A 144,179-nucleotide genomic window follows, 5' to 3' on the forward strand; every position below is an offset into this window, starting at 1 on the left:
ACGCTGGAGCCAAGAGTCAATTTCCTGATCGGGGGGCTTTTGCTCTTGATGGAGTCGGTACTCATCTTCTAAGGTGACAGTCAGGATAGATATTGGCCTGTTTTGGGAATCAGTTATCTTGGGCCCTTCTGGCTCAAAGTGGATTTGGGCCCCCATTTTTGTCAGCAAGTCCCTCCCTAGTAGAGGGCAGGGGCTCTCTGGGATGACTAAGAAGGAATGGGAGACTTTTCCTGTTCCTAAGTCTAAAGTCCTCTAGGTTGTCCAGGGGTATTTTTTGATGCCTGTGGCCCCGTGCACCCAGGATGTTTTCTTAGACATTTTTCCAATTGGTTTGGTTAGGACTGAGCGTTCCGCCCCAGTATCGACCAAGAAGCGAACTGGGGACCCCTCCACTTGCAAAGTTACCCTGGGTTCGGGGAGGGGGTCCGAACCCCATCCTCCCTAGTCAGAGTCCTGGGTAACGAGTACGGAGGTAGGGTTAGCTGGTCTCCGTTTCTTTGGGCAGTCTTTAATCCAGTGGCCACGTTCCTTGCAATAAGCACACTGATCTTTTTCTAATCCTTGCCTAGAGCCTTGCTTTTTCTGCTTTCTGTTTTGGCCATTTCCTGCCTGGGGGAAAGCTGCTACTAAGACTTTGGTCATTTCTTTGGTTGCCTTGAACTGTTTTTCTTCTGGAGTATCCCTATTATTATAAACTCGCTGGGCCATCTGAAGGAGGTCCTGAATCTGCTTTCCCTCTAAACCTTCTAATTTCTGGAGTTTTCTTTTAATATCTGGTGTTGCCTGGTTTACAAAGGACATTACTACCGCTGCCTGATTTTCCGGTGCTTCCAGGTCCATAGGGGTAAACTGTCTGAAGGCTTCCATTAATCTCTCTAAATACACAGCGGGGCTTTCTGTCTTACCTTGTAACACAGAATATACTTTAGCCAAATTGGTGGGCTTGCGAGCTGCAGCCCGGAGACCCGCCATTAGAGTCTGGCGATAAATGAGCAGTCGTCCCCTACCTTCTGCCATGTTGTAGTCCCATCTGGGCCGGGTCAAAGGAAAAGCCACGTTAATGAGGTCAGGATTTGCAGTTGGCTGGCTGTCATCTCCTGGAACCAGCTTTCTGGCCTCAACTTGGATTCTTTCCCGCTCCTCCGTTGTGAACAGGATTCGGAGGAGCTGTTGACAGTCATCCCAGGTTGGCTGGTGAGTAAACATGACACTGTCTAACAACGAGGTTAGATCTTTGGGATTATCTGAGAACCGAGCATTTTGGGACTTCCAATTGTATAAATCACTGGTGGAAAAAGGCCAATACATGAGACGGGAGAGCCCGGTATCATCGAGCGATCCTATTTCTCTGAGAGGCAGGGCTACGGTGGAGTCAGGGAGTCGGGAAGCTTGGTCCCGCAGTAAGCGGCCTCGCGTTCGGCCGGCCAGCCCCCCCAGGTTACTTTCGCTCTCGGCTGCTTCCGCTTCTCGGTTTCCCTCTACGGAAGCACCACCCTGGGGGACTGGGTCCTGCGGGATAAGGTGCGGATATGGTGGGGGAAATGTGGGTTCTAACGTTAGGGGGTCCTGGCTGTCCGGCAGCACAGGGGCCGAGGGAGCAGAGGGAGTCCTTTGTCTTGTAGGTCGCGTTACTAGGACCTTGCAAGGCTCAAGGATGAATGGAGTTACCCAGGGCAGTGGGTTTTCCACAAGATCCTGCCACACTAGAATATAAGGAATTTGATCAGGATGTCCTGACTGCCCTGGCAGGAAAATCTTAGTTTTTACCTTAGTAATAATAGAGAGACAGAAAGTTCCTTCGGAGGGCCACCCTACGCCGAAAGAGGGCCATTCCGAACGGCAGAAAGTAACTAGCTTTCCTTTCTTTAGCTCTACGCTTAAGTTATGCCCCCGAGCCTTCACATCCTTAAAATTGGTAACAAGGAGTGAGAGCGGCGTGCTCTGGTTGTTGCCCATCTTTGGACTGCTCCTACAAAGAGAAGGGGGGACGAAAATGAGTGTGAAGCAGAGGGGAGTATCCGACAGGTCCGGTCCTGGAAGGGGAAGAAAAGGTTTTATGTTTCGTTTTGGGCTTACACTTAACACTTAACAATAACGGACAGACAGTAATAACGATGAGCATTCGCGAGCGCGTGTCGGACTTCCGACCTGAGTCAGACGGCGCAACCAAGGATGGAGGCCCCCAGATGGGCACTGGGGAACGTCTCCCACCAGTCCTGAGTGGCTGTCTTCTAGCGCGTCCGCCAAGACCGTGCCACTTACAGAACAGACCAATACAGATTACAGATTACGGATTTCGCGAAATTTCAGGGAGGCAGACAGAGACAAAGACAGAGACAGTGACAAAGCCGGCTTACCTACAGATTAAGATCCGTTGACTTGGGGGTCTGGTGGGCTTGGGGGAAATCCCGGACGAGCCCCCATTTGTTATGCCCAGACCGTTTATTCCCCGAAGAAGACCACCAGAGTCCAGAGTCAAAGCTAAGCAGCAAGGATCTTTATTACAGGTTCGAACCTGGAGCTCTCACTTGCTCGTGAAACGAGACGGGCAGGAGAGCTCCCCCACTGAGCTCCGAACAATGTTATATAGTCTAAGGAAAGTAGGCATAGAATCATTATACAAATTAGAGGTATGATTGGCTGGAGTTTGAACAAAGCGATTTGGCAAACTATGATTGGTTCCCGCCATTTCTGATATTTCAGTACAACCCTTGAGGCGGAAGAGCAGTTTTACACAAAGGCAGTTAATTATATTGCATCAGGTTGCACAACCAGTTTATGGCTATCTTGCTTAAACACACCTTGTGACCTGGCTATCTTACTTAAACATTCCTTATGACCTGGCCTCAGAAAGAAAAACATGTACTTACAGAACTTACAAAACCTCTGGTACGTGCAGAGATTAGAAAGCAGAACAAAGAGTTTAGCAACATCGGGGGGGGAAGGGAGGGTACGCATTTTTGTATCTTTGTGTCCTTTCAGTATCTGGGACCACAGGCGCCCGCCACCACGCCTGGCTAATTTTTTGTATTTTTAGTAGAGACGGGGTTTCACCACATTAGCCAGGATAGCCTCGATCTCCTGACCTCATGATCTGCCCACCTCAGCCTCCCAAAGTGCTGGGATTACAGGCGTGAGCCACCGCGCCCGGCCTATTTTCTCTACTTCTTTATTCCCTTAAAAATCTGTTCCGAACTTCTTCAGAGTAGGGACCCTAACACTAGGTAAATAAGTAATGTACCTTTTGTTCGAGGTAAGGGATGATAGCTCTCTTCACACATAGGTCTGTGCAAAACAGGCAGTAATATCTGATGAGTAAGATAATGAGAAGTACAGATGATTTTGTTGAGCCCAGGATAAAAATGACAAAAAAAAAAAAAAAAAAAAAATAGAAAGTAGCAGAGTGTCATGCATAGGAGGCAAAAGCAGCCCAATCAGGTGACGCATTCTAAGAAGATGGACGTCTAACTGCCTTGGAATGTGGCAGGGATAGGGCCCCCTCCCATCTCTGTGTTTCATTTATACTGTTTCCACATGTCTTTAAATAACATGTAGCCAATCATTCATTTATTCTGCAAATATTTAGTGAGCAGAGACACAAATCAAAATAAGGAGTACTCTGTGGGGCTGAAAGATAAACAATATTTAAATAACATTCTGTCCCTGCCCAAAGGAAAATTATACTTTTTAGGGAAGATTCAATATGTACATGAATAGGCTGCTCTGGATTGGGAATACAAAATTTTCTGTTGACCTCTTTCTTTTTACTGAGATTAGCTGGGGTAGAAGCCCTGGTTTGCTTGTAGTGATGATAGCCAAGGATCAAGAGGTTGGTATCTTTGTTTAAGAAAACATTTTAATGGGTTTTTTGTTGTTGTTATGCAAAGTTAGGTCCCGAGGTCAAGTGAGGAGAATGGTTTCCTAGTCTACTGTAAGAGGCTATCTCTTTTACGGACAGAAAAAATCTTTGCTTAATTCTGTTTTGCTATTTTAGTGGTTACTTTAGAGTTTGTAGTATGAATATTTATCAGTCTATCTTCAAGTGCTATTATAACATTTCACATATAGCCTAAGAACTTTATAATTCCGTTTCTCCCCTCCCAGTCTTTGGGCTATTATTGTCATGAATTTTATTTCTACATACGTTATAAAGCACATACTACTTTGTTTTTATTTTTAAACGTCAATATTCTTTTTAAAAGAATTAAATATGAGTAAAGTATTTATTTGCTCATATAGCTCACCTCCAGAGCTCTTCATTCCTTTCTTTAGATCCAGATTTCTACCTGGTGTCACTTCATTCTGGCTAAAATACTTTTTTTTTTTTTTTTTTTTTAACATTTATTGCAGTGAAGATCTGATGGTAATGACTCTTTCAGTTTTGTATAACTGAACAAGTCGTTATTTCATCTTTGCTTTCCAAATGTATTTTGGCTGGATACAGAACACTGACCTTGTTTATTTTTTCCTTGTTTATTTAATCAGTCTTGCCAAAGGTTTATCACTTTAGCTCGTCTTTTCAAAACCACTGTTTGATTCTGTTGGTTTTCTACCTTCTACGTTTATTTTCTAGTTTATTAAATTCCAATCTTATTTCCTTCCTTTACTTTCTTTTTTATTATGTTATTCTTTTTCTAACTTCTCACGATGAGTCTCATTAATTTCAATACATTATGCTTTTCTAATATTAACATTTAAAGCTATAATTTTTTTCTCTAAGTACTGTTTTGGCTATTCTTACATGTTTTGATATTCTATATCTGTGATTTTTATTACTGGTTCCAGTCTAAATAATCTCTAATTTTTATTATAAGTTCAAATGAGAACCACAAGTTATTTAGCAGTGTGTTTCTAATGTTCCTTATATATTTTTTCAAATTCCCTTTTTGTTCCCTAACATCATTCAGATCAGAGATGTGTCTCTAATCAATTTTTAAAAATGTACTGAAATTTGTTTTATGTCCCAGTATATAGTCAATTTTCTAAAAGTGTTTAAAAATATATTCTGCAATTTGGGGATATAATATGTGGTTATTAGATCAAGCTTATTAATTAAATAAGTAATAATCCTATGAACCCACAAAACGAAAACTGAAGATGAAGGCACAATCATTTATGTACTAATTTTACATCTCCATACTTGATTGCTTCTCAAGACTTTGTGTTTACATATTGAAGTCCCTATTCGATATCTCCACTTGGGTGTCTAATAGTCCCCTCAGGTGTGTTATGGCCTCACCATTGCTATTCCCACTAAGACTTTCTCCTTCCCCAGGCTCACTTACATCAACATCTCTCCAGATTTAAGGTCAAGGATTATACTCTTTCACTGATTTCCACCTCCCACGCCGTTTATTCCATTACGAAGTCCTGTTGAAGCGGCCTTCAAAACATATGTAGAATCTGTCCCTTTCTTTTCATCATCTGATCCAAAGCAAAAAACCCTAAGACTACTTTAATCATCTCATCATTGGCCTTCCTGCTTTTTGTTTTGTCTCCCTCTTCCCCAAGCAATTCTCCACATAGTTGCCAGAGTAATCTTTTACAATTGTAAATGATAAAATGCCATTCCCTAGGTAAAACCCTTCAATTATTTCCTCTTGCACCTAGAATAAAAACTCCTTACCTTGGTGTACGATGCCTACATAATCTCGCTTCTGACAATCTCTCCCATGTTCACTCTGCTCCTATCCTAGTCTTCTATCTCTTCTTGAAACCCATAAAGTTTCTTTCCACCTGAGGCCTGCATTAGACAAAACAGGGTAGGTTATGCTACTGTAATACACAATCCTGAAACCCCATGAAGTATCCAGTGGGACCAGGCAGCTCTCCAGCTCAACTGCTGTCCATAAGGGGACCCAGTAATTCAGGCTGCCTCAGCCTTGTGGTTTCACCATCTCAGTATGAGGCTTCATCTGTGATTGTTGTGGTAGAAGAAGAAAGTACGAGCAGATCTTACATCAGCCTGCAAATTTTTGTATCACTTTGTCTCATAACCTATTTTCCAGAACCTATTTTCCAGAAGTAACTACCTATAACCCCACAGGTAGGAAAGCATAATCCTCCTGTATGCCAAGATGGAGAGCCGAGCCCAATATGAGTACAAATCTCCACCACAGAATGGTTTCCTGTTCCTACAATGAGCTTCCCTCTAATTTTCACATGGCTGGCTCCCTATTGACATGCAGGTCTCATCTCAGAAGTCACCTTCTTAGGCTGTCATTGGCCACCCAGGTGTTCTTTGTTTCAATTAAGTATTTAATTTTCTGTATATAACTTGCAACATTCTGATTTGGTTGTATTTTTTTGTTTATTGAATACCCTCTCCCTCATCTAGAATGTAAGCCCCATGAAAGCAGATAACTTATTTGCTTTGCTTACTCTGAAGTCCCCAGACTTTCAGTATTTGTTAAATAATTTAATAAAACAATTATTCAGAAATGCAAATATCACCCTCTCTCTCTCTCCTTCTCCTTCTGCTTCTCTCTCTCCTTAATGAATTTTTATAATCTTCAGGATAAAGTTTAAACTTTCTGACATGAAATACAAATCTTCATATTTGTAACAACTGGTTACCTTTCATTTCATCCCCAGGGGCTGGTGCTTGGGGATACAGTAGTGTAGAATCTCCAGCTTCATATCCTGCCCTTCTCTTCCCAGTACTCAGGGTTAAAGTCATATCAACAACCTAAGGCAGCCAACAAATTCCATTTTCTTTAGACAGATCCTTTTTAAATTTATTAAGTGAGGATGGAGGCAGATTAATACAAAATGTACAAAAAAAGAGATTCACATTCTAATTTGCCTGCTCGGCTAAAGCCAAATCAATGTTCTAAAATAATTCAGTTAAGTGTTTATCACTTATATTTGGATAGGGCTAGATTGAGCTGCTGAAACAAAAACAACAAAACTCCAAAGTACCATGAGCTTAACATAACAGGGGTATATTTCTTATTCAGGCAAAGTCCAGTGAAATTCAGGTTGTCCTCCTCCATCTTGTAGCTACGCCAGCTATTCATGACCATTAAGATTTTGCAGAAGGGCAAAAAAGACAAAGTCACGCTAGTTCTTAACTGTCTGTCCTCAAATGTGAGCTCTCACTATTCTTTAAATTATGTTGGCTAGAAGTAGTCATGCAGCCTCAACATATTCTAGGGGAAGCTTGGAGAGGTAGAGAAGCATATGAATACTAGAAAAGCACTAGCAATCTCTATTTTAATCAGGCCATCAACTATTCCTTTGATTCTTTCCATCTACTAACAAAGACTTCTTAACTGGAATCAGGCTCCTCAGACTAGACCCTAACCTTGGGCTCTGTCCTTAGCCCACTTAGTTCAGTTTTGGCAAGAATCCTGCTGGAACGGTTTAATGAAAATCCCCCTTCTGATATACGATCAATTTTCTCATACTACCCCCCCGCCCTTGATATCTTATCTCTCTGGTCTGCCTTCAGCAAGGATCTTGTCAAGTTTGTTTAGCCACAGTCTCCCTTACCCTGATGTTTCCTTATAGAAATTTTCTGTCCGCTGCCTCCCATGCTACTCCTTGGCTATAAATCCCTGCTTGTCCTGGATATATTCAGAACTGAGTCCAATTTCTCTTCCTTACTGCAAAATCCCCATTGCTATAGTTCCTACCTCTATCACAGTAGTTCTGAATGAAGTCTGCTTTACCATTTTAACAAGCATCTGAATTTTTCTTTAACACCACACTAAAACACATTTGATCGATTCCCAGGGGAGACAACCTGAAGTACCATTCTATTGTTGCAGTCAGCTTAACAGTCTGGACCTGTGTATTTCTCATCTTTCAGACATGGTTCTTCTCCATAGATTTACGAGCCAAGAGTCAACTTACTGGTCCACTTCTCCAACATATCCCATATACACTGCTACAGCAAGAACAGGATAACTGTAATAGAAAACTCTCACTCAAAAAAAGGAAGAACAGTAGATATAAAGCAATTAATCGTCCATAGCAATTCTAAAATTCCACTCAGGAGACAACAGGAAGGTCTCTTACCCTGAAAGTGAGAAAGAATCCTTGATTCATCCCTAATTCTGCTCAGAACATTTCCTTTATCCATTGCTGTGACCCATTGCTTTGGCTTCTGAGGGGTATATTAGTTTTTTTGGAGCTGTTGGAACAAATTACCAAAATTTTAACTAACACTCTTTCTAGAGGTTTAAAGTCTGAAACTTGAATACCTTGGACTGAAATCAAGGTATCAGCAAGGCTGTGCTCTGTCTGGAAACTCTAGGTAGGGGAGAATCTGTTCTTTCCTTCTCCAGATTCTGGTGGCGGCCAACATTCCTTGGTTTGTGACTACAACCCTTGTCTTCAGGCCAGCATCTTCAAATCTCCCTGTTCTGTCTTTATATTGATTTTTGTGTGTGTCACCTCATGCTTGTAAGATGTGTCTGCTCTTCCTTATAAGAACATATGAAATTATTATATTTAGGGTCCACCTGAATACTCCAGGACAATCTCTCCAACTCAAAATCCTTGGTCACACCTGCAAAAGCTGCTTTCTGATACAAGGTAACATTTACAGGTTCCAAAGATTAGGACTTGTTATCTTTAGGGGCCATTATTCAGCCTACTACAGGAGCTAATTCCATTTTTCTTACCCTCAGTAACTATCTGAACTGGGCCTTTGGAGAGTATACAGCTTTCTAAGCTTGCTTCTTACTGGAGGAAATTTAGTGGTCCAGGGTGGGTCTTATGCCTTGAACATCACTTTTCCAGAGTTCTTGTTCTTGATTCCACTTTCTCTTGTAATTTTCTAAATCAGACAACTTCTTGAGAGACAAAGGTAAATTTGAAAATTAGATAAAACTACTGTTAATAAATAATAATTTCAAATAGCCAAGGCAATCCTAAGGAAAAAGAACAAAGCTGGAGATAACATGCTACCTGACTTCAAACTATACTACAGGGCTACAGTAACCAAAACAGCATGGTACTGGTATAAAAACAAACACATAGACCAATGGAACAGAATACACAGCCCAAACATAAGGCTGCATACCTATGACTATCTGATCTTCAACAAAGCTGACAAAAACAAGCAATGGGAAAGGACTCTCTATTCAATAAATGGTGCTGAGATAACTGGCTAGCCGTATGCAGAAGACTGAAACTGGACCCTTTCTTTGCACCATACACAAAATCTGGACCCTTTCTTTGCATCATACACAAAAATTAACTCAAGATGGATTAAAGACTTAAACGTAAAACCCAAAACTATAAAACCTTGGAAGACAACCTAGGCAATACCATGCTGGATGTAGAAATGGTAGACAACCTAGGCAATATCATTCTTTGTCCGTTGGGCAAAGGATTTCATGATGAAGACACCAAAAGCAATTGCAACAAGAGCAAAAATTGATAAATGGGATCTAATTAAACTAAAGAGCTGCACAGCAAAAGAAACTATCAACAGAGTAAATAGCTTACAGAATGGGAGAAAATTTTGCAAACTATGCATCTAACAAAGGTCTAATCTCCAGCATCTATAAGGAACTTAAACAAATTTACAGGAAAAAACAACCCCATTAAAAGTGAGCAAAGGAAAAGAACATTTTTCAAAAGAAGACACACATGTGGCCAAAAAGCATATGGAAAGAAAGCTCTACATCAGTTATCATTAGAGAAATGCAAATCAAAACCACAATGAGATACCATCTCACATCAGTCAGGATGGTTATTCTTAAAAAGTCAAAAACTAACATGCTGGTGAGGTTCCAGAGAAAAAGGAATACTTATACACTGTTGGTGGTGGGAATGTAAATTAGTTAAACTATTTTGGAAAACTGTGGTGATTCCTCAAAAACCTAAAAACAGAAATACCATTCAACCCAGCAATCTTGTTACTGGATATATACCCAAAGGAATATAAGTTGTTCTGTTATAAAGACAGGTGCACGCATATGTTCACTGCAGTGCTATTCACGATAGCAAAGACATGGAATTAATCTTAATGTTCACTAGTGGTAGACCGGATAAAGGAAATGTGGTACATATACACCATGGAATACTACACAGCCATAAAAAAGAATGACATCATCTCCTTTGCAGGAACATAAATGGAGCTGGAGGCCATTATTCTTAGCAAACTAAGAGAAACAGAAACCCAAATGCTGCATGTCTCACTTACAAGTGGGAGCGAAATGATGAGAACACATGGATACGAAGAGGGGAACAACAGACACTGGGGCCTATCAGAGTGTGGAGGGTGGGAGGAGAAAGAGAATCAGGAAAAATAATTAATGGATACTAAGCTGAATACCTGGATGACAAAATAATCTGTACAACAAAACCCCAGGACACAAATTTACCTACATAACAAACCGGCACATGCACCCCTGAACTTAAAAGTTAAATTAAAAAATAGAAATAAAATAGATAGGGCTGGGTGCGGTGGCTCACACCTGTAATTCCAGTACTTTGGGAGGCTGAGGCGGGTGGATCATGAGGACAGGAGATCAAGACCATCTTGGCTAACACAGTAAAACCCCATCTCTACTTAAAAAAAAAAAAAAAAAAGCCAGGCATGGTGGCAGGCACCTGTAGTACCAGCTACTTGGGTGGCTGAGGCAGGAGAATGGCATGAACCCAGGAGGCGGAGCTTGCAGTGAGCCGTGATTGCGCCACTGCACTCCAGCCTGGGCGATAGAGCAAGATTCCAACTCAAAAATAAATAAATAAATAAATAAAATATAGTAATTTATTCCTGGTTAAAAACATCATACATTATTCGGTTTGCTTTTACTAAAAATTAAGTGGAGAAAATTAAAAGACTAACAAAAGTATTCATATTAAAACTATTGGATTTTAAATACTTAAGAGGAAATAGTTTCTAATAAGATACACACAGGTTAAACCTATGTCATCAGAAGTAGAGATAACTTTAATCAACTGCAGATCAAACTACAGAGTAATGGGTAAGTGCCAGCATTTGCTAAGCACAATGGACTTAATGCTGCCCCATTACAAGGAAGCAAATAAAAGCCTCTTTGTTAGAATATAAGGCATTGCAGAAACATGCTACAGAGGCTCACACTGACCTTCTAGTTAGTCATTTTCTTTCTAAAATTTTCTAAGTATAGACTTAACATCTTTAAGTGGCTTTGATATTGATGGGCATCATGAAACTAATCTCACAGTCAGTCCTTCAAAAATTTAGTGTACTTAATGTTACTTATGGGTAAGACAGGTCAGTGAGTGTAACAGAAAATGCACAGTGAGAGAAAATACAAAGACAGAAATTCGAAGGGAAAAAAGAGACAATGCAGGTTGAGCAAAAACAGTTAATAGAAATAAAAGCAGACAGACCAGGGATTTCAGAAGGGGACAATGGAGACGAACCCCACAGGAGTAGAATGGAAGCCAGGAAAGAATGGGAAGCAGATAGACCAGGGTTTGAAATTTAGCTCTCACACTTAAGAACACAGCTAAGTTTCTCAATTTTTATTGCCTTGTTTCATGTGTGAAATGGAAGTAATCATGCCTACATTACAAAGGTATTGAGTAATTAAATAATATATGTGAATGTGTTCAACACATTGTCTGGTACCTGATAGGCATACAATAAATGTTAAATTCTCTTTCCTCATTACTTGTGCACAAAATACAAGTAGGAAGGAAAGGAGAATAAGGAAAATAATTGTCCAATTAAGAAAAAACCTAACAATTAATCCTAAAACTATGATAATGGAAAAGACGAATATTCAGTGAACATAATGAATCTTTCTAAAAATAAAAGACCCTGAGGTAAGCGAGTAGAAGTAGGAAAGCTGTTACAGAGGTATAGGCAAGAGATCATTGAACCTTGGACTGAGATGGCAGTGGTGCCCATGGTAAGAAGTATTCAGGATTGAAATCTATTTTTAAGTTGAATCTCTTGTTGAAGGTCTGTATTTAAAACATGAAACAAAAAGACAAACTCTCTGAATAACTGGGTGAATTATGATCATTTGTTAAAATAAAGCATCCTGGAGGTAAAGCAGGTTTGGAGGGGAAAATCAGGAATTCTGTTTTGGCCTCATTAAAACTGAAATGCCAATGAGACATCCAGTAGGTATGTATGTCAAGTAGAAGATCTAAATGTGGATACCACAAACATGAATATGGCATTTAAGTCTCTAAGCAGGGAGTATTGCTAGAGTGAGTTTATTGCTGCACCCTGAAGATTCCAACTTGTAGTGCTTAGAGGAGGGACAAGTGAAATCTGAGGAAACAAGGATAGTGTAGCATCAAGGAAGAATGTGCCAAAAGTTGCTCAGTGAGGTGAGGTCTAAAAAAATCTATCACATTTAGACATGTGGAGGCAGTCGGGGAACCCTGTGGAGAGCATTTCAGTGGAATGCTTAGGACAAAGCCTCAGGTAAGACAATACCAACCCAACAAGATCTGAAACCAGTATTGGGCTTTCTTTCCTTTTAAAAGGCCAAACAACAGATTGTGAAATTATCCAGTTGAAAATCTTCCAGTGGATTCCTATTACCCTCAGAACAAAAGCTGAACTCTTTACCATGATTTCCAGGTTCCCAGAAAATCTGGCAGTTGCTGTCTTACCTCCATCCAAGACCAGCCTCACCCAGACCTTCCAGCCCTACTAGCTTTTGCTCTTCATTAAGAAGCCAAGTTCCCTTCTATTAAGAGCCTTTGCATTCACTCTTCCCCAACCTGCATGGTTACTTCCCCATTTATATGCATAGCCTTCCCTGACTACTGTATATAAAACCCTGTCTCCTTGGGAGGCCGAGGCGGGCAGAGCACCTGAGGTCAGGAGATCAAGACCAGCCTGACCAACATGGAGAAACCCTATCTCTAGTAAAAATACAAAAATTAGCCAGGCGTGGTGGTGCATGCCTGTAATCCCAGCTACTTGGGAGGCTGAGGCAGGAGAATTGCTTGAACCTGGGACGCAGAGGTTGTGGTGAGCCGATATTGCGCCACTTCACTCCAGCCTAGGCAACAAGAGCAAAAAACTCCGTCTTTTTAAAAAAAAAAAAAAAACCTCCTCCACATCCTTTAGGTAGTCAACCTTACCTGGAGTTTCCTTTTTCCTATGAAACAAATCTGCACTAGGTAGGCTATCTCTGATCTTGCTTTGGCCAAAAGTGAGTTGGAAAAGGCAAAGAAAATCTTTTGAATACAGGTTCACGTGTTTATAGAGCTACTGACTTACTTATAATGCTACCAGCGGTAAGATTCCAGTGGTTTCCAGTAAGGGACTCTTTCATTCACCTATGCGCTAAGAAAAAACCCACAACAAATAATACGTTTAAATTACTTAGAAAAAATAATGGGTTTGAGGAAAAGTGAAAATAAAGTTTAAAGGTTACCATTTCTGTAAGTTTGTACTCTACAGTTCAACTTAGTCTTAATTCTCTAGTTGGTCCTGCGTCCTGAAGTGTTCCCTTCAAGTCACCATCATCTGATTCTGCAATCCCACTGTAAACCATTTTTAGATTTTGTCTAGATCTGGGAATATCTCAATCTGAAGATCACTTTTTAGTTACAGTATGAAGTACTTTCACCTTCTTAATCACATTTAAAATACAGACTACCTATTAAAAATAATGGCATCCCAGTGATTCATTCAATGCCTACTTTCTAATGTCAATAGTGAGAAGACTTCTACTAAGATAGTTATAGCGGGGATAGAACATGGACAGGCTCGAGGGATACTTAAGAAATAGAACTGTAGGAAATTGAGAACCAATAGTGAAAACTAAGGGGAAATGATAAAATAAAGATGAAGGCCAGGTGCAGTGGCTCATGCCTGTAATCCCAGCACTTTGGGAGGCCGAGGCGGGTGGATCCCTTGAGCTCAGGAGTTTGAAACCAGCTAGGACAACATAGAGAGACTTTGTTTCTACTAAAAAAAAAAAAAAAAATCTAATGACCTGGTTTCTGGCTTAGCCAACTGGATAGGCAGTGGTGTCACCTCAAGGCAGAGAAGAAAAAAAAGTTTGAAGAATGGGGGAAATCATGAAGTCAGTTTTGGGCATATTGAATTTAAGGTACTTGCAAGAAATGTATTTTAGGCAGTTATGGATATAGAGTTGAGTGTAGGTTGTGTTACTGTGTATGTTAAGTGAATGACAACCTTGCACTAATATCTAAACCTTCTTGGATCCATTACTACATTTATAAAATGAGGGTGTCGTACTGATCTGATCTTTAGGATGCTTCTTAGCCCTAAAACTTCTGTGAATTAACTTTATCATTTTAAGTAATTTGGTTTGGATCCCCATTTTCTTCTTAGACTCCAGAGTAACATGTTATTATTAGCACTTTAGTTCAGCAGTTTTAAACAAAAACTATTAACCAGTTAGAAGCTTGCAAATTCATACAACTTTGTTTTCTCTTAAATTTTAAGGGATTGTGAAACATTTGCTTTCCCTACCAACGGAAGATATATATTCAAGCTTGCTGGAACTTCTTGGGATGAATACAAGAATTTTTAAAGAAAATGTATAATATACTCATGAAAATTTCTTCTCCACGAATTCTTCCTCTCATAGATTTGGAGAAGTTGGAGAAACATTACTTTTATTAATAGAAAAAGAGGGGAGAGGAAAATGTGGAGTACAAAACATGGGGTTTATGTTTGGCAAGAAAAATAAATCTATAAGAAGATGTATCACAATACATTTTAAAAGGAAAAAACCAGCATTTAAATTGATGCCTTACAACTGGCAATACAAAACTAAATAATAGAAATGAAAGACAGGTTTAAATTAAATTTTAACTTAAATTTTATTATTGAGTTAATAGTCTTGACATTTCAATACTGAATATTCTGGAATTTGTCCTCCTTTCTTCCTAATTGCACATAGCATCTTGGTAATTATAAATTATTTCCAGGTTAACAGAACCAGTAATTTTGAGAGAAGAGAGAATACTAATCTAATCGTCTGAAGCATGTTTAAGTAGTAGTCCTGGCCGGATGCGGTGGCTCATGCCAGTCATCTCAGCACTTTCGGGAGGCCAAAGTAGAATTGGTTGAGCCCAGGAGTTCAAAAACTAGCTTGGGTAACACAGCAACACCTTGTCTCTACAAAAAAACACAAAAATTAGCTGGGTGTGGTGGCAATTGTTGTGGTTCCAGCTACTTGGGAGGCTGAGGCGAAAAGGTTGTTTGAGCCTGGGAGGTCAAGTTTGCAGTGTAATGTGATTACTCACTGTACTCCAGCCTGGGCACAGGGTGAGACTGTGTCTCCAAAATAAAAAAAAGTAGTCCTGACAATAAATGCAACTTTGGTTCCCAAAACAGGCTCTATGGAATAACCGATAGATGAATAGCTCATCTTTTCGGAGGGGGGGGGGAGTGAGGGGAGGTCGGAAGAGTACTGTATACATGGCTCATTTTAGCGCATTGTTTCCTAGTGTCTCAAGGAGAAGTATTGCTGCTTTGATGAAAATGAATCCCTCCAATAAACCTGCAATTGAGCAAAATGAACAATTCCGCAAACTGAACTATGTATGTTTTTAGTGCTTCCCATTGAATCAGCTCACAACTAACAATCTTGAAGCATTATCACAATTATTCTCCAATTTAAAAAATTTCCATGCCATACTGTGGATCACATACCACAACTCAGTGAGATAGGGGGCCCAGAAATGGACAAGGGAAGAGTAGAAATTAGGAAACTATTCCTTTATAAAACAAAATTACTCCAGCTTAAAACAACAGAATTTCATTTTAACAGAATGATTATTTTATGAAATACATCTGTAACTCCTGTAAGAGAAAGCTGAAACCGCATCGGGAAGAAAAGCCTATGCTGTGGAGTCCATGTGTTTCAGACCTCGTGCCTCTATGTAATCCGATATTTTGACCTTTTGAAGCCCAAATCTCTTCCTTAGAAAAATGAGGAAGATAATACTTACAAGGTTATTTGAGGATTAAAAGTAATCATGTATAAAATATATTATGTAACAAAAATAAAGACAAAAGAAACAATATTTCAACTGTGATTTTGTTAGACTTTTATTATGAATGTATTTTTTAAACCATCATTTCAGATCTCACTAAAACTGCAAATCTTAGAGCAGTCAAATTTAGAGAGACTGACTACAGTTTTCATACCATTGATGTTGATGTCTTTTTCTTTAAGGAGCATTATGTGCATGACACTTCTATTGAAAGCCAAGCTAGAACCCTAGTTTCAATTTCCCTGTTATAAAAGCTATTCTACTTACTTGTGGGTGTTAACTTGATGTGAAGAATGTAAAGCGAATTCTGAAAAACCTGTAAATAAGCACATGAGACTACATTTCATAATTAATAGTAAAGATACAGTTACTCCTTGATTTTTCAAATAAACTATAATATAGTAATCCAACTTATTCTGGTGTTGAGATACACTATAATTTTTGATTACTGTCCTAATAACCTTTCATTTAGATTATTCGCTAGTTTTTATTTATATTGTAAGGTAAGTAAAACCATGAAACTGACTTGAATATAAAAAAATCAGTAGTCTTGGGTTAAACATTTGCCACTTAAGGTCATTAGCTTAGCTGCGACATGTCACCAAACCAATAAATATAACATTATTAGGTAAGAGACTTAAAAAAAATCTGAATTAAGGATGAACAAATGTTATTAAGATGAACTATATGTGAACTTTCAGTTTAAAAATATACTTTTAAAGAACAGAATTATCAAAAGCTTCCATTTTTACTACTTTCTCCTCCAGTAATTATCTCTTATGTGATAATTTGATAAGCTCTAGGAGAATAAGAAAAAGTCCTTTTAGAATTCATGATAGGTTTAATCAGGTAATTCCAGGAGGGAAAAAAAACCATTAAAATAAAATCTTATGATAATCATCTGGTATGTCCAATGACATGGGTATGATGTAACAAAAATGGTTACAAACTTATAATGTATTATTTACATTATATACTCAAAACTATCAAGCTAGTTAACTGTATCTGAGGAGACACATTATGACATAAACAGTTTTTCATTGTTCATTAGAAAGAATGCAGTCAAGCTTTTAATGGAAATAATATACAAGTGAGGCACTTTTGAGGTCAGAAATAGAAAGCAAACGACACTACACACTGGAAATGTTCACAAAAATCTATGTGTATTTTTAATACAAAGACTTTTCAACTCGTTTATTCTTGAAAAATTTCAAAACTAACAACTGATGCAATTTAAGAAGCTTTCAGGAATAATGGCTAACATTTCAGTGTACCAAAGCATATGAACGTCTTATAACCACCTGGCTGCTAGGCAAACAGTACCTAATACCTTAAAGCCTTTTTGTTTTTCTTTTGGTTTATGTAAATCACCTCAGGTTGTGTTTGTTTTAAAGAAATTCATTCTTTATGTCTGTCTCACTGCAAAAGACCTCATGGTGCTATTATCATGATTTATAGACTTTTTTAGTGCAACAATAGTGCCAGTTTCTAGTGCTTCCTCTTACACTTTAAAATGTGATCATGGAAGTCAAATCAAGAATGAGCATAATAATTAGTAAAGAATCCTTGCTTTTCAGGTAACTAAAGTTTTCTAAGTTTTATGCGGAAAAAATGTTACACTTGCTTAATGTACCTCTTAATGCACCTCTGGGCTACAATTAAAAACCCAATTTAACACATATTTCCAAGTGTAATCACAAAATCGAACATAAATTTCAACACAAGAAATATCCTTAAAATTCTTTACATTGACCATTTAGAGGAAAGCACATTTCCTGTCTCTAGAGACTTACATGCGTATTAAGAAACATTTCTGTGCCATTTAATTAAGGGGGCAAGGGAGAGGAAAAAGAAAAGAAAAAGCAAGACTTACCCAAGATACCAGATGGCACTACACACATGAATTGAAAGTGCATTTACATTACTTCAAAAGCTCATTTTAGGCACTGCTGAATAACCAATGAAAATACGTAGTTCAAGTTTTTCCCTTTAAATTCTAACCCCACCCCATCATCATCTCAGAAACATACACACGGCTGGGGGCAGGGGCTCACACCTGTAATCCCAGCATTTTGGGAGGCCGAGGCGGGTGGATCACCTAAGGTGAGGAGTTCGAGTCCAGCCTGGCCAACATGGTGAAACCCCATCTCTACTAAAAATATAAAAACTTAGCTGGGCATGGTGGTGGGCACCTGTAATCCCAGCTACTTGGGAGGCTGAGGCAGGAGAATTGCTTGAACCCAGGGGGCAGAGGTTGCAGTGAGCTGAGATTGCACCATTGCACTCCAGCCTGAGCAACAAAAGTGAAACTCCGTCTCAAAAAAACCAGAAAGAAACGTACACACACACTCTTTCTGAAGTTGTCATGATAAAATACAGGTGTGATTATGTTTTTCCATGTTTTGAGAATTATTTTTAAAAATTCTCCCTGACTGGCAGAAGGAGGAAAAAAATACCATTTTGGTAATGGCTTTTGAGAGTTAAAGCAACTGGTTCTATAAATGCCTCAGTACATCCATTAAGTTTGATTGCCAGTCCCAAATATCAATATTTTAAAACAGGATATGTAAGAAAAAAGTGCTTAAAATCTTTCAGCAAGCCAACAAGACACATTAGGAAAATAACCATTTTACAATTCATTTGAGATAGTTCTTATTCCTGGTTTCCCTGGTAGAGGTGGTCACCATATAAATAGCCCTTTAATGGTAGTAGTGATGAACCCTGTCAGATCCCTATTGCCATCTCATGTCTCTGGCCTGGAAATCATCCAGTAGGTGGTGCTGAAGCTCCACACGACATACTTCTTCAGAAATCAAATGATGTCCCTTTTCAAGCCAGGAAAAATATCATTTAAGAATTATCAGTTCTGAACAAAACAAGTTCATCGGACCAGTCTTGCTTGTCATACCATCTAGATGATTCCATTTTCAATCCTATTACTGAAGCAGCTGTCTTGAGCCATCTGCTTATATCAGACAAAAACAAAGAAAAGTTTTAGAGGAAAAGCCAATTGGCAGTGCTGAATCTGTACAGAGAATGAGAAAATGTTCCTGAAGGTGCCTATACACATGTTTAAGAATCAGTGATTTAAACTACCCATTTGCTTTCACAAAGGAATTCTAATTTACTCAAAAGAAAATTTCCACATAGGGATTCAGAGAACATTATATCATCAGTTAGTCTTGTAGACTGATTTAGAAACTGGGTATGTTAACTATAAAGATCCAAGGTAAAATAAAAACCATTTCATCACCATAGTTTTTAATGAAGAAACTTGTTTAAAATTGTAAAGGAAAAAATGGGAATGGGACGGCAAAATCTTAGCAGCAAAGTGGTTAAACAAATTGAAAATATTAATGCACAAACATTAAAATATTAAAGCATATATGTTGCATATAAAATACAGTACAGAACCAGGAGTTGCACTATACTGATTAGTGCTTAACAGAAGAAATGATTAAATTTGTTCCTCCCAGAAGTATATACACAGTTCATTTCCACAGCATTTTCCTATAGAGCCAGCAAGTTATTTTCTTCAGTAATTCACACCTTGATCAAACCTGAATTATAAACTTAGCACTTACAAATATGAAAATTCATTCACAAGGAAAAACAGTATTTCCATTTCACCAATAAAAATTTTGAAAGTTAACAGTCTATTCTAGGAAACCAAGCTTAGCTGAAAACTTCAGGGATGAAGATCATCTGTTGTAGCAGCATTCAAATATATAAACAGTAAAAATAAGACTTAAAACTGCTGCTACAGTGTCATGTTTTGGATTTAGTTCATCCAATTGATTTTTAGTACAAAACTAGAAATACCCTCTTCTTCATAACATCTATAGTTATCAATATACTTTTCTTCTTTTCAATGTGAAATAATACTTCAAGATGATCTATATACACAATGTTGTCAGTTCAAGCTGTCATATAAATATAAATGCTTTCTTAAAAAAAGTATTTTACAGACAGATAGTGTTATATACATTGTTCCGTTTGATCTGGGGCAAAAGAAAAAAGCTAACACAAGCTTAAGTGTGATATATAAAAAGAACGATACATAAATGATGTTTAAAAACCTGCATAGAAAATGAGCTTCAAATGGTAGTGTGATTTTAATTTTTATCACCTCTGAAACTTCAAGCCATTAAAAAAAAGGCACACTTCTCAACTTTATCCCTCTAAGGGAATGTTCTTAAAGAACCCTTTCCTTGGTTAGAGTTTTAATGTAACACTTAAGAAAACAACAACAAAAACAAAAACAGACAATCTGACTTCAAGGTACTTTAAGGTTTGTTGGAACATTTATCCAACTATTTTGTAAATTAAACATCCAGTAATATAATGCTCTGCAAAAGAAATACATTTATATGTACAAGATACTTCATTTACAATGTTGGATTAAATACTTTCCTGGGATAGTTTAGCACACATTTTAACATAAAATAATTTTGCTTTTGGCCAGTTTAAATAAAAATAAAATGTAACTGATAAAAAGTTATCATTGTTATGTAAATAATAAGCACTGAGGATTAAGCTAAAAAATTAGTAACACAGCTGAACATATTCTGGTTTAGCAGAATGATAAATGAAGATCTCAAGAGGAAGCTTTTACACTGACTATCCAGTCAAACTTTCTGCCTTGTAAAACATTTGTAAATGCAATATAATTTTTTGAAGGAGGAAACTCTGAAAGAAAACAACTTGCTGGTTGAATACCACAAAAACAACTAAAAAACTTCACTTTTTTTGTTTGTTTACTCAGTCTTTTTATATAAAAATAAGTGTTACGTTCCCATCAAAACATTAGACAATTACATCTGTGCTTTAAAAAAAAAGTTGGTCACTCAAGGCTATTAGAGTATTTTTAAGGATTTTAGATTACCAGAATGTACAGATATAACGCAATATAAATTGTAGCCAAAGAGAAATAAGGATGACAATATCAAATCATTCACATGGAATAAAAACATTATTAACTAGATGAGTTAAATATTCAAAATATATGGAATGTGACAGTAGATATACATATATATATATATCTACTTCAGAACTAGGAAGGGGAAGAAAAGTTTAATATGTAATAATTCGTACCTTACATTTAGTTAAATATAAACATTTGTTATTTATACATAAAACTGTTTTCAAAAAACAACTAATAAATGATTTAGTTGCACTTGTTTCACTTCTTGTAATTGCCAAGTGTTAACTTTTCTTAAATTGAAATCAACTGTCCCCTAGTGCACTTTTATTTTTAGTTCATGTCCTAATAAATTCAAACCTTTAAAAGTCCCATCACCTAATGCATAAATATACAAAAATGCCAAAAAATTAATCCCTTTTAGTTGGATCATATTTTATGCTGACTTTTTATAGCCAAATAACCAGAAATGGTTTCCTTCTGCAAATACTCTACAACCTGTAACAAAATACGCCATGCACTCAAGGGAAAAGTTAGGCATGGCGTGAAACGCCAAGAACTGATGAGTTCTGCTTCCTCCATGTGTGGCCCCAGTGATACCAGGCAAGATTCCATATTGCTTGCCAAAAGCTTCCACAAATCCAAGTTAGCTAATTCCTGGAAACAAAGATTTTAAGCTCATTTTGGCACTGGACCATTTCATCCAGCAGCTTTATGTTTCCCACCACAGCAACCACATGCCTCACCACAGCGATGGCACATTCTCAAAGGGACGTAGCAGCACATACATGGTACAATGAAAGACAAAGCTACCAGGGCTAACCATCGCAAGCAGAACTTGTCGTCGCTAGTGTCACATGAACAGGGATCAGAAAAATCTCCCTCTGAGTCTGACATACAATGATACAACATGCTCTCTGCACAGAGCATGCAACTAACTTGATATATGCATCTTTTAATAGGGTCTGGAGCATCCTGACATTTTCCCCTGACATTTTCTTCATGATTAAACCTTTCCTGGCAGTATACGCAGCGAGAACGTTCACCGTCCTCTTTTCTTCGTTTTGACTTCTTAATTTTTAATGAGGAAGGCTGCGTCTTAAATACCACAGAGTCTTTAGGTGAACTTAACTTAGTCTCCTCCCCACAAGAGTACAGATAGTCTGATTTTTTACTGTCTGGTTTAGAAAACTGAATACTGGAATCAGCATCATCTCTTTCCAAGTCATTTTTCCACATGTCAGGATGTCTGTAGTCTGCATAGCGACGTATTAAGATATCTCGAGGGTTTATTCTGACAATCTCATCCTCATCTTGAAAGCTGACATGTCTGATTGATTTTAAAGGGACCTAAAAAAGAAACAGATAAAAACTGCAATGAGGGCTATGATGCTTAATTTTATGTGTCACCTTGGTGGGGCCACAGTGTCCAGATATTTGTTCAAATATTATTCTGGATGTTTCCATGATATGTTTTTGGGATGAGATCTACATTTCAATTGGTGGACTATAAGCAAAGCACAGTACCTTCTGTGATGTAGGTGGACCTCATGAAATCCACTGAAGGCTTTACTAGAACTAAGGCTGAGCTCCCCCTGAGCAAGAAGAAATTCTGCCAGCAGGGTGCCTCTGGACTCAGACTACAACTATTTCTTGGGTCTCCAGACAGCCTACCCTGCAGGTTTTGGATCTGTACCTCTACTATTGCATGAGCCATTTCCTTAAAATAAAATCCGTCCGCCCGTCCCTCTGTCAGTCCCTCCGTCCGTCCGTCCGTCCGTCCCTCCCTCCATCCATCCCTCCGTCCGCCCGCCCGCCCATCTGTCTGTCCGTACGCCCGCCCGTCCGTCCGTCCATCCGTCCATCCATCCATCTATCCTGTTGGTTCTACTCTGGAAAACCTTGACTAATACTGATTTTAGTGTCAGTATTAGTCAAAGTGTGGTGTCACTCTAACAAATACCTAAAAATGTGGAAATGGTTTTGGAACTGGGTAATGGGTAGAGGTGGAAAGTATTTTGAGATGCATGTTAGAAAGAGCCTTGAAGAGACTGTTGCTTCTAAATATGGACTTTAAAAGTGATTCTGGTAAGATCTCAGACGGAAATGAAGAACATGTTTTGGACACTGGAAGGAAGGCAACCTGTGTTATAAAGCAGCAAATAACCTGGCTAAATTGTGTTCTTGTGTTTTTTGGAAAGTAGAACTTGTGAGTGATTAACCTAAATATTTAGCAGATATTTCTAAGCAAAGTGTTGAAGGTGTAGTCTAGTTTTTCCTTGCTGCTTATAGTAACATTCGAGAGGAGAGAGAGAAATTGAAAGAAGAAACTGTTAAGCAAAAAGGAAGAGAACATGAAGATTTGATACGTTCTACGTCTATCCATTTGCAATAAAATGAGAAAGCATGTTCAGAGAGAATATCTAGGGTGTGGTTGGACAATCATATGGTAAAACGAAATGCTGTCAATCTGGATTGAAGGGGACAGAGTCAGGACAAAATGAAGGAAGACTGTTGGACTTCTGGAATTCTACAGGACAGGCCAAGGAAGTAATGTGAAATATGACTATCTTTCAAGAAAAGGGAAGAATGAGCCTGAAGGCAGGCAGTTCCAGAGGGTGGGGTCAATTCCTCAGTGTCAGTGGGCCAGGCTTTAGCGGCCCAGAGCCCTGGGGGCAATGCTGACACCTATAGCTGAGAGGGTGGGGCTACCATTCCAGCGGGCCCAGAGGGCAGAACATTAAAACTAAAAGGATTATTCTTAATCCTAAAATCTTTTTAAAAAAATCTTAAAATATTTTAAAAGGTTTAAAAATCTAATGGAATTATTGTAAGGTTTTGGAATTGCTTGGGACCCATGACATCTTTCTTCCATTCAACTTCTCACTTTTTGAATAGGAATGCCTATCCTGTACCTTTCCTATCATGATATTCTCTAACCTATCCTATCATAGTATTTGTACTATGAAATTACAAATTTCACAGGTTCATAGCTGAAGACGAATTTTGCCTCAAGATATAAGTACCTCGCCTTACCCACACTTGATTGAAAGATGTTATTTGAATGAGATTTGGGTCTTAAGAGTTGATACTGGAATGGGTTATGTCTTTGGGGCTGTTGGGATGAGGATGAATGTATTTTGCATGTGAGAAGGGTGTGAATCTGGGGACAAAGGACAAAATGTTATGGTCTGACTTATGTCCTCTTCAAATTCATATGTTGAGGCCCTAGCCTCCAGTAATGTGACTGTATTTGGAGACAGAGCCTTTTAAGAGGTGACTAAATTAAAATGTGGCCCTTAGGAGAGACTTTAATCCAATCTGACTGTTTTCTTTATGAAGAAATTTGGACACACAGAGAAAGACACCAGGGATGTATGTGCAGAGGAAAGACCATGTGAGGGCAAAGTGAAAAGGCAGCTACCTGCAAGCCAAGAAGAAAGTACTCAGAAGAAACCAAACCTACCAACAACTTTGATCTTGGACTTCTAAGAATTTTAAGAGAATAAATTTCTGTTGTTGAAGCTACCCAGTCTGTAGTATTTTGTTGTGGGAGTCCTAGCAAATTAATACAAAGACATACATGTTTATAGCTTTGGTACACAAAAAGTCTCTGAAAAATGATGTAAAATATCCCTACCTCCACAACCCTTCTGGGAAGGTTGGCTCTTTGAGGCCAAAGAACAAAATTAAGTCTTTTGACCCCTTCCATCATCCATAAATGCAGGCTTCTAACTAGACAAATTTGTATCTTTAGCTCCAGTTCCTGGACATAGTGACTAGTCTACTACAAGTAAGCATCTGACTCAGTTTGGGGTACACTTCTGTTCCCCAGATATATGGAATTAGGGTTAAAAAATTTTTAGGTCTGAGCTAAAGGTGGGATGACAGATACAGTTTATTAAATTAACAATATATAATTCTTTTTGGTTCTATCTGACGAAAAGCTCCAGCAATCTTTTAGACTCGAATGAGAAGTTTGGAAAGTTTTTAACTAATGGCGTTTATAAGCACATATGCAGCAAATTTACACAATGAAAAACTTTTTAGTGCAATTCAACTATATGGAGAATTAGAAAGACTGGAAAACTTCACCTATATACTAATTAGTTAAATTCCAAATCAGAAGATAAACTAACATTACTTACCCTATTTTGGGACTTTAGGCTTCCACATTCCTTGGATATTTGCCGCTGTACATATTCCATACTTCTGCTCTGAATGTCCAAGCCTGGCTGACCAAATGTTATCTAAAATACAAACAATTTCTACTTAAATGACACAAGAATTTTTTACTTTTAATGAAACTATGTACAGTGTATATTCCAAAACCTCATAACCTATTAGCAGTAAAGTTTTTCAAAAACGGTTTTCAGAATAAAATATAATTATTTCCCCCCACCTAAAACACAAACAAAAACTGTAGGTCTTTTCTTACACATTTAAACTTTAACAAGTAATGAATACATAGTCGAAAAAGTACAAACAACCCAAATACTCATCAACTAATGAATGGATAAACAAAATGTAGTAAATCCATAGAGTGGAATATTATTCAACCACGAAAAGAAATAAAGTAGTTACACATGTCACAATAATGGTTGCCAGGGGCTGGGAATAGGGAAGGAGTGGCAATGACTGATAATCAGTGTGGGTTTTTTGGGAAGTGATATGGAATGTGATACTGCTGATGGCTGCATAAGCTTGTGAATGTAATAAAAACCACCAAATTATATACTTTTTTAAAGGATGATTTGGTGGTAGGTGAATTACATAGCAATGAAAAAATAGGAATCTTTAGTGTCCTGATACATTTACAAGTGTTTTGAATTGCAAAGCCCATTTCAGACCTAAATTACAGCTAAAATGTATGAATGTTTAATTTTTAAAATTTTATGGTGAAAAATTCCAATATACATAAAAGGAGAGAATAATGTAATGAATCACCACGGGTCTATTATCTAGCTTCAGTTATCATCAACATTTTGGCAATCTTGTTTACTTCTTATTTTTCCAGATAATTTTGATCCAACTCCTACTGTTATATACTTAATAAAAACTATAACCCTGAAAATAAATAGTAATACATGCAGATAGCAAAATTTTCAAATAGTATAAAAGCACATGAAGTAAAAATCTTCCTTCCATCTTAGACCTTTCAGTCCCAGTTTTAAAAGCTAACTATCATAAAAAAAATTATTTTAGTGTCTTCCAAAAATTTTTACACATACACACACCTTTAAAATAGGACCCTTTGTACTGTGCCCTTGGTTTCTGCATTTAATGATACAATATGGAGGCCATTCTATGTTTATAAGTAGAATATGTAAGAATTTAGAAATTAACAAGAGGAAATAACTATGGATTAAGTGGTCTGGGAAGGCATGAAAGGAAATGTGACTTCAAGGAAACACAGAATAAGCTAGGTATTTGGTCAAGTGAAAAACAGAAGAACATTACACAAAAGGAAGCAGAGAGAACAATTTTCTTTCCTGGTACAATACAATGACCTCAACTAGTATATTAAATATGTATTTCTAAGAACTATTTTAAAGAGTAAAAATGTCCATTTTCTCACCACTGTCTCAGAAAAAAGTCATACACATCACTTAAACAATACACACTTTGAAAACTACCTGAGTCAATAGGGTATCTGAATATTAGCTCTCTCACACAATCTCTAAGTGAAAAGACAAATAAACGGACAATATTGACCTTTTCACACTTACTAAAAACAGATGTGATAAGTTACACCCCAATTAATTTCTGCTTTTTAATATCCTCAAAATTTGGTACTTTTGCTATAATCTTCAGGAAAATTTATCAGCTGAAAAAGTCGTAAGAGATGCTTCTTCAAAGCTGGTCACAATTAAATTTTAAAAGGATTCCATTTATAATAAAACAATAAAAATGGTACAAAGAAATAACACTATAAAATATGTATTATCCTTTCACAAAGAAAATGCAAAGTTTTATGTAAAGAAACAGAAAAAGAGCTAAACAGAGGGATATATCATATTCACAAATAAGATGATAAATTATCCCCTAAACTAATATACACATTCAGAGCAATTCAAATATAAACCACAAAAGGATTCGTCACCAGATTTGACAAGTTGGTTCTAATTTTTTTAAAACGGTAAATAGCCAAATCTGGGGGAAAAAAAAAAAAACATCCAAGAGGAATAACAAAGTTAGGCACTTTCTCTACAAATATTAAGTTATTATAGAGCTACAACATTTCTAGAGTAAAGATGACAATGTGGTACTAATTTCGATTAGAGACATCAGAAATACTCAAACGTACATAGCAATCTGACGTGACGGATATGGTACTGCGTATCAGTGCAGAGAAAGGCTCCAATAAACAGTGAGGGGACAATTAGTAACCTATGTGGAAAAATAAAATTTGATCCCTACCATAGAAATCAATTTAAAGTGGATTAAAGAGAAAACTTTAGAACATTTAGATTAGGAAGAAAATCTTTAAGATAAGGATAGGGAGGGGTCTGTAAAAATAATAAAAGATATCATAAATTCAACTGCATTAAAATTTATAATGTCTGTTCACCAAAACACCACAAAGAGTGAAAAATAATCACAAACTAGGAGATACTAGCCGCAAATAAAACTCAGAAAGATCTGAATCCAGAATATACAGGCAAGTGACACAGAACATTTGATTACCTAGCAAAAGGCCACATGAGAGGATGCAGTTAAAATCCATTTGTAAGGGAACAATCACAGTTATTTCCAAAGTCTTTCAAATACTCAATACATATTCCCTGTACGCACGGTACATACACATCAATCCTAAAGTCCAATTTGTCCCAGAACCTTCTGTAGCACATCAATGTCAAAAATCAAATGCTAAATACTCTAAAGAAACTCATGCACATGAATAGTTGCGGACAAGAAAGTTTGTACTAGCAGTATGCCTATAACAACAAAAACCTGAAAACAACTAAAATATCCAATTGGGAGAATAAAAAGAAACAAGTTTTAGAACTATCAAGGAAAGCATGAGAATGTCAGACAAATACAATTCCAGCAAATAGTTACCTCTAGGATGAAAGCAAAGGTATAGATTGGGAGTGTTCCTGTTTTGTTTGGTGGTTTCTCAAGTATTCAGTGAATATATTCTTTTTTATGTATTAAACATGTCATAAATCTCTGACATATGCTGTCATATTTGTCTAGTGAAATGAACCCGGTAATGTGAAAGTAAAAGAAACTGAGTTAAAGAACTATATAATGGCTTCCAGGCCTTTAAGACTTTGAAACAATGTATCTATCCATCCAAAAGATTTTTTTCTTTTTTTTTTTTTTTGAGACGAGGTCTTACTCTATCACCCAGATTGAGTGCAAGGGTGTGCGTGGCTCACTGCAGCCTGGACCTCCCTGGCTCAAGCAATTCTCCTGCTTTAGACTCCTGAGTAGCTGAGACTACAGGTGTGTACCACCATGCCCAGCTAATTTATATATATATATAATTATATATTATATATATACACACATATATACGTGTGTATATATACATATATGTATATATAAATGTATATATATATACACGTATATATGTATATATAAATTTATATGTTAGAGATGGAGTCTTGCTATGTTGCCCAGGTGGTATCAAATGCCTAGTCTCAAGTGATCCTCCTACCTCAACCTCCCATTGTGCTGGGATTGCAAGGGTGAGCAACCATGCCTGGCCTCAAAAGATTTACTAGCTCTTCAAAGCATTAAACAACGAGTCAAAGACAAACACTAGCAATGCCTATTGAAGCTTTACTAAGGGAACCTAAGCTAACGCAGTTGATAATTCTTTATGGGTCCCATCTCTGCAGATCTAGTGAGCATATGCACTACCGGCCTTTTGTTTTGAACTGTCTTTTCAAGGACATCTGTACAGTGAAACCCTTGAAAGACATAGTGTTTCCCCTTTGGAAACAGGCTTGTTTAGTGTCCAGTATAACAAAGACAGTATCTCCTTCCTCAGCAAGTAAGGCAGGCTATTGAACTGCATTAAAAGTCATTATAAAAGACTTGGCTTCCCTAAGTTCAGGGTTCCAAAGCTGGGATGCAAACCCACCGAGCGGACAACGTATTTCTGAGCATCATTCCCATGGGATTTGCAGGAGCAAGGGAAATCAACACAAACATGAAGCTCATGCTACTATTGTACTGTGAAGAATAACAAAGTCCTTTGTCTCTGACCCAGCAGCCATGTCTTCTAGCAGCATTCATAAAACTAGTAAGTTAACTTGCTAGCTTACTCTTTATAGTTCAGCAAGGCAACTGTCTAGTCCTTTTGGCAAGGCTGTTCCTCTGTTGTAGAAAAGGACCCATCAATTTACCCCAGTTGAATGTTATTAAACATTCAAAGGACATAGTTATTTTGTTGAGCATTTACACTCACCAAGCTAGCTTTCAGTGATGATCTCATAAAGACCTATTTTTGGTAGAGAATGTGTTAATCACGCTACTACAAGTAACTACAGTCCTCAGGACGGTTGAAATCAAATTTTATGTTCTGATTTTCACCTATCATTTTCTTAAACTCAATTACTTGAATCTCTGAAAATGACTTTAGTTCTAGTATCCTATGAAAATAAGGTGTCTGGTCTGCAAGCTGAGGGCCAGATTCTGTACTATGGAAAACTCATCCTGTGAGGCCTTCTGGGTCACATACAAATGGACAACTGCTACACTATCCTAACAGCACTGTGCTGAATCATACTGTGTTTTATTCCTATTAAGAAACTTCTACAATATTTCTTTACTATACGTATAGCTATAGTCTACCGCAGCTTTAAAAGAGAAAACCATTCCATTATAATTCCTATTAAATTGAGAAGTTCACCAATTATAACATCAGCAAATGTGTAAACATCTAGTTATGAAAATTCATATAATATAACCCTTGTTTCTCTAAGTCACATCAACCTTGGAGATAAGAAAAAGTATCAATTACAAGTATTATTGTTCTATTTATTTGACGTTTTTCCTAAGTGCTTTATATATAAAACATTATTTAATATTCATAACAACTCTAGGAGGTAGATACTGATATTATACCAATTTACAGATGAGGATACTAAGGCACAAAGAACGTAAGTAACTTGTCCAAGGCCACACAGCCAGTAAGTAAAGAAGCTGGAATTCAGACCCAAACAGAATAGGCTCTAGAGACCATGTCATAATCCCAAAGCTAAGAGCTGTCTGCCAAATGTTGTTCACATCTCTCTCTGTAGTTATTTAGCACTTTTTGTGCTTTCTACCTGATAACTACATTATTCAACCACCCCATCATAACCGCCATTACTATTTTGGGAGAAGAGTTCAGTTCTTTTTCCCCATTAATCAAAAGAACACCTTTAAATTTATAGTTCTTTCAAAGAAGGTAGGCCAAATAAATTCCCTGGGCCTGGGATGAGGAATACTGGTATATCATAACGTCCCTGTGTTCCATTCACCGTGTTTTCTTTCCCTGCTCAACTGTATGAATCAGTGACTTAGTTCAGGATATGCATACTTTACCTCTCTCCTACGTTGACATGAGTTTTTCTGCCCACTCAATATGTGGGAATATATTTTGTATTAAAAACTGTTAAAATGAGTTATCTCCAGATTCAACTGTCTCATAGGATGCCTGGACGTTTATAAGCAAATATGACTCCTAGTGGGTTCATTTTAATATCCCAAAATCTCTAGTGAAAACATGCAGATTGCTTTTAGCCTTTATTCTTGCAATTATTTTGCTCAAGGTAAAACTGGCTTGCAATTTTTTTCTTAATTTTTCTTTAATTTTTTATAAAATTTCATAATAAATTTGGACAACATACATAAACTACAGATAATTGTTAATCACTAAAATTAGGTAGTTGGCCAGTTGGCCAGTTTGTTGTGAGGATTAAGAGTTACACATAAGTAAAGCACTTAAAACAGTATCTAGCACATAGTAGTTACCAGCTATGATAAAAATTAATAATAACGATCAGTGAAAAATAAAGCTACAGGGAGCCTGGGAGACTTACCTGGAGACTTTTACAATCCATGTCTACCTTGAATAATTCAAACTGTACTTGCTATGGTATGAGAGTTGCTGGAAGAAAAGGTCCTAGATGATCTAGAAGTTTTTTTGTTCTCTCTCTACCCACTTTTAAGACTTTAGGACAAGAATAGTACGGCCCACAATGCTGAATTTATCAAGTTTGAATTTCATTAACTTTCTGTCTCCATAGCAAATCTGTAACTCTACCTAAACTTCACTTGCACCTCTCTCTTCTCATGCAATTCTCCTGTCTTTACAGTCTCTGTTGCACCTTTCTCTATCAATTTCTCTCTGTCCTGAATCTTTTAATTTCTCCACTTTCTTCATCTTATGACCATATTCATTTCTTGACCCTGCACCCTCGAACTCCATCTATTTGTTAAGGAAGGCTTTTGCAGTCAAGCTTCTAGAGAAGTGGCTAGCAAACATCATCTTTGTTTCCTCTCCAGTCATGCACACCTCTTAATCCCACTGAAAATGTGGTACAGTTATCAATTACCTTTATAGAAATGAATTTGAATTTTATTGGGGCATTATTGCTGTAAAATATTAACTAACTACTCCATCATCTCCTTTCCTTACTCCATCACTGTCCTCCCCAGGATTCTGAGACACCCTTTTCTGGTTCGTCTAATGTGACTGCTCTTTCTTAACTCACTGACTCAATATTTAGTGATTCCCTACTGTTAATAGTTTTAAAATAGAACATAGTCTACCAAAGTAATTCTAACTGTCCCCATAGTTTCAATTTTCTTTCTCTGATAATGATTTCCAAAATTTATCTCCAGTCTTTAACTCTCCCTGAGCTTCAAACAACATTTAAAGAGCTACTGGCTGAAAATTCCTAAATCTGTTCAAAGGCATGAAGTCACAGACTCCAGGAGCTCTATACACCCAAAACAAAATACATAACCTAATACCTAGGTATAGCATAATAAAACATCTGAAAACAATAAAGATATTATTTCTTAATAGGAAGGGCAGAAACTTCTCAATGGTATTACATTTTTTAAATTGATGAAAGAAAATAAATTATAACAGAATTCAATGAAAAGCAAAACATCCTTCAAAAACGAAGGAAATAAAAGATTTTTTTTCAGATAAATGAAAACTGAGGTTCAGCAAGCACCAATAAACAGCAAATGATCCTAGATGGAAGTATAATACATAAGGTATTGAAGAATGTCAAAAGTCATAAAAAGGTGAATAAACCTAAATGAATGCTGACTGTTTAAAATATTTTTGCAAGGTTTTAAATTTTATAGAGATAAAGTTTGTAATGACAATTACATAAAAGGTAAAAAGGAGGTAAATTGAGTTAAGATACTGTAGATCTGTGCATTATCCTGAAAATGGTAAAACATTAATACACGATAGATTTTAAGGAGGCAAGATACATTTGTAATCTCTAGGATAATCACTAAAAATACTGAACAACTGTATTACTAATTAGCTAATAAAGGGATGAGAATCAAGTAATTAAATATATTTGAATAAGCACAGTGAAGGAAAAAAACACAGCAAATGGGGCAAATAAAAAATGAATAAAATGGTAGATTTATATCAATAATTGTAGTAAAAGTAAATGAACTAAATACTCCAATTAAAAGACAAAGACACTCTGGGGAAAATAAAAAACCCAAACCCAACTATATATGGTTTAAAAGAGAGGTCTGAAATGTTGGAAGTAAAAGGAAAAATACAAACAAAAAAAACTATTGTGAAAGTGCTAACCAGAAGAAAATTGATGTAATCAGACATCAACAAAGTATTTGTAGGCAAGAAGTATTACTAGAGACCAAGGAGGATATCTCATAATGACAAAAGGATCGATTTAACAAAAAGGCTGCTATACCCAACTACTAAAAATGTGCATTCTTTTTGAATGTACATAAAACACTGGGCCAGGCGCGGTGGCTCACGCCTGTAATGCCAGTACTTTGGGAGGCCGATGTGGGTGGATCATGAGGTCAGGATATCAAGACCATCCGGGCTAACACGGTGAAACCCCATCTCTATTAAAAATACAAAAAATTAGCTGGGCATCGTGGCAGGCGCCTGTAGTCCCAGCTACTCGGGAGGCTGAGGCAGGAGAATGGCATGAACCCGGGAGGCGGAGCTTGCAGTGAGCTGAGATCACGCCACTGTACTCCAGCCTGGGCAACAGAGTGAGACTCCATCTCAAAAATAAAACAACAACAACAACAAAAAACACTGACTATATGCTGGGCCATCAACCAAGTTCCAACAAATATCAAAAAAATGAAGTCATACATGAAATCATCTTTATTTGTAACATTAAAGAGAAAACTAGAAAACCCCAAATATTTAGAAATGAAACAACCCATTTCTGAAAAATGGTAAAAATACGGCATATCATCATTTTGCCAATGATGGGTATTGGAAGCAGAATAGCATATGGTAGTTCACTCCTTTATTCATTCTCCCTCTGGTATGTCTAAAATTTTCCATTAAAAATGAATAAACTAGAAAATATTGTAAAATGTGGATAGAGCACTTAAATGAAATTTTATAGCCTTAAATACCTACATTAGAAAAAGAGAGAAAAAGAGGAAAAAAGCTGAAAACAAAAATCAAGAAACTAAGCTTTCACAAGAATCTAAAACCAAGAAAAGCTAAAACTTAATAGTGTAGGCAAATAGAAGCAGAAATCAATGAAATAGAAAACAAACATTTAAAAAAGTAAAAAATCCAAAAGTTATCTTTGAAAAGGTTAAAAATGATCAACTCCTAAGCAAGAATAATCAGAGAGAAGGCACATATTTTCAATATCAGCAACCAAAAACGGGATATATTTATGCCAATGAACTTAAAAATTTGGATGAAATAGACAAAGTTACTGTAAACTATAACTTGTGATAGCTGACACAAAAAGAATTAGGAAACGTGAATAGTCCTGTGCCTGTTAAAGAAACTAAAATTCCATAGTTCAAAACCATCTAAAAAAAAAAAAAAATCCAGGCCCAGATGGCTTCACTGGGGAATTCTACCAAACCTTTAAGAAAGAAATAACAACCAATCTTAAACTCTTCCATACATGCAAAAAAGAAATACTGTCCAACTTATTTTATAAAGCCAGCATACCCTGATAGCAACAGCTGATAAAAACATTGTAAAGGGCCGGGTGCAGGGCTCACGCCTACAATCCCAGCACTTTGGGAGGCTGAGGTGGGTGGATCACGAGGTCAGGAATTCGACACCAGCCTGACCAAGATGATGAAACCCCATCTCTACTAAAAAGTACAAAAAAATTACCCAGGTGTGGTGGCAGCTGCCTGTAATCCCAGCTACTCGGGAGGCTGAGGCAGGAGCATCGCTTGAACCCAGGCGGCAGAGGTTGCAGTGAGCCGAGATCATGCCACTGTACTCCAGCCTGGGCGACAGAGTGAGACTCTGTCTCAAAAAAAAAGGAAAAAAAATATTATAAGGAAGAAAAATTATGTTGATCTCTTTTATAAGCACAGACATAAAAATCCAAGATGAAATACTGACAAATCCGCATGCTTGAATGTGTATGTATATATGTATGTGTGTGTGTATAATGAATATATCACATGGCAACCAAGATGGGTTTATTCCAAGACTGCAACGTTGCAAACCAATGACTGCAATTTAACAGGATAAAGGAAGAAAAAAATAGAATCACCTCAATTACTGCGGAAAAAGCATGTAATAAAAATTTAGTTCTCTAAGAACAAAAGGTTATCCTTAATCTGATAAAGAGATCTATAAAAACATATAGTAAACACATCATAATTAATGATAAATATTGAAAGCTCTCCTGTGAGATAAGGGGTAAAATAATGCTTGTGATGTCCCCTTGCTCAATCACTACACCCATATAGGACTTTATGGTGTATATGTTTATTGTTTCACTCTGGATTTGATTTGTTATAAATCAAATTATCCTGGTTTTTTTTGTTTGTTTTACTGTGTCTGGTAAAGGGCAGATGGTTTTAATGTCCTTATCTAAGACATCATCCAATTTCTACACATATAAACAACGTGCTGAAAAAATACTTTATCTTCTTACCTGATTGGCTTGGCTTTGCATGTAGACTCTTCTGGCATTCAGATCTTCAAAGGGAGAAGGTCTTATATTTGAGCTTCTATAAGGCTCACTGGTAACAACTGTCTCTTGCTGAAAAAGGTGATCCTTCACTAGAGAACTGGAAGAATCCTCTTCAGTTGCCTATTGGGAACAACCCTCAACTCATTAGTTGCCAGAATAAAAACCACCACCACCACAAAATAAGATACTAAAAATGTATTAGTATTTAGCAAGTCAGTAAGTATATATCACTGCCATCACTATAAATTGCAATTCCCAAAACTCAAATGTACGTGGTTAGAACTATGTCAAAATACAGTAATATGAACTTTTAGAAAAATTCAACTTCATGAGAAAAACAGGCTTTATTAAAAATAACATGAAGAACTAAAAGGCTAACCATGTCATGTAGAAGAGCTATCTAATTATAATAATGTTTTTAACTATAATAAAAGTGATAAATGTACATAGAAAATGCAGAAATTATTAGGAAGAAAACACAAATCTATGTTTTAGTTTGCAAGTTAAAAAAAAATGTTCCAAGAACTCTGCTGTTGATAGTGAGTCAAAAGACAGAAGACAACAGTAGTCTATTACTGTGTTGAATAAGTGAATGAATAAATTAGCCTCAACTTGCTGATTATGTAGGATTTAAATCATGCACTCTCACTAGACTTAGGTTGGGAGATATGCTCAATAAATGACACTCACTAAAGACATGCTTTTAAAATGTCATAAACAATAATTTATATAAAATAAATGTTAAAGTAAGTAAAATTTAGTACACTACAAAACACAAAGTCCTGGAAGGGCTTTGTTTCATTTAATTTTTTAAAGAAATGGGATATTACTTTTCCCATCACTGTGTAATTATTTAAGAAAAAAGCTGATACAAGTAAAAGTGGCTGAAGCACTTTCACTAGCTTATTCTAAAATAATTCAGAGCAATCACTGTAGGGCTAACAATTTTAAGGGTTCAAACTTTCCACAAGCTTTTCTTTTTAAAAGATTTAAAAGATTTTGTTGGTGCTACTTCTAAAATTAACAAATAAAATTCAAAATTGACTAAGATATTTTAAATGTATAAATGCAAGTTCTAGTTTTTGTTCTAGAGAAAAAATAGCCTTGTCTCATTTAATTCCTTTGGCATGCAATCACTCAGTTAGAAAATCACTGTAATACCAACGCTATTTTATGACACTGGGCTATCACAAGGATATAATAATAATTAAAAATGCTCTTGAAACTCAAAGCTGTTATTGCATCAAGGAGTAGGCAATTGAACTATTAAAAATACATCTGAGAATCTACTGTCACTTAAAATTATGTCAAAACTGGCTGTCATTTTTACCCAATTTTCATAACAGCTGTCCCAACGTGTTGTGACAGTTGCTGATAAAATATTGGAAAAATGTTGGCTAAACACTGATATCCAGCAAACATGCTTTCAAAATACATAATCGAAAGTGGGAAGAGCAGAAAACTTCAGGAAATGTATTTATTTGTTCCAGAGATTTTTGAAAATAAATGACTCAAATAATTGTCAAAAATCATAAGCAAACTGAATAGAAGAAAATATTGGGAGAAAAAAATAGGTGAGAAAAGATCTAAGTTAGAATTTTGTCTTACTTTAACTTCTCTAAATCACAATTTTTTTTTTTCTTTTGAAACGGAGTCTTGCCCTTGTCGCTCAGGCTGGAGTGCAGTGATGCAATCTTGGCTCACTGCAACCTCTGCCTCCCAGGTTCAAGCAGTTCTCTGCCTCAGCCTCCTGAGTAGCTGAGATTACAGGCACCCGCCGCCACGCCTGGCTAATTTTTTTTTTTTTTTTTTTTAAGTAGCAACAGGGTTTCACCACGTTGGCCAGGCTGGTCTCGAACTCCTGACTTCAAGTGATCCACCTGCCTTGGTCTCCCAAAGTGCTGGGATTACAGGTGCACAATTTCTTTTTATTACAAATTGAATATCTGCCTAAACAATCTCAGGGTTGGGATGCTCAGGAGATTGAAAACTATAAACAAGCGTAAGTTTTAGTAGTAGTATCAGTGAATTAAAAGATATTGCTTTTAATTGAGACTTTTTTTGAATTAGATTATCTTTTACTAAATTATAACTGAGAAGTCATGTTAAAATTATAAATTAAAGCTGACAAGCAAATCTGCATATGAACAAACTTAGTGTCTTGCTGTAATGAGCTGGGTTATTCTATTTATATCCTGTAAATTAAACATTAACACATTTTACTTTAAATAATACTTTTTAAATAATAATACTTTTTTAAAGGAAATATCACAAGTGTTTGTTGCTTCATGAAATTGTGTGTAATATTTAAGTAACAAACGATTTTTAAATGTTTACCAATGTACCTGGAATTAACCTATTAACTAGGAATAGTTCATATTGCACAATGAATTTATAGCTACACACCTAAATGGGTCTCAGCGAATAAAATAACCAAAGCATCATTCAAGTGGCTGATATGGCAAACAAAAGACTGTTTGAAAATGCAAAGTATACAATCTACAATGAAGTATATATTATTCATGAATTGTAAGAATCAAATTAACATTTTAGAGAATCCTAAACTAGAAAAAAAGTATCTTCCTACTACCTAATTATCTCTTTCAGTAAGTTAAAAGTTTCAATGCATATTAAATTTACAAGTTTTTTAAGAAGTGGTGATAAGGAAAACAGGCATACTCATTCATTGCTAAATCTACACACAAAGAAGTAAAATAAAATCTGGAACAACTCTTTCTGGAAAGCAATTTTAATAAACTGTACCAAAAGCTTTTAAAACATTCACACATTTTGATCACTTCTTGAATCTGGCAAAGAAAAGAGTACTAAAATGGAAAAAGCTTTAGGCACAAAGTATTTTTCTCAGATTATTTGTTGTTTTAAAGTTTTTTATTTTTTTATTTCACTAGTTTTTTTGGAGAACAAGTGGTGTTTGGTTACACGAATAAGTTCTTTAGTGGTGATATCTGAGATTTTGGTGCACCCATCACCCGAATAGTGTACACTGTACCCAATGTATAGTCTTTCATCCCTCACCACCCCCACCCTTTTCCGAGTCCCCAAAGTCCAACGTATCATTTTTATGCCTTTGTGTCTTCATAGATTAGCTCCCACATATGAGAACGAGTGAGAACCTATAATGTTTGGTTTTCTATTCCTGAATTGCTTCACTTCGAGTAATAGTTTCCAATTCCACCCAGGTTGCTGCAAATGCCATTATTTCTTTCCTTTTTATGGTTGAGTAGTATTCGTTAATGTGTGTTTGTGTGTGTGTGTGTGTGTGTGTGTGTGTGTGTGTGTGTGTGTGTGTGTGAGTGTATACCACATTTTCTTTATCCCCTCATTGATCGATGGGCATTTGGGCTGGTTCCGTACTTTGTAACTGCAAATTATGCTGCTACAAACATGCATGTGCAAGTATCTTTTTCGTATGACTTCTTTTCCTCTAGGTAGAGAACTATTTTTAATAGTAAAAAGAAACAACCATGCCATAATAAGAGAATGGTGAAGCAAATTATGATATGCCCATAAAGTGAAATATGGTGCTGTCATTTGAAATCAGGTTTGGGAATAATGTAATATATAATGTAGGAAATGTTTAGTGTTAAAAACTCAGTATATAAAATTTTATTTACAGTATTATCACAGTCATAAAAAGATAAAAAGTTAGAAGGAAATAAAATGAAGGTTAATACTCCTTGATGGTATGATTAATTTTCTAATTTTGTAAGCTTACTTTTATATAATTTTAAAATCAAGGTACTGAATACTTTCTCCCTTACTTTTGATATACAATCATTTTATATTTTAAATTGCTATTATTTTAAACTTTATTGGAGGGGTGACTCAATGAGACTGATCTTTTTTTCAATTACCATGTTTATGAATTAATATTATTGCTAGAATGAGACAGGTTTAGCATCAATTCTATTCCTGTTTTGCCTTTCTTTTTCAAGAGACAGGGTCTTACTATGTTGTCCAGGATGGCCTCAAACTCCTGGTCTCAACTGGTCCTCCCTAGTAGCTGATACTACAGATGGGTACAGGCCACTGTGCCTGATAAATCATAATATTTAAAAGCATAATACAAATATACTATATCAATGAAATCACTTTTAGCTTAAATACATTTTCCCTCTTCATCTGAAATAATTAACTGAGAGACATACTATACCTTTGCCCAAATCCTTCTGAATTCATGCAGAATATGTCTTTATGTCAATAAAATAATTTTCTAAACAAGGTAATCTTCTGAATATCTTTCAAATCCATTTCCTCTTCTCAATACCCACTATTCACCATCTTAATGCAAAGCCCTCATTATCTTTTTTTGCCTGTCTTATTTCAGTAGGTTTCTAACTGATTTCCTTGCTCCCAGCCTTTGTCCCATTATTCTTCAGGCAAATCTAATTGGTTTTTCTGTTCAAAACCCCTTAAGGTTTCCAATTACCAAAGCTTTGTTGGAAGACTAGGCACATACTGGAGGACAGGGAGGAGAATAAGTATTCGCTAAGGAACTCTTTTGCAAGGTACATAATTTACACAGTACATAGAAATGGGCCCTCTCTCCCTGAGAAACATGAGACTCACAAGATAAAGCCCAATTTTATTTTCCTATGAAAAAGAAATGGACAGTAAGTACATGAAAACATACTGAACATTAAAGACACATGAAAGTATAATGCCATTTTTATATACTAACTAGGTAAGACGTAAAAAAATACGTAGTAACACTCAATGTTGGCAAGGGTTTGGAGAAATAGAAATACTTTTTTGCACTGTTGGTGAGAGTGCAATTTGACAATGCCACTGGAAAAAAAAAAAAATTCATACTTTTTGACCCAGCATTTCTGAGAGATTGACTACATATACAGACACACACAGACACACACACACAATCACAGTAGCACTATTTTTTAACAAAAACAAAGAAAACAAGAATCAAAATATTTTACGGCTCTACCAGCAGGGAACTGGTTTAAAATTATAATATATGATAGAATTCTGTGCAGTGATTAAAACGATATTTTCAGTATTCCCAAGCTATTGTTAAATGAAAAAAGCCAGGTACAGAACAGTCAATATGGCATGATCCCATGTGTCTAACTGATAGAAGGATGAATTGATGTATATATATTTTTACTTTTAAAATACCAGAAATTATTACACACCGAACTATTAATATAGTTCTGGGGAGTTGAGGCTAGAACCAGGGGACTCATGGGTTCTCTAAGGAGTTATTTTATATGTATAAAGGACTATACACATAACCATATAAATAATAATAGAACGTGTACATTTGTCACCCAACTTCAGTGAACATAACCAATACAACTAATTACCCCTTTGTGTTTCTCCACATTAGCACTCCCACCTGTATCACTTGGACCCTCAGCAGATAAACCCTATCTTGAAGTCATATTGTTTTTCATTTTCTTATCTTCTTTACAGTTTCACCACACAAATATCCCTTAACAATATTAGTTATAGATGCTTTTGAACTGACTGATATCATGGGATATTCTGAAACTTCTTTGCTCAATTTTTTTCAGTGAAATTCATTCACACTGACATGTGTAGCAATAATCAGTCATGTTGACCTCTGTGTACCAATGACAGCTGAAATATATTGAGCATTTTCCATGTGTCAGACAGTCTCAAGTACTTTACATGGGTTAACTCAATCCTCACAATCATCTTTTGAGGTACACAGCATTACAACCTATTCCATATGAAGAGACTAAAATTCAAAGGGATTAAGCAACTTGCCTAAAATAAAAGTTACTAGGTGGCAGAGTCTGGATAAGAACACTACAATTTATTCATCTATTCTCTGCCTATGGATGTTTGGGCAGTTCTAATTTTTGGCTCTTTCAATAAACGTTGCTAGGAATAATAGTTTATAGGCCTTATGGTATATATACCCAAGAGTTTCTCTAGAAGATATCCAAGAATAGAAATGCTGGGTCACAGGATATACATATGTTCCAGTTCTCATAATGAAAATGATTTTCGAAGGTGGTTTAAACAATTCATATATCCACAATGAGTGCTCCATATTCTTACCAAGACAAGGTGCTGTCATACTGTTCACTCTTATATGTATATCTGTTATTTAATTCGTATTATAATGGATCCATCTTATTAAAAATTACATAGTGGCTTTCCTTATGTGAATAAGAAACTCCAAGAATGAACAAAAGAATAAATGAATACACACTCTGTTACTTAAAGAGTCAATATGCTTTCTTAATATGGCTTGTTCCTACTGGTTTTCATCCTCATTTCTTTGCTTTACAAATATTGATGTACCTGTTTCTTTCCGTTAGCATCTGATGTTTCATACTTCTGATTTTTCTGGTACAAGTCGCTTCCTCTGCCCAACAATGACATGCTTCAAATTTTCCACTAAAAAACTGTTTTATGCTTAACCTCAGCCACAAACTCATTAAAAAGTCTTTGTTGATTCACTCACAAGTTATTCACTCTCTTCTTTGAATTACCTTAAAATTACATGTATCTATCACCGTATATTCTGAGTATTCTTTTATTTACATTCTTCCTATGAACCAGTGCTATATTCTGAATGTTTGTGTCCCCCACAAAATTCATATGTGGAAATCTAATTACCAATGTGATGGTATTAGGAGGTGGGGCTATGATTCAATTAGGAAGGTAGAGCCCTCATGAATGTGATTAGTGTCCTTATAAAAGAGATTCCAGAGTGCTGTCCTGTTCTTTCCACCATGTGAGAATATAGCCAAAAAGTACCACTTATGAACCCGAAAGTGGGCCCTCACCAGGCACAGTCTGTGCCTTGAGAGTGGACTTCCCAGACTCAAGAATGGTGACAAATTACTTTTATTTATAAGCTACCCAGTCATGGGATTTTTCTGTAGCAGCTAGAACGAACTAGGACAACCTGTAAGGAGGGACTCTGCCTAAGTTTTATCCCTGGAGCATAGAACTATATGCCTGGTGCACACTGAGAATTCTATAATCTGTGACATGCGAATATCCAATAATCAGATCACATTGATACCTCAGGAATAAATGTGATATAATAGAAAAAAGTGTATACAGAGAGCTCCTTAAGCAATAATAAATCTAAACACTCTAGCTAGTTAGCTAGACAGGGTCTTGCTCTGTTGCCCAGGGTGGAATGCAGTGGCACGATCACAGCTCACTGAAACCTTGACCTTCCAGGCTCAAATGATCTTCTCACCTTAGCCTCCCGAGTAGCTGGAACTACAGGTGCACTCCACCATACCTGGCTAATTTTTTACTTTTGGTAGAGACAGAGTCTCACTGTGTTGCGAGGGCTGGTCTTGAACTCCTAGGCTCAAGCAATCTTTCCATCTCATCCTCCCAAACTGCTGGGATTACAGGCATGAGCTATCACACCTGGCAAAAAAAAATCTCTGAATAACTGTTATTCAAAGTTCAAGTTATAAAAACAATAAAAATTATTTCCATAATCCTACCCCTGTGGAATAGCCACTATTACTATTTGACATATATCTTCCTAAATTTCCTAATGCATGTATATGTGTTTACATGCTATGTACAATTTGATCCCATTTATATTAGTCTATCCATACAGGGCTCCTTTTCTTCACTTCTTAACATTCCATGGACCTTCCCCATATCAGTATACACGTTACACTTTGCAACTGCTGCAGAGAAGTCCAGTATTGCATATGTCATATATTACTTAGCTAATACTCTATTTATGGGCATTTAGATTTCCAAATTTCTGTTATATGCATTGTAATGTACTTCTTTTTACATATATCTTGGTGTACCTGTATTATTTCTTTAGTATTAGTTCCTATAAATGGAATTGTTGAATAAAGTATATACACATACTCAATTACATTACCAAGCTACCCTTTGGTAAACTTATGTTATCAACTGAAAACCCCTTAATTGTATAAGACAGAGGAACCATTTCCTTACATCTCTGCCCACACTGGGTCTTATCACTTACCTAACTTTTATATTAGGGATGTTCAACCTAAGTATAAATGCGTATAATATAATATAATATACCTACCCTAATAAAAAAATTCAAAATCTGAGCATTATTTTGAGCCACATGTCAGTGCTTAAGAAAATCTGAATTTTGGAGCATTCTGAATTGTGGATTAGGGATACTCAACCTGTAGTAATAACCAAAACATTTTCTTAATTTGGATATGATTAAGCATAAAGTGTTCAGACTTAGACAAACTTCTATTTTTTTTTTTGACTGGGTTATAACCCCTGAAAAGTGACAATTACTATGGAAACATGAAGATAAACAATTACTATGGAAAATTAGGTGGTGGGAAATCCCAAAAATCTTCCACAAGAGTAAAAAGTTAATATATGATAGGCACAAAGACTGTAAAATCACTGGCATGATTTCTAGTTTAAAAAAAAAACATCTATAGCAGTTATATATACTCACATTCGATGCTTTTAGTATTGTATGGTGGCACAGGCTAATGTGTAATGTCTACAAAGTAACCATGCCAATAGTGCACAATGAAAAGCTGTTTTTCTCTCAGTTGCTGGTATAAGAATTATTCTCTTATGGTTGATAAGTGAGTGCCTAACTTTTTATTTTTCAAAGACTTCTATAGCAATTTTGTGTGTAGAGGCAAAAGGATACAGAGTAAAGCAATAAAATAATTCCAGCTGTAGCTCTTGAGCAGAACATAAGGCCAGATGACAGCTAAAGAAAAAACAAAAACAAAGTTGCTTCTCTCCTCCCTTTGCGCCCCATCTTCTAGTGCTAGCTCTCAGAGAGAGAAAATTTAGTGCTGTTTTGCAAACCCTTGTTAATGTATGATTCCCAATAAATAAATCAAATGCAGAAAAAAAGGGATATCACAGTCAACATACTGCTGAAGAACATCATTCTTGTAATTGTAAATCACAAATTACAGGTTTGCAAAATGTGTGGCTGCCTCATATCCTACTAAAGTAAGTTTTATAACAATTATATCATTGGTTTATTAAATGACAGAAGTGGTTTAAAATTTTTCTTTGGTAAAGAGCCCTTATATCTTGGCATTACATGTGTTAAACATGCTACCATAGCAATTCTTTAGGTATTTAAAATTATATGCTCAAATTAGGCTAGCTTAGGAAGCATAGAAAAAAACGAAAAAAATTACTCTAATTCCACAAGCCCAAAAAAACCATTATTAACATTGTGGTGTAGTGTTTCCAGTTTCAATTCATTTTAAATTTGGCCACAACTGTCTCCTATTCTGTTCATTAGATTTCTTTAGTTTGATTCGCTTAAGGGTAAGAACAAACCAACCCTTGAATTTTTAGTTTTCTATTTGTCTATGAGCTTTGACTGGAAACATTAACAGCATATAGCATTTTCTTTAAGCTCCCTGAACACAGCCATCTGTGATGAAAAAATATACAAGGAATATGAAAAATGCAGCAAGACACAATGTCTGGCAATAGTAAAGGAAAACAAGTCCTGTAACCTGGCTTATTCAACAGAAGAACTACCTTTCTAACGAAGAGTTAGTTTGGCTTAATGTAGTATTAGGTTTGCAGAGACTGTTTACTGTCTGTAGATCAACTTTTGAGTTAATAAGGAGTAGTTATACACATCCTGCTAACACATAAATCTTCAACCCTTTAAATGACAAATGTATTTCTAGGATTTTTATCTTAAGGTCACACTCAAAGACACAAATTAAAATGTATGTAAAAGGCTGTGGGAAATATTCGATGATGTGAATGATTAAATTGTAGTATAGCTACATAATGGAATGGCTAAGATCAAAGACTCTGAAGTTAGACTGACACAATGAAAATGGCCAAGAGATTTTAAGCTGACTGCATTTTAGAAGTATGATCCCAATGGTGCTTCTAAAAGGAAGTATGCATTTGTATACAAGATGTCAGAAGAAAGAAAAGCCTAAGCAGAAATATCCAAATATGAACAGTAATTACTTCTGGGTAGGACTGAATGATTCCTAATTTTGTCTTTATAATTTTCAAAATATGCATATATTAGTCTAAGAGTCAATAAAATTTTAAATAACAAAACATTATGCAAAAAGTTATACAGCGAATTTTTTTGCTCTCTTATTGGGTAATAAATAAAATTCAATCTAAGACACATCAGGGCTTTCTGAAAACTGTTAAGGCAGCACTTACTAAAGGATTGTGATAGCTTGCGGTACCATTAAATACTCTGTACTACCTAAATAAAGCCAGTCCACTTAGTTTTCAGATATAGAGCCTTATTAAAATATTACCACCTTTGAAAATCATTACATGAACAATTCATATCCCTTGCCTAAAGCAAAATTAGACAAACATAAATCATAGCCTTCTAATCATTTTGGCTCAGAAATGACATTACTTAATTCTAAAAAAGATTAAGTTAGTCATGTACTTCTCAATGGCCAAACGAGAAAACATGACAATGTTTTACTTCATATCAATCAGATCTCATCTTTCTTCTGCCCCAAAACATATCTAAGATCTTTTCCTCTTTTAACCTTAAGCCTGTTGTGAGGTAAGTTTTGTGGGTTTTGTTCTCAATCCAGTATATCTGAACAATAAGAGCTGTAAATGTTGTAAGTGACAACTCTGTCAGCACTAAAAATGATCTTAAAACAAAGCATAAGCTAGCATTAAACAACAACAACGAAAACCCAGACCAGGCACAGTGACTCATGCCATAATCCCAACACTTTGAGAGACCAAGTGGGTGGATCACTTGAGCCCAGGAGTTTGAGACCAGCCTGGGCAACATGGCAAAACCGTCTCTACCAAATAGATACAAAAATTAGCTGGGAGTGGTGGTACGTGCCTATAGTCCAGCTACTCGGGAGGCTGAGGTGGGAGGACCATGTGAACCCAGGAAACAAAGGCTGCAGTGAGCTGAGATCATGCCACTGCACTCCAGCCTGGGCAACAGAAGAAGATCCTGTCTCAAAACAAACAAAAAACCAAAAGCTCTCATTTGCCTCATTAAAATAGTCAAAGAAAGAAACTAAATGAAAAGAACAGTAATACCTTATTATTGATTAGGTTTTTAAAAATCTTAATTTTTAAGATTTTTCCTCAAAACTTTTCTTGAGTGCCAATTATGTATGTGATTAGCACTATATTACACATCAGGAATAAAAGATGAGCAAGATAGGATTTCAAATTCAAATGATGATCTGTTATAAAACCCTCCAAAGACAGATATGAAATAGAAAGGTAAATTTCTTTCTGTTGACTTATGATAACTGATGAAGACATTAACTGTTGAAAGCAGAAAGTTGTCCAATAACTTATGAAGGAAATGTCTAGTAAAGTTATTGGCACAAAAATAGGTACTCAAATATTTGTTGAATTAATTAATGAACATTCAAAAGACAGAGGATTTCCACTCTGGCATTTAATACCTTCAAAACATTTATTTAAATATAACATTATCATTACTTTTATTGTGTTAAAAAATTAGATAATGCGTTATTCTTTTAAACTATATTGTCTTTGTAAATAATTGCCAATGAAGTAAACCTGATATAAACACTACCTTAAACCATAATCTGTATTCAAAACATTTATTTATGTCAAGCCCATAAGATGAATTATGAAACTTAACATGTATTTTATTCCTAATAAAGTAGCTAGATAAATCATAACACACTGCAACTTCCCATACATTTCAAAAGAAGAATGACGTTCTAAACCTTTGGAACATCATAAATGAAATAAATGGTACTAAAGTAAATTTAAGAGTTTTCTTTTGCAGTTGTAACTCTGAAAAAATTAGCTATCACTCTAATCATCTTAAGAAAAAGTTAAACTTCCCTTTCTGCTTGTGCATTCTTTACCTATAGATGCATTAAAAATTACCACAACACTTAGCAGCTTTAAACACAAACATTTATTATCTCATAGTTTCTGTAAGTCAGAAATGTGGGACCAATTTAGCTGGGTGATTCTGGCTCATAGTCCCCATGACGTTCTAGTCAAGAGACTGGCAGTGGCTGTAATTATCTGAAGGCTTGTTTGTGGCTGAAGGAATTGCTTTCAGGATGATTCGCTTCACGTGGTTGTTGCTAAAAGGCTCCAGTTCCTTGCTGGTTGTTGGCAGATGACCTCAATTCCTCACATGGATCTCTTCATACATTTCCTTCAGTGTCCTCATGCATAGTAGCTTGCTTCTCCCAGAGTGATACAAGACAGAAAGCAAGATGGAAGCCAGAAATTTTCTTATCATCTGCCCTCAGAAGTCACACTTCATTTTCAACACATTCCGTTTGGTAGAAGTGAGTCCCTAGGAACAGCCTATACTCAGGAAGAGGGGAATTAGACTCCAGTGAAGAAAGGAGTATAAAATGTTTCCATATTTTAAAACGACCATAATTCACTTCTCTTTGAACACCAATTATTTATATTTTTCTCATATTCAAAATACATTCTACCCTCCCATGACTCCCTACAAGTCTCATCTTTTTATAGCAACATCTTCAAAGCTAGGATGCCATCTTCTAAACAGGTGCAGGTACAGATGAAACTCCCTGGGTATATGTAGTTCCTTAAATGCTGCTCCTTGAATATATATCGCTTCTCTCAATCTGATGATCTGGAACTAAAGATACAAATTATCTGCCCAACACATACCCAAAAGACAATGGTAGGACAGGCAGAGGATAACTGCCATGTGACCTTCTTGTTCAAAAGTGGAAAAAATGAGAGGAACAACATAGTTATTGGTGCACGTAATTCTGAAATCAAGGTGGCAACGTTGGAAGTTCCTAGAGTGGAACTTAGGACCTGGGAATAATTTTTCATAACTCTTGGCTCTGGCCTTTGAGATCTTGGTTCTAATTTCTAATTTTCTTCTATTTTCATTGAAGGGTGGACCAAGTTTGCATCTGTATAGTTTTCAACTTGCTTCCTGCAAGTAGAATTTTGGGGATTCAAAGGGCCCCTCTTCAATCAAAGGTGGTATTTCTGCCAATATAATGCGTCAAAAAACTTTGTGAATCTTATAGAGGTCCACTCCATTAGATAAAAAGCACACTCATAAATGAGAAAAACTCTTCTCAACCTTGAACTTCTGCTATGTGACATACATTTACACTTCTTATAGGACCTATTACTTTAATTGAAAGATTCTCTGAGGTTCATCTTAAATCCTCCTGAGGTCTTAACAAAGGAATTTACACTCACATCCTTAGACAATGCTTTTCTGAGAAGGCCCTGGATTTGATCTTTGCTTAGAAGCCATTTCTTAATCTTAGCTGTTTGACATATTGAGAAACTGAGAATTTTCAAAACCAGCGAAGTCCTGGGTTCTTGTTTAGGAGTCCTTCCTTAGCTTACTTCTCTCATTTACTGTTTATCATAAGCAGTAAGAAGAAATCAGACAAAAAGCTTCAACTTTTTGCTTGAAAACTCCTTAGCTTAACCACCCAGTACATTGGGTATATTTTCTGTTTCCCACATTACTGCCAGGTGACATCGTTGCTAAGCTTTCAGACACTAAACAAACATTCCCTTTCTTCCATTTTCCAATATGATTTTCTTCATTTTCATTTAAACCCTCACTGACGCTCTATCCAAAGACCTTTAAGCTTCCAGTAACAGTCTCTTCGGAACTTTATTAAACCTCGCCTCAAAGACCTTCCAGCTTTTATTTACTGTCTGAGTCCTGAGTCCAAAGTCATTCCCATGTTTTAGTATTTGTTGCAGCAGCACTTCATTTTCAGGTCTCCAGAATCTGTATCAGTCAAAAATCATTCCCAAATTTAGTGGCTTAAAATAACAAACATTTATTATTTCACAGTTCCTGTTGACCAGGAATTCAAGAGCAGCTTAAATAGATGGTTTTGGTTCAGGGTCCCTCATAAGGTTGCAGTGAAAACATGGCACAACTGGTCATCTTAAGGCTTGCTTGGAGCTGAATAACCGGCTTCCAAGGTGGCTCACTAATATGGCTGTTGTCTGAAGGCTTCAGTTCCTCACCACATGAACAACTACATAGTGTTGCTTGAATGTCCTTATAATATGGCAGTTAGGCATCCTCCATAATGTGGGTGACCTCAAGCAATTAGTTGAAAGGCATAAGACAAAAGATTGAGGTCCTCTGAAGAGAACAGAATTCAGCCTTCTCATGACTGCAACACCAACTTGTGCCAATTTCCAGCATGCCTGCCCATTCTGCCAACCCAGCCCACAATCTTATGAACCACTTCCTTTAAAAAAAAAAAAAAAAGAAAGAAAGAAACTTTACTTTCTATATAAAGATTGGTATCTCTTATCTGAAATGCTTGGAACCAGAACTGTTTCAAATTTCAGAATATTTGTATGTGCATAGTAAGACATCTTAAGGATAGCACCCAACTTTACAGATGAAATTTATTTATGTTTATACACCTTATAACACACAGGCTGAAGGTAATTTTATACATGATTTAAAATAATTTCAGGCATGAAACAAAATTCTGACTGCATTTTTAGTGTGATTCATTACATGACGTCAAGTGTAAATTTTTTCTACTTGAGGTGTCAAGTCCATACTCAAAAAGTTTTGGATTTTGGGGCTGGGCACAGTGGCTCAGGCCTATAATTCCAGCATTGTGGGGAGGTGGGTGGATTGCTTCAGCCCAGGAGTTCGAGACCAGCCTGAGCAACAATGCAAGACCTTGTCTCAAAAAGAAAAAAGTTTCAGATTTTGGAACATTCAGATTTTAAATTTTCAGATGAGGGATGCTCAACCTGTATTGGTTATTTTTTTCTGGAGAAATTTGACAAATACAGTGTCTTAGAAATATTCTTAGCAATTGATAAGTTTATTTAATAAGGCTAGTGATTTCTTCCACATCCTTTATGTTTACAAATTCCTTCCAAGCCGTTACTTACTTGTAAGTCATCTGCCCCTTCAGCTTCATTTTTTGATTCGGGGCATCCTAAGAAAATAGATAAGGTTAATTAAGCATAGAATTTTTGTCTTAGAGTCCAGTATTAATGACTAATTGATTATGTCATTATAATACTTTAAAAGACTAATCAGAGATCTTTCTGGATTGCCTGGCAATTAAGATACTGGCCACTTATATTTGCCCGTTAGAATAATGGAGAATAATGTAATTATTTCCTTATTCCATAGGAAAATTTCCAGTTGCTTAACTAACGAGATGTTTTCTCTGAAAGTATACTATCTCTAGCACCCCCTGCCCCTAGTTTCTCCCAAATACTGCCAATTACTAGGCAGATTATAATTACACTGCTCTGGTGATGCTAAGATGCGATTTATTCAATTTTTCTAAATGCTTTGACCCAGGAAACAGTATTTAGTACCCAAAGTCAGGATTTTAGTTGCTTTAGCTCAGATGGAAAACAAATGAGTTTTAATCCACTATTGATAGTTAAAGGCCAACTGTTGTTACTGACTTTTGTGCATCAATGTCTCTGTACAGATTTTCATGCTGTTAAGGGTACCTTTAGTTTCAATAAATTAATAAGGAAGGATGTGTCCTAGCATTCTTAGTTCATGCTACCCTTGAGAGGCACAGCTTAGCATGGAGTAGGCATGAGATAAGGAGAAATGTGCCCTTTTGAAAGAGCAGCATATTTTATCTTTTTGTCACAGAAGGTCAAGTAAAAGCAATTTGAGATTGTTGAAAGTCTATATAACAGCTGATGATAATGCTAGCTAATGTTTTTCAATGTTCAAAAATAACAAGGCAGACTAAGTACTATAGTCTATTCTACCTGGGAGTTTGTAAGCTACTCCTTGTAAATCATTTTTTAAAACATTAAACCCAATCTATTTGATCCTAGTGAAAGAAGTATACTGTTATGGTACATGAGCATAAGCTTAAAAATAATTCAAAACTTTAAATCATATAAATTCCAGCAGCCATGGATAATATTTTTCTCTTTAAAGCACTGGTTCTTCAAACCTTGCTAAAGGTTAGAATCAATTGAGGAATTGTCAAAAAATACACTGATGCCAGAGTATGGCGTCAAACCAAAATATATCAGAATCTCTGTGGAATGAGGCACAGGGCATCATGTATTTTTTTTTTAAGTTTCTTATTTTTTTTCTTCAAATTCAAATTACTTGACTAGAGAACAATTCCTCACTATATTTGAACTTACTTGGAGTTTGTGAAAAATAATGGGTGACTCGACTCCATTCCCCAGATAGATTCAATTGGTCTGGAGTGGAGACTAAGTCATTTTAAGCTTCAAAAGCTTCCCAGGTGATTGTAATGTGTAGCCAAGGTTAAGAACACTGATCTAGGGAGAATTTATGGGGTCTTACAATAAATACAAAATGGGTACTATTACTTCATAGTAATTTTTTCTGGATCAGAATAAAAATTACTCATTTACCAAATTCCAATCTTTTAAAGTAGCTAAATAAATTACTTAACTACAGTTTCATGCACTATCAAAACAGATTTGTACAACATATTTCCATGTTCTTGCCTGTGACTGGTCTCATAGTTTGTTTTCAGATTTTCTTATTAAAATGACATCTTCAAAATACACAAATCACAATGTAGTCTAGCACACTTTCAGTTACTTCATACAGAAAGTTAAATTGAAATAATTTTCCTTCCTAATTAGAAAAAAAAATCAAGTCTTAGATATTTCTACCTTTATGGGAAGAAATGGGTTTTAATGTGATTTTTAAGTAAGCATAAGTCAGTCTTAAATAAAAAAACATTATTCTTCCCTTCAAAACCTATATGCTTTTGAGTTAACATTTTAATAGACTGAAAAGATAACAAAGGAATAGATGAGGTTTGGAAGTCTGCCAATCCTCAATAATGAAATCAATAAAGTAAAGACTTTTGTCGTGGAATAACTACAGTCTACATACATTTGAATATTACAAGTTCTATATAATTACCCAAAAAAAGGATGTGACTGGTGTCATACATACACAAGTAGAATACCAACTGGGATTCTCACAGCTGTACATTTCTAGTCCCCCTTCCTTCAAGCTTTTATTTTAAAACATTTGAATTATCTGAAGTCAGCTGTTGATGGACTATTCAAGATAGTACATGCAATTGACATAGACTATGATGTGACAAATACAAATCAGGTTAAGGAGTCTATTATTTTCTCTTCATCTATTGTGAGGTTTCAAAGCCGGGTCACATATCACAAAAGCTGACATGGTCAAAGTGTGAAAACTACTTTTGGTCAACTTTAAGAAAGATAACCTCTACTATATATAACTGATAAATAAGAAAATAGTCAAGAATACTTACCTTGAGAAATATCCTCTATAGCTCTTCGGATACCTCTATCAAAAGCCCTAGCATCAGCAGGACTTTGAAACGTAAGACCAAACTTCTTGTCATCAATCTTCCAGTGGTGAAATGTTGGAGTGACCTTATTATAAATGAGGTCTTTTTTAAGCATACATTCCAAAACCACCTGACAAAAGCCAAATACCAAAAATTAATATACATGTATCAAATGCATCTAATGTAGCTCATAAATACAAACTGAGGTGATAAAAAGCTATTACTTTTTAATGAATAATTTCTAATATTTTAAATAAAGTCTTCACAAAGTCACTCACTAAAGAGATTAAGATGGAATAAAAAATGCACATTATAAACAGGATGCTTATTACACTCCCATTTTAAAGAATACACACATATATACACTCCCATTGCACACAAAATTTCTGGAGGAATATATCAGGAATTCCAGGAAAGAGGCAGGGGGTTGGTAGTAATAGAAATTTAATTTTTTAAAGTCATTTTTGGCTGGGGGCAGTGGCTCACACCTGTAATCCCAGCACTTTGGGAGGCCGAGGCGGGCGGATCACTTGAGATCAGGAATTTGAGACCAGCGTGGCCAACATGGTGAAACGCCATCTCTGCTAAGAATATAAAAAATTAGCTGGGCGTGGTGGTACATGCCTGTAATCCCAGCTACTCAGGAGGCTGAGGCAGAAGAATCGTCTGAGCCCAGGAGGCGGAGGTTGCAGTGAGTTGAGATCAGGTCACTGCACTCCAACCTGGGCAACACAGTGAGACTTTGTCTCAAAAACAAAACAAAATAAAATAAAATAAAATAAAATAAAATAAAGTCATTTTCCTAAATGTCTTAAAAGATGTATTTATATTTTGTGTAAGAATTTAACGGTCACGGCAGTAAAACAAATACTCTTTGCCACTTTCTCAAAATATGTATTTAAGTGAGTTACCTAACTTTTTAAAGCCTTAGTTTACCATCTCTAAAATAGAAATTGCAGTATTAAAATATCCCAGAGCTTAGAGTGGAATGACCGAATGTGCATTCATGTAAAGAGCTTCATGCAATGTATGAAGCAATACACCTTTGGTTTTTAAATTTTTTATTTTGAAAGTATTTCAGATTTGTAGAAATACCTGTAACAAGAATAACACAGAAAATTCCTGTTTGCCCTTTATCCAGACCTATCACATTACTTTTTAACATTCTCTATGCATATGTCCATGTATAAACATTTATTATGAATTCTTTCAAAGGAGTTACAAATATTACGTTCTACTGATCTTTAAAACACACTTGAGTGTATTTCCTAAGTGCAATACTGTTCTCTTATGTAATCACAGTATGGTGATCTCATTCAGGAAATTTAAAATCAACACAGAACTTTAATCTATAGACCATGTTCCACAGACCATGTTTCACTTTTGCCTACTATACTAATAATGTCTTTTATAGCATTTTAAAAATCTTTCCAGTGTAGGATCCATTCCAGGACAGTTATAAGGTCTCTTCAATCTTTCGTTCCTGGGCTTTTGTCTTTCATCATATTCACAATATGCTTAATGTTAGTTGTCACTATTACTATATAAAACAGAAGTGGATCTATCAGTGATCTTTGCAATTAATCTAATTAATAAAAAGACTAGAACTACACACCTTAATTATTTTAAGAATCCCCTATAAGAAAATAGGAGGAAATAATTAAAAATAATTCAAATGAAACCCATAGTAGCACATGACACATAATAAATGCTCAGTTGGTATTTGGTGAAAGATTATCTTTCCACTACCTCCACTCTTTTCCAATCACCATTATCACTTGCACATCTCTTCCATGCACTGCTGATGATCCCCTCATATATTACTAGTAGTAGTGAATTACTAGTAGTAATTACACTACTCTGCAGGTAGAGTAATAATTTTTCTTAAAATAAAAATAGCAACTTTACTGGACCACTTCCTAGTTTCAATGTCTTTTCAATGCGTTCAAGACTAAAATTCCTACTATGACCTACTAGGCCCTGCATGAGCTGATCTTTGTCTATTTGCCAAATCCTTAAGCTACAGTCGCAGACAAACATTAGGTACTAAACCAATACTTCTCCTCAGAAAAACTTTCAGGCTTTATGCACTTCCCTAGGAACTCATTCATAGATCATAGACTAGGAATCTCTAATTTATGCTTTTGGAGGGGAGGTCTGCTAGAGTCTGCTTATACTGGCTCCCAAGAGCCAGATATTAAATTTTCAGGAATTTTGGAAGCCATTGTTAAAAAGCTAGAATATATAACTCTACAATGAAATAAATTACATTAAAAATAAAATAATAAATACACAAAACTCATCAGTTCCAAATTATTTTACTCTATTTTCACAATTACCTATGTTCTTGAGGTAGTTTATGTCTGTCGTATCTGTATGGTAGAAATACTATGTAATGCCACACTTCCCAACGCCATATGCAATGATGGCATGCTGACTGAAAGCAGCCATGGTGGAGGTATGTAAATGCTATAAATCATTGACTTGTGTCCCCTCCTGAAAGCTGACTGCTAAACCTTTTATCAGCATACCACCAAATATAATAATTCTTGGTAGTAACTTTTATTAATTCAGAAATAACCAAAAATGTGACTAAGGTTCAGTCCTGCCCGTTTATAGGCAATGCAGTGAAATTCTCTCAAGAGTTTTGCTTCCTATACTTTGACGACTCTACATGTATTAGAAAAGAATTAACAACCAGGCACAGTGGCTCATGCCTGTAATTCCAGCCATTTGGAAGGCTGAGACAGGTAGATCGACTGAGGTCAGGAGTCTGAGACCATCCTGACCAATACAGTGAAACCTATCTCTACTAAAATACAAAAATTAGCCGGGTATGGTGGTGAGTGCCTGTAATCTCAGCTACTTAAGAGGCTGAGCCAGGAGAATCACTTCAACCTGGGAGCCAGAGGTTGCAGCAAGCCGAGATTGTGTCACTGCAATCCAGCCTAGGCAGCAAGAGTGAAACTCCATCTCAAAACAAGAAAGGAATGTACATATATCCAGAACTTTTATGAGTCAGCACTTTGCTAAAGCTTTTTACAGATTTACTATTAAATATTTGTTACAACCATTTTGCAACAACAACAACAATTCAGGATTAAGCTCTAGAATTCAAGGGGAAGTAAATGTTAGTGTCAGAAATTACTGCAACATTTTTACTATATCCATAAACAGTGGGAAAAGCAGTATTTTGTAAAACAATGCTAAATTGGAATTGTTAAAAAGGGGAGGACATAAGAACACTTTGATTCTAGTTTTTAATATATAATACCACTAAATTAATTTTTAATACATGAAAATATTACTGAATTAGCCCCCTCTTCTATTTTCCAAAATTAATATTTCAACTATTAACTCTCAGATAAATAAAATTTCAACGTGATCTACCCTAATCTCGTCTTCAAAAGGCATCTATTGTTTAGAGCGTCCCAAAACTCAAAGAAAAAGTAGTTTTAAAAATAAGTTTAAGCACTATTCACAATAGCAAAGACATGGAATCAACCTAGGTGTCCATCAACGGTGGATTAAATAAAGAAAATGTGATACATATATACTTATAAAACATATACCATGGGATACTAAACAGCCATAAAGAAGAATGAAATCATGTCCTTTGCAGCAACATGGATATAGCTGGAGGCCATTATCCTCAGCAAATTAATGTAGGAACAGAAAGCGAAACACCACATGTTCTTTCTTATAAGTGGGAGCTAACAATGGATACTCAGACACACAAAGATGGCAATAATAGGCACTGGGGAAAGAGAAGGAGGGAGGTAAGAGTTGAAAACCTATTGAGTACAAGGGTGTCAAAACCCATCATTCCCCAAACCTCAGCATTATCCAATATACCCAGGTAACAAAATCTGCACATGTATCCCTTGAATCTAAAAGATGAAATTATAAATAAATCAATGAAAATGAGCTTTAAAATGCACTGAGGAAATGAAGAGGCTAATGAACTAGCTCTTTGACTCAGATAAATGCCTATGCAGAAATGTGTTCCACCGAAAAGTCATGAAAATACCGAGTTTAAATATCGTACCAACCAGTACAAAAACATACTAATTATAAACTAGATCTCAACATGTTTACTTCTATCTATAAAATATGAGAAAATACTGTTGGTATTATATATTTAATGTAGCAAAAAACTGATTATCCTTTAGGTAAAAACTTCTATGGCAGTTGCTAAAATGAATTTTGGAACAGGCAGTGGAACAGAAAAAAGGTAATCTGTTGGCACAATCGCCCAACATCTTTGTAGATATTTTTTAGGATATGCCTCCTAGAAGAGTCTATCACTCATTTACATAATTCTCACAGGTTCCCTATGCAATGTACAATATTTTCTTATTTATCTAAGTGACATAATATATTAGAAAGTTGTTTTGCTTTTAAGTAGCATTTTTAAAAACGTACTTTAATCACACTAAAGACAATGTATAGTACACCTTGATTAAGTAACACAGATGGATACCAACTATCTACTTCAAACTTAAAAAAAAAATCAATGGGGTTCAAAGTTGTTAAAAAAAAAAAAAAAAGAAAGAAAGAAAAAGAAAGCAAAGAAAAAGAATGCCTCAGAAGATGTTTACTCATCATCTGATCAGAACTAAACCTACATTCCTGAAAAGCAAAAATAATTTTAAGGGATAGAGGATTCTTAAAATTACTGAAATCTACTGCCTATTTTCACTGTCCCTTCTCAACTATATCAGAACACTAAGTTCTGACGTTAGCCCAATGTAGTTTTCACTGTATTAATTCTGTATCTTAAAAGATAACAGTAATATTAGTAACAACAGTCATACAGGAAGCAGAGTTCAATGCTGAATTACCATATTTGAGATGGGCATAATTAGCAAACTGTAGAAAATAGCAATTACATCTTTGACAAGAGATTAAAAACAACCAATCCCATATTACCAAGTGAATTATTTACTTTGTAGGAGAAATGAGGTAAAGGGATACATTATTTCTGGCCAATAGGAAGTTAGGCTAATCACCAATGGCAATTAATGTCTTGTCTTCTTTGTAAGACAAGACATGGTGCAAAAGGAAATAAATAATTCTAAGTCTTGTTAAGACTATCCTAAAGGCCATTGCCAGAAGCTATTGAAAACATAATCTTAAAAATATTCAGTGTATTGGAACACATACCTAATTCTAATTAAAAGCTGAACAAACTTCTTGCTAGTATTAATTAGCTGTAGGTGTGAATTTCATCAGGCCCCACTATATTAATGAAAGACATTCATAAAATAGATAGTAAAGATAAATTTAAAAGCCAACCAGTAAGTGGCCTCACTCTCTTCTTTACTCAAAAGATACTTCATATTAATAAACTGGAAAGACATCAGAAGTGTAGACAGCTACTGTAAAGTAAATATTAAATGTAGGACTCAATCAACAGTAACTATAAAGAATAGGTTGCTAAAATAATGTGACAAGAATAACCCTTCACTGATCCATTAAAAATGCGGCTGGTTGACAAAGAACAAATTAGAGTAATGTTTTAGTATTAGTACTAGAACTTTTTGAACTTTTGATCACCTATAAATGCACTGGGATTAGAAATACAGACATTTACCAAAAAAAAAAAATATATATATATATATATACACACACACACACACACACACACATATAAAATGAAAAATTTTAAACTAGAAAAAGCTGCAACAAATTCAATAGCACTTAAATGTTTATACTGACTGCATGAAGAAAAATTCAGACTTTTACATACAAACAGATCTTGCCAGGTTGGAGTACAATATAATTGCTGCAGATAGACTGGCTGGAGCCAGCTCTAGGAAAGCGACTATAATAATAAAGGAGGAAAATACAATATGTAGGTGTTTTTGGTAGCACAACTTTGCATTCCAACGCAGATCTAAACAAATCTAATTTGCTTAAGACATACAAGTCTAAATTCTTTACTAGCAAGGTAAATATTTTTGGAACCACAGGTATTTTAAGAAGATCTTTCAATCCAGTGGTAGCGAAAAGAACAACTTATAAAATCTATTTTTATTTTTTATTCTTTTGTCTGTTCACATTAAACAGACATTATTTATGAAAATACAGATAAACAGGTGAACTCTGGACTTCAAGAAAACTGAAAATACTGTTGATATAAATTTATTAAAATCTGATACAGATGAAGGGAGAGGGAAGACAAATGGTTTCCTTATACTACACCAGGTTAAGGGACAGCGGAAGAAGAAAGGTGTTTAACAAAAATGGATTTTTATATGAGTGAAAAGTGTTCAAAATAATGATTAAGCTATGAAAAATAGAATAGGGCAGGAGCATGACACATTCACTTCCCAAGGAAGAAGAAAACTGTTACTATTGTGTAAGAGGAATTCAGTATAGTAATTAGTTAAGCTTGTAGGCTTTGTAGCCAAGACCTGCTGGGTCCCATCCAGTCTCTACCATTCACCACCCAGCTGACTTTTAAGAATTAGATGAGCTAATACATAAAGTATTCAAAATGCTGCCCAACACACAGTAAATCTTCAATACACCTTAGTAGTGATGGTGATGTTGGTAACTAGGTGATGCCACTACCCCACAATAGGTTACTTGCTATGTGAGGATGGGAAATCATTTATGAAGTGATGATTTTTGAGTATGGAGACAGAGGTGTTTGAGTGACAGATACAAGTAGTAAGCACTTCAAAGAATTTATGTGAATAAATTCTGACGAGTTTAAGTTAATGGATTCTAAAGGCTGTAAAAATGCTTCAATCTCCAACCCTTTTCCTTCATCTGAAATAAGTTCCAGGGTAAGAATTTACAGAGGGAAAAAAAGGGGGAGAAACTGCGGTTACTAAATAACTACAACTTCTGAAGACTTATTCCAAGTTATTCTGGGAAATATAGAGCAAACCTCCCATCGTAAAATAACTGTGTTGCTCGCTAGAAGCATTTAAAATAGACCAAGCCAAAAATGGGTGTACGTGCATTTTTGTTTCACTAATAACAATTAATAATTTGGAAGAAGAGAGTACAATTAAATATATACTTTCAAATTACTAAGTACTATATTATAGTTGCTACCTTACAAGTAGATAATTACATGTTCACAAATAGTGTTATCTAAGAAGTAGGACCCTTGGTAACCAGACATAAAAATTTTTACTAGTAACTTTCTGAAATACCTTTGAATCCAATGAAAAATAATTTCATTTTTAAAATAATAATTCCAAATTCAAATTAAATTACTTGATAACCAAAGTCAATAACTGATCTCTCAAATAGTTGCCTCTTATTATGAACTTTAATTTTCTGAATGATATAAAAACTTGTACCCTTCAAGAAATACATTATGACATTCTATATAGAATTATCTTATCAAATACATGTTTTTACAATTGTCTATTAATATAACTTTGTGCTTAACACTGTGTTCTGAGCTGAGTGGGACTTTAGAAATTGAAAAAAAAAATAGTAACAGAAGCAGCAATGGCAGTGATTCTCATACAATAGCAGTTCAGTTACCTTCAGCGACCACAAAAGGAAGGGAAGGAGGGAGAAAAAAAGGAATACAGGAGGAAAGAAGGAAAGAAAATGGTATCATATTTTCATAATTATGGCACATTATTTTAACACATTATTTTTAATGACTAAATAGTTCATACAAAAAACCAGCAAGTTACAAAAGAGATCAAATATTCGACAGTCAGCCATACATACGTATTTTATTTTCACTCAAAAGGATAGTAATTGGAACACCAGTATCTACAGTTTCCATACTCCAGTAAACCCACACTCCTACATAGTTCCTACTGAAATGAGGCGAGAAAGTATACACATATGTGTGCAAATAATAAAAATTAGAACAAACAACCAATAGAGGAATAAAATTTAACTGGAGCCTCACATGACTACAAGGATATGAAAAAGTGTGCTGCTGGAATTAAACTTGACATCATAATATTGGGAAAAGCTGGTGGATGCCAAGAGTAATAAGCAAAATGGACTCTTAGGCTAAAAGGTAATATGAATAAAGTTCAATTAGTAGAAATATAATCCATATATTTTTATTAACCAAGAATAAAAGAACACAAGAAAAACTTGACAAATATATAATCACAGTAAGACACCTGAATATATGTCTCAATAATTGATAGACGAAATAGACACAAAATTAGTAAAGATAAAGCAGATTTGAATACCACCATTAAAATGTCTGACCTATGGGACACACACAGAAACCTGTATGAATTACCTGAAAAATATATTCTTCTAAAATATGTGGAAGACTTAGGTAAATTAATCATTTACCCACAATATAACATATATCTTGACAAATGTAATTGTTATCGCATAGCCTATAATCTCTAAACACAATGCAATACAATTTTAATTTACAATACCTGTTCTTTTGAAAGAAATTATACCTGTTTCTAAATGACAAGTGAATCAAATATATCAGCATGAGAATTAGAAAACCCTTAGAACTAAAAGATAATGAAATTAACTCCATATAAAAATTTGTGTAGTGCAACAATCCAAAACAAGAAGCCAAAAAGGAAATTTGCAGTTTAAAAAGCTTAGAGTGAAAATAAAAATCTGAAAACAAAATGAACTCAATGTCCAATTTAAAATGTTAAAAATGAATATAATAAACCCCAAAAAGTATTAAGAATTTAAAGAGTATGAATTCATTAAAAAAATTCTACAGAAAGGAAGAACTAAACCCCATTTGCTTGCTTGTTTAGAATATAGATAATATGAATTCCTGTTTTAGTCAATGAATTATAATCATTTATCCTAATTTAATTGGATAAAGGGAACTCCTTCAGGCTGACTTGTGTCCTTTTCAACAAGATTTCATCCTTTGAGTACAACTTTACTTTCTGGCACAAGATGTTACATGATATTGTGGGTAAGGATGAATAATATGAATCTAATCACAGGAAACACTAGAAAAATCTAAATTGAGAAACATTCTATAAAGTAACTGCCCAGTATTCTTTAAATATGTCTATGTCATTAAAGACTGAGGAACTGCTCCATTTTACAGAAGACTGAAGAGCTATGGCAGTTAAATGCAACATAATCTTATACTGAAGAAACAAAATTGTCAGAAGAACATTACACAGACAGTTGTAAAAACTGGAATAGGGACTGTAGATTAAAGTAATGTATTTATGTTAATTTCCTAAATATGAAAAATATACTATAATTTTGTAAGAGACTATTCTTGTCCTTAGGAAAAATACGCTAACAATTAGGGTAAAAAGCAGGCTGTAATGCAACTTACATCACATAGTTCAGAAAAAAAAGTGTTTTTTGTGTGTGTGTGTGGGTGTGGGTGTGTGTGTGTTGGGAGAGGGGAAAAATGATACATTCAATGTGGCAAATGTTAAAAACTGGTGAATTTAGGTAAAAGGTATACAAAAGGTCTTGAGAGTATCCTTGCCAACAGTTGATTAGTTGCAAAGACCAGTGAAATGGACAAGAAAAAAAGAAAAAGTACAAATAAACTATGTTAGGAAGAAAAAGAAGGATAAAACTAAAGATGTAAAAATTAATAAAGAATACAATATAAAGCTTTACGACCCTGAATACAAAAACTTATGTGAAACAAGCCAATTTCCTAAAAATCTATAACTTACCAAACTAACTGAAAAATAAAACAGAAAACCATTAGAGACCTGTAACTATTAACAAAAGTGAACGATTAGAAAGCAAGGAAGCCATGGGATGAGGGAATGTGAGGTGAGATACACTGGGACTCCACCAGCACCTCTTGGAAATATGGCAAGGACTAGAGGTCAAAAAACAAGAATGTCACCACCTTTTATAGGGAATTATACAAATAATCAAATGAAAAGATGATCATCAGCCATCAGAAAAATGCAATTAAAACCACAGTAAGTTATTATCATCACTACATATCTCTCAGAATGAGTAAAACAAAAAATAGTGGCTACTTGAAATGCCGGTGAGGATGCTTAGGAAATGGATTGCTCATAAACTGGTGGTGGCAATGTGGCATGATAAGCCCACTCTAGAAAAAAGTTTGGCAGTTTCTTAACAAAACTAAATATGCAACTACCATACAACCCAGCAACTGCATACCTGATCATTTATCCCAGAGAAATAAAGCTTACATTCACAGAAAAAAAACATGTATGTGAATGTTCACAGCAACCTTATATTTAGCCCCAAATTGGAAACCGCCAAGACATCCTTCAATAAGTCATATAAATATATATCACAGACTACTACTCAACAATAAAGGGAACAAACTCTGGAGATACTCAATAACCTGGATGAACCCTCAGAGAATGATCATGAAAGAAAAAAGGTCAATCCTGAAAGGTTACATACTTATGATTACACTTGTATAACATTTTTTGAAAGACAAAATTACAGAAATAATTGAGAGAACAGAACAGTGGTTGCATGGCAAAAAGGAAATGGATGTGGTGATAAAATCAACAGAAAGAAGGGATTCTTGTGGTTGTTAAACTGTTCTGCATCTTGTCTGTGATAGTGAAAGCGTGATAAAACTGTACAGACTTAAATACACACAAAAGTGAATACAAGTAACTGAGGAAATCTGAATATGATATATTGTATCAACAGAAATATCATCCTTGTGATATGACAATACAGTTTGGCAAAATGTTGCCACTGGGAAAACAGGGTAGAGTGTACATAGCATTTCTTTTTATTATTTCTTACAACAGCAATTAATAATCTACACTTATATCAACAAAAACTTCAATTTAAAAAGTCTGTGAGACATTTGCAAAACCAGATTTCATAAAAATTAGCACCAAATTCTAGTCCGGGGAGGCGGAGAATGTAAGAACACTTCCTTATCATGATAAAGGACATCTCAAGACAACAGCTGACATCATACTTATCTGTGCAACATCAGAAATTCCTTTAAATTCACAAAGAAAATAAAGAGATATTATCGCACCAATATTGTCTAACATTATTCTAAAAGCTGCATGAAGAGCTTCAAAAGATACCAAAAATGATTTTTAAAATATATCATTTACAATAGCCCCCTGCCACATTTTTATATCCCTAAGAAAAAACTTAAGTGAATGTACCTACATATGAAAAAACATAAACTGTCTAGAGTTCTGAAAGAATAAGCAAAAATACACCCCTCCCCACAAAAGTTAAAGAAGTCTAATGAGAAAAACTAGCACTAGCAGATAATCAACTTCATATCAAAGTTACAATAATTTAGAGAGGGTACATGCACATCATAGAATACTACTCAACTGACAATCAACAGAAACAGTAGAATGGAATAGGAAGTACTCTGGACTGAAGGGTTTGTGCTCCCCTCAAATTCATATGTTAAAGTCCTAATATCCACGGTGACCACATTTGGAAATAGAGCCTGTGAGGAAATGATAAAGGTTAAATGAGGTCATAAAGGTGGGGCCCTAATCTGATGGGGCTAGTGCTTTTATAAGAGGAAGAAACACCAGAGCTCTTTCCGTAGACCATGTGAGGACACCCTGAGAAAGCGACAGTCTGAAAGCCAAGAAGACAGCCCACACCAGAAACAGAAAATTGGCCAATACCTTGGACTTCCCACCTTCCATAACTGTGAGAAAATAAATTCTGTTGTTTAAGCCATTTCGTCTACGTTATTTTGTTATGGCAGCCCAAGGAAACTAACACAGGAAGTCAAGCACATAGAAGGCACTCAGTGGTTGATTAAACAAAGGAATACAACAGTCAACCACTCAATGAAAAGCAGGACACATTCAAATTATAATTTAGAATGTAATAAAACAAAAGTAATGCAGAAACATTTGGAAAGCTAATAAGTATGGTCAATAATTTGAGGTCAGAGTTTGGGCTTTAATTTAGCTATGATGGAGGCTATTACAGTTTAATGGCAATTGGAAGGTAATGGAAAGGATGTGAAATAAATTATGAAATATACCACAATCACGTATAAAAGAGAACGATGAAGCCAAGATAATATTGATGAGGCTGACAGACCAAATCAACCAGTGAAAAGCAATAACTAAAGAATGGAATGATGGTAGTTTAAAATAAATTGTAAAGAGGAAATATTTCAGATGCCAAATGCAGGGTTTGAAAGAAGAAAGAGGAAATGTAGTAATAAAGAGTACGCTGAAGAAAGGTGAAAGTGTTAAGCTAAATGAGAAAATAAAGGTAACCAGGAAGGTATAATGATTTGGGACATTTTCTAAATCTTGATTTTCAGGAACCAGTTCCCACAAGGCTCCAGGGAAAGAGAACAGAAATGCTAATAGGCAGACTTTTTCCCCCTCTTCAAGGTATGCTAGCAATATTAAATAATTAACTGTTGCAAAACAACCATTGGGGAAAACTACAAAATTCATGGCTGCACAGAAAGTAATTAATGCATAATTTATTACCTTTTCAATGGGTTAATAATGAAATGAACAGGATTCTAGACTGGTTATTATTACCATTTATCTCAATTCCAATTCTTCACAGCAAAATTGGTTTGCCCAAGGTGCTTTAACCCAGTTTTCCTATTTTTCCATCTCTGACAGTAAAAAGGAAACCACTGTTTCCTGCCATTATTGTTTTCTGAGCATTAGCAACATGTTTATCAACATTCTCTACTCCACATAATCTCTCAATATGCTATCTTTATAGTGCCATATTTATTAATGTAAAAGGGGAAGGGCATTTTCTTATGCATTGTACTTCTGATGAACTATAAGTAACTCAGTAAGGCAATACCATGGAAATGATCACCTTTGAGAAAAAAGGGCAGACAGATTAAAGCAAAGGAGGACAGAGCCAGATTATAAACATTTTCTATGTGGAGATGAAACTGTCTCTAGGAAATTAGTGGTGAATACTAAAAGAGTATTAGACCTAAGTTTTAGAAATTTAATTATGGTAAACAAGACAGAAGCTAGAAAGAGCCAGGTAAAACTGGGCAATGAAAAAAAAAAAAAGTAGGCTTATTTGCAGGAAAGATATGAGAGGGGTAGAGATTAAAAGAATGAAACAGAATCAAGAATAAAGAAGATCTGTTTGAATAAATGGAGGGATCACTGATAATTCCTAAGTTTATAACTATTGTTGATGCACATTTTGAGAACATTCACCAAATCCAAACAATTTCAAGATGTGATACAGTTTAACATACGAACTGAAACAAGATAACTTTATTCTACTTTAAGAATACTCAAAATTTGAAAATCTGAACATACAAACTAAAATATGAGACCCTATTCACAATATAAATAATCTTTACATGAATGTTACCTACATTCTTGGTAAGGCCTTCCTTGGTCACTGTGTCTACATACATTTTAACCAATCCCCATCCCCACCAAAAATCTTCCCCTATACTCCCTTTTCCTAATTTGTTTTTTCCCCTTAGTACTGTCTAGCATATCATTTTCCTGTTTTCTTACTGTAATATTTATCTTTCACTGGAATGTATATTCTCTTAAGAACTGAGATTTCTATTTTTGTTCACTTACATATTCCCAGTGCCTAGAACAGTACTTAGCACAGAGCAGCCACTCAACAATATTTATTACATGAATGAACAACTCACCTTTAAAGAGAAAAGATTTTTCGCTTTTTTTAGACGGAGTTTCACTCTTGTTACCCAGGCTGGAGTGCAAAATGTGCGATCTCGGCTCACTGCAACCTCTGCCTTCCACGTTCAAGCAATTCTCCTGCCTCAGCCTCCTGAGTAGCTAGGATTACAGGCATCTGCCACCACGCCCAGCTAATTTTTTTTGTATTTTTTTAGAGATGGGGTTTTACCATGTTGGCCAGGCTGGTCTCGAACTCCTGACCTCAGGCGATCCACCCGCCTCGGCCTCCCAAAGTGCTAGAATTACAGGTGTGAGCCACTGTGTTTGGCCCAAAAAAAGAGTATTAAAAGAAAATACTGTAGGATTCAATGACGTTCCTTTAGTGTCAAGTAAGGTTAAAAAAAACTTTAGCAACATATCGTCTACTGAAATATGAATGAAAGGGTTGTTTCAGAGATTAACTGAAAAGATTTAGATTAAATTAAAAAAGAAAACAATAAAAAAAATACTGAAGCCAGAAGGAATCTAGTTAAGTAAGGAAAAAATTGGAGGCACAATGTAATAGCAAAGATATGAAATTAAAGAGCAGTAGGACAGGAATAAAAAAGAAACGACAGGAAATTATAAAATTCCTCAAATGGAACAGTTCTGGGTAACAACCAGATCCAGGAAAGTAGCCTGATGAAATGAAGACTGCAAAGAAAAGTAGCCAAGAATGATGATGAGGCTCAAATGTAGAAAATCTGGCTTTGGGAAGAAATTGTTAAGATCAGTAGATGAAAATGAAAGCTAATAGATGCTGATTTGAATGCTACATAGATTCAATAATGGGATTTACACATGTGGGTGATAGAGTAATAACTTGTAAGGGAAATAAGGAACAATAACAATACTCCACTATCTCTACTCCCACTCCCATTCTTTTCCTAACTGCAGTATTATGGTGAATAGGAGAACTAGTATCTTTCAAGAAACAAAACTGCTAGGAAGGCTGAATCCTAAGGAAAAGTTAGTTAGGGCAATTGGTTTTTAGTGGAGGAGCACTTCTGTAGGACTGAAGTTTCACAAAGGAATAATTCAGAGGCACAGTGGAAAAGCTTAGCAGGAAATTCTTGTTCTGCACTTCGATAAAGTTCAACCCAAGGCAGAAAGATGTTTCCCTGGTCTTTTAAGATTCCCCCATGATAGAAAGGGTGAGTCTCATTTTTAATAAAGCTACTGGTATATTATAACCACATTATTTTCTTCCTAGAAAAGAAATATTCTGATTTTGTTTTAGGCTACAGTAACTGGAAAGAAACCTTATTTTTAAAACATACTCTTTTTAAACAATAGAACCATTATCTTAAAGGCACTTCAATTTCTATGAACAATTTTATCCACAACCTAATTACTTATTAATCCTAAAAACAATTCCTTAATCTCTTTGGCAACTTCTTAAACTGGAAATATTTCTGGTTTTTCCTTTCTACATTTCAATATTACCTTTGTCACTCTAAGTTTATAATGGTAACTGTCTTATAACCTTGCTTTTTCTTGTCCCCACAGAGCATCTTCAGGAATTCAGGCATTTTAAAAAACTCCTATCTTTCTACTCAGCCTATTCTTTTGTCATACCTTAGCCCATAATATGGTTTAAAAAGCATAGCTTTAGCAAATTTTAATAATACTGGCAAATTTATAATATTTTATTATCTATTAAATAAACTAAGGAAAAACTACTTTAGATCCCCATAACTAAAAACTGTGTGTAGTAGTAAATATTTTAGCAAACATTTTGTTACTAGTTAATTCAGAAACTTAAAAAATCTTAAGCTGTATTATAATTCAGTGTTTTAAATTTACATGTCACATATCATGTATCAGCTAAAAATGGTCAAATAACATAACCTGTACAAATGGTAAACATTTTGATAAAATGTAAGACAGAAGTGTCCTACTTACAGAAAAGAACCATTATATCTAATAAAAACTAAATAGGCAATGTGGAACTCTATGATGTACACAAATGTACACAAGTGTACAAACAGTTAAATTTTAGTTAATTTAAATTGTATGTGCTCCAAGGTAATACTAACTTGCATTAAAGAATTAAAGGAAGAAATCAAGGCTTTAAAGATTTAGAAGGAAACAGAGGCTACAGCTCACAGACATCAAGTAAGACTTTCTTTTCTTTCTTTTTTTTTTTTTTTTTTTTTGAGAAAGAGTCTCGCTCCATCGCCCACGCTGGAGGTGCAGTGGCACAATCTCGGCTCACTGCAACCTACGCCTCCCGGGTTCAAGCAATTCTCCTGCCTCAGCCTCCCGAGTAGCTGGGACTATAGGCATGTGCCACCACACCTGGCTAATTGTTGTTTTGTTGCTGCTGTTTTTGTATTTTTAGTAGAGATGGGGTTTCACTGTGTTAGCCAGGATGGTCTTGATTTCCTCACTTCGTGATACGCCCGCCTCAGCCTCTCAAAGTGCTGGGATTACAGGCCTGAGCCACCACACCCGGCCAAGACTCTCTCAGAATCTGTCCTTGACAAGGATCATTCCATCCCCAAGTGTCTCAAAGAAAGGTAGTACTTTCACTTTCTTAGGCTACAACACCAACCCCTGGTGTTTCTTTCAAATTCTTTCTTTCTCAATCATCCATAAAGCATGAAAGCCAATTATGCAGAGCAGTGCTTTTCAACTCTTCTCTCCTCAGGCACATATACAACAATAACATAAGGCAGTCTGGAGGCCCCAGACACTCATGGCACGCAGGTTGGAAAGCTCCAATTTAGAGTATCAAAGGATAAGCCAGGAAATAAACACCACCTTTTGTGGGCATCATAAAGATGCTTTATAGGTAAGCAACATAGGATCACTGAGTGAGTGAATGACTAAACACTGACCCAGTTACACAAAATGATGTCTTCTTGAACAAGTCCCAGGCAGCCTGCTCTTTATTTGTGCCCTCTTTCCTAAAAAAATAAAATAAAATAAAATAAAAAATAAAAATAATAAAAATAAAAGAGTAAAGTATATAACCTTCTGGGAATTGTAACAAGGCTTATTTTTAGTACCTGTAATTGTAAATCAACGGCTGGAAAAGTTTTCTGTGAAAGTGGTTCTCTCATAACTGACAAGGGCCATCTTCTTCACTATTGTTATCAGTATTCTGACTTATAAACACTCATTAAAATATTGTATTTATTAGCCTCATGAGTGGTCATATACTCCTCTTCTCAATATTTATTCTTTCCTCAAGGGCATGAAATTACATATGGGATATATGAGGGCCAAGAATCTCACTTCTAGAATTCATCTAAGGTAGAGGATTCTAAGATGTGATCCACAGGCAAAATGGTTACAGAACAGTTTTCAGCAACTATCTTTCACATAACTATTACATCAGAACTACTACTAAAGTGCACTGGTTATTCACTGAGAAGGCTTTTAAAGGAAAGCTACCATTAATCTGAGAGGAACCCTGTAGAATTACAGACTGCTCAGTAATCACAGTACTTCTTTAAAAAAAAAAAATCAAGAAACTAGAACTCAGGAAAATGGACTAAAATAAAAGCAATGAATAACCAATGAATAAAACCAATGAATATAGAAATGAACATTAGTGACCTCAAAATGCAGTGATATTAGAAACTAATGTATGTATATGTCAATTCTACTACTGGGCTTTTCAGAAGTAGTCTTGATCAGAGTGTATTACCCAGCAGAGGGTGGAAATTAATCTTATTTCAATATCACTGTCTCATTTGTCTTGAGATTTTACAAGACTTTGCTATTTTCAATTTACAGTCATGAGCTGCTGCCTCTGCCTTTGATCACACAAGTCCCCAAAACCTAGAACACTATACTATAGTTAATCCCTCTAAGAAATATGACAACTTTCTGACTGAAAGCAATTTTTCCTTTATGGCTACACTGAGAGATGTTTCTTATCCCCATTTCACAAGTAACAAGCTTCCTCAAAGAAAAATGGTTACGTGAAACAACAAGTGTTCTGATTCAGTACTTCTAGCAAAATAATCTATTTTCTTATTAGTCTATCAATATTCTATACCCAGGGACTAGAGTAAGTCCTCTTGATTTTTAAGCTCTGTCATAGGGAATAAAAGTTTGTGTTCTTTCTGAATCTCAGGTTTATTTTCACTAGCTTTATGTTAAAGCCACACTCTGAACAATCACCCAATCCATCAATCTGAGCAGGCTCATACTTAGTTATGCAGATTTGGTCCCTTATTATCCCAAACTGCCCATTTCTACTATATCCAGTATTCTGTTTCACTGAGTTTTTTCTATTTTACATCTAGGTCATCCTTCCTTGTTCTTATAATTTTTCGAGCAAGCATTTTTCTCTCTTACTCCACATTTTACTTTCTATTACTTTGTGTTCTTAAGAAAAAGTTTATCTGGAAAAAAATGCCTTAGATTTTCACCATTTTTCTCAGTTTCTAACATAGACAATTTCTCCAACAGTATTCCCCAGTTACTATTAGCTCAGACCAGAAGCATTACACCATCATAGGTGCCTTCAGAAGCATTACACCATCATAGGTGCCTTCTTAGATGTCTCCAGTTTTAAAAAAGCATTAATATGCCAGATCCTATTTTATCCAAGGCCAGGCCACCTTTAAAAATTTAAACTTTTTAAAAGATGACATATGCATCATATTTCACTTTTGACTTCAACCAGGGTTCTCTACTTAAACATATTCTGGCTGACACACATTATACAATATGCAGCATGGGTGAATCATAAACTCATAAAACATTAGTGTAAGAAGGCTTTCAAGATGATTTAGGATAACTCTCCCTTTAACTGGGGAAGAAATTGGGGCACTGAAAGTTAAGCACTTTCTGAATTACTACGATGATTCAGTGGTTAAAAAAAAAAAAAAAAAAAAAGAATGAAGAAACCAAGCCCCCAAACTGAAAGTAAGTCATATTCAAGTGTTCATGCATGGAAGAATTATTTGGAGCTCAAAACATAATAACCAAGATGCTAAATAAACAGATCCACAAATATATATTTAAAGGGAATTCTTGTTATTTTCAAGGTTCTATTTTGGCACTTTATTTTTATTTTGCTTCTAAGTGTATGCTCTTTTTTTTTTTGAGACAGAGTCTCGCTCTGTCGCCCAGGCTGGAGTGCAGTGGGATGATCTCGGCTTACTGCAAGCTCCGCCTCCAGGGTTCACGCCATTCTCCTGCCTCAGCCTCCCGACTAGCTGGGAATACAGTAGCCCGCCATCACGCCTGGCTAATTTTTTGTATTTTTAGTAGAGATGGGGTTTCACCGTGATAGCCAGGATGGTCTCGATCTCCTGACCTCGTGATCCGCCCGCCTCGGCCTCCTAAAGTGCTGGGATTACAGGCGTGAGCCACTGCACGCGGCCACTCTTCTTTTTCTTGATACAGAAATGACATTAACATTACTCAGTTTTTCAGATGTAATCAGTTGTTTCTGGTCCACAAATGAAACAAAGAAAGTGAAGGAGCTTTCCATACTAATTAAAAGAGAGCAAATAACATTATCAAAGGTTAAACTGATATTTTAAAATGTATACAAGTAAGAAACCACACCTCTGCAAAGAAGACAATAGTGTTAAAAATTAGGCTAGCCACCAAGTAGTCTTACGAGGCTAGAAAATAAGGGAATTAATAAGGGAATCATCTGGGCTATGTTCGAATAAAACTTAATTTGTGGATACTGAAATGTGAATTTCATATAATTCTTATGTTACACAAAATTATTATTTTTTAATTTTTTCCAACCATGTAAAAATATAAAAATCATTATTAGCTCACAGACCATATAAAAACAACTGGTGGGCTTGCATTTGGCTTATGGATTACAGTTTGCCAATCTCTAGTCTAGGGAATAGCAGAGAGAAGGGAAGACAGGACGTAATCGGATTAATAACTAGGGAGACTATTTATTAACTTCTGCATTAAACCTAAATGGAAAAGCAGCAACCCCAACCCCCAACAAGTATGCATCAATGTCAGTCTCAGTTTGAAAAAAAAATATTGTACTTCACAGTCTTTATCACAGAAACAGCTCCAGAAACAATCATTGATTCATAGGTGAAAAAAATCTCACAACAGTATACTAATCATAATTTTAAACAGATAATTCGTTTTTGTAGAAGTATCCTAAAATTACAGTATTAGATACATGATTCATTACCATTTTGTCCCTGAGTCGCTCTCCACGGATAAAAAAGTCAGCACAGCCATTCTCTTCCTGATGAGGGACTTTGAAGACAGTGACGCTGCTTAGTCCACTCCCTCCAAGTGGTAACCATCCACCACTTGAGTCATCTCGGGTCATCACCACAGCTCGCACTCGTGCATAACTATTACTAAAATAGATGCAAAGATCAGGAATTAGCTTTTCCATAAACAAAAAACAGCCAAGCCATCAGTCTTGTTTGAGAAACCAAAGACCACATTAGTTAATATGTGGTGACTAAGGTGTTTACTACTTCCATGAAAATCCACAGAAAGTAACCTACTTGAAAAAGGTCAAAAACCACAAACAGACTTTAAAGGTTGTCCTTCATTTTGAAGACTAATCTCGTAATAAAAGACTATAAAACTACTACTTCAATTCATCATTTCAGTAGTTCCAGCACATCTTATTGCCATGGAACAAGTTGTGAAGGATCCCAAAGACAACTACTGTCAAACTACACAGGCTACCATAAAACTTGTCTACATATGTCCATTTGCTACAATATTATAACCAGGACAAACTGCTGTATTTCAGCACATTCAACCGTAGCATCTAGAAGTTCCTAACAGTTCCAGAATATATTATAAATAAAATGCTGAAACAAATATGCTTAGTTTAGATGCTACATTTTTAATTTCTTCTACCAACTGGGAATCTCAATCACTTACACAAATCATATAAAGAAAAGTGTTCTGCTTAAATTACTTAACAAGCAAATTGGTCCGTAGAAACTATAAGAAATAAATTTCTGTTATTAGCTAACCAGTTTATGACATTTTTCTATAGCAGTCCAAAGACAGTAAGACACATGTGTAATCAACATGATAATCAAAATACAGACCATTTTCATCACTCCAAAACCCTTATGCCAAACACAGAGATTTTGCCTGTTTGGGACCTTCAAATAAATGGAATCAAACAGAGTCACCATTTGTACCCTTCTTATCTGACTTCCTTCTCTCATGTTGTTTTGTGTATCAGAAGTTCATTTCTTTTAACTAAGTAGTCCTCTAATTAAATAAATCATAATTTATTCTTTCTTATATGGATAGGTATTTGGATTTTTCTAGTTGTTGGCAATTATGAATAAAGCTGTTATAAACATTCTTGTAAGTCTTTTTGTAGACATTTTTTCATTTCTCAAATAATTACCTAGGAGTGGAATAGGTCACAGGATAGGTACATGTTTATCTATACAAGACACTATCTTCCAAAGTGGTTGTACTGTTATACATTCCCATCAATAATGTATGACAGTTTCAGATTCACCATATCCCTGCCAATACGGTGTTTTCAGTCTTAACTTTACTCATTGTATTGAGTATATAGTGGTATCATACAGCGTTTTTAATTTATATTTCCATAATGACTCATGATGTTGAACATCTTTTCATGTGCTTTCTGGCCATTTGTTTATCTTGTTTTTACGTCTGTGACCATTTTTTATTACACTATCTTTATTATTATTTTTAGAAGTGTTTTTAAAAATATATTCTGGACATAAGTATTTTTCAGAGAATATACTTTTAAAGTTGCACTGGGTTGTGGTTAAGAGTGAGAATTCTAGAGTCAAACTTCCACAAGTTGGATCTTGGCTTAGAAACTTACTCTCTGTATGACTTTGAGAAAGGTACTAAACCTCTGTGCCTCAATCTTACGTGTGAAATAACAGCACTCACTTACAATAAATGTAAACCATGCCTGACACATAACAAACACTGTATGAGTATTACTTTTTATTATCATTATGACAACAAAGCATTGAAAATTGAAGACACTGCCATCCTGGTAATTCAAAATCAGATAGGATCTGGAAAATAATTGAATTTTCATGATGAACCATAATTATCTATTATTGGGGTCAAAATAACTATATAGAAACTCTAAAAGGTTTTGGCTTCACAATTTACTCTTTTGTGGAAGCTTTTTATTATTTAGTTATTCAGAGGCTCTGATTCTTATCTGGACCCAATTCTTGCCAATCTTCAACTCAGAGACATGGTCAGAGAAGTGTGGGTGCATAAAGGCTGGGTCGATGTAGATATTAAATCCTCCTGAGATGGGCTGGAGCAAACTCCACCACTATAACCACAACATGCATCTTAAAAGGCAGTGGGAGCAGACTACATAATAACCACATTTGTGGGCTAGCTTCCATTCTAAAGCAAATTAAGAGAATCTTATAAGATGTTCCTTCTTTATTAAAAACCTACACTGTAACTCAATTTCTAATCTCTGATCATATTTGAACAGTAATTTCAAATATATCCTTTCATACACAGCAGGAGAACTAAACTACTGTCTTGTACGTTTTGTGCTGCTTTAACAGAATACCAGACTGGGTAAATGATAAAGAGAAATTTATTTCTCACAGTTCCAGAGGCTTGGAAGTCCAAGATCAAGGCATCAGTAGGTTCATTGTCTGGAAAGAGGTCAGTCTCCTCTTCCAAGATGGTGCACTCTGGAGGGGAGGAATGCTGTGTCCTTACACGGCAGAAGGTGGACAGGCAAAAAGGGATGGGCACCCTCAGTTCTTTTATTAGGAGATTCATCCATCCATGAAGGTAGAACTCTTACTTTCATGATGGTAGGTGCTAAACACCTCCCAAAAGGCCGCACCTCCTAATACTGTTGCATTGGAGTTTAAATTTCCACATAAATTTGTGGGGGCAAAAACATTAAATCCATAGCAACTACTAATGTAGAAATCCAGGTGAGAGGTAATATTGAATGGAACTAGGATGATAACAATGGACATGAAGAGGAATAGAGAGATTTGGGTATATTTTGGAGGTAGAGCCAGGAGAACTTGCTGATAAGATTTTAACTACAAAACAAGTAAAGTGTTGCAAATCATCTAAAATTCTTAGTGGCATCCATGAGCTTCATTTCCTAAAATTTTCAGCTGGTATTTCAATAAAGTCAGAAGCAAAAGATGACCAAACACGAAGACAAATTTTGCCTCAGTTGTACTGAACCATGTAGTTTTGAAATGACAGTACTATATTACACATGAACCAGAAAAACTCTAAAGCTATACTTTATTGCACTTTGTGGATAAATGTATGGCAGCAATTTCAAATTTATATATTGGCAAAATATTTCTTAACAATCAAATTAAGAGTACAGTTGCTGAAAGTTTTACTAGCCCTAGAAGTTTTAACTGTCTGAAACACAAAGTGTCCTTCACCTAAAGTGACCTGCTTTTTTAGTTTCTTTTCTCCCTTACAGAACCATCTTGCTTTATGATTACCAAGCCTATTATATACCCCACCCAACTACTAGACAAGTAGAAGGCTCAAGGAAGACACAGTCTGGAGATGTGAGATTTTATCATATGTTTTTTGCTTGTTTTATGTGTCCATTATAAGGAAACACCAGGCTTAAAACACTTAAAGTGTTTGATAGTCAAGCTCCTTAGAGAACGAACCTAAAGGCTCTAACCATACATTGGGACATTTCTTGGAACACAGAATACGTGCACGGTTTTAATACTGATTCCCATTCTTCCCATTTCCTGGTCACAACCAAAAGTTCCCAACTCTTCCTTTTCTTTCCACCAAGAAGGCAGAAACCGAACATAATATTGTACTCTAGACTCATACATACTAATGTATGTGTGAAATTTTTTTGTGATTTTTTTTAGCTCATTGGTTAACACATGTATGAGTCTACAATACAATATTATGCAAGTTTTTGTAACATTTTTACAAGCTTATAATACTTATATTAACCAGATATTCAATTATTAGGTAAAATAATTGTGCATGATGTTCATAAATTAAAATTCTATCTATCCCCATCCCTCTTATTGTTATCAGTTAATATGTTACACATAATATGTATTCAACTTAATAACAGGAAAACAAAGTTAACAAGCATTGTAGCACAATATTGACTCCGATGGAATTCTCATTGATTTTACATTGGTTTCATTTTCTAAATACAATTCTGTGTTGCATAATGTTTCCATCAACAATGGACCCCATATACAACAGTCCCATAAGATTACAATACCGTATCTTTATTGTACCTTTCTGACATTTAGGTACACAAATACTTACCATTGTGCTAAAACTGACTACAGTTTTCAGTACAATAACATCCCGTACAGCAAGCCTGTCCAACCTGTGGCCCAGGATGGCTTTGAATGAGGTCCAACACAAATTCATAAATTTCTTAAAACATTATGAAATTTTTGTGTGATTTTTTTTAAAGCTCATCAGCTATCGTGTTAGTGTATTTTCCCATCTAGGTTTGTGTAGGTACACTCTATGATGTTTGTGTGCACAATGATGAAATACCCCAACAATGTATTTCTCAGAGCACATACCTATTGCAAAACACACGCCTATTTTACTTAGCATACTTTTATTCTCTTGAAAGTACGTACAATAATTTTACGATTTACTTGACAGAAGATGCTGTAATTCCACTCAACTGGCACTCAAATAACTAATGTGCAAGGAAATGTTATCTTGATGAATCCAAAATTCATAGAGCCTATAAATCTGTAGCAAAGCAATTTTTCCCTTTACACCAAAGATTAATTTTGTGAACCTCCTGGAAAGGATTATGAATCCCCAAAATTATAATCAAATGTGAGTTTTGGTTTTTTTTTTTTTTTTTTTTTTTTTTTTTTTTTTTTTTTTGCCACATATGCATTTTCTTCAGGGGAGATAGTATATAGCTTTAATCACAATAGCATCTATGATCACCCTGGCCCACCAATTTAGGAACCATTGCTATACACACAAAATGACTAGCAGTACAGCTCTGGCTCTTGCTCAGATCAGTTTCCTAAATTTGGATACATTTATAATAGCCGGCTGGCCATCTATATTGTTTTGGTTGACTATTCTTAAGCTTAACATTTCTAAAATAAATTGTCTTTCTGTTCTCTCTATACCTTTCTTTTCTATTATAATACATACCCAAGCAATACCCTGATATTAGCCCAGTGAGACCTATTTGTATTTCTGACCTCCAGGCTAAAATATAATAAATTTCTGTTGTTTTAAGTCACTAAGTTTATGGTAATTTGCCTATAGCAGCAACAGGAAACTAATATAAAGGACGGAACACCTTCTTGAATATATAGTAATACATATACAGGAGAAAAAGATAACTTTTTCCATTTTTAATTACAATAGTATTAAAACAAAATCCTGACCTCCGCCCCACCAACCACCAAATTGAGAAGATTCTTAGGATGCCTTAAGATTTGTACAGTATAACAGGAACTTATTTATCCACTGAGGGATGTTTATAGTGACAAAACACCCTTTGCTCTCTATATACTTTAAGTAAATATTAACCATCCAAATATTAAACATTACTACAGAGACTAGGTAGAAGAGAAAAGGGAAGCATTTAATAAAAGTAGGTTAGGATGATACAGTACTTCACAATTTAAGTATTTGCTTTCTAAACTACGTAGAATGCAGATATGCAGAAGATAACCACATTACTACTCAGTAATCTATTCATTTAACCCATGAGATTCATATACCACATAAACTAAATTGAAAAGTTACGATCCTCTCCCCGTAGAAGCTCATAATCTAGTGGGCAAAAATATATTGCCACATAATGGGAATACTGGAGATTACTAATATTCGTATTTGATGTAGGTTTTTAATAGTGGTATATCAGGTAGATAAAAAGCTAAGGACACTCAATAGAGAGAGCATGACACAAGTACATCATATTTAAGAACCAATATAAAGTTCAAAAGATGATGGTAGACATAAGCGATAGAAAGAAATAGTAGTTGACCTACTGTATCAAGCCATGCATACTATGCTCAAGGTTAGTACTCTATCAAGATAAAAGAGACCACAGGATGACAATAAGCAAGAAAGTTGAATGTTCTGATTTGTATTTTAAAAGCTCTAAGAGCAGCAGGAGAACACTACTGCATTAACCCTAATGAAAGAGGTATTTCTTCATCTTACAGAGAAAGGCTGGGTTTGATTAGAAAAATGAAGATGTGAATTATCCCTTTAGCACTGGCAACTCTAAAAACTGGAGCAAATATTAAACATGGCACTCTGTTTAATAACAAGTCAGATCTAGGTTCCAAAAGCAGTGTCATCTCTGAAAAGTTGTTATCTTGGAGCCAGGTGCGGTGGCTCATGCCCGTAATCCCAGCACTTTGGGAGGCGGACGTGGGTGGATCATGAGGTTAAGAGATTGAGACCATCCTAGCAAAGATGGTGAAACCTCGTCTCTACTAAAGATACAAAAATTAACTGGGCGTAGTGGCGTGCGCCTGTAGTCCCAGCTACTCAGGAGGCTGAGGCAGGAAAATTGCTTGAGCCTGGGAAGCAGAGGTTGCAGTGAGACCAGATCACGCCACTGTACTCCAGCCTGGTGAGAAAGTGAGATTCTGTCTCAAAAAAAAAAAAAAAAAAAAGTTGTAATCTTGGGCAAATTACTTAAGCTCTCTGTATCCCTCTTCCTGGTCTATAAAATGGAGATAATAATATTTATCACAGTGCTATAAGAAATAAATGAGGTTATGTATGTACATTTCTTAGCATTTTGCCTGGCTCATTGTTAGGTGCCCAATAAATGTTATTACAATGACTTAATATATTAAATTAACTTTATGTTACTACATCCGCATTACCAAATTGTCTAAATTTGTCTCATTATTCATGATGATCTTGTAAAAAAAAAACTGAGGTGACAGTCTCCTCTCAGAACTTTTAACTTTAAGAATTATTCATCACAGCTAAGTATGTGATACGGTTTGGCTGTGTCCCCATCCAAATCGAAGTTGAATTGTATCTCTCAGAATTCCCATGTGTTGTGGGAGGGATCCAAGGGGTCTTAACTGAATCATGGGGCCAGTCTTTCCTGTGCTATTCTAGTGAGAATGAATAAGTCTCAAGAGATCTGATGGGTTTATCAGGGACTTCTGCTTTTGCTTCTTCATTTTTCTCTTGCTGCCATCATATAATGAAGTGCCTTTTGCCTCCTACCATGATTCTGAGGCCTCCCCAGCCACGTGGAACTGTTAAGTTCAATTAAACCTGTTTCTTCCCAGTCTCAAGTATGTATTTATCAGCAGCGTGAAAACAGACTAATACAGTAAATTGGTACCAGTAGAGTGGGGTATTGCTGAAAAGATACCCAGAAATGTGGAAGTGACTTTGGATATGGGTAACAGGCAGAGTTTGGAACAGTTTGGAGGGCTCAGAAGACAGGAAAATATGGGAGAATGGCTTTGACAAAAATGCTAATAGTGATATGAACAATAAGGTCCAGGCTGAGGTGGTCTCAGATGGAGATGAGGAACTTGTTGGGAACTGGAGCAAAGCTGAGTCTTGTTATGTTTTAGCTAAGACACTGGTGGCATTTTGCCTCTGCCCTAGAGATTTGTGGAACTTTGAGCTTGAAAAAGATGATTAGGGTATCTGGCAGAAGAAATGTCTAAGCAGCACAGCATTCAAAAGGTGACTTGGGTGCCATTTTATGCTGTTTTCAAAGGGAAACAGCATAAAAGTTCAGAAAATTTGCAGTCTGGCAATGCAGCAGAAAAGAAAAACCTATTTTGTGAGAAGAAATTCAAGCTGGCTGCAGAAATTTGCATAAGTAGCAAGGAGCCTAATGTTAATCCCCAAGACCATGGAGAAAATATCTCCAGGCCATGTCAAAGACCTTCATGGCAGCCCCTGCCATCACAGGTCCGCAGGCCCAGGAGGAAAAACTGGTCTCACAGGATGAGCTGAACCCACAGTCCCTGTGCTGTGTGTAGCCTCAGAACTTGGTGCCCTGTATACCAGCCGCTTCACCCATGGCTGAAATGGGCCAACACAGAGCTCGAGCTGTTGCTTCAGAGGGTGGAGTCCCAAGCCTTGGCAGCTTCTACATGGTGTTGAGCCTGTGGGTGCACAGAAGTCAAGAACTGAGGTTTGGGAAACTCTGCCTAGATTTCAGAAGATATATGGAAACACCTGGATGCCCAGGCAAAAGTGCTTCGGCGGCAGGGCCCTCATGGAGAACCTCTGCTAGGGCAGTGTGGAAGGGAAATGTGGGGTCAGAGTCCCCACACAGAGTCCCCACTGGGGCACTGCCTAGTGGAGCTTTGAGAAGAGGGCCACCATTCACCAGACCACAGAATGGTAGATCCACTGACAGCTTCCACCGTGCGTCTGGAAAAGCCACAGATACTCAACACCAGCCTGTGAAAGCAGCCAGGAGGGAGGCTGTACCCTCCAAAACCACAGGGGTGGAGATGCCCAAGACCATGGGAACCTACCTCTTGCATCGGCATGACCTGGATGTGAGACATGGGTCAAACCAGATCATTTTGGAGCTTTAAAATTTGACTGCCCTGCTGGATTTCGGACTTGCATGGGCCCTGTATCCCCTTTGTTTTGGACAATTTATCCCATTTGGAATGGCTGTATTTACCCAATACCTGTACCTCCACTGTACCTAGGAAGTAATTAGCTTGCTTTTGATTTTACAGGTTCACAAGCAGAAGGGACTTGCCTTGTCTCGAATGAGACTTTGGACTCTGGACTTTTGGGTTAATGGTGAAATGCATCAAGACTTTAAGGGACTGTTGGGAAGGCATGATTGGTTTTGAAAAGTGACGACATGAGAACTGCAGGGGCCAAGGGCAGAATGACACGAGTTGTCTGTGTCCCCACCCAAATCTCAACTTAAATTGTATCTCTCAGTATTCCCACATGTTGTGGGAGGGACCCAGGGCGAGGTAATGGAATCAGTAGGGCTGGTCTTTCTCATATTATTCTTGTGATAGGGAATAAGTCTCAGGAGATCTGATGGGTTTATCAGGGGCTTCCGCTTTTGCTTCTTCCTCATTTTTCTTTTGCTGTCACCATGTAAGAAGTGCCTTTCACTTCCCGCCATGACTCTGAGGCCTCTCCAGCCATGTGGAACTGTAAGTCCAATTAAACGTCTTTTTGTTCCTAGTCTTGGGTATGTCTTTATCAGCAGCGTGAAAACAAACTAATACAGTATCAAATATCAGTCATCTAAGTCTTCCACAAACTGTTTATGTAATGCAGACATCTGGGAATTCTTCCAGAAGAAGAAATAAAACTAAAATATGCGGGATAAATAGAGGTTTTCACAAACTACACCTTTAGAATCAATCATTTTAGGTTCTGCTAGACAGTATCATCAACCTATGGAAACAGTTCAAACAATAACTACTTTGAATGTCCCCTGCCTTCTGGTACTACTAGTGTCCATTCCCCATGACTCCTGAATTACTAGCATTGATACTATAATTTCATTCTGAAATTCTCTTGGTCTATGGCAGAAGACGTGAACTATAAAAAGTATTCATTCTCAACAAAATATCAAAACACAGAAGACAGGAAGTCAACATTAATATTAGAGTTCATGATGAGATAAAAGCATTAGAGTAAAATATGAAAAATTTTAAAATAATCCTATAGTAGGGAAAGCCTAAGATCCAGAGGCCATTAAAATATAAAAGGATAAATTCAACTATATTAAACATATTCGTGCATGGTAAAAACACCATAAACAATAAAGACAAAAATAACAAATTGGGAAAAAAATATGTAACACACATGTATTAGCTTTCTATTGCTGTCCTAACAACTACCACAAACTTAGTGGCTTACAACAACACAAATTTTTACACTTCTGTGAGTTGGAAGTCCAGAGAGTTTCACACTGGGCTAAAATCAAGGTATTGGCAGTGCTGCATTCCTTTTGAAGCTCTAAAAGAGAAACAGTTTCCCTTGCCTTTTCCAGTTCCTAGAGACCATCCACATTCCTTGGCTCATGGCTCCCTCCTTCTACCCTCAAAGTCATGAATACTGCTTCTCTCTGAACCTTCTTCTGTAGTTGTATCTTTCTCTGACCAGTCCTATACAGTCAGGAAAGGTTATCTGCTTAAGTGCTCATGTGATTAGCCTAGGTTCATCCAGATAATCCAGGATAATCTCCCTATATCAAAGCTCACAACCTTAATCACAGTTGCAAAATCCTAACATACTCACAGGTTCTGGAGATTAGGGCAAGGACATCTTTGGGGAGGGGCAGGACATATTCTGTCTACCACGAATGGCATATAAAAGGAAAAAAAAAAAAGATAATCCCTTAAAAGTAACTCCAAAAATCAGTAAGAAAAGACAAACAACACAAAGGAAAAACAGGCCAAGTTCATTAATAAAATCCACAGAAGAAAAATATAAATGCCATGAAATACAGAAAAAGTAATTCTATTCACAATAAGAGGAATGCAAATTAAAGATATGACCTTTTTTTTTCATTTCAAAGCATTGACTGCACTTTTTCTTAAACATGGAACACAAAGTTTGTAAAACTCCAACAAATTCATTTAATAATGACCACACTAATAATCAGGAATCACGGCAAAACTTCTTTCAGCGAAAAATTCCATTGATTTAGAGATAACTAAAAACACAGATTCCCTGATTCCTAAGGGTTAAGGCACAGGAAACCTGTAGTTTAAGTTTCTGAGGAAGTTATGATGCTGTATTTGGAATACTGGTAAACTAGAAAACTAATCACCATTTTGAATAAACTAACTGAAAATCTGTTGCGTAAAATTCTATCCAGAATAATTTATCTCATATCACTGCAGGTTATGTAGCTTAACCCAACAGTTACTCTAGTTTTGGGCTTTGGATAATCCTAAATATTGAGTTCCAAAGAAAAACACTAAAAAAAGACAATATTCAAAGCAAAAAAATACTGAGTTAGCATAGCCTGGCAATCTAAAATCTTCTAATAGCTATAACTTAGAAGCCTATACCTCTCTGACCACCTATCCTATTGCTTACTCACTATATTGCAACAATAGTATTTTTGTACTCCTTAAGTGTAATAGTTCTCTTCTACCATGGGGTCTCTAGACGCTGTTTCCTTTACTCGGGTATTCCTGAGATATTCTATTGGTTGCTCCTTTCTAAACTATCAGCTAATAAGAATCCTCCTCGGAGTAGCACCAGCATCCGTCCACCTTCTCTCCACTATTTCTTTTTCTGGTTTTATTTTCCTCATAATGCCTATGACTATCTGAAATTATTTTATTTATTTATTTATTTATTTATTTATTTACTGTCTGTCCTCCATTAATAGGATTTACGCTCCAGATGAGTAGGAACCTTGTTTTCCTTGCTCACTACTGTATCTAATAAGAGTGTTATCCGGGCCACAATAGTTGCTTAATATATCAATCACTGTTGAGTAAATGAATAGAAAAGCATATAAACTCCCAACCTTCCTCTCAATTTATTAACCTGTCATATTCATGAATCTCTATGAAGACAATAAAATACGTTATGAAATTTTAGTTGTAAACAAGCCTGAAGTAGAAAATTTTCAGTACCTTCCTCTACCTTCCTCCTCTGAGCTCCATTCCTCCACCAATACTCATTTACCCCTTACCCTTGTGATCAGGTAATTTTGACTTACGGTAGGTAAACATGACTCCAGAAGCAACTCTTAAAGACAGAGAAGTGAAAACAGGTATATTGTTACAATCCAAGCAAAAACCATAAGATATAGAACTTTTCTCAGTTGTGTATCATTCAGAGACGACCACCTCGTATCTCAGAGTGATTCATGATTCACATCTTTCCAGGAACCAGATGTACTCTGGATCCTAAGACATCAGAAGGATAAGCACAGAGGAAATTAGAAAAACAAGAAAAAATAAAGGAAGGAGAAGAAAGGCTTTCCTGACAGAAGGCTACAGTTGTTCCTCGGTATCTGTGTGAAATTGGTTCCAGGACCTCCCTTGAATATCAAAATCCTCGAGGCTGAAGTCCCTGATATAAAATGGCAAAATACTTGCATTAAGCCTATGCACATCCTCCTGTATACTTTAAATCATCTGTGAAGAGTGGTACGCTGTATTATTTAGGGAATATAAGATTTTAAAGTGTGTACATGTTCAGTAAAGATGCAATTTTTTTCAAATATTTTCAATCTGCAGCTGGTTCAATTCACAGATGTGAAGCATACACACGGATACAAAGGCAGCACGCCAAGAAAGAGCATTAGAGAAAACGATATTCTAGAAGATTCAGATAGAATTTTTTTTAAGTGGGGAGGGAGCAGTAATGCGATATATGGACCAGCTCATACAGGGCCATATTAGAGATTTTGTTCTTTATCTTAAGAAAAAACATATTTTGAGCAAAGAAACAATGAAAGAGATGTATGTTTAAAGAAAAATCACAGTTTTGCAGATTGAAAAGATAGTGGGGGAAAGGGAGTCAGCAGCGGATGAAGGTGGCATGTTAGAAATCCAGGTGAGAAATATGGACTAGAATAATGAGATAACTAGACAAATAAATGAGAAAACTGAATAGACTGAAGATGTCTTTTGGAGGTAAAACTGTGCTACCCAGTGTGCTTCTAAAACTCTGACCTCTGTTGCATTTTTCTGTTTTTTCAATTGTTTCTAATCTCTAGAATAAAGGCCTTATTACACATTTTAAATAAATAATTAAGGAGGTAATGCAATTCAACTTAACATGGTAACAGCTGCATTATTACATAAGACATGTGTGATGGGAAATACACAAAAAGATTCTATACCTTCCCTCAAGAAGTTCACCACCTAAATAGGATTGTAGATATAATACCAGTAGCAATATAATAATGTGCAGTATGAATAAAAATACATAAAAACAGAAAAGAGGAGTGAAATTTCAAACATAAATTTGATAAAGTGGGACAATATTATTTTTACAAAGTTTGCACTCCATGATTCAAATACTGGAAAGGGAACTAAACTGGCAATCAAAAGACACTGCTTCAGAAAAACCTTACTTACTCGGATGATGGTTTAAAAGAACTGAAAAATTCAACATTTATTCTTAAAACCATTCATGGTAAAGAAGTATGAAATACTTCATCAACACTGTAAAGGCTCAATTAATAATATGTAATTTACAGCAGTAATAAAAATTTATTTCAATAATTGGTACCACGCCTAAAAATGAAATACCTGTGGCATTCTATTAAAGTCAGAAATAGAACATTACCACAGACTGAAAAAAAATAAAAGGCATAAGTAATGATTCGAGGAGATGGTGAAAAAAGATAAATCTTCATTTAAAAATTATTCTTGTTTGCAGATTATGTGACTGTTTACTTAGAAGATACAAGCAGATTTCCCATTAGAAAAATAAGAGAATGCAATATGGTGGTTAGATAGAGCAAAGTTTAAAAGCTATTTACCAATGATTTAGAAATTGCCACACATACAAAAAGCCAATTCATAATAAAAATAATATAAAAGTGATAGGCTAATGATGTACAGAGCTAATCTGAAGCAATCTGTAAAACTTTTCTTTTTTTTTGAGGCTGGAGTGCGGTTGGCATGATCATAGCTCACTGTAGCCTCAAACTCCTGGGCTCAAGTGATTCTCCCATCTCAGCTTCTCACCTTAGTGTGACTATAGGCACCTGCCACCATACCTGGCTAAATTTTTTCATTTTTTGTAGAGACAGGGTCTCACTATGTTTCCCTGACTAGGCTAGAACTCCTGGCCTCAAGCAAACCTCCCTTCTTGGCCTCCCAAAGTGCTGGGATTATAGGCCTGAGCCTCCACACTCGCCTAATCTACAAAACATTCATAAGGGTATGAAGGGCATGAATGAGTAAGAAGATATTGTATGTTTTCTGGAAGCAAAGCTTAGTATTTCAAGGATGACAATTCTAACATTTCTGCTCATTTATTAGAAATTGAGTTTAAAATACTGATGAACTATTCTGGGAAAAAATAACTTGAAAAACATGAGCCTTAAGTATACATTAAAGCCAAGAACATTTGAGCGGTCCTTTTAACATGAATCAGGTCATGTGAGTCTTGCTCAAAAACCTCCATGGCCGGGTGCAGTGGCTCAAGCCTGTAATCCCAGCACTTTGGGAGGCCGAGACGGGCGGATCACGAGGTCAGGAGTTCGAGACCATCCTGGCTAACACGGTGAAACACCGTCTCTACTAAAAAATACAAAAAACTAGCCGGGCGAGGTGGCGGGCGCCTGTAGTCCCGGCTACTCGGGAGGCTGAGGCAGGAGAATGGCGTAAAAACCCGGGAGGCAGAGCTTGCAGTGAGCTGAGATCCGGCCACTGCACTCCAGCCTGGGCGACACAGTGAGACTCCGTCTCAAAAAAAAAAAAAAGAAAAAAAAAAAAAAACCTCCACGAGCCACATATTTCACGCATGGAAAGAGTCCAAATTCTAAAGACCCTACAAAAATTGGCTCTTGTAATCTTTGTGACTTCATCTCCAGCCATTCTCCCTCCCATTCCCTGTTCCAGCCATACTGTTCTTTCTCCTTCTCAAACATGCCAAGCACATGCCTGCTTCAGGACATTTACTCTTATTGTGCTCACCATCTAAACCCCTTCCCAGATATTCTATATGCCAGATTCCCTCACAAGAGACTCTCTGCTTTATTCAAATGTCACTTTCTCAATGGGGTGCTTCTACTGCCACCATCTCCACTCCATCTGCCATCCATACCGTGTAGCCTGTGCTACCACAGCACTAAAATTTAATTACTATAATTTCATTGTTATCTTCTGTGATCTCTCTCACACCTACTTAAAAACTCAAAGATCTTTGTTTTGTTCTTGAATACATCCTTAAACTAGAAGAGTGCTTGGCACAAAATACACACTGAAAATATCTGCTGAATAAATAAACATTTTAATTTGGAGGTGGTGCTTTTTCTAGTAGTTATCCAAGTGTAATGTAAAAATATATTACTTGAATGGAAGGAGAGGGAGAAGGAGGGGGCAGGCAGGCACCAGGAGCAGCTGGGAGCAAAAAAAAACCTTTTTTTTAAATAGATCTAGTATTTAAAATGGTGTGGTACAGGTGAAACAGAGGAAGGCTTCCCAATATGTGGCTCATAAAACACGTGCATCTTAATAACCAAATGTGTTTATTATAAAACTGATTCCTAGATCCCACCAAAACTTTTGAATCAAAATTTCTGGAGGCAAGGCCCACAAACAGGCTTTTTTTAAAAAAAATCCCAGATTAAGTAACCCCTTATGCACAATACAGTTTAAAAACCACAGGAGTGGAGCTCAGAAAGCATCCAAATGCATACAAACTTTTAGTAGGTAATAACAAGGAACATCAAATCTGTAGAAAACAGAAGGTTTACTCAAGGAATAAGTGAAGTAAAAGTCTATCCATCTGAAAAAAAAATTAAAACTTGAATCTCTACATTACACTAAAATTAAGACTATGTAATTATTAAAAGAAATATTTTTATAGTTGTGTGGTGAGTAATACCATTTAAAACTTCCACTGAAGTCAGAAATTATAAGAGTGCTATATTCAACTGCATAAAAATGTAAAATCTCTGTATTGTTAAAAACACCAAGATATTAGAAGACAAATGACAAACTAGGAAAAAACATGTTATCATATATGGCAAAGATTAGTATCATAATATAAAAGAAAATCTTATAGAGCAATTTGGCAAATTAAAAATATATATACCTTTAGACCCAGAAATGTAACATCTAAATATTTATTCTAAGGAAACAGAGACATGCACTCAAGAGCATATGAACAAAACTGTATATCATAACATTGTTGTTATAGTAAAATAAAAACCCTTGAAACTGCCTAACGACCCACCACTGAGAAATTGACTAAAAGTAAATTTTCAGCCACTATTATGATGTGAATTTTCACAGGCTGACACAGTAAATAAAAAGACTTCCAAATAGTATAAAACAGTGTAACTTCAGTTTTGTAGACATAAAAACATTTTTAAATGTATCAAATATGCCTTAAAAGACAATCTGGAAAAATTTACAACATAATGTCATAATGGCTATCCCTTGGCAGTAGAAGTAGAGATAATCTTTATTTTCTTCTTTTATAATCACATGGACAAAGAAAACTATCTAAAATAAAGTGATCTGAGCTCTAATAATAAACATTTAATAGTAAATATCTAATTTTTACCACTAGTTTTTACTATCAGTAAGGCAGCTAGACCATAGTAAGGCAGCTCTATCTACCTAATCTATTTTGAATATTTGGTTGAAGACACTATCTTTAATTCTGACAATAACCCTGGAGAGGGGTATTATCTCCAAATTACAGATGGGGAAATAAAGCTTCAAGACGGTAAGTGATTTGCACAAGATCACATCACTGAGTAAGGATTTAAATCCCTGCTGTTGTAGTCCTGCTGTGACTGGAAAGGAAAACAGTCGCTCATATCATACTCTCAGCTTCGCTTATATAAAAGTAAGAATATTTGGAGTAAATAATCTCCATCAATTATATATTTCATTTTCTACAATTTTATATGTCTACATGTAAGCTCATAGCACCTACTGAAAAAAGTAGATTCCATCATCATGCCCCTGACACCTACAAGGAAACAAATCACAAAATCTATAATCTATTTCACAAATAAACATGCTGACCTTATCTACATATCCTTTCACATTATTCCCTATACCTCTCAAGATATGGTCTGGCTCTGTGTCCCCACCCAAATCTCATCTTGAATTGTAATCCCCATACGTCAAGGGAGGAACCTGGTGGGAGGTGACTGGATGATGGGGGTGGTTTCCCCTATGCTGTTCTTGTGATAGTGAGTGACTTCTCATTAGATCCGATGGTTACACATGTGTTTGACAGTTCCCTCTTAACATGCTCTTGTCTCTCTCCTGTCGCCTTGCAAAGAAGGTGCCTGCTTCCCCTTCGCCTTCTGTCATGACTGTAAGTTTACTGTGGCCTCCTAGCCATGCTTCCTGTTAAGCCTCTGGAACTGAGTCAGCTAAATCCCTTTCCTTTATAATTACCCAGTCTCAAGTAGTATTCTTTATAGCAGTGTGAGAACAGACTAATATACCTCATTACACCCCAAAATGTTCAGCAATCCAGTATCTAATGGAAATACACTAGAACTTACAAGAAGCTTTTTAACTATAAGCAATACTAGATTCAAATCAGTGTCACAGTCCCCAAAGCAGCAAGAAAACAGTGGTTTAAAACAACGCATAACAGTGAGGGACTTACAAACCTACAAACCAGAGTTCTTAAACAAAAAATAGAAAGTGAAGAAATAAAAACAGCTATCATCAGACAAATTTTAAATTACAAACTTTTTCATCTGCAAAGTTAAACTGAATAAAAACAGTAAAGATGTACAGGAGATATTTCCCATCGCTATTAGGAAATGGGAACAGATAAGAATTTTCAAGTGTTTCCAAGATCCCCAAACTCAAACCACCCTACCACTGCTTATCCATCGACATCAGTGGCTTTTACATCAGACATAGCTGGAGTAAATCAAACCTACCATTCATGGCTTCTTGAGTAGAATAAGGAATGGAACAAGAATTTTTTTTTTTTTTTGAGACAGGGTCTCGCTCTGTTGCCCAGGCTGGAGTGCAGTGGCACAATCTCTGCTCAATGCAACCTCTACTTACCTCCCCGGCTCAAGCAATTCTCATGCCTCAGCCTCCCAAGTGGCAGGAATTACAGATGCCCACCACCACGCCAGGCTTTCTTTTTTTTTTTTTTTTTTTTTTTGTATTTTTAATAGAGATGGGGTTTCAGCATGTTGGTCAGGCTGGTCTCAAACTCCTGATCTCAAGTGATCCACCAGCCTCAGCCTCCCAAAGTGCTGGGATTACAGGCATGAGCCACCGAGCCTGGCCAGAATAATAAATGTTAATTTAATGAATGTAAACCAACATTCATTCCCAAAAGATGTATTTATGGAACATGCATGGAGTATTATGGACCATGTATGAACTCAGTGATGCTGGTGTCCATTGGACTATGACAACTTCAGAAAGCATCAAATTAATCCCTTAAGTAAAGCTTTTTCACTCCATAGATAACCACAAAAACATACTTTCTTTAGCAATAAAATCAGCTTTATTGTCCTGTAAGAGCTCATACCGAACTAGGTATCGACTTTACATCTAGAAGTTTCAGGAACTTCTGTAAGTGAACATGAACTGAGTAAATTCCAAAAGATTAATTGAGGTCAAAAATTTCTTCTTCATCCATAAATCCCAAACTGTACAGCATGTCTCTAAAGCTATGCATTTTATGTATTTTTATACAAAAATGTGCATTTCTCACAGGGTGGAAATGTAAGAAACAGAGCAGTGTATGACATGTATAAAAACCAAAAGGCCAGGCACGGTAGCTTATGCCTAGAATCCTAACACCTTGGGAGGCTGAGGAGAATCACCTGCAGCCAGGAGTTCGAGACCAGCCTGAGCAGCATAGCAAGACCCTGTCTCTACCAAAAAAAAAAAAAATAGGTGGGCATGGTGGCACACACCTATGGTCCTAGCTACTGGAAAGTCTGAGTGGGGAGAATCGCTTGAACCCAGGAGTTTGAGGCTGCAGTGAGCTATGATCACACTACTGCACTCCAAGCTGGGTTAAGAGAGACCCCTGTCTCAAAAAATCAAAAAAACAGAACTTAGGCAGTTGTAAGGAACCTAAAAGATCTAGACTAATCTGACACACTACACAATACTCCTTTTACAAAGATGCACAGATGGTCAATCCTTTCACTCTCCATTTGAAAACAACTATAGGAAGCTTCCAATTTCACAAGACAGTCCATTCCATTATCAAAAAAATCATATCATTAGGAAGTTCTCTTTTGCATAGAAACAAAACTTACTCCCCCACCTTTTTTTACTTTCCTCTACTGATTCTAGTTTTACTTTCAGGGACAAAAGAGTCTAAGTTTACTCTCATTATTATATGAGGTTTTCAATTATTTGAAGATAACTAATATTTCAATGATCAAGTCTTCTCCAAGTTCAACCTGACCAGTTCCTACAACTTGTTCTTATTTAATGTAGTTTCTAAATATATCATCATACTGGTGGGTTATCAATTTATCACAATGGTTATATATGTACTGGAAAAAGAATAAATAATAACCTTTGAGATACGGATGTTTAGGTGATGAGCTAGGCTCACTCACTAGCAAAGCGATTCACTGTTTTACTGTTTTCTCTTTTAAGGTATCATCTATTTTACAATTACATATTCTGAATGAAGGTCTATAGAGTTCACAATATAAGTAGTTATTTTTAAGTTATAAGAGATGTTAAATTTCTACTCATTCATTCTAAATTGTGGTTTGGCAAACAATTGCTTTTGATTATCAAAGGAAACATAGTTTGCTGATCCACATAGCTTACTGTCTTTATTAGTACAATGTCTAACCAAATGTCCTGAGTAGCCCCAAGCTAAAAATAACATTTTTAAAATCTCTTATCTTTAGATAAGATAGATTTAATGGTCTAACTCACTTATAACTATCTCCACGAAAAACAATGGATTTTTAAAACTCTAACACAAAGAGGACATCCATGTTAATTTTGGATAAGGATATAGATAAGGTTATCTTTTTTGTACCTTTCTGTATTTTTTAAATGTGTAAGAGTAAACAAGCAACTCATCTATAAGCTAAATAATCAATCTATTGCCAATACCCTTCCGGCTATCATGAGAATCTGAGTGCTTTTGGAGATCTTCATTAACTTGTTGGAGTGATTAATGAAGAGATTCTGACAAAAAAACATTATTATACTATTGTGTTCCTTTAGGAGGCAAATGAGGTATTTCTCTTCAAACTTATATGATCTATACTTTAAGAATCAGTGTTGATTACTGATATCAATGATCCCTAAAAATAAACAAAAAGATGACTTCCCAAACAAATCATTTCCCTTTAAAGACACTGGGGTTACCAGCGGCAAATTATAGAAAAAACTGACCAAGGCAACATTCAGTGGAAGCAACACTGAACTTACAGTTATGAAGACCAAGTTTCTACTGAGACTGACACATACAACTGTAATAGTTCGAGCAAGCTATTTTACCATTCCAAGATGTAGCACCCTCATCTATAAAAGGAAGAAAAGATGCTAATCAAAACCCCCTCCCAATCCAAACTTCTTTGATTCCGTGAAACACTGAAGACTCCCACAATTATCCGAGATAGTCCCCTACAAATGTTTGTCGTGTATTACCTCGTTCTTATTCTATATTAGGAACTTTAATGTCTCCTTGCAATGAATTACTACTACTACTACCACTAATATTAACAGGCACTCAACACTTCAGTATCTGCCATGTGCAGATATGGTTCAATGCTTTACAAGGATTCTATTTAATCCTGATGATTATCCTCATTTTACAGATGAGGAAACTATGGCTTACAGAAGTCCACAACCACATAACCGGTAAGTAACAGAGCTGAACCTGGATCTGGGCAGAAACAACTCAAAAGTACCATGGAAGTTTACTTCAGAGGTGGTGATTAGAATAGGAGAGCTCTGTTTGGCACAAAACAACATACACACATCCTCTTTTGATTGAGATGCTAATTTGCAACCTGATAAGACTAAGAAAACAAGAAATAATATTCTGCCATCCACTCTTAAGACTAAATTTTAGTAAACAATCTAAATTGCAGAGCTATAGCTTACATAAATCATGGCCTTGGACTCATACTGGTAATTGCTCTACAGAGAAAATTCAACCGTATTTACAGTACAACAGTAAGAAAATGTGGTAGAATTCTTCTTGGTCACTGACTAACATTCAAATATGGTAAGATCATATCGTGGGTATACCACGGTTGTAGTATTTGTGGGTACCACACCCATAGATTCAACCAACCTTGGATGCAACCAACCTTGGATCAAAAATGTAGTTAGGAGGCCGAGTGTGGAGGCTCACGCCTGTAATCCCAACACTTTGGAAGCCCGAGGCAGGCAGGTCATGAGTTTGAGATCAGCCTGACCAACATGGTGAAACCCCGTCTCTACTAAAAATACAAAAATTAGCCGGGCGTGGTGGTGTGCACCTGTAATCCCAGCTACTCAGGAGGCTGAGGCAGGAGAATCGCTTGAACCCACGAGGCGGAGGTTGCAGTGATCCAAGATTTCGTCACTGCACTCCAGCCTAGGCAACAGAATGAGACTCCATCTCAAAAAAAAAAAAATGTAGTTAGGCTACAATGGTTGTGTTTGTCATGTACAGACTTTTTTTTCCTTGTCATTCTTCCTTTAGAAATGCAGTATAACTATTTACACAGCATTTGCATTGATTAGGTAACATAAAAACCCAGAGATGATTTAAAGTATACAGGAGGATATCTGTAGATTATACGCAAATACTGCATCATTTTATATAAGGGACTTGAGCATCCACAGATTCTGGTATTTGGTCAGGGGTCCTAAAACCAATCCCCCGCAAATAACAGTAAGTATTAATCTGTAATGTACACAGAAAGTTTACAAAAAGGAGGGATAATTTCTTTCTTTTTTGGAGGGGGAGACAGGGTCCCTCTGTGTCATCCAGGCTGGAGTGCAGTGGCACAACCATGGCTCACTGCAACCTCTGGCTCCTGGGATCAAGTGATCCTCCCACCTATGCTTCCAGAGTAGCTGAGACTACAGGCTCGCACCACCACACCAGGCTAATTTTTTAAATCTTCAGTAGAGAGAGGGTTTCATCTTATTTCCCAGGCTTGTCTCAAACTCCTGGGCTCAAGCGCTCTCTCCACTTGGACCTCCCAAAGTGCTGGGATTACAGGTATAGGCCACCACTCCCAGCCAGGAGTAATAATTTCTAAGAGCTCTCTAGTAACAAACACGAATTTTTGTCCTGAGAGTTTTCTATTTTCCTTACTGCTAGTGAATAAACACACACAAATAGTTCTACCTTCTCCTATTTCTTATCTGTTTTCATTTGTAAAATCTGATATTAAATATCTAAGATATAATTAATTCTATATTACTTGCCACTGCCATTAATACATCCTTACATTAACTTAAATTAACAAGCAAAAAATAAACATCTCCATTACAAAGTAGGCAAAGGGCATGAACAGACACTTTAAAAAAAAAAAAAAAAAAAAGACATACATAGCCAACAAGCACAAACACATGAAAAAATGCTCAACATCACTAATCATTAGAAGAATCCAAATCAAAACCAAAAGATACCATTTCACACCGGTCAGAATAGCTATTCTTAAAAAGTCAAAAAATAATAGATGCTGGCAAGGATGTGAAGAAAAGGGAATGCTTATACATTGCTGGTGGGAATGTAAATTAGTTTAGCCTCTGTGGAAAGCAGTTTGGCGATTTCTGAAAGAAGTTAGAATTATTATTCAAACCAGCAACTCCATTACTGGGTATATACCCAAAGGATTACAAAGCATCCTCCCATAAAGACATATGCACATGTACGTTCATCACAGCATTACTCACAAGAGAAAAGACATGGAATCAGACTAAATGCCCATCAAGGGTAGACTGGATAAATAAAACATGGTACATATACATCATGGAATACTACGCAGCCATAAAAAGGAATGAGATCACGTCCTCTGCAGAAATATGGATAGAGCTGGAAGCCATGGGTATCCTAAGTTAACAAATGAATGAATAGAAAACCAAATATCTCATGTTCTCACTTATAAGTGGGAGCTAAACATTGAGTTCACAAGGACACAAAGAAGGGAACAGACACCAGGGCCTACTTGAGGGTGGGAGGAGGGAGCGAATCAAATAAACCACCTACTGAGTATTATGCTTATTACCTCAGTGATGAAATAATCTGTACATCAAACTCCATGACATAAAATTTACCTATATAACCTGCACATGTAACCTTTAATCTTAAAGTTTTAAAAAGTCCTTATACTGACACCAGAAATTTTAATAAATTTCCTTCTCTTAATGTAGAAGCACAAAGATGACCTTTATGAATATTACTATCATTTTTTATAAAGATAGACCCCAAACTATCATGGTGACCCAGAAAAGAAATGCACACCAAGCATTAGCCTGCTATTACAAACTAGCACACAAATATATCCATCTCTTTTTACTTGTGAATGCTGATCACTAACCTAACACAACTTTATAGACCAGAAGAATGTTCCATAAGTTAGCAAGATGATACTGCGGTAAGACTTCTTAAGGATAAACTACAGTGTTTCATAAATCAGGCATAAACTGAGAAAGGACAGGACCAAAATATGTAAATCAAAATATGTTTAAACAGAATAGACGTACTCACCAAATCCTTAACATTAGAATTAAAATGATAGTTGAAAGCCTGAACAAAATACATCTACAATAGGAACAGTATTTCACATTGTAGGTAGTATAAAAATTAGATTTAAATCCACCTTATAATATTTATTACACCTTGGGTGAGTCAATTTAAGTCTGCTGGGTCACCTGAAACATGGGAAAAATAAGACCAACTCATGAAGCTATTGTGAGAATTAAATGCAACAACATAAAGTGTTTAACTGTGGGTAGCAAATATATATCATTTAATGAGTGTATAATATTACAATTATGAAGTGGCATCATGTAATGGGTGTATAGTATTACTATAATTATGAAATAATAGTGAACTAAAAAAGAGGCACATGTAAAGAAATACTATATATGTAACATTTCTGTATATTTATACAATATATAAATCCTAAGCCATTTGAATTAATGGATAATGACATAATTTACAATTGTCGTACACCTATCTCTACCCCTTAAGTATATATCCAGGGAAAAGAGCCACAGTAAAAAAACAAAAACATTCTCAGCACAATGTCTCCTAGTACATATGCAAATACATACCAGCAATGTTTGACACACTGTCTTACTCATGGCAAGCATATGATAAATATTTGTGGCACTGCAATGACTATTTTTTGTTTTGAAATAACTATATCTATTATTAACAAAAAAGTTTCTTGAATCTATTTTAATTAGATTGTGTCCTGTCCTTGTCCGGCAAGAAAAATGACAAAATTAATAGAAAAGCAAACGTTAAGAAAGGAATACTACAGTACATAGGAGAGTAAGCAGAAAGAACCCAGACTCTACACTAAGAAGGTCCAAGTTTACATCTCAAGTGGATCGCTTTACCTAGGTATTGTGAACAAGGCTTTTAACTTCAGCTTAGTTTTCTCCAACTGTAAAGAGGGTTAATAATACCACCAGCGGTGGGGTGCACTGGCTCACGCCTGTAATCCCAGCACTTTGGGAGGCTGGGGCGGGTAGATCACAAGGTCAGGAGTTCAAGACCAGCCTGACCAACATGGTGAAACCCCATCACTACTAAAAATACAAAAATTATCTGGGCATGGTGGTGTGCACCTGTAGTCCCAGCTACTTGGGAGGCTGAGGCAGAAGAACTGATTGAACCTGGAAGGTGGAGATTGCAGCAAGCCAAGATCGTACCATTGCACTCCAGCCTGAGACAGAGCGAGATTCTGTCTCAAAAAAAAACTAATAATAATACTACCAGCCTCATTCCAAAGCCAATTAGCACATCTAGCGCCCACAGAGTAGTTTCTATATACAGTAAAAGGAACTAGAGCTCCTTCAAGTAATGGGATGGTTCCAAAGCTGGCCAAGAAAAGCATGAGATGAACCTGGAACATCTTGTGATACCAGAAAGGACGTGCTGAAAAAATGAAGGGATATGTCAAAAAGACACAGAAACAGACTTGATAGGGTTCCCAGTGGCCAAATCTGGGACAACAGATTTGAGCATAAAAATGATGGCAGTGATGGATTATAATTGTATTAATATTTAAATAAATGTGAGAAAAGAAGGCTTTTCTATAAAATTCCAGTTAATAAAAGCGGAAGGAATGGTGGAAGTAGAAAAAAAAATCATTTGGCAAACATCACAGTAATTGTTGTAGGCAAGAATCATCAGCAGATGCTAAAAATAGTAACAAGTGAATGACAGAAAATAGGATATCTGCAGTCTCAAACTCTCTCTTCAAAAGATACTTATTACAAAGAGAACAGTTGCAAAACCTGGCAAAACAAACATCCTCTTAACCAAATGATCAAAATTTACCAGTAATGGGATATATTAACACCATCTACCTGCTGAATTGATGCACAAGGATACCATTCACTCTACAGTATTGTTACCAAAAACATGTAAGTTGAATTTAGGAACATTCTACAAAACACCTGGTCAGTACTCTTCAAAAGTGTCAAGGTTATAAAAGACAGAAAGGCTGAACAGCTGTTTCACCTTAAAGGAGACTAAAGAGACATGACAACTTAATGCAACATAATTTATCATATCCTGAACTGGAAAAAGGACATTAGTTGAACAACTGGTGAAATTTAAATAATATCAATAGATACGAATATTGCCAGTTGATAATAATATTGTATAGATTCTAGTTTCCTGATTTAGCTATGTGAGACATTTTAGGAAGCTGCCTGAAGGATATGTGCATTCTTTGTATATTTTTTCTTACTCTTGTAGGTCTAAAATTATTTCAAAGTGAGAATGAATATATATGTAGTTTCATAAATCTCACAACTGCTTTGAGAATCTCATGAGATAACGCACTTAAAGGTGCTCTGTAAATTCTAAAGTAATATACAAATGTTAGCAGCTTTCATTATCATTTCCGACTCTGGTGCTGCAAGATGCCTGACACTTCCTGTTGGCAGTTTCCCCCAATACACCTTCCAGTCTGTGGGAAAAACCAGAATTGTTAACTGGTCCTACATGTAGAATTTTTATTCTAAACCAAGGGTATCGAAGGGTGCTTAAATTTCTACTCTAAAGGGAAAAACTTTTTCTAAAAATGCAATCTGACCATTTAACAATGAATCCTGTCTCCCTGTCACTGTGATCTTAAAGTAGACTGTAAGCATAAGAATTTTCTGAATAAACACAGCAACAGGAGGAGGACTCGCTAATAATTACCAATAATGGCCACATATCTTTGAATAACTCTTTAATATGTGATAGTGAAAAAGTTCTCAAGATTAGGTTGTCAAAACAGAAGTAGTGACAGGATTACTTAAGCATGCTTGTCTGTCATTACTTGTCTTAGCAAGTTTTTAATATAAATAACTGAAGGGAAAGGGAGAAATAAACACAGTTCAGTAGGTTCATGTCAAGTTATTTAAGGAGTCGGGAACTACAACCGTGTTCTTCACATAAAATCCTCCCTTCATCTTCCAATCAGATATCTGGGCTGTTTGGGCCATTTATAGATTTAGAATGACACATCTCATACATCTTAGGCCAGACCCAACTGGGCTAATTATCATTTAGCTACAAATTATCCATTTTCAAGCTCTTGCTAGTGAAGGGAATAATTTTTTAAAAAACACTGAAGTCCTACACATCCTATAGGAAAAAAACTATTATTCATATATATATATATATTTATAATACATAAAAATAAAAATTAAGGCTAAGGTTAAAAACTAAGTTCATGATATTCATTTGATCCTGAGTTGTATGTTGTTAACAGACAATAAATCTTTAATCCTTCTTACACAATCTATCATGCCATACAAACTTCAAAGTGAATCAAAAACAGTTAAGACTGTAGCTACTTAGATCACAATACTACTACTGAACTATAAAGTATAACACATAAAGATGCTTCTTCAAAATGAGGTAATTTACATATGGTGAAAGGTAGGGGTCCAGTTTCATTCTTCTGCATATGGCTAGCCAGCTATCCCAGCCATATACAAAAATTAACTCAAGATGGATCAAAGATTTAAATGTAACACCACAAACTATAAGAATCGTAGAAGAGGCCGGGCGCGGTGGCTCAAGCCTGTAATCCCAGCACTTTGGGAGGCCGAGACGGGCGGATCACGAGGTCAGGAGATCAAGACCACCCTGGCTAACACGATGAAACCCCGTCTCTACTAAAAAAAAAAAATACAAAAAACTAGCCGGGCGAGGTGGCGGGCGCCTGTAGTCCCAGCTACTCGGGAGGCTGAGGCAGGAGAATGGCGTAAACCCAGGGGGCGGAGCTTGCAGTGAGCTGAGATCCGGCCACTGCACTCCAGCCTGGGCGACAGAGCGAGACTCCGTCTCAAAAAAAAAAAAAAAAAAAAAAAAAGAACCGTAGAAGAAAACCTAGAAATCACCATTCAGGGGCCTTGGAAAAGAATTTAGGACTAAGTCCTCCAAAGCAACTGTAACAAAAAAATTGACAAGTAGGACCTAATTAAACTGACAGCTTCTGCACAGCAAAAGAAACTATCAACAGAGTAAACCCACAGAATGGGAGAAAATATTCACAAACTATGCATCCAAGAAAGATGTAATATCCAGAATCTATGAGAAACTTAAATAACTGAACAAGGAAAAACAAATAACCTCATTTTAAAAAGGGCAAAAGACATAAACAGACACTGCTCAAAAGAAGACATACAAGCAGCCAACAAACCTAAAGAAAAATGCTCCATATCACTAATCATCAGAGAAATGCAAAACAAAATCACAATGAGATATGCCATCTCACACCAGTCAGAATGGCTATTATTAAAAAGTTAAAAAATAACAGATGCTGGCAAGGTTGCAAAGAAAAAGGAACACTTACACAATGCTGGGAAAGTAAATTAGTTCAGCTGCTGTGGAGAGCAGTTTGGAGATTTCTCAAATAACTTAAAACCAAACTACCACTCGAGGTCGCGCACGGTGGCTCACGCCTGTAATCCCAGCACTTTGGGAGGCCGAGGCAGGCAGATCACCTAAGGTCTGGAGTTCGAGACCAGCCTAGACAACATGGTGAAGCCCGTCTCTAGCAAAAATACAAAAATTAGCCAGGCGCGGTGGAGGGTGCCTGTAATCCCTACTACTCGGGAGGCCGAGGCAGTAAAATGGCTTGAACCTGAGAAGCAGAAGTTGTAGTGAGCCAAGATTGCACCACTGCACTCCAGCCTTGGCAACGGAGCATGACTTCATCTCATAACAAAAAAAAAAAGAACTACCATTCGACCCTGCAATCCCATTATTGGGTATATATCCAAAAGAAAATAAACCGTTCTACCAAAAAGACACATGCATTCATATGATCACTGAAGCAAAGACATGGAATCAACCCAGATGCCCATTAACAGAGGGCTAGATAAAGAAATGTGGTACATATGTACCGTGGAATACTATGCAGCCACAAAGAAGAACAAAATCATGTCCTTTGCAGTGACATGTATGCAGCTGGAGGCCTTTATCCTAAGTGAATTAAGGCAGGAACAGAAAACCAAATACCACTGTTCTTACAAGGGAGAGCTAAACATTGGGCACTCCTGGACATAAAGATGGCAACAATAGACACTGGGGACTACTATACGGCAGGAGGGAGGAAGGGAAGTAAGGGCTGAAAAACCATTGGGTACTATGCTTATTACCTGGGCGACAGGTTCAGTCATACCCCAAACCTCTGCATCATGACATATGCCTTTGTAGCAAACCTGCACATGTACTCCCCAAATCTAAAATACAAATGTAAATTTTGTTAATGAAATCATTTTTATTTTCAGCAGTTTCTCCTCACTCTACTGGGAAAAATGTATTTCCCCTAGCGGGGAATCAGTATCTCTAAGTTCTTTTTTACCAAAGAACCAATCAATCATTTACTTCTAATATTAGATTGAGAACTGCATGATGGAAGGATCTAGATTTTATTCATCTCCAAAGCCTATTGTCCAAACACCTGGAACACATAAGCTTCAAAAACGTTAGTTCCTATCCTTTCTCTAACATATAATAAATGCTCAATAAATGTATGTTGTATCTATTTCATTCAATATCAACATTAATGACTGCCAAACCTAAGAGCAGTGTAAAATCCAGGAGATGGACTAAATGTGACTAATAAGAAATGCTGCAACATCCTGATCTCCATCTGTTTGGCTGTTTCTATTAGCCCAGCATTCCAATGCACATGTATGATTGATCCTTCAGGGTCTGCTGCACTGAAACATTTAATTATCACTAAAATATGTAGCATACACATGACTTTGAATTAAAAGACATTTCCTTACTGAAACAGGTCTACACACTATTTTCATAGAATCTAAACACTTTAACATCTGACATTTAGATAATATCCCACTTTGGCATGATATATGGATAATTAGGTATCTATTACTGGGTCTAATACTTTGCCACTAAATAATTATTAAGTAAATTCTCATATCACCAGAAGAAACATTTTTATATAATATTTATCTTTTAAAACCCAGTGTCTACAAGGTAAAATAAAGCAAAACAAACAAACGACAATCTATGGTTCATCTAGCAGATCATAAAGATTGGCTTTATAAAGAACGACCTCAAAGGTATCAACAAGAAATGTTTAAAGAAAACATTTCACTCAATTTGAGAGACTATGTACAAAAGCTTATATATGAAGATTAGTATACTAATTAGTATATATACATACATACATTTTTAAATTTAAAATTCAACTAGTATTAAGAAAGGAGTAACTTCTAAATTTAATTTAATGCTGATTTGGTTTGGCTCTGTGTCCCACTGAAATCTCAGGTTGAGTATGTAATTCCCATGTGTTGAAAGAGGCGCCTGGTGGGAGGTGACTGAATCATAGGGGCAGACTACGCCCTTGCTGTTCTTGTGATAGGGTTCTCATGAGATCTAGTTTTTTGAAAGTGGGTAGCACTTCCCACTTGGCTCACTCTCTCTCCTGCTCTGCCTTGGTAATGCTTGCTTCCCCTTCTCTGCCACCATGATTGTAAGTTTCCTGAGGCCTCCCAGCCAAGCTTCCTGTGTAGCCTACAGAACTGAGTTAATTAAACCTCTCTTCTTAATAATTACCCATCTCAGATGGTTCTTTATAGCAGCGAGAACAGACTAATATAAATGCCACGTCTATGAAACATCTAAAATTATCTTACATACCAGTGGCAAATTCCACATTTTGGAAAAAGCTATGCTACCTCAAGTTACCTCTCTATGAAAAGAAAATTAGAAACTTTCTTCAACAGAGTGAATGGAGAACATGTCATAGTTTTCAAAAAACATGTTGGGCTTGAAGGAACAGAAATGCTCCAGATTTGGGCCGGGCATGGTGGCTCACACCTGTAATCCCAGCACTTTGGGAAGCCGAAGCAGGCGGATCACCTGAGGTTGGGAGTTCGTGACAGTGTGGCCAACACGGTAAAACCCTGTCTCTGTTAAAAATACAAAATTAGCCGGGCGTGGTGGCACACGTCTTTAATCCCAGCTACTCCGGAGCCTGAGACAGAAGAATCACTTGAATCTGGCACGCAGGGGTTGCAGTAAGCCGAAATCGCGCTACTGCACTCCAGCCTGGGAGACAGAGCAAGACTCTGTCTCAAAAAAAAAAAAAAAGGAAAAGAAAGAAATGCTCCAGATTTGTGCCATCCAATACAGCAGTCATCGCTAGCCACTTGTGGCTATATAAATTAAATAAAATTTAAAATTTAGCTCCTCAGTCACTGAAACCCACTTCGAGTACAGCCAAATAACTATACAGTAGCTACCATACTGGATACCACAAACAGAATGTTTCCATCATCACAGAATGTTCTATTGTACTCACTGCTTTAGATTCTCAAATAATTCTAATAAAGTCCAACTGGCAGAAAATGGAAGTAAAAATTTTAGCAGATAAACAAAGGTAGTATCTTTCAGTAAAGTAACAAACATTTGAAAAAAACTGTGAGAGACAGTGAATTAAATGCTAGTAGGCATGGTGGCTCATATCTGTGATCTCAGCACTTTGGGAGGCTGAAGTGGGAGGACCACTTGAGCTCAGGAGTTCAGACCAGCCTGGCCGGCCAACAAATCAAGACCTTGTCTCTACAAAACATTTAAAAATTAGCTGGGCATGGCGGCAGGCACCTGTAGTCCAAGCTACTCAGGAGGCTGAGACAGATGAATCACTTGAGCCCAACAGTTCAAGGTTAGTGTGCTGTGATTGTGCCACTGCACTCCAGCCTGTGTAACAAAGTGAGAGACCCTGTCTCTTAAAAATACCGGCCTGGCGCAGTGGCTCACACCTGGAATCCCAGCACTTTGGGAGGCCCAGGTGGGCGGATCACAAGGTCAGGAGATCCAGACCATCCTGGCTAACACACGGTGAAACCCCGTCTCTACTAAAAATACAAGAAAAATTAGCCGGGCATGGTGGCGGGTGCCTTCGTCCCAGCTACTCGGGAGGCTGAGGCAGGGGAATGGCATGAACCTGGGAGGCGGGAGCTTGCAGTAGCCGAGATCGCGCCACTGCACTCCAGCCTGGGCTACAGAGCCAGACTCCGTCTCAAAAAAAAAAAAAAAAAAAAGGTTAGTACTATAAATATGATTTCTGTTTCTACAACTCCTTTATAATCTGATGATTTCAAAGACTGAAAATGTACTAAGGTAGACAGGAATCCCTCTCCAACTAAGATGATACGGTTACTATTAAGGAACCAACAGTAAAAACTTAAAAACTTAGAAAACAAGGTTAAGAGACTGAAGCCATAAACTTTTAACACAGCCTGTGAAAAATCTTTTAATTACCTTACTTTCATTAACATAAAGCAATAAGGAAAGTATGCTCAAATAACAGACAGAGTATTAACAGTATCTTTTTAAATGATAGGTCCTGTATGATGATTTATCGTTTACTATACTCTGGTTACTTTTAAATGTTTAGTCTATTCCCCTGCCCCCTACATGGTCTCAACATCCTTGTGAATTTGTTTGGGGATGATTGGTAGTCACTAGGGCAAGTGTATCATGCACACACATAACTTTTCACAAAACAACAGGATTTACTGTAACAGCACACAGGCTGACTTTGGTACTCTATTCCATTCTACATGAAAAGATAATGCTGATGGAGACCCACTGTCATTGAAAAAGTCCCTGCTCTAAACTACTGTGATTTGGGATGTCGTTCTCCTCTAAGGATGTATCTCCTTGTTGGTAGTGAAGATTCACATTTATGTTTAGCTTATTTCATGAAAATAAGAGATAATACTAAAAGGCATAGGACACTCACAAGAGTGGGTTTCAAGGCTGAGCTGTGAGAGATTGCAGAAGAATTCAGAATTGAATTGCTGTGGCTAGAGAAGAGATAGCAAATGTTATTACATCATTGCTTTTTCAGATGTCTTCACTGAAGTGCTCCAAATGATATGGCAATGTATTGCAAATCAATCTTTTATAAGTATATAATTATTTCTAAATCTAGTAAACTAACTCAGATTTATGTGAACACTGAATTCTAATCACTGGGACAGTTGTTTTCCCAATATGAAATGTTTTTAATTATTTGTATTAGGAAAAGATGGAAAGCTTTTTAAACACTACATCTTTTCATAAGTATATCCTATGGGCATACGTGTGTATATGAACACTGCTAATGTCAAAATGCAGAATGTACTTGTTACTGTGACGCAGTCAAAAAGTCTAAAAACCATTGTTTTAGAGCATAGGCTCTGGAATCGTAAGACTTCACCAAGTATGTAAACTTTGCCAAGTCATTTAACTTTCCCGCACCTCAGTTTCCTCGGCTTTATAACTTGTAGTAGTAACAATGTAACAAACACTTAAATGGTTGTTATGCAGACTAAATGCATCAAATGATTTTAGGCCAATGCTGTTAGATACGAGCTCATTTAATTATGTACTGAGAGCTACATAAAACCACAAGGTACCAAAGAACAAAAATGGAATCTAAGAAATTTGAGAACAAATATCATTACAAATAATCTACAATAGAAAAAAATGTGAATTTTCAGAAGTGGTAATTGATACTAAGAATTTTATAAAACCACTTGTACTCTTTGACACAGTTATCCCACTCCTGTAAATTTATCTTAAGAAATTAAACAGAAGAAAATATTTACATGCAAAATGATGCTTATTAAAAATGTTATTTGTAATAGCAAAGAGCTAGAAACCTAAAGTGTTCTTTAAAGAGATAACAAGTAGGTAAACTTTTGGTAAAACTGTGAAATATTACAGGTACTAAAATGATTATTTAAAGACTATACATATGCCTAAATCTTTATATTAAGTATATCAGGTGATATACTTAATCAGGTAAATAATATGCGTATGTACACAAGCAAAAATGTGTATGGAACTAGATGCAATTGAAAGCTATGCTGGGTTTTTAGTTGATTTCTTTTGATGTAATTATTGCTCATTGTCTTCCTAAAGGGTTTTAGCTTACTTTCATTCTTTTCCTTATACCACCTGACTAAATCTGAGATAGGGTAAATGCAAAAATTGGATGATCTGATATTAGCCAGTAATTGTAAATCAAATTATCCTTCTTATATGCTATATGCTAGGGCCTAGTACACAAAACACAGTTCAAACTCAAAAGCAGTAGAGTCTATACAACATCCGATAATTTTTTTTTTTTCTTTTTGGCTCACTTAGAAGCTAAGTTTGCTTGCTCTTCAAGTATCGAGACCAGGAAACACTGCTAAGGAAAACTAAGGTGGCTAGAAGCTAGTCTGTCTCATTCATCTCTCGCCACTTTCTTCTCTTTAAAAATGATAGTACAAAGTTGAAGAATATTCTGATTTATTTTACTTTAGTTTAGTTAGTTAGTTAGTTAGTTAGTTAGTTAGTTAGTTATTTTGGAGACAGAGTCTCACTCTGTTGCCCAGACTGGAGTGCAGTGGCACGATCTTGGCTTACTGCAACCTCAGCTTCCCGGGTTCAGGCGTTTCTCATGCCTCAGCCTCCTGAGCAGCTGGGACTACAGGCATGTGCCACCACGCCTGGCTAATTTTTTGTATTTTCAGTAGAGAAAGGGTTTTGCCATGTTGCCCAGGCTGGTCTCCATCTCCTGAGCACAGGCAACCTGCCCACCTCAGCCTCCTAAAGTGCTAGGATTACAGGCATCAGCCACGGTGCCTGGCCCTAATTTGATACATCATTTGGGGCTGTTAGATGTTCTTAACTGTCACTAAGTTAATTAAGTTTCATTTTTGGATCCAATAACCTTCAGCAAAAGAAAAAGTAGGTGCATTCTTCATCATATTTTTAGGTTCCTGATTTATGCTCATTTAAGATTTTGATTCACACATAACTCATTCCTAAACCAAGTTTGTGATTATGTGTCCAAGGCAATTATTTTTGAATTAACAAATTACAGTTTTTTCAGAATACTAGGACTAAACATCAGGCTAAAGCAAAATGTAAATGTATTTTTGCTTTAGTTGTTAATGACCATAAAACTTAACTAAACATGAGCTTACAGACCATCAGCTGTCCAAATTAAAGTTAACAGACTAAATCAAGAACAATGAATTTCTAGGTGGCAGAACTAGTGCATCCATCTAGTAGGAATCTTAGTTTAATTACAGTTGCAAAAAAATTAAATTCTAAACCTTTAATAATTTAATAATTTCCCTAAGCTGAAAAATCTTCCTCTCCCATTCTCTCCCACAAAAATAGATTTCTGCTTGCCATACAACAATATTTGAAAAAGTTCCTGGACTGAACTGTAAGAAAGATTTTTTTTTCCATTAAAAATGATGGCAAGACACCAAATCTAGTTAGACTTCCAAACTGTGCTCAGGTATTAAAATTATTTTAATAAGTTCTAGAAATATACTCCTTTTATAACTAAATAGTTGTATTAAAAATTAAACAAAAAACTAGCTAGAGCTAGTTGTTTCTCTTATTAACCTACTCAAGACTGGTTACATCTTCCTCTTCAGTCTTTGCCCAGAACATGGAAGAAAATTTTCACAATATAAATTATTTTTCTGATTTTGGAATGTTTAGATTTTAAGTTTTTCTGAAAAGTTGCTTTCTAACATTTAAAATGAAACACAATTTTTCTAAGCAGGTTAATAATCCTTTTTAAAAAGCAACCCCACCTTCAGGCTAAATGAAAATGAACACTGATTATTTTATAAACAGAGTACTTTCCTTCTCAAGAACTAAAAGTTCTGTTTAATATTCTTTTATCTCTAATCAAAGATGTTCTTGTAGGGAGAGAGGTTACATTCAGAGGTTGTATCCCTCTGAAGCAGGGGCATATTATCCTGGTTTTATAGATGAAAAAGCAAGCACAAAGACAGGTTATGTTATTTGCCAAGGTCTTAATGCTACAGTCAGCAGTAACCCCAGGATTAAGTTAGTTGTGAACAACAGGTTAACTGTAAAATTTAAATTAGTAAATTTTTATTTGAAAGGACTTCTCTAACCACATTAAGAATGGAGAACCCAAAGGCTACAAAATCCCCTAAATGACAACATAATTTATGTGGATAAAACCCTGCTGATACAGTCAACATCTTGGTTTGCCTCTCATAAAAACGTAAAGTTCTTAACAAGACCTTAATTTGAATAGTTTATTTACATGTCTCTCTTCCCCTCTGCTTCCTAATTCTCAGAATCACTCGTTCCTGATAGGACCATTATTACATGACATCCTATCATTGCTAATACTCTCAAATCTTCCCAGCTAAACCCTTCCCTTTCCTTATCCTCTTCCCCAATACGCTTTTCTTCAACCTCCAACTCCAAAATCCTTACCCCTGTCTCTTTTGATTGCAGAGGGAGGTGGCAACAGTGATACTAGCACTCTAAGTCACTCAGCCCACACTCATTAAATACACTGGCACTGGCTTAGGATTTCTCTCCACCTCAACTCCTGATACCACCCTAAGCTATCCAAACATCCATATTGTTTACTTCTTAAAAAAAAAAAAAGAAAAAGAAATTTAGCAGATCCTGGCCTCTCCAACAACCTTCATCCCTGTTTCTACTTTAATCTTCCCTTACATGTCATCACTCTGGAGCCATTGTTCTATGATCAAAATCTGTGTCTTTCCATTTTCCCCATTTACACTCTACATGCTCTTTAACTTTACCAAAACTTTCAGTTCTTCAAAACAGCTGTCAATTCTATGTGTCAATCTACCAATTCAAGCTAATTTTTTCTTTAAAATCTAGTCTGTCAATAAAGTATATGACATACAGTGTGGTATAAATACTGTGCAATTTGAATCTCAGTTCTACCACTTTACTCTCTTGTGTGGCCATGGCAAATTACTAAACCTTTCATGAGTCTCAGATATCTTCATCTGTAGACTATGGATACTCAGCTCATATGATCTCTACAAGGATTAAACCTAACAGTGTCTGACTACCAGTAAAACAATTTGATAGGCTGTGCTAGGCCTTGCTCCATCAATTACACCATTCCTGAAGTCTTTCTTTCTCTTCCTCTCCACTACTGACATCAGTCAACAAATAACTTCAACTACTAACTTTGCCCTAAATGACTGCATCCACTCTGTGACTTCTCTGCTCCAGCTCTTACTTTCTCTTTAATCTCATCCAACCCACAGCCCATGGGCCGCATGCAGGACAGCTATGAATGCAGCCCAACCCAAATCTGTACACTTTCTTATAACATTGAGTTTTTCTAGCTCATCCGCTACCTTTAGTGTTAGTGAATTTCATGGGTGGCCCAAGACAATTCTTCTTCCAAAGCAGACCAGGGAAGCCAAAAGATTGGGCACCCTTAACCTATAGCAAAACCTGATTTCTGCCCCCATTATTACTCCCACAAAGGTCAGTGACATCCAAACAATTAAATCCTTGTCTTAGAAATCACCAATATAATTTTTCTGCAATATCTAACACTTTCTTACTACTCTTTCCCTTGGCTTCTAAAATACTTTCCTCTCAGAGCTCTCCTACCACTTAAGCCACTTCCATCTTTTGGTGTGTCTTCTTTCTTCTGCTCTCCCTTAAAAACACTGCTGTTTCTCATCTGTCATCTTTCCATGATTACTTAATATTCTCCATGGGAAATTTCCCACTGGCCTCAACTACTACGTATGCTGAAGATGTCACTGTAACTCTACGCTCTTAACCTTTTTGAGAACTCAACCTATAGTTAAAGCACCTTGTTGGACACTTTCTATCTTGACATCCAGTAAGCGCCCAGACTAAAAAAGATGAAAATTATGGGGTTATTTTCCCATTTAAAAAACCGGGTCCACCTCTATTCCCACTTTCATTTAAAAGCATTATAGCAGCCTAAATTTAAAATGTTCAAGTCACCCCACAACCTTCCTACTCCTTCCTTCACATTCAGTCAAATAATCGTTGGCCATTTTAATTTTTTCTCATATGAATCCCCAATAGTTCCAAATGCTCTTCTCCCAGCTCTGTTTTGTTGCCTTATTACATCTTCCTCATCAACTGAAGTTCATTTTCTTCCGCCTCCAATCAACTGTCCTAACAAGCCCTGCTTTACACAAATTGGATTATCATTCCCTCACTTAACATACTGATTCCCCACTGCCTACATGACGAAAACTTCACCTGGTGCCTCTCATTAAGTATGCTTACTGACCGAAGACAGTTGTGGTGAAGAGGGAGGGTAGCTCAAAGAACAAATTTTCTTTGAACTCTTGAGTGTTTCATCTATAAAATTAATGGGAACGCTGTTCAAAATTCATCTTATTACTAATCAGTCAGATAAATATTCCTCAACTTTTCAAGAAAAACTGATTTCCAGGGGCTTCTGCCATGCTCATCTTGTGTCTCATATTTTAGGCCTAGCAACCACCCCTTGCCCCACAGTTGGTGATACACAGGTAAGCACAAATCTATACTACTCACAATCTGGTCCCTTAACACTTTCCTTATCCCCTCACAACTCCTCCAAACAACTGTATCCAAAACGGTGTTGCCTTTTCTCCAACTTTGCCTTCTTTCTATGCTTGTCTTCTGCCCCCTCTCTTCCTGGTTGGAATACCCTTCCCCCTTTCCATGCTCTCATTCATGGCTGACTCCTAAAATGCCACTTCTTTTCTGAAGCCTTCCTTTACACACAGTCACCATCCTGCCATCCACTCCCAGGTAGAATCATTTTCTCCTTGAGCCTTGAAGAACTTTATAACCAGAACACCCATCACATTTCAGAAGTATCTATTTCCCTTGTTAGACTGTGATAGCAATTTTAAAGTTTTACTTATCTTTGTATCTCCAAAGTTAAGGCAAAAGTCAAGTGCCTAGTAAGCACTCATTCAAATGCCACTGAACTGAATTTCTTTGGGAAAAAGTTACTAATGGTCCCTGTTCAAATCTATCCTGAAAGTGTAAAAAGTCAATATATATAATCCAGCAACTAAAATTCTGAAGTATTTAATAATGCTTTTACATATTAAGGGGGGAAACCCCAGAACTCCCCAATTCCAATCTCACAGTATAAAAATAACACAATAAAACAGTTAAAAAAAAAAAAGTTTAATGACTGTGCTGAGGTTAATAAAACACTCTGAAGTGGTAAAAGTTACAGTAACTTTGAAAAAGTGGCATCAGAAAAGACACAACTCACTAAATTTTATCTAAATTTTTGGTAATCCTGCTACAGGATGCTAATACACAGAAGTCATTTAAAAACACTGTGTATTTGTAAATGTAATTCCTAACCATGTGAACAGCTCAAGTAAAATGTGTTTAATCACATGCAATGGTATCACTAAATACTACCAGGAAAAAGAATTACATTCCACATTCCAAGTTCATAATGGCCTTTATCCAAATTATGACTCCTGTTATATAGATAAAATTTAGACATAAAATTATTCAACTGATATTAGACCAAAATTTAATTCCAATTACTCTTTAATTTACTAAACGTTATTATTTGCTCTCCAAACACAGAAAGAAATGCCTTGCAAAGTAACTCAGAAATTTCAGACACAAGGCAATTTTCACCAGTCAATCCTACATCTGAGTAACAGAAATGATATATTAATTCAGAAATACAAAAAAAAAAAATCAGTTACGATTCTAGAACTCTTGGACTAAAACCCTAAAGTCGAGTAAATCCCACACCCTTGTTTTAAAACAGAAAAATTAAAAACCTAAAATTCTAGAGAGCAGAAAAATAATTTGTCTCTGTATTTATGAACACTGACTTTATTATGGGCAGAGATTAAATGACATTTCTGGCATTTATTAAGATCGTATCATTTCTCTCCATTCATCTTCTAATGTGATAAAATGCACTGCTTTCCTCATGTTGATCCATTCTTACATCCTCAAGATAAACCCCATTTGACTGTGAGGCTTTGTTTTGTTTTAATTCACTGAGTGAGGTTTGAGTTGCTATTTCTTAAAAATCTGCAGCCACTATTTTGCAGTATTTCCTCTCCTCTATTCTATTCTTTTGGAACTGTTAGCTGTATGTTGAAGTTATTCATCTTATCCTCATGTTTCTTACTCTTCCTATTTTATATTTCTATCTTTGGGTTCAGGCTTCTGGGCTTCTGTCCATTGCAGAAGATTTTAACCTTCTCGGTCATGGATGTTTTTGGCAGTCTGGTAAAGCTTATGACCCCTTTCTCAGAACAATATTAGGGGCCTAAAACAACATATATAGTATTACAAAAGAAATTAATTATATTGACATAGGGACCAAAATATTTTTCATTTTGATACAGTAATAATGTGGTTCCTTATTAACACTTTAAAATATATGCTCTAGCAATAGGTTTAATAACTATAATAATTTCAAATTAGTGATGACTATAAATGGTATTTCAAGATAGCTGTAACAGCTAACAGCAATTGTGCTATAAAAAAAAAAAATCTGGGCCGGGCGCGGTGGCTCAAGCCTGTAATCCCAGCACTTTGGGAGGCCGAGACGGGCGGATCGCGAGGTCAGGAGATCGAGACCATCCTGGCTAACACGGTGAAACCCCGTCTCTACTAAAAAATACAAAAAACTAGCCGGGCGAGATGGCAGGCGCCTGTAGTCCCAGCTACTTGGGAGGCTGAGGCAGGAGAATGGCCTAAACCCGGGAGACGGAGCGTGCAGTGAGCTGAGATCCAGCCACTGCACCCCAGCCTGGGCAACAGAGCGAGACTCTGTCTCCAAAAAAAAAAAAAAAAAAAAAAAAAAAATCTGTAGTTTCTATTGGTGTTATGGGTTGAACTGTGTCTCCTCCAAAATACATGTTGAAGTCCTAGCCCCATGACCTTCTTAGTTAAGATGAGGTCATACTACAGTAGGGTGGGCTCCTAATCCAATAACTGGTATCATTCAAATGAAGATAGACACACACAGGGAGAACACCGCTATGTGATGATGAAGACATGGAGTTATGCAGCTTCAGGCTCAGGAATGTGAAAGATTCCCAGCCACCACCAGAAGCAAGGAGGACAAAAGAAACAATTCCCCTACTGGTTTTAGAGGGAACATGGCCCTGCCAACTCCTTGATTTTCGACCTTTAGTATTTGTGAGAGGATAAATTTGTTGTTTTTTAAGCCACCCAATTTGTAGTACTTTGTTACAGCGGCCATGAAAACTAAAACTAATACATTTGCTGTCACAAGTATCTCTAATACTGTCATGGCTTGTTAACATTTCCTTTAATTTATGAATGTTAACATATTTCAGTTAGAGATTAGTAAGAATAATGTCACATTTTCCTTCAAGCCCACAAAGACTCTGAATTTTAAGAACCCTTTGTCTATAGCAACATAACGCCTTAGCGTAAAATTCATTATTAATGAACTGTTTTTCATTCTGAGTACCGCAAAAAAACAATCTCACAGATATGTAATAATTTTGGTTCTGGATTCTGAGATGCAGCTATGACACAATACTTATCATAAATCTAAATGTTAAAGAATAACAAAATTCATTACCTGAGTTAACTTCTTAAACTAATATACTGTTATCCCTTAGTGTTAGATTATTGATTTGTATAAAGGACCTAGTGAAAAGGTTTACTTTTGTAAGTAAAGCATAGACTGGTATCTTGTTAGCATATTCCTTGTAGAACTAATCAAGTTGGTGTTTAAGCCCAATAGCCTTTTGTTTACTTATTCATCCACAGATGGAGGCCATACATTTTTCTCTTTTTTAAAATGAGGGCTGTGCATGGTGGCTCATGCCAGTAATCTCAGCCCTTTGGGAGGCCAAGGCAAGAGGATCACTTGAGCCAAGGAATTTGAGACCAGCCTGGGCAGAACCCCATCACCACAAAAAATTTTAACAATTAGCCAGGTGTAGTGGGGCACCTGTCGTCCTAGCTACTCAAGAGGTGTGGGTGGGAGGTCACTTGAGCCCAGCAGTTCAAGGCTGCAGGGAGCTATGATCATACCACTATACTGCGCTCCAGCCTGGACAACACTGCAAGACCCCGCCTCTTTAAAAAATTGATAAATAAAAAACAAAATCGAGTAATACAAAATTTTGTGTCATCAAAGATATATGGCTATTAAGCCCAACATAAGTCTTGAAAGATTATTAATATACCAATTGTTTCCAAATTTTGCATCTTAACTGTTCAAAATGCATGCTTTTACCTCATCATCCTACCACTTCTACTCTTAAGTATTTCGTTTAAGTATGTCAAAAATAACAATATAATAAAATTAAAGTCTAAATCATACACCATCAACAAAGGAAGAGCCCATATGATGCTTAGTCCAAATTCTTTAATTTATAAATCAGCAAACTGAGGTCTACAGAGTACATGATTAGAGAATAAATTAAAAATAGCTACAAAAGAAATGCATCTACCAATTTCAAGTCCAGTGTTCTTTAGACTATACCATACTGCATAGAAGATGGTAAGAGTTAAATAAACGATGTACAAATGGCTTTTACATGAGCACTTAAATTCTATTTATAATATTTAAAGACATTCCAGTTACCCCAAAACAGCCTAATACGTTTTTAAATCAATTTTATTTTACCATAAAGCACATTTAAAAAATAAGACTTCATTTTCCACCTTCAAAATTGGCAAAGAAAAATCAGACAACTGTGCAGACATTTCAAAGTGTAAGCACTCTCATATACTAAATACTTATTTTCTAGAGGGCAATTTAGCAGAAAGAATAAAATTAAATATTTGTCTCTCTTTTAACTCCATTCTTAGACTATCTCAAGGGAAAAGTAAGAGATATGGATGAAGACAGAACTCAGGATGGTATGCAATATTGTTCAAAAATAACTAAGATACCCAACAACAGCGGACTGATTAAAACTAACGTATATCATACACTGAACATCATGTAGCCACCAAAAATTATATTCCAGAATATTTAACCACTTAAGAAAATATCACATTAAGCTACAATTGTACCCACTGTGCAATTCCATTCCACTGAGAATGAACACATATATATAGCTACACAAACTACATAATGCTTTGATAAAGCAAGTGCTTGGCACACAGTAAAAATCTAATAAATGAGTATGTTTCATCACCAACATAAGAAAGGTTTCCATGTATACCAAAATGTTAACATCTGTTATTTAATGGTAGAATTGCAAATAAATTATTATTCACTTTAGAAATCATTTTGTACATTATCTGAAATAAACTACTACTCTTACATGGGGTGAAGCATTTTTTAAATTGGCATTTTTAATGTTGTTCCAGTTCCTACTGAAAGATGGAGAAGAAAAGCAGGCTTGTCTTTACCAATCATTTCCCCAGACTGGGTAAGACTAGTCAAGTTCAAGTTATACAACAGAAAAGGCTAAATTGTTACCCTTTCCCCTTAGGCACTTCTCAGTCACCAACAGCTGCAGTATAAAATCAGGGAATCTGCTGCTGTTTACCCTTTCCTGATCAATTTCACTTCTTTATCCCTAGTCAGTTCCTCACCCTTGGCACTAATGTGGAACCATGGAAAGAGAGAGCAATTTAAAGAACTTAAAACTGATAAATAGCTGGAGATACATATTCCTAAATGTTGGGCTTCCTATGCCAAAAAAGACAGAGACACAAATGTCTACCTTCTTGTAGATATAACACGGGTCTTCAGATACACCACATAACTCAGAGGCCCAGCACATCCAAACATCCCAACAGCATTTAGGACAGTTTTAAGCCTGATCTAAGTTATTTCTCAAACTTGCAGAAACAAAACATGTCAAAAATCAGGCCAATTTTGGTCTTTTCTTAAAAAAAATACGGTAAGCCTTCTTAAACAGGTAATAATTTCTTTTTCCCATACTCTTTTTCAGCCTATTTTTCTAACACAGCTAATGATCTCAAATGTACAAATTCAGAGAAAACAAAAAAAGTGAGGTAATATGGCTCCATTAATTCAACCACATTTGTAGAGCATTTGCCATCAAGCACTGTGCTAGGCATACAAACAAAAGTGGGGGATTACATAGCGGTCATAGAAATAAGTAAATAATCACAATATTATATGAATTTAAAACTAATATACATATGTACAAAGTACAGAGGCAACATAGAGGGAGAGAGTGTTGAAAGAGGGTAAGAGAGAAGGTCTTCTGGGGAAAAATGACGAATTTACGAAAGTTTGTAAGGAGAGGAATTCTAGGTATGGTATCATAATATGTTTAAAATATATAATTCAGGATCATAAACTTTTAAGTGAGAAAGCAGAGGGAAATTAAGTTGAAGCAAGTATGCAGTCATTTCACTGATTTTTACATTGGTCAACTGAATAAGCAAATTTTTATATTATGTATACATCACATCTATATAAACAAACATTAGATGTATATACACAGCTTTCCAACGCTTCCATTTATTTCTAAAATGTTTTCCAATTTTATATATATATGTGTGTGTATGTGTGTACACACATATGCACATGTAAAATGTATGGGGTGAACATATGTTTATTTACACTTATCATCAAAAATAACTCACCACTGGGTATATTTTTTAATGAGGCACTAAATGATATAACCACAAAAATTTGCTATTTATGGAAAAATGGTTCAAACTCAGATTACAACATAGCACGTTTATCATACATGTTCTAATTCTAATTAACCTAATTCCAAAATCTAATATAATCCCAACTTGCTATTAGAAAACCGAATACTGACATAGCAAGTGTTTCTGGCTAATGTGAGCCTAATAAGCAAAATGCTTATTATTTCAGCTACTTCACTTCTCCAAATGTTTTGGCCAAATTGACAAAAGGACATGTAGTGCTACATACACTCAATACCAAAGGACAAAAACTAAGTATTATATAATATGCCTTTAAATGTTTAAAACTCTATTTAGAAGGCTAATAATGTAAAATATGGTACAGTTGTATCTATCGGAAACATTTGACTGGAGTATTAAACAATCTCTGGGCAAATTACCTACAAAACAAACATTTATGTGGCTATTTCCTCTACTATTTATAACACAAACTGTTTCGCTCTAGAGTACATTTATTTGCCATTTTTGAAAAGTAAGATATTTAAACATAAATGTGAAACCATCTAAGAAATGCTTTACTCTATTCTAATTTATTTCTTCCTTATTTGGTCTGGTATTAAAGCAAATCCTTACACATAACAGATCCCCCACTAATTCTTGATTAAATATATTCTCACAGTCAGCCTAGGAGTTATCCACTTCTCTATACAGAACTTTAATTTCAAATAATAGAGCATGTACTAGAGGATTTCAGAATGAGGCCTTACTGGATTTTACCACAATGGCTATTTAGAAAGGGTTAATGGTTTCCCAAGAAACTGGTTAGTTTCACTTTTCTTGAAGGTTGAAATCAGGTGAAAAAGAAACAAAAGAATGCTAAGAATAGTCCCTACTGTAATTAAATCCCTATGAGCAATAGCTTTAAAAAAGAGAAAAGGGGAAAATAATGTAAGGCCCAAATAAAATCCATGTTACAGGGCAGTTTTAAACTGTGCTAAGGCCTTAATGGCTTCTGCCATGATACATATCTTTCTTCATAATATATGACTATAAATAATAAATTTCCATTTCAAAACATTAGTTCACCTATTAAAGATGAGATATAAATTACCATATTATAAGCTATATTCCAAATAAGTTCACTCTGTGGTTTATCTAATGCACAAGCAAACAAAATTGCTGGCTCTAGTAAAACTGATTATCAGAAGAACACATTATTTTCTAATATAATAGAGTTTTTTAAAGTAAAACCCCCAAGATTTTGTTCCCATGAAGAGTTAACCAAAATATTATGCTAAATATTATTATCGCCCTACCCAAACTTAAAAGTATTACAAAGCTCCTAGGGAGTAATTTATTAATAAAGCAGGATAAATCTGTGAAAAAACGATTTTAAAAGTCTGGGTGAGTGAGGTAATTTCCAAGGTGTCCCATTCTAAGTACATTTGGATTTAAAAAAATATATTTAAAGCAACTCTCCCACTGAAGATTACCATTCGGTGTTTCAAATATCGACATCTTGGGGATTAAATCACTGGGAGTATTTTCTCAGTTTATTTTAACAGCAGTAGAATGCACTATCACTACACACACACAAAAAAATCTGTGTTCTCAAGTTATTTATGGCAAGTATTTAAAAAACGGCCATTTAGAAAAAATATATTTTACATGTGTGAATTCACATTGCATCATCTGCTTTTTTTATTAGCTGCAACAAGAAGGAAACAAGGAGCTATTAACTGCTTTAAGAAAAAAATTCAACTGGTAAGAAGTCTTTTCCCATCTCTAAAAGAAAACTTAACATTTTTGATCCAAACTATTTGTTTGAAAGATACCAATAAAAGTTACCGTCATTCCGTTCAGCGTTCTTAGCAGCTTTTCTCCTAAATAACCATTATCTGAAATAGACTTCTTGATCTCCCTCAAAGTAGATCTAATCTGCAGAAGGCAGGGAGACACTGTACTGCACTGTGAATGGACAGCCAGGTATTTTATGAATGGAGGCGATCACGTGATCCCAGCACCTCCCCGAACTGATATTTCCCACATAACTGTGTCAACATTCTCAGAACAGGGGTAGTTGTTTGTGTGTGTGTGTGTTTTTAAATTTAACCTAAAATTTCACGTTCTTCTTACCTTCTGAACTCGAAAATCTACACACAGACAAACAAGCCGCGAATTTTTTTTCTTGGGAAATCCTTTCAAGATGTCCAAGGTGATGGATGTTTAATTATTTTTTTTATGAATGAAGAGTGTGCTATGCAAATGAGGGCGATTCACAAAAAGAGAGAGAACATGGCTGCCACTTCTGCTTCTACACTGCACTGACACTGCAGCAGTGTACCTCCTTCTACGACCCGCTCAGCAGAAGCGTGTGTTTTGGGGTGGGGAGGGAGTAAGGGGGGAGGAAATGTTGCTTGGCCTTTCTCTAGCTATTTTACGTTAAACAGGACTCGGCACTAGACTTTATAAAGTTCTTTCAAAAACGTCTGACTTTAGTAATGCACTGTATTTAAAGGCATGCATCCAAAGGACTAAGTCCTAACTCACTTAACTCTTTCCAACCCTCCAAAGATAAACAAAAGTTGAACCTAATTACAAGAAAACGGATGCTAATATTCCGCTTGGAATTAAATCCCTTCTCAATAGAAAAGTGTTGCCAACCATTATTTCTCCATGCAGCTGTTAACGTTAAAGCAAAACATTTAAAAGACGAAGTATTTCGTTTGGAAAGCAAGGAGAAAGCCCAAATAAGCAAAAACTTAAACCAGAATGCTCTAAAAGTTGATGAAATCACCAACCTATTCAGCAATGTAAATTCGGTTAAATCAACGTAAATCATGTGTTTTCACATAGCTGAAAGGTAAAAATTAGCGTTCAAAATTCTCCTCCGTTCCTAATGAAGACACGTTCAGTGTTCACAAAGGTAAACTCTAGCTCAACATCTCCCACACTCCAGGTGTCCTTAATCCTATTAAATTCTAAAAATGTTTCCCTAACCCTATTTTTTACAAGAATCTTATAGGTCATAAGTTTAAAAGGGGGAGGGGGGAGAGGGTGAAGGCTTAATCGGTATTTAAGAGTCACTGACTCATCGAATTAAGATTCAAGAGCAGTTTGCTGCAGGAGGTGCTCCCACACATTAGTTTCCAAGTGAAACAGCTATAAAGGAAGCAGGATAGATATTGACGGTAGGGTGACTGATATGTGAGTGAAAATGGACGGGACAGGGCTCTAACAGGCAAAGGGATAGTTTCTGCTCCACTTCCATCCACCCACATTATTCCATCTCATGGACGTACAATTGCCATTCTCTCCCAACACTTAATAGCCTTCCCCAAAATAAAGCAACTAAATGTGGGAGGGTGGGGAGGGGTGCTGCTACTAAAAATGGCCAAAGAAATCAGCTATCTCCAGAAGATGCACCGAACTCTCCAGGGTCGCAAGCTTTCCGGCACCCAAGTCTCGGATGGGCCCGGGGGAGAGCCGAGGGCGGATTGGGGGAGGGGGATTAGCAATCGAGATCAATGAGGCGCTTACTCGTTGTCAGAAGTCGCCGTCTCCTCGCTCATCTTTCCCTCACCGTGATCCGATCTGGAGATGGAGGAGCAACAGCAGGCGGGGGAGCAGCAGCAGCACCGAGGGGCAGGAGGCAGCGGCGGCCGGGGGGGCGCGGGGGCAGCGGCACAGGGGCCTCACCATGGTGGATGCCTCACCCAGAACGGTGCCCCCCCAGCCGGGAACCCCGGCCACCCCCACAGGGGGGTGGCGGCAGCAACCTCCGCCGTGGCGACCCCAGCCTCTTCCCCCCGCCTCAGTGCCCAGCCAAGGGATCCGAGGAGGCCCGGTGGAAAGGGAAAAACAGAGGGGCTGCAAAGGCTGACTGGAGAGCAGCTCCTCCAGCCACTGGGGTGGAGCGCAGCGGGGTCCGGCCAGGAAGGAGCCGGCGGGCGGAGAACTCGGGAGCAGAGGCGGCGCTTCCCTCAGGGATGCGGCGAGGAGGAAGCAGAGCTCCGCTCGGTGGGGGCCGGCGGGGGGGTGCCGAGCCCAGGCTCCGGGCAGCGGCGGCGCGGTCCTGCCGGAGCCCACCCCACCATCTCCCGCCTCGCCGCTGGCTGCCCCTCAACCCTCGGCGGCGCCTGGGTCGGTACTCAGGCGCGGGCAGAGCCGGGCTAGGGGCCCCGCGGCGGCAGATTCCTCCAGACACGCTCCAGCCGAGACTCCTCCTCAGGGGGAAGGAGGGGGCGGCGGGGAGCGTGTGAGGCGAGGGGCAGGCGAGCCGATCGCTCCCACCCGGCCGGAGAAGAGCGGGCGGGCCCGGGTCCGGGGGGCAGGATCCCGAGAAGCGGCGGGAGAGGACAAGAGCGGCCGCAGGTTCCCCACCAGCCGGTGCCCACCAACAGCTCAGCGGGCCAGCTCCTCACGCCCGAGAGAGGGGAGCCGCGAGGGGGGCGGCGGAAGCGCTCACGCCGCCCGCTCCTTCCGCCGCCGCCGCCGCTGCCCGAACCAGGGGCGCCCGCGAGAGAAGGAGGCGAAGTAGTCCCTCGCGACTTCTCCCGGCCGCTAGCTTCCCCCGGAGGCCAGAGCGGGCGCGGGGTGGGGCTGCCGAGCGGGGTGTCCGGGCTGTGAGGGTGTGTGGGTAGGACTAAAAGCCGCGGCCTCCGGGCGAATCACTGCAACTCGAAGTCGTTTGCAGCATAGCAAGTTTCAGGAAAGTAGTTCCCTCCTCCCTTCATTTCCCAAATCGTTGTCGAGCCACTTAGCGGGGAAAGGGGGAGGGAGGCGGAGGGATATCCTCCCTGCACCGTGCTCGGTGTGCGTGCGCGCGCTCCAAACTCTTGGCACGCCGCGAAAGGGGGCGGGGGTGGGAGCTGCGAAGGGAGCTGCTAGGGAGGTTGCATTGTTGTGGCGCTTTACTCCCCGTTACTCTGCTTGGAATATCCGGGTTGCTTGAACGAAGAGGCTAGAAGGACAGTGTGGCTCAGAGGGGAAATCTGGAGGCTACTCTCTTCTGCCGTGTGTTTGTGTATGTTTTCCTCGCAGAGCAAAGAATGGAACTGGCATGAGTTCATCTTTAGTTAGTGGGGGTTAGAAGCAGGGACTGTGCAAAGAGAGCTCCTCCTGCTGTCCCCCTAGTTGCATTGCTGCAGTCCCCTAGCTGCATGCACGACGTGTGTGTGTGAGTGTGAGAGAGAGAGAGAGAATATGAGAATGTATGTGTGTGTTAACACCTCGCCTCGCTCCCTAGATTCTTACTGCGCAAGGGGTATGCTGTCAGGGCATTCATCTCCGAAAGCCGGAGTGATTGTTAATGGAGAACGACTTCCATTGAAGCCCAGGGTAGGCGTGTTACATGAATCTGGCGCAGCCAGAACGGAGGAAATAACTCCCGCTGCGAGTGAGGTTGCATAACTATAGCGCAGGAGATGCTTCTGTGGCACGAACTGCTCCGAACGGAGGCGGACCGATTGGATAGACAGCTGTCACGAATGCATTGTTAGAGGACAATGTATGCATTCATCTCAAAAGATATTTGCACAGAAACCTACTGGGGTTGCGGGCTGGAGCCTAAGGTCAGCCCAGCCACAGGAGTCAGAGCTTCTGGCTCTGCAAATTCTATTCTCTCTTCTCTACTTAGAAAGCCAGCCTATGCATGAACCACCCTAGGGGACTGAATCCCAAGCGCTCCCAAGTTCCTGACGCATCTTCCCAGATATAAGTCTCTTCTCGCCCTGCGTGCAGTGTTTTCCTCTTCCTTCTCGGGTTTGTGCGACCTAAGAATGAAGGTTGCCGCTTGGTGCCACATTGAAGAGAACAATTCCCGAGGGAAAAAAGAAGTTGGGAGAACCTCGCAACAAGGCAGCACTCCTACCATCCCTCTCCAGGAATCGCAGGATTGTTGTTCTGAGAATGAGCGTGCACAGTAGTGCCCTGTTAACAGTTTTTTGCACGTAGCAGGTGCTTAATAAATGTTTGACGAATGAACAGAGGTGCTAAACCAGTCAACGTGCCCCAAAAAAAACCATCCCATTGATTTCTGAGGTCTCTTTATGTAACTTGCTTCCTGCCTCAGCAGCGGCATTGTCCTTACTCTAAGAAAGAAAGGGGCAATGTTGGTGATGGTCTGTGCTAGACATGACCTCTAAACCTGCCTTTTTGAACTTATTCTTGCGAAGCACCTATACGTGGGAGTGTTGATACTGGCCTCTTCCCCTTGCAGGACTACGGTTAACCAGTTAGGCTGCTCAAGTTTCAATCAAGTCCCATCAGTTATAATCTGTGTTCTTATCCAAGTTACTGAAACTCTGGGCCTGGATAAAATGGGGATCATAGTACTTAACTCATAGAGCTGTTGTGCTGATGAACGAGATAATAATATACATAGTTACTTAGAACAGATTTAAGAATTCATAGTAAGAATAGGTCCTAGTTCTTACTACTATTTTGTCAGAGATAGTAATAAACTCCATGGCAAAATAGTGACAGGGGCTCTGTGCTCTGAGGATTAAATGTAAAGCATTCAGTATTCTTGTTCATTCATTCAACAAATAATTACCAGTTGCTAGACACATGGCCTGGTCCTTAGTAAGCCATCAATAAATGAAACTATCACAGTTATTATGATTAAATAGAAGGAAAGTTGGTCATTTGCAAAGGCCTTTCTCTTTTGAAGATTTACATCTGTTTGAGGGTCCAGTGTGTCACGGAAATCGTCAGTACAGTCTTTGGGACAATCTTGGTTGTCATGAGCCAGGCACTGTGCTGGCGACTTCCACATTCCACACACAGCTTACATAAAGGGAGCAAGAGGTGATCAATAGCCCAAATTAATGCTTTAAAGATTGCTCTCAGCTCTACGACCAAGACATAATCACCAAACCATTCACAGCCTTTGGTGGTCCTATGCCATTTCTAGGACACTTTTGTGCCCTTCTTTCAACAACGCATTTGTAGTTCTGTCACCCAGTTGTTAAAGATCTTACCAGCTTTTAAAAAATTTGCTTTGGTTTGGCAGAGCTCAGAGTCTTCTACTCTGAAGCAGTCAGAAATGGTGCTACTGTTCAAAGCCAAGAGATATTCTAGTCTGACTGTCAATCACTGGCTGCTCTATTCTCAGGAGGTCTTGACTGATCTATCCAGGTGTCTGGACCTTAAGAGTAAAGAGACACAGCAACCAAAGACAATGTGTGAGATCTTATTTGGATTGTAACGTAATTATTTTTAAATTTGGGACAACTGGAGAAACATGGAGATTCGATGAGAGCAAGGAATTTTTGTTTAAGTATTGGTTTATGGCAACATTTTCTTCAAGTCCTTACCTTTCAGAGATATGTACTAAAATATTTACAGATGAAACATTATGCTTCAGAATAATCCACTGAGGAGGGGTGGATTGTAGGTGAGGAGTAGGAAGAATGGGTAAGGATATAGATGAAACAAGATTGGTTATAGATGAATGATGAACACATTCTCTTTACTATTTTATAATTTAAAATGTTCTATAATAATTTTTTAAAAATACACTGCAAGTACTTAAAATCCTAGACCCCAGCTCAGAAACTGTAATCACTAGGTCTATCATGGGGCCATGTTTTTGTAAGTATGCCAGGTACTTGGCTCTTTTTAGTCCTTCATCATCTACTCCCCCTTTCCTTGAAACCATTTTTGTCATCCTGTCTCCCAGCACATCCCTGATTGAAAGCTGTGTTCCAGCCAAACACAGAAAAGGGTGGCCCATGGTGTACCATGAGCTTAGACAGATACTGGTGAAGGCCAGAGGGATAGTTCAGTTAGGAAAGGTGGATCCAGCCAGATGTGAGAAGCTAACTATAGATCACAGTTTTGTCTTCAGTTCCAATGCCATTCAGTTGGTACTAATCAAGAAGAATTCTATGGCCACATTCGGGCTCAGCAAGAAAAGAGAGACTTATATTTGCTCAGTTGTGTTTTCTAAATGGGCCTGTGGGAAGGAAGCTAGTCACAATAACTGCTTATCATAAGTGACTGTATTATTGCACTCAGCTTAAGGAATTAGCCACAACCATTTAATGACCTGTTAGAGGTAATTAATTAGCAATAGCATCCATGGGTCAAAGAGGGAGGAACAAAAGCACAGTTGCCAAGTAATTGTCAGTATAGGATATGATCCAAGTTAAGAAAGGTACAAGTGGATTCTGAGTTCCATGTAGGTATCAGACCAGGGTTTATTCACAAGGACGGCAAAAAGTAGGCTGTTCTCACTGAGACACTGGCAGATGGCATGCCACTCTCCAATTCAAAGTTTCTTTTCTTTTTTGCACATTGCTCAGCCCATAGTAATCATCTTTCTTATGAATTCAGAATTGGTCTTCTCAGATTCTTTTATTTTTGCCTTTGCTGTTTATACCTGTGTTGATAATTATTATTTTTGCTGATTCATTTTTTTACGAGTTTATATTTGTTTTCCCAGTTAAATTTTAGTGACTTGAAGGTAGGGGCTGCCCTTTATATTTTCTTGGCATCCTTTTTAGCAGTGGTTTTAAGTAATAGAGGCTTATTAGGTGCAAAGCCTTGACTATGTATAAAAATGAAGCTATATTGACTGACACTGGAGTCAAAATCAGGAATCCCCTCTGGTTTCCTATTGGGACTTAATACTATTGCAGTTTAGCATTTCACATACACTGTGCCTTGCACTAGAAGCTCTCATCAGATATTTGTGTTCTTGAGAAGCCAAAAGAGGAGACAGCCATGCCAACATATGAGGTTCTAAAAGCACATAAAATACAAGTGCCTATTTCCATTTCTAAAATTACCCTTAACATTACTCCTTAGCAGATGTTATTAAAATTTTGTATTTTAAAACTGTAGTTAATGTGTGCCTAGATCAATGGGAACTTCCTATTTTCATGGTGTACTTTGTTTAATAAATGATTTTTTTTCTTTAGTTTAACCAGTCTGTTGGCTAATGAGGCCTGCCTCTCAGTGGAATTACTAAGTGGTAACCATGTTTCTAAATAGTTTCCTTGCCTCTGGCATGAGTCTGCTTCTCCATCACTAGGATTTCCATGTTCTTCCAAACTAATACAAAGTAAAAAGGATAAGTATGTTATTTTCCTTTTTTCCCGAAGGACTGCAATTGTTGGTTTGGTAGTATCCGGTGAGTATGTAATCAGTTTACTTTTAATGCTATAACTGCCTTTTACAGGAAGTTTCCACAAGATTAGGATGAGTACAAGGGAAATGAGCAGTCTGCAATTTCCTTTATTTTCTGTATAATCTTAGCAGGGAGGATGCTTACCAGACCCCACACTACTAAATAAAGCACTTACCATTATTCTCCCAAATGGCTTCAGCATGCTCATTCTTTAACAGTTATGTCCCACTACAACAAATATGAAGGATTGAAATACCTGTCATAAAAGAATCCAAGGCCTCGTGTAAGACAAATTTTGTACAACAAAAGATTCTAGGTTGGTTCCTTGGATTTTCCTTTAAATATGGCATTGCTTTCCCTTTTAATGAGTACTAATTAACCATTGTATAGGATTATATTGAAAATATACATTGCCCTTCAGGAACTTACCTTCCTAACGCCCTTCCAGTAGGTATTATTATTAACTCCAGTTTGCAAAGAGACTTGCAAACTGAAGATCAGAGAGGTCCCAGAGGTTACACAGTAGTGAAGGCATGGCTAGAGCTCAACCCCATATCATCTTCTCCTTCAAAATTCTGTGTGTGTGGGTGTGCATGTGTGTGTGTATGTTTCAGCATTATATATAATTTCTCAAAGATGGGATATTTGGTGGGCTAGACTTTCCAGTCATTATTACTTTGGATAATGATTGAATAGGAGAATCCTACTTTTAGATAAAGAAATAATTAAATTCCTTGGCTGTTATCAGCTGCCTTTTGTGGACCTCAGGTACATAAGTTCCTTTATACCATCAGTTCTTAGAGTAGGGTCTGGGGACATCTGGAGTCTCTTTTGTAAATTGGTTGCTCAATCTAGAGCCTTGATAGGAGGACTACTTCAATCAGAAGGCGAATAACATCTGGTTGTCTCTGGGTAATGCTAGCAGATATTGATGATCATGGTAACCACTAGCAATATGTGGCTGTTTATTCCTCAGGTATACTAGCCATGTTTCAAGGGCTCAATAGCTGCAAGTGGTTAGTGGCTATCCTATTGAACAGTCTAGATATAGAACATTTCTGTCATCACAGGTTGTTTTCTTAGACACATTAATGTGCAAACGTGTTGCTGGAAATAAAAAAAGTAGTTATCTTGTTATTAAAATAGACATGTAACAATGATTATGCTCTCAAATATATTATTATTGGTGTGAACTGGGGCACTGTAGATTATCTCTTCATTGCCGTTAACTAAGGGTAAACGGGAGGATAATTTCATAATTATCTTTGATATATAAGTCTTTGATAAACCGACAGAAGATGTCTATACTGGGAAGCACAGATTCATTGACTGATTTATTTTGTAAAAAAAATGGTTTTTGTTTGTTTACTTTTAGGTTTTTTTTTTTTTTTTTTTTTTTTTCTTGCTCTGTTGCCCAGGCTGGAGTGCAGTGGCACAATCTCAGCTCACTGCAACCTCCACTTCCCAGAGTCAAGCAATCCTCCCACCTCAGCCTCTAAGTAGCTGGAACTACAGGCACACATTACCATGCCCAGCTAATTTTTGTATTTTGTAGAGAGGGGGTTTCGCCATGTTGCCCAGACTGGCCTCAAACTCCTGAGCTCAAGCAATCCATAGGTCTTGGCCTCCCAAAGTTCTGGGATTACAGGCATGAGCCACCACACCCAGCATATAAAAAATGTTTTGGCCGGGTGTGGTGCCTTACATCTGTAATCCCAGCACTTTGGGAGGCCGAGGCAGGCGGATCACAATGTCAGGAGATCGAGACCATCCTGGTTAACACGGTGAAATTCCGTCTTTACAAAAAATACAAAAAATTGGCCAAGCGTGGTGGTGGGCGCCTGTAGTCCCAGCTACTCAGGAGGCTGAGGCAGGAGAATGGCACGAACCCAGGAGGCGGAACTTGCAGTGAGCCAAGATCGCGCCATTGCACTCCAGCCTAGGCAACAGAGTGAGACTCTGTCTCAAAAAAAAAAAAATGTTTAAGTGTTCGTGTTTAATATTGCGTATCCTTGCCACTCAAAGCTGCAAAGCTTTACCTGGAAGCTTGTTAGAAATTCAGGCTCTTGGGCTTCACTCCAGCCTTCCTGAATTAGAATCTGCATTTTAACAATATCCCCATATGATTCGTCTGTGCATTAAAGTTTAAGAAGCCCTGTTGTAAATAATCCTTTTATCTTTATTATTATTAATATTATTATTATTTTTGAGATGGAGTCTCGCTCTGTTGCCCAGGCTGGAAGGCAATGGCGTGATCTCAGCTCACTGCAACCTCCGCCTCCCAGGTTCAAATGATTCTCCTGCCTCAGCCTCCCCAGTAGCTGGGATTACAGGCGTGCACCACCACGCCCAGCCAATTTTTGTATTTTTAGTAGAGATGGGGTTTCACCATCTTGGCCAGGCTGGTCTTGAACTCTTGATCTTCAGTGATCTGCAGGCCTCGGCCTCCCAAAGTGCTGGGATTACAGGTGTGAGCCACCACACCCGGCCAGTAATCCCTTTATCTTTAACAGTGTCCCTTCCTAACCTTGTTCTTCAAGCTCGTCCAGCTTACAAGTATTCAAAAGTCGGATACTCCCATCACCGTTTCCAGCCCTTTTTCTGTGTTCCCCACCCCAAAACAGGATTTTTATTCCTGTTTTCCTTTAACCTCTTTTTCCTGACCTGTGACTTGGACCACTCAGCACCTTGTCTCTGCTCATCTCTGGATTAAGCCCACTGCTCACCTGTAGCTCCCTGCAGTCCTGGTAGGGGACTGTGACCTTAACAGCTGCTCCCTGCTTTCACTCTTTTCTGTAAAATCTCTGTGCTTTTCTAAAAAAAAAAAAAATAAATAAAAAAAAATCTTTTTTTCCCCCCAACTCTCTAGCTTACCTGAAGATTCCCTCCTCTTCCCACTGCAACATCACACTTTTTAATCGGACTTTTTTACACTTCATTAGGCATGTGTAAAGCCTGGTGTTTCTACATAACTCACTCAGGAGACCTTAAAACTTTGCATTTTGTTGTAGCTTCCGTGTAATTCACTATAATTTTAGAAACCTAAACAAAACAAAACTTAAGACCCTGCATTTTCATGCAACATTGGGCCTTCCAGCCCTCTGTGTTGACAGTGTGTGTGTGCAGTTTAATAGTTATAATTCAAAGTCAGAATATAGGTAGAGGTGGGAGGAGAGCTATAAAGAAAATGTCAGCATTCAAGGGAAAAATAGCAGTTATTTTTATATATTATATTTTTATATGTTTGTATAACATTTTATATTATTTAAATATTTCCATTTGGTTTTCCTCGTCTCCCTAGCTATACTGTAAGATTTGGAGACCAGTAAAAAGGTGGTTGCAATCATCTATACAGGAGAAAAATGAGGACACTGCTCATGGGGCTAGAAAGAAGATGACTATAGACATATGTAGGTGGTAGAATCCACAGGACTACTTTAGGTACAGGGAGGCCTGCTTTCCAGAAACTTACAGTCTAGCTAGGGAGACATAGAACCAGAAGGAAACAGTTACATAATATAAATTGCCATATGACTAAGTGCCATAAAAAGTAATAAAATTAACTCGTTTTTCTCCAATGACACTGATCTTATTAGCATACTCCAATGTGTCTGTTTTGAAGTTCTATGATATTATCTTTAGTACTTTTGTGTAAAGAAGTAAAGAATACACACCCGAAGCAAAACTTCTGTGTTTGAAAATGCTGAAATTTTCAGTCCAGGGACATCTGGCCAGTTCTTACATCGCCAGAAAGGGATGCTTTAATTTCCCTAAGACTAAAAATCCAAAGACACTGGCTTTCCTTCATCCTAGACAATGTCTCCTTCAACTCTAAAGCTCTTTATCAAAAAGCCCTAAAACAATTAACACCCTCATTGCCTCCTGGGTTTTAGCCAATTTTTGTTTATGTCAAGTTTCCTTCTTTTGTTGGATCGTCCCAGACTTCCTTCTGGATCCCCTGCCAAGATACCATGCATTTTGAACAGTCTCTCTTTACCTGTCTTATTCTTGTCTATTTCAAGTACAGTCAGATGCCTCATAATGACTTTCAGTCAATGATGGACCGCATAGATGACACTGGTCCCATAAGACTATAATACCTAGCTCTTATTGTACCATTTCTGTGTTTGGATATACAAATATTGATGCTTACCATTGTGTAACAACTGCTCACCGTATTCAGTACAGTAACACGTTGTACAGGTTTGTAGCCTAGAAGCAATAGGTTATACCATCTAGGTTTGTCTAAGTACAGTCTATGATGTTCACACAAAGAGGAAATTGCCTTACAATGCATTTCTCAGAATCTATCCTTGTCTTTAAGTAATATGTTACTATATGTCTCCTGATATTTTCCATAAAGCTTTTTGGAATTGATCTGGGAAAATAAAATTGCTTTCTGCAATCTTAAATTATTCGGTCCAGAATATGTCTTAGAAATGTAATTATCCTTTATAGGTTCCATGATACTGTCCTTACCTATGTATTTGTTTAATGTCTGTATTTAGCTAACCATCCTTTCCAAATTTTATGAAGTCTCAAATTTCATAATATCATTTATTACACAAATTATTTTCTATAATAACTTGTAAAGTGAGATGTCATATAGGCACTTATTATATGTTATTTTATTGTGGGAGTAGTAATTTATTACTGTAGTAGGACAACTCTTAGTTTATATTTTGAATTTATGTCTCTAGAGCTCCTATGCACTGAACTGTATAAATGGCATAGAAATTTTGACATTCTTTCATCCAAATTCATAAACTCTACTTATGAGTAATTCCAGTTTATTTTTACTTTTCATATATCTAAAATATCAAATTTGCTTGAAAATCACTTGAACAATTATTATTGCCCACTTTTGTGCTTTTTAAACTTTTCCTTATCACCTTCACTTCTGATATTTATCCTATTTTACAGAGCCAACAGTACTCAATAAACGATAGAGAGAACCTTCAGGAAACTATCAGAGCCATCTAGACTTCATTAGAGAGTGGTGTTTAGGTCCAACTTTCAAAGGGTCCATCTTTGATAAACTCACAGAAGAGATCTATATCAGCAACATTAATTTACTGACTTACTTATTTTATTTGCCAGGCTCTTATTATAGATGAAATGAAAGCAGTTCTTGACCTCAAGAAGTTTATAGTCTAGTAAAGGTGCAAATTGGTAATTACCATTACCATGGTAAGTGCTGTAAGAGTTACTATAGGAGAAACTGGTTTTGCTTCACATAAAATAGAGGATTAACAGCAGATGAGTTACCATAAAGCATTATAGTGAAACATAAGAACAATGAAGTGAAAAACAGTCCTTTAAACTGACTTCACCATGTGTTCAAGGAGAACGTAAATAGAAAAATTCTGCTAATTGTTATTTATTTGTATAACTTTAACTGTCAAAGGGCCAACTGAAGCTAAGAGAGATTTGATACATGTTTGGTTATTTTTTTTTTTAGGTACACTTTTATATGACAAGGCTAGGACTTGGCTTAAGAGGAAACCCCATCAGAATTAAGCTGTCTAGCTATTGCCCAACCTTTAACCTATTTAAATATAATAGCCTTTTCACCAGCACCTATTTCATTTTCCCTGGGAAAATATCTGGTACCACACAGTGACCCAGTGGATATTTATGTAGCTGACTTTTTTGTTTTCAATTATACTTTCTGGCAGTTATTTATTATATGGGTCCTTTGTGGCTTATTTCAGCAATCTCCTAATTTAGTACCTAAATACTCTGAGAAAATTATCTTTTACATAATGCGCTTGGTTTGATTCCCAACCCAAGAACTGAGAGTGGTTGTCTTTTGTATTAATTCTAAATGCCTGGCTGTCCACGGTGGCTCACACCTGTAATCCCAGCACTTTGGGAAGCCAAGGTGGGCAGATCACCTGAGGTCAGGAGTTTGAGACCAGCCTGGCCAACATGGCGAAACCCCGTCTCTACTAAAAATACAAAAATTAGCCAGGCATGGTGGTGGGCACTTGTAATCCCAGCTACTCAGGAGACTGAGGCAGGAGAATGGCTTGAACCCAGGAGGCGGAGCTTGCAGCGAGCTGAGATCGCACCACTACACTCCTGCCTGGGTGACAAGAGCGAGACTGTGTCTCAAAAAAAAAAAAAAAAAAAAAATTATAAATGTTCAGGGCCACCTGTTCTGATTCTCATCTTGCCCATTCCAATATAGTTTTTACTAGGCCTTCTGTTTGTCTTGTCTCTTATGAATGCATGTAAAAATTCTACACTAGTCATATTTTTGTTGTGTTTATTTTATTCCAAAAAGTGTTCTTGGTTCTTAGTGTTTGCTCTGAATATCAGATTAAGAAAACAATAGCCTTACTTTCTAAAATCTCCTTTATCTTCCCCAAATGTCTAGTATTGTTGATAGGTAGAAATTGCCTGTTGCCTTTCAGAAATTTAAAAGACACTTATGTGCACCTATCTCATGTGTAATTCAAAGGAATAATTTTATTTATTTATTTATTTATTTATTTGTTTATGAGACAGGGAGGGTCTCACTGTATCACCCAGACTGGAGTGCAGTGATACGATCACAGCTCACCATAACCTCAAACTCCTGGGCTCAAACAATCCTCCTGCCTCAGCCTCCCAAGTAGCTGGAACCACAGGAGTGCACTACCGTGCCTGGCTAATTTTTTAATATTTGTAGAGAAAGGGTCTCACTTTGTTTCCCAGGCTGCTCCTGAAGCCCTGGGCTTAAGTGATCCTTCTGCGTTAGCCTTCCAAAGAGCTGGAATTACAGGTGTGAGCCACTGCACCTAGCCCAGAACAGTAATTTTAAAAGGCTCAAAATAATAGCAAGATGAAGAAATTTCAATACTTAGCTCAAATCAGATATACTGGAATTTAAAGTCCACATGTACTCTCCATATATAACCCTAGTAATCCCCAAGTGCAAAGACAAATATGCTAAATTGCATTTTTGCTCGTTTGATAATTAAACCAAGTGCTCCTTGTAAAAACTTAGAATTGTTTTAAAAAGTGTACAGAGTAAAAGTGAGGACTCCAATCCCACTTTTCTCAAAGGTGACCACTACTAGCAGTTTAGAATACAAGTGTATAATTTCAGATCCTTTCCATATATTTACACACACATAATAAATACAGGTTTTATGTATTATAATGCTACTTTTTAACAAGCTGTTTATATTTTTATATGAGTATTCATTATTTTAAATGGTTATATAGTATTTCATAATGTGGGTATACTATAAGTTATTTATTTCTATATATCTGTTTCTGTCTATAAATGGACATCAATCATTTATTGTTTTAGACTTTGTTACTTCTATTAAAAACAATTCTTTGGCTCCATGCAGCGGCTCATGCCTATAATCCCAGCACTTTGGGAGGCCAAGGTGGATGGATCACTTGAGGTTAGGAGTTCCAGACCAGCCTGGCCACCATGGTGAAACCCCATCTCTACTGAAAATACAAAAATTAGCCATGCCTGGTGATGGGCACCTGTAATCCCAACTACTCAGGAGGCTGAGGCAGGAGAATCCCTTGAACCCACCCAGGAGGTAGAGGTTGCAGTGGTCCGGGATCATGCCTGGGCAACAGAGTGAGACTCTGTCTCAAACAAACAAAAGCAATTCTTCAGTGATTACCCTTGTACACTTGTATTTGGACTTAAAGGCAAAGATTTCTCTCAGAAAGATTTATATAAGTGAAATTGCTACATCAAAGAGGATGAATATTTTAAATAATGAAAGATAATGCCAAACTGTCCTCCAGAAAACACTGTTCCTTTTTTTTAACCAATATTTTTTAACCAGTAGTGTGTAAGAGTACATTTTACTCTATAGGTGCACCCAAAGTGGATATTAACAATCTCTTATTTTTTGCCAGTGTGATGCCCTACCAAAATGGTATCTTATTGTTGTTTTATTTTGTGTTTCCCTAATCACTAGGTTTAATTTTATTAACATTTATTCTTCAGTGAGTTCCCTAATTTACCTGTTTCTTAATTTCTCTTTGCTTCAATTTCCTTAGCTATACCGTTAGCTGTTGTTGTGAAGTAACTGTAATGAGATTAATATGGTTAGGCTGTATGTCTCCATGCAAATCTCATCTTGAATTATAGTCTCCATAATCCCCACCTGTTGAGGGAGGGTCCAGGTGGGAGGTGATTGGATCATGGGAGTGGTTTCCCCATGCTATTCTCGTGATAGTGAGTGAGTTATCACGAGATCTGATGGTTTTATAAGGTAGTTTTCCCTGCTCTTGCTTGCTCTTCTCCTTCCTGCCACCTTGTGAAGAAGGTGGCTTGCTTTCCCTTCACCTTCCGCCGTGATTGTAAGTTTCCTGAGGCCTCCCCAGCCATGCTGAACTGTGAGTCAATTAAAGCTCTTTCCTTTATAAATTACCCAGTCTAGGGCCGTTCTTTATAGCAGTGTAAAAATTGACTAATACAGAGAATATTCATTTATTAAACACTATTAGCAGTAGCTCACTGTCTTTTCTAAGAAAAATAATAGGTGAAAAATAACACTCTTGTTCAGAAAGGCTTTTCTTTTCTTTTTTTTTTTTTTTTTTTTTTTTTGAGACGGAGTCTCGCTCTGTCTCCCAGGCTGAAGTGCTGCGGTGGCGCGATCTCCACTCACTGCAAGCTCCGCCTCCCGGGTTCACGGCATTCTCCTGCCTCAGCCTCCCGAGTAGCTGGGACTACAGGCGCCCGCCACCGCGCCCGGCTAATTTTGTATTTTTAGTAGAGACGGGGTTTCACCGTGTTAGTCAGGATGATCTCGATCTCCTGACCTCGTGATCCGCCCGTCTCGGCCTCCCAAAGTGCTGGGATTACAGGCGTGAGCCACCGCACCCGGCCTAGAAAGGCTTTTCAAAATTTCATTTTCTGTATTTAATATTCTATTTTTATTTACGTAATTTTAAAATTTGCTTTCCCTCCAGCCACAGAGAAATATTGCATACATTATATTCAGACGAGCAATAACAATAGACATACTGCAGGGAGAAATTCAATGGAATTACTTCTGTTCTGTTACTATAAAATGTACATTTGTTCATAGTGTTTCCTCAGCACTTTCCCCAGCACAAAGGTGTTAAATGAGCCTTATTCCTGAAAGTGTTATTAAACAGATGCCTAACTTTCTCCTCTCCCAAACCAGTAACATAGAATAATTCTCTCAATAAATACAAACAGGCAAATGTTGCTAGACTCTTTCATGTAAGAGTGTGTGGTTGTGTTCTTCCCTGCAGGGTAGGGGATGTGAAAGTAATCATAATAGTTAACATCTATTGGGTGCTTACTGCCTGCCACAGCCTCCCTTCCGTGAACTTTACATATGTTAATACTAAGCTGACCATGGGATGGGTACTATTAAATATCATCCCCACTTTAGTGGTAAGGAAATGAAAACACATGGAGGTTAAATTACATGCTTGAGCAGGTTTCACAGCAAGAAAGTAGCAGAGCTCTGATTCAAACTCAGGCCATCTTGTTCCAGAACCTCACTCACAACCATGAGGCTGGGCTTTCATGACCAATGCTTGACTAAAATAGTAACAGAGGGGAAAGGAACTAAAGGAATAAGATACACAAGGATGCACAAGGGGAGAAAAGAAAGAAGTAAGGGATAAGAGAAGAGAAAAAGAAAGAAAAATAGAGATATAGACAAAAGGGAGGCAATAAAAAAGAAATGGGGAAAACTACCCTCCAACCTTCTCATGCCACCAACACAATGACCAACTAACCCGAGCTTGCTCATATCAGCACTAATGAAATGCACTGCATTTTGGATTTGGTCTTCCTAATCCTCCCTAGTCTTTGGCCTAGCCACCCCCGTCACTCCATCTATAGATATACTTCTTCTAATAGGGGAATATTGTCCCAGCATCTCCCCCTGCTGTACTTCTAAGGCTGACAAAAATTGTAAAAGATGAACTCTTACAAAGCAAAATGGGATCAACTCTATACTCATTGATTTGTGCTTTTAGGCTTAATACAGGCCAGTGGCATATGTACAAAGTGTGCCCTTAAAAAGTTATAGCAGAGATAAGATAGAAAAAAAATTATAGCAGAAACATTATAGAATTCTGATTTGGATTTCAAGTTCTCCTTAATTCATTAGGCTCCCCTCATCTTAGGCAGAGTAGAGAAGGTAATGAGAATCACTCTGTGACAGTGGTTCTGAACCGAGGACTGTTTTGGTGATGAAACATTTGGTGATGTCTAAAACATTTTTAGTTGTCACTACTGGCAAGGTTGGAGGGAAAGCCGCTGGCATTTAGTGCATAGAAGCCAGGGTTACTACTAAAGACAGCCCCTCACCACAACAAATTATCTGATTGAAATGTTGGCAGTGCTAAAGATGAGAAACCTTGTTCCATGAGGCAATGCTACCCAGGCTCAAGTGAAAGCTCCTCTCTGGCGGCATGGGAATTTGTTCTCTAACAAAGATACAAGGACAGGACAGGTGACACTTTTCTTTCCAATCAAATTCTTCTTAGCTGGGAGCGGTGACTCACGCCTGTAATCCCAACACTTTGGGAGGCTGAGGCGGGAGGATCACTTGAGGTCAGGAGTTCAAGACCAGCCTGGCCAACATGGTGAAACCCCATCTCTATTAAAAATTACAAAAATGAGCCAGATGTGGTGATGTTTGCCTCTAGTCCCAGCTACTCGGGAGGCTGAGGCAGGAGGACTGTTTGAACTTGGGAGGCGGAGGTTGCAGGGAGAGAAGATTGCAGCACTGCACTCCAGCGTGGGTGACAGAGCAAGACTCTGTCAAAAAAAAAAGAAAAAAAAAAAAAAAAACAGTTCTTTTCCTTTCCAACTCCTTCCTGTCTGGCGTAAGGCCAGACCATTTATTTAAAAAAAAAAAAAGTTGTATAAAGATCCAAACCAATATATTTGCTTGCAATTTCTTGTCTGACGTTTCTACCACTGATCATGGAATATTTTGCCAAAGGATTTTGTGAATGATATTATTTGGGTGTCTCTTTAGAAAGCTATGGAGTAAAATGAAACTGAGCAGGTGTTGTTGGGATAATAATAGAAGAAAAAAAGGGAAAATCTTTACTCCACTGAAACTGTCTGAGGAATAATTATTGCCCAATAATTTGACTCAGACACTTGGATTAATATTCCTTATTTCAAAAAAAACTTACTTTACAGATTTGAATGTTGTTTCTTTTATGTGTCTAATAATAATAATGTGATATATTTATGTAGAGATTCTAAGAATATAAAAACGTTTAATAATTGTATCTGAAATTGATACACTATTTAAAATTTTAAATACCACATACTCTGCTCAATCCTATGTACATAATTGTATTTTAGCCTCGTATAACCCTTTAGCAGATATGGAAACTAAACACTCAAGTTACTTGCCTAAGCTTATATAGGCTAGCATGAGGCAGACTAGGATTTCAATTCATGTTTTCTGACTCAAACCAAATCTAGCATTATTTACATAATATGATTCTGTCAATCTCATTATCCTTGTTCCCAACATCAAAGAATGGACTATATCTCTATTGGTAATTTATAAAATATGCCCCTAAATAAAAATCATGATTAAATTATATAAATATATTGCTATGGTAAAATATGTTCATTATAAACATTCCAAAATAAAATTTCAACAATGAAAGCAACAAAGAACAAGTAAAAATAAAATTTCTCAAATATTATTTCTGTTCCTTAAAATCATCTTGTGTACCTCCTGGGATTTTTTTCACCCCTTTCAGAGACCACTTGAATACTGAAGTCAGTTCTTCTTCACTGTATACATCAGACTAGGAGAGCCAGCCTATCTGTGCTTCTTCAGAAACTCTCTTAGAAATAGCTTCTTATCAGATCAGTATTGGATGTCAATCCCAGTTCAGATCCACACTTAAAACTAAATGGCACAATAGTAATAGGAGAGTATAACTCCCATCCATGAGAACAGTGCAATATGGTAGGAGGGGGGGCTTCTGCCCCCTCATCAACCATCAGGTTAAAAATATAGTGTGACAAGGCAGACCCACAGCACAAGACTGAAAGCTTTCCAGCATTTCATTACAAAAGTCTTTTACCTCAGAGTCCCAAGGAAATACACTTCTAGTTCCTGTCTTGTATGTCCTGTATTTCTTTTCCTTCCTTCTCCCTTCCCTTCCCTTCCCTTCCCTCCCCTCCCCTCCCCTCCCCTCCCCTCCCCTCCCCTCGCCTTTCTTTTTTTTTTTTTTGACAGAGTCTCACTCTGTCACCCACGCTGGACTGCAGTGGCACCATCTTGGCTTACTGCAACCTCCGCCTCCTGGGTTCAAAGGATTCTCCTGCCTCAGCCTCCCGTGTAGGTGAGACTACAGGCGAGTGCCACCACGCCCAGCTGATTTTTTGTATTTTTAGTAGAGACGGGGTTTCACGTGTTATCCAGGATGGTCTCGATCTCCTGACCTCGTGATCCACCTGCCTCAGCCCCCCAAAGTGCTGGGATTACAGGCGTGAGCCATCGTGCCTGGCCCCCGTCCTATACTGCTTACACAGTAATTGTTCAAAATATATACTGAGGTCACTACTGAAAATTTAAAACTACTACAGAGTGAGGAAATCTTGGGGACATGAATTAGGTGCAGAAAGGCAAATGATAAATATACCATTTAATATTTTTATTTAATTTGGTGTACCAGGTACTAAAGCTTCTATAATTTTTCCGTTTCACTCCTTACCAGTACCCTTGCTTTAAACTTTTGTACAGATGGAACTCTCAGGCCTAAGATGAGATGAGTGACGGACTTCAAGCTAAAAATGTAAAAGGGTGACCAAAAAACTCGGTAGTGAAGATAAATAATACTTTAATGCAATGTTTTATAAAAAATCAAATTAATACGTAAAAATTCATGATGAACAAAATAGAACAATTTTAAATAATGACAGAGGAGTCTATCTGCTTCTTAGTTTTTCTAGGACTGTGGAAATAATATCCATTCTGTCCAGATACTCCATGATTTACCTTCACATTTAGGTAAGATGATACTTTATTTCACTCCCCGATGTAAAAATATGCCTTTGATCTTAACTCTAGGAAATCTCCCTTCAGCAGACATCTTATGTTTTCAAGTCTGTTCCAGTTAAATTGCAATTGCTTTCTGTCAAAGTATAATGTTCCTATCTGGCTATGCCTTCAGCCTTTACAGTCCTTAAAACCTTCAACTTTTAGAAACAAAAAAGATATTAGAATATATTGCATGTAACTGTTTTCATCTCAACTAACAGATCATTTATTGGCTAAGTGGCTAATGTTATTTTTTTAGTGGGAAATTTAATGTAAGGATTCTGAGTCCTCTCATTATGTAAAGGACAGGGATACATTGAGCATCACATTCAACCAGGATCATGGATTTAAAAGTTGTTTCTGTCTTTTTGTTCTATGTTTTGTGTCACTTCTTTCTTCTGTTTCATTGTCTATTGATCATTTTCACCGCATAGATCAAACTGGGGGAAGGTGGCCACCAACCAGTTGTAGGTTTGCATATCCTCAGTTTCAGCCACCAGAAAGAAGCTGATACTACTCTTTAGCTCCAGTTTTGAAGTTCCTTGTGAAAGATTAATATCAGCCCAGCTTGGGAGTGCCTATGCCTCGATCAATCGACCTTGACCATGAGCACGACCTTGACCAATCTGGGCAGGGTCAGATTTTACCAGTTTGATGGTTTGTAGCATGTTCCCATTGTAACTACATAGATAAAGAAGTTGGAGGTTGGGCATGGTGGTTCACACCTGTAATCCCAGCACTCTGGGACGCGAAGGGGGTGTTGGATCACCTGAGGTTGGGAGTTCGAGACCAGCCTGACCAAAATGGAGAAACCCCGTCTCTACTTAAAATACAAAATTAGACAGGCATGGTGGCCCATGCCTGTAATCCCAGCTACTCAGGAGGCAGGAGAATCACTTGAACTCAGGAGGTGGAGGTTGCAGTGAGCTGAGATCGTGCCATTGCACTCCAGCCTGGGCAGCAAGGGTGAAATTCGATTTCAAAAAAAAAAAAAAAAACCACAAAAAAGAAATTGGAGGGGGCAGGTCCCTCACTACTGCTTGGCAGAAAGAAAGCATCTGTATCTACCACAGAAATAATGTAGTCCAAGCCCTTTATATAATAAATAATGAAACTAAGCCTCAGAAACGTGGGTTGACTAGGACTAGAGAGAAAGCCAGAAACAAATCCCAGGTCTCCTTAGTGCCAGACTCATGTACTTTTATTCAACAGACACTGACTGAGCATTCACTGCATGCCAGACCTGCTTTCAGATGCTCAGATTGGCTGCAGTAGTAAACAACACTATACTGCTTCTCAAAGCAAACAAATTATTTTCTGATCTATCTTCTAAACAGCTTCCTTTTTCTCACTGTCTCCAATCTTCCTTATTGAAAACTTCAGAAAATATTCACTTCATTCTGTCCCTTCATTGCTTTCCCATCTGCCAATGGACTCTAACATTATCTTCTCACAAATCTACATGAAGATTGCTTGCTCTGATAGACACACGGTCATGAGACACACATTTAACATACACAAAGCCTTTTTTTTTTTTTTTTTTTTTTTTTGAGACGGAGTCTTGCTCTATCGCCCAGGCTGGAGTGCAGTGGCGCAATCTCAGCTCACTGCAAGCTCCGCCTCCCGGGTTCATGCCATTCTCCTGCCTCAGCCTCCTGAGTAGCTGGGACTACAGGTGCCCGCCACCAGGCCTGGCTAATTTTTTGTATTTTTAGTAGAGACGGGGTTTCACCGTGTTAGCCAGGATGATCTCAATCTCCTGACCTCGTCATCCCCCTGCCTCGGCCTCCCAAAGTGCTGGGATTACAGGTGTGAGCCGCCGTGCCCGGCCAACATACACAAGGTTTTTGAAAGGACAAGGATATTTTCACTATATGGGAGGCACATTGTAAGTGGAGAGGAAAAAATACACTTTTATTTTTATATTACACCCCATTTACTCTTTTGCCTCAAGGGAAAACATTTATATGTAAAGATTGCAAATTCTTTGGGAGCTGTTTGGGAAAACCAAGAGGAAAATAAAAGAATGAACACTAAATTGAGTCATGGTTTATAGTGAGACATCACACTTGCCATTTGCTGGCGAAGAGACCTTCAGAAGTTCACTTAACTTCTCTGTGCTTTAATTTCATAATTTGTAAGAGTAGGGGCTAAATCTCTATTGAAATTATAGTCTCAACTCTTACTATGGTCTTAGAAGGATTTGAGAAGCCAATTAAATGTAAAATCCATTCCATTATCAAAATTCTACACTTCCACGATAGTAAGTGGTTTTGCTCTGCTTTATTTAGAGGTAAAGAGCTCTGCATTTTACTATTTGTATATAGATCCTGGATCATGTAGTGATGTTCATTAAATCAACCTTGTTTTTGAAAACAAGGTGGCTTTGTTTTCTAATGCTAGCATTATAATAAGTTGCAACCGTCATACTAAAAAGATCTATGTAGGTAGCCACTGAAAAGCATCTCACACTGGTCCTATATACAAAAATCCCACCCTTCCAAATGATTTCTTCTGTCTCTGCTCACATTAGAAGGCTAAGATATGGTATGAAAATGTAACACACATTATTCAGAGTTCTCCACACATTTCCTTCCTTGAAAATCTAAGCAAAGAGGGATGGAAGAAAAAGCGTTTCTTTTTTTGCTTACTGGATCACTCTAGTGTGCTTATGTGATTGAATTTTTTTAGGCTAGCTTTAATTTCTTTATGACCTGGGCACATAGGTCAGTGTATGTATTTGTTGTCTGATATCAGAACATTTTCATATTGAATTCTATAAAAAATGATCTTGGACCAAGCATTTCCACATTACTCTGTGTTCCCTTGACTACCGGAGATAGCTACGCCTTGGTGGGCCCTAGAAGGGACAGCATGTGAAATGTGCCAGTTCCCAGAAACAGAATACAGTCCCTGCGGCTGGATTTTGGATAGGCCTTCCTGGAAGCAACCACTCAGGAGTGCTACTTTTAGCAACAATAGCTGCTAAGATATGATGCACCAGCCAGGCCATTGTGCTAGATCTTTTCTAAGTCTCTTGAATGAGCCACTGTTTGGGAGTGCTTACCGAACTGATAGCTGAATGCTAGTCTTCATGTAACACAGCCATCAATGTGTTTCCCATCGTAGAAGTGTGGAGCGTACCGCAGAAGTGGCCACAGAGGAAACCTTCTGGACTGGCAACTTTGCAAAGGGCATCGAAAACCTTTAAAAAACACAAAATTTATCTCCGTAATTCTGTCTCTTGAGAATTTGTTCTAAGGAAATATGTGGCATATTGGCTGGCACATGGGAAATATGCAAAAAAAGTTAGCTGTTATTATATAGATGGTCATCACAGAGTAATTCGTAATGGTGAAAAACTTCCATCAAACCTAAATATCTGGGCTGGCGCGGTGGCTCACGGTTGTAATCCCAGCACTTTGGGAGGCCGAGGTAGGTGGATCACCTGAAGTCAGGAGTTCGAGACCAGCCTGGCCAACATGGTGAAACCCTCTCTCTACTAAAAATATAAAAATTAACTGGGCGTGGTGGCGCGTGCCTGTAATCCCAGCTGGGAAGCTGAGGCAGGAGAATCTCTTGAACCCAGGAGGCGGAGGTTGGAGTGAGCCGAGAGAGCGCCGTTGCACTCCAGCCTGGGTAACAGAGCAAAACTCCATCTCAAATAAATAAATAGATAAATAAACCTAAATATCCAAGAAAAGGAGATGCTGCCCCTAAAAAGTATGTTGGTGGTTTCCAAATTGTGGTGTGCAACAGAATTTCCTGAGGAATTTGTTAAAAATAAAATTGCCCAGGCCTCATTCAAAATATTCTAAGAATAACTCATAAATTCTAGAGATAAAAGTTTGGCTTTATGTGAACTCAATATACAGTATAGCAGGACTATTAATTATGCTTAAAATATTATTAAGTCAAAGACTTACTGATTTTTCCTAGCCAGCCTATCTCCCAACCAATCAGTCTGTTTTAAAAGGATGTATTAAATCCTTCAGGTCATTGAAAGCAGGCCTGACTTAAAGCTATATCTCATGCAATGAGGGTTTCTTTAAATGGCCATCGCTGTAAAAAGTCTTTTCCTCTCATCCTCTAAATTATATCATCCTCTCTCTCTGGATAGCTAGATTAGATTAGACAGATAAATTCTGGATAGATAGATTAGATAGATTAGATTAGATAGATAGGTTAGATTAGACAGATAGATAGTATATCTCCATCTAGTTCTATTATCTCTCTCTCTATAATAGAACTAGAGATAGAGAGATATTATCTCTATCATCTTTCTATGGATATCTCTTTAATAAAATAACATTTTTTTCTAAGAGGAAAAGTCCATTTGGGGTGATAATTCACATTTGGGGCTTTCTTTCAATCTGCCTTCTCTGGGAGTGTTTTTATAACATCTGTATTGGATTGAAAGGTAGTTGGAAGGCTGTAGTTGTGTATAGTAAAAACATTTAACTACAAACTCTGAATGTTATTCTAGCCTCTAGAGAAACAACTGTGTAGCTATAGTTCCTGTTTCGCTCAAAGAAATATATATACCCCCAAAATGGCCAGCACAGGATTTCTTTCTTCCAGATGACACATTACTTCAAAAACCAATGTAATAGAATATATTGACTTGGGAAATTCTAAGATTTTTTTTTTTTTTCTGGGTATTCCTTGCTGTTTATCATTATTGACTCAAACCATAAACCCGGCCCATCAGCAGCAGAGTGACTCAGTGAGTGTGGATATGTCATGTTTTAAGGAGAGTGTTAAAGTCTTAATGTCTTATTTCTTTCCACATAACAACCTCCCTAATAACAGCAGCTTACAATTGTGTAATGCTTATCTGTGTCAGGCACAGCTCAGATCACTTTATCTTAGTACTTACATGTTTAGCTCTCACCCTGTAAGTGTGTAGTAGCATTATTCACTCCCATTTTACAGATGAGAAAACCTGATCCCAGAAAACTTAAGGCATTTATCCAAAGTGACAGTTACACACATGCACGGTCCATGAAGATTTGAACCCGAGAATTCTGAGAGTCTTCACATGTAATCTCGAAGCCCCCATTTTAAGTATACTGCCCAAGGGCCGAGACTTTTGCTTCCACTGCTGGAGAAGCTGTGGGTGCAGGAGAGAATGCAAAGGACTGAGAGGCACAAAGAAGTACCTTAAGACAAAATAAAGCGAGAGTTCTGATGGTTGCAAAGTAAAGCCATGAGAAGAGCCTGGATAGAAATCCTGCTCATCTCTGCTTGTGGCTAGCTAAGGCCCCTTAGTAAAGGTATTTCATTTTTCAGAACCTCAGTTTCCTGCCATAAAAAGCTATTGATAATACACTTTCAGTGTGCTGTCATAATTAAATAATATATGCACAATAGGCACAGAGAAACCTTAGCTGTCATCTACCTCCATCTCCCAACAGATGCAAAGAAAGAAACTTGAAATCTTTAAATTTACTAAATTAAATAGATAGATATCTGAGTAGGCTTTTCTTAGGACTAGAAAACAAATCAAAACAAAGCAACAAAACAAAAACTTAAAAAAAAAAAGCTGGCATTTGTAAACATTAGTTTTCATTAATTTCAAATGTTCTTTTTTATTGCTCTCTTAATTTTTTAAATTTCTGCCTTTTTCTCTTCTTTCTCCTCTTCATTCCATTTCTCCCTTCATTTCTTAGTAGAATATTTTCTGAAAATGTGTAGCTTTGACTCAGCTAAATAAGGGGGCAGAAGGATCAGCTTCTACTGAGGCCATGAGACCTATGGAAAGCTGAGTGCCCTAGGGGACAGCCCAGCTGCAAAACAGAAACACAGAAGAGTGGGCTGAGCTGGGAGATGAGTATTCTAAAGGGAGGAAGTATGGGGATGACGAAAATTGCAGATTCTTTCTGGCCTAGGGTTTACTTCCTGGGATTTACGAAGTTCTGCTTTGCTTAAATATATTTGATTTACTTTACTAAACTGTGGTCCTTTACATGGGCTGTCTTTTTTTTTTTTTTTTTTTTTGATGGAGTCTTGCTCTGTCGCCAGGCTGGGGTGCAGTGGTGTGATCTCAGCTCACAGCAACCTCAGACTCCCAGGTTGAAGCGATTCTCCTGCTTCAGCCTCCTGAGCAGCTGGGATTACTACAGGCGCCCGCCACCACACCCAGCTAATGTTTGTATTTTTAGCGGAGACGGGGTTTCACCATGTTGGTCAGGATGGTCTCGATCTCCTGACCTCGTGATCCTCCCACCTTGGCCTCCCAAAGTGCTGAGATTACCAGCGTGAGCCACTGTGCCTGGCTTACTTGGGCTGTCTTATACTACCTTTTATATTCCTTTAGAAACATTCGAGTTGTTTCAGGCACGTGTCTCATTGACAATCCAAATTGCGC

The 144,179-nt window shown here is 37.0% G+C and overlaps 2 protein-coding genes and 1 long non-coding RNA gene across 4 annotated transcripts; 1 reads left to right on the forward strand and 2 right to left on the reverse strand.

Moving 5' to 3' along the window:
- Positions 1-441: 441 nt before the first annotated feature.
- LOC139355471 (uncharacterized) lies at positions 442-10,536 on the reverse strand. Its single transcript, XM_071067120.1, has 2 exons — positions 5,627-10,536; positions 442-3,308 (listed from the first exon to the last, which is right to left on the reverse strand). The coding sequence occupies exon 2, from the start codon at positions 1,954-1,956 to the stop codon at positions 442-444; it is 1,515 nt and encodes a 504-aa protein (XP_070923221.1). The 5' UTR covers positions 1,957-3,308; positions 5,627-10,536.
- A 5,445-nt stretch (positions 10,537-15,981) lies between these two features.
- On the reverse strand, positions 15,982-119,545 carry LOC105492574 (sprouty related EVH1 domain containing 1). Of its 2 annotated transcripts, XM_011759809.3 has the most exons (7): positions 119,183-119,545; positions 72,060-72,234; positions 52,281-52,449; positions 49,912-49,958; positions 34,984-35,142; positions 25,021-25,122; positions 15,982-22,222 (listed from the first exon to the last, which is right to left on the reverse strand). In XM_011759809.3, the coding sequence occupies exons 1-7, from the start codon at positions 119,212-119,214 to the stop codon at positions 21,572-21,574; spliced, it is 1,335 nt and encodes a 444-aa protein (XP_011758111.1). In that variant the 5' UTR covers positions 119,215-119,545; the 3' UTR covers positions 15,982-21,571. The 2 variants fall into 2 exon arrangements, with proteins under 2 accessions (XP_011758111.1, XP_011758114.1); XM_011759812.3 differs by lacking the exon at positions 72,060-72,234.
- LOC112428506 (uncharacterized) lies at positions 63,788-117,488 on the forward strand. Its single transcript, XR_003020485.2, has 7 exons — positions 63,788-63,920; positions 64,552-64,624; positions 92,334-92,376; positions 95,932-96,091; positions 113,873-113,923; positions 114,380-114,441; positions 117,351-117,488. It is a non-coding gene; the product is annotated as an uncharacterized lncRNA (long non-coding RNA).
- Positions 119,546-144,179: the final 24,634 nt, after the last annotated feature.

Source organism: Macaca nemestrina, chromosome 7, assembly GCF_043159975.1.
Source record: "Macaca nemestrina isolate mMacNem1 chromosome 7, mMacNem.hap1, whole genome shotgun sequence".
NCBI lineage: Eukaryota > Metazoa > Chordata > Mammalia > Primates > Cercopithecidae > Macaca > Macaca nemestrina.

Bases quoted from the DNA above. Each gene is read 5' to 3' on its own strand.
- LOC139355471 (XM_071067120.1), bottom strand. From the start codon at position 1,956: ATGGGCAACAACCAGAGCACGCCGCTCTCACTCCTTGTTACCAATTTT.
- LOC105492574 (XM_011759809.3), bottom strand. From the start codon at position 119,214: ATGAGCGAGGAGACGGCGACTTCTGACAACGA. The intron at 49,959-52,280 runs GTAAGTATTCTT...CTATTTTCTTAG, and splicing joins TATAGAGGATATTTCTCAAG to GATGCCCCGAATCAAAAAAT. The intron at 35,143-49,911 runs GTAAGTAACGGC...TGTTCCCAATAG, and splicing joins AAGGGGCAGATGACTTACAA to GCAACTGAAGAGGATTCTTC.